A 144,179-nucleotide genomic window follows, 5' to 3' on the forward strand; every position below is an offset into this window, starting at 1 on the left:
TTGTTAGTTCATTGTTAATTCATAGTGCATTAACTAATTTTAACAAATACAACCTTTTATTTAAAAATGTATTTGTACACGTTGAAATGAACATTAACTAAGGTTAATAAACGAATTGTACATTGTTAGTTCATGTTAACTAATGTTTTTTAACCAATGTAAACAAATGGATTCTTATTATGAAGAGTTACCTAATTATCTTACAGAGTATGTTTGTCTTGTTTTACAGTATAAATATGTAAATATTCGTAAAAAAATAAATACGTGCGAAGCAAAACGTCAAATTTTTACAGAAATCAAACAAAATATTGTAATATTTATGCTTATGAAAAAAAAAAAAAAATAAAATATATATATATATATATATTTGCCAATGGGGAAAATGTATGCAAAGGGAAAATATGTATTTCTTAATTTTATATGAATTTGTTATTATTATACTTTTTATTTAATTTTTAACAATTGGCAAATCGTTTTGTTTTCTTGTTTTAAGAAACCCTATATATATATATATATATATATATATATATATATATATATATATATATATATATATATAATGTCATTCTGTTTCTAAAATAATTGTTTTCTGTTTAAAGGACGTTTAGATATTTTTACCAGGAATTAAGACAAAAAATCTCAGTATGAAAGTGATGATTATTATTATTTTGTAGTGTTTTATACACTATTCCTATTCTGAGGTTTAGGCATTTGAACAAACCCCAAAGTGATCAACTTTGGCACAAGATCCAGCATTGTTTGTTTGTTGTATGGACATGAATGATACCTCTAATCAAATTTTTATTGTTTTAGTTGAAGTGTGCAACTATATTTAGAAAAAAATCAGACAGCATTTTTGGTCTGAACTTCTGAAACAAATTTGTGGCTAAGATGTCCAAAAAAGCTGTCTGGGAAGGCGACTCACTATCTTTTGAGATGCAGCTACAGAAGTTCCTACATACTGCTTGAGCAGGTCAAAATCATTTGAGCACAGGCAGCAGTTAAAAGTCACCTGTTTTTGTCTGTCCGAAACTTCATTATGGCCTTGTTAACAAGATATGTTGGAGGTGATTACAAAATATCAGTCTAGGTTTCTTACCAGAAATGCTAAACAGAACAAACCCAAATGAAGAAAGTTGAAAATGCAGCACTCATAATGTTCATTATGTCAGGATTACCACACAGAAAAACACTCAGGTTTTATTTTCCTCAGTATGTCCCTAAAAATAAAGATACACAAACATACTGAAAAGTATGTTCACAATCAGTGTTGCACATAAAGTTGGAGCATGTGAATATTTTACATTACTGGCATATTGCTCTGAGAGTCAATGAAATAATAACCTAAAAAATTATAAAAAACAACCACTAGCCACCAACCTAATTCAAACACACAATACAATATGTGCACACACACACACACACACACACACACACACACACACACACACACACACACACACACACACACACACAGGAATACTGAAATATTGATAACAGTCTCACTCCATGTAGTCACTATAAACTAGGAGTCTGGGGAATATCCAGAGAGAGTGAGAAAGATAGGGTGAGTATGTATCATCTTAAGAGCCCAAAGGAAGTCCCAGAGGATCGCCCATGAAAAAAAAAAAACAGGCTCCTGTAATCACAGTCGAGAGGCAGTACAGACTTCATATAACAGAATATATTTTTCGGTACCAAAACCAAGTGAACTGCCTACGTAGGCAGCATTTTAAATCTCCAGACGAGAATACTGTTGAAATGGTTGGCAGCATAATTGCACTGTCTAAGATCTACAAACACAGGCTTAACAAATTCAGGAGAGAAATGTTAATTAAATAAAGGGGAGACCGGGGCTAGTTGTCACACTTTTTACTCCAGTAAATATTTCTCAGGGTAGATTTATTTTTTGAAAAGTCAATTTCTGCATAGCCACATCTCTACAAGTATTGGCAACAAAAACATGTGTACATTTTCACTGATATTGCCCAGGAATAAAAGATGAAGTTCATTAAATACACGCTGATCTTTTGCGACAACATGCCCCAGTAATGGGGTAAGTTGTCACAATGGAACCTGTCATTAAACCAGTGAAAACCATTTCATGTGGAAATTGGGACATGAAAACATTTCCTTTATTTAGTTATTACTTTAAATCTATGCCTGCGTTAAACAGCCTATTATAGGCTTTTCAGCTAAATGTAAAAAAAAATTATATATTTTGTTTTTGTATATTATTTTATTTTTTGTATTTTTTTTTTTAAATAAATATAATAACAATATAATAATATAATTATAGAGCACAAAATGAATCATTGAACAACAGAAATGGGAAAAAAGGTAACGTACAAAATATCAAAACATTGTTTTGGCCAACAAATATTGTTTAGTAAATGAATTACATTTAAAACACATGTGACAACATGCCTCAACCTGACTTGAAATAACTTTGTCTTAAGAACACATTAAAAACTTTGGTTAAAAATATGTGGGCATGATATATTTGACTATTTAATTACTGTATGACAGTGTGGTTTAATTCTGTTTGCTTGTTTACCTTTGAGATGTATATGAAGATGGTGAAACTTTACTTTGGATAGAATGGATAGAATTTACTTATAAATATTCTAAATTAAGAATGTTTTGAACTATATATATATATTTTTAAACCAACGTCTTAAACCTCAGCTAGAAAGAAACCCCCCCAAAACAAAACACATGCGCATTTGGACTTTTGGCTATTAGCATTATTGAGATATAGCCCTTGTGTCAACTAGCCCCGGACTTCCTTATATCATTCAATATTCAAAAGCATAGATTAAAAAAAGGAAACACTTCACAATAAGGTTCCATTTGTTAACACCATTAGTTCACATAAACTACCAATTAACAATAATTTGACCGCATTTGCTAATCTTGATTAATTTTAACCTGTATCTTGTTGTATTCTTCACATTAGTTAATGCACTATGAGCTAACATGAACAAACAATGAACAGCTGCATTTTTATTTTTTAGTTTGACTAACATTAACAAAGATGAATAAATGCTGAAAAATGGTATTGTATGTTGTTAGTTCATGATTTATCTAATGTTAACGAAATTAACCTTATTGTAAAAGTAAAAAAATAAATAAAAATGTATTAATTTCCCTGCAATATTTGTGCATGTAATGGATTTTATTTATATTTTTTGCTATCGGAGCATCCCATTGTTAGCTTAGCAAAATGCTAACATGTTCGTTGCTGGAATCATGTCAAGTCTTCCTTGAAAAGCACTGTTTGTGTGACATGGGGAGTTGCTCTCCAAGTAGAGCTTTCCAATTCAGCCACTTGTGATGTTCCATCGAGGTTAGGATGCTTCATTATTAGGTGGCTGCCTATGAAGACTGCGGGCAGCGAGGTAGCTCGCTAGGTTTTGAAATTGAGCCCATATCATAAGGTGAGCCATTATATAACTGTTTATGTGCAATAATCCAAATGCTTCAAGGCAAATATGGGCCAATATGGCTTTGAAAAACGATTTTTAGATTTTTAGTTGCATTAAATATGAATGCAACTTTGTCACATTCAAATTTAATGATGCGGTGGAGTAGTCTAGTCTAATACAGTATATACTGTTGGGAAATATGATGTGTGTAGGTGGTAACTGAATATTAGTCTCTTGAATATACTGTAGTAGACTTTCAGATACAAATTGTAAACAACACTGGAAACAGCACTGAAAGAAAGAGTAGGATGAAGAAAATGTATAAAAAAAGATTAAATTAATAAATGTGGTATTTTATTTTAGTCTTAACCTTTTCATGAGTAGGGTCTAAATTCCCCTTCAGTGCCCCTGGAGTGAGTTAATTTTGCACATGACACTGCACAGCAGGTAGAGGTGGGCAGAGTGTAGAGGAGTATTTTTAAAATGTATTTTATTAACATTTTTGTTTCATGTCATAAAAAAATTAAATACTGTGTATAATATAGTAAACATGTGAACAGATGTGTTATGTCTGCTGTACTGTTTTTTTTTTATTATTATTTATTTTTTATATCTGTAAAATACGGAAGCTCAAAGATACGGAAGCTCAAAGAGGCCATGCGTTATTATTATTTTTCTGTCTCGTTTTCTCGTGATCTCGACATAACTACGGTTGTTTTCTCGTGATCTCGACATAACTACGGTTGTTTTCTCGTGATCATGACTTAATTTTCTCGTGATCTCGACATAACAAAAAGTTGTTTTTGCCTTTAATTTTCTATACAGTTTTTAATTGAGCTACAGGATTTACAATTAAAAGTTTATTACAAGGTATGAAGGACAATGAGAGATCTTTGGCAGAAAAGTACAATTTCTTATATGTAAATGTAAAGTTATGTTAATTCATTACACTTTGGTTATAAAATATTCACCTGCCCTATCCAAGAGTATTCTAACCAGTCACCTTTCACATAGGCTAAATCAAACATATTAATAAACACCAGGCAGCACGTCACAAACACTTAATAAACGCTTTTCATCAATATAGAAAGACTCGCTTTCTTCTGCACTCAACAGGAGTCAAGAAGCACGTTATGTGCTTTCCGGAAAGTACCGTTAATACTGTAATATGCGCGCACTCGGATCTAAATCGCGGCTGGCTTGACCGCAGTCATGCAGACGTCCCGGTCCCTCAAGTTGGCTGGCAATGAAATTGACCAAACGTTCCAAACGTTCACTGTATTTTCTACGAAAAAGTTGTAGACGTGATAGTCTTCTTCTAAAGTGTCTGACACTAATCTGGAAGTTGTCAATGACAGAGAGACGTCGAGATCTCGAAAATTAAGTCATGATCACGAGAAAACAACTTTTTGTTACGTCGAGATCACGAGAAAACAACTTTTTGTTATGTCGAGATCACGAGAAAACAACTTTTTGTTATGTCGAGATCACGAGAAAACAACTTTTTGTTATGCCGAGATCACGAGAAAATTAAGTCATGATCACGAGATAACAACCTTAGTTATGTCGAGATCACGAGAAAACGAGACAGAAAAATAATAATAACGCATGGCCTCTTTGAGCTTCCGTAGTAAAAAACAAATGAACAAATAATATGTTTACCTATATGCACTGTTTGACTTCTCAGACATTTTGTGTGTGTCAAGCGCTAATGTAAATAGACTTGGCTACGTGCATCAGATAATCACATTCGATCAGCATGTTTTCACTGTGAGTATACATGTTTTAAACTTTCATCGTGGTACTTTTGTGATAGTTGGTTTCAGAAAACAAATGCATTATATGCCTGAAAACACAGTTTAAGTTGCTGTTTGTGTGAATGAAAATTGCATCTGCACTAAAAAGTAGACGTGTTCTAGATGAGAAAACGTGTTGTCGCGTTTAGATATGATGGCTGTGCAAATATAAGTATTGAACTGTTATTGTGCTACTTTGGTGACAATTAGGCTTTGGGTTTGTTACAAAACATAAACATATTATTTGCTTGAAAAGACTCTTTGAGTAGCTGTTTGTTTGATGAATGACATCCGCAACATTGCTTCATGTTGATGCTAGTCATTGGTAAATATTAATGGGGGAGAAGTTTTTTTAATTCTAGAGAGCATTTCATTGGACACAAAATGTGTAGATTCAGTGCAAGATTGAGTTATCAATATTTTTGGTCCGTTTTCCTGGAAGAGAGAGACTGTGAATTGTAAATGTATTTATCTGATAACAGTTAATTTTATAAGTATAGTGAATAGATAATCAACATTTTAACAGACATGGAACAAAAACCACAAAAAAATGAAATAGAAATAAATAAATAATTATATATATATGCACGCATAATTTCACAGATTTTATTGATCAATAAAAAATATACAACAGCTAAAATATTTTACTTATTTTCATTAGATTTTTGTATTCTTTTTGGCTTGATTTTCTTTTCAAAATCATTCTTGTCTTGTTGGAATTCCGAGCTCCGATCATCCAAAAGAAACAAGAGAAAAAAACTCAGTCAAGTCTGTCTTTACAGCGGTGAGCGTAACATTCCAAAATGTCTAGTTTTTATTGATGAGATTATGTCGAAAAAGAGCAAGGTTTTGTTTTTTATTTTTTAATCATTCACAGTTTTTTGACACTGACAAACGCTTATGTCTGTTTCTCTGAATCTGCCTTTTCAGTTGATTCCGACTCTGTTTCAAGTTCATCACCGTAAAGTTCTGCTAGTTTTTGGAATTCCGGCCCCCAGTCATCCAAGAAGTTGTAGTCCTGTTCCGAATGTGCACCAGCTGACCCAAGTGAGCTGATGGAGCCCGTTGGTGACCCTTGACCCTCGTAGGCATAGGTTTGTAAGGAATCGTAAGGCGGTATGCTAGTATCCTGATCCGCCTCTGCCACTCTCTGTTTGATAAACTCCCCTACATGCATTTCCTCATCTATGTCCAAGGACGAGGAGCTCAGGTGGTCACCTACAAGGCAACGGGGCGGTCTCCTTGACAACCCTGACCAGACACACTCCGGTCGGACGTCCCGGCGGAATTTTAGTTCCTCAGCGGCAGCTGGGTTCCGGAGAGCGATGATGTCAAAGGCCTCTGTGTCCTCCTCACCACCGCCTTCATCATCGTACGTCACAACGTTTTCGCGAATGTCCTCCTCTGAGAAGATCAGTGGCTCTTTTTTGCTCCGTCGCAACGTAATGAACAGAATCACAATAGCTGTGAGGAACAAGAAAAAAAGGTCTTTGTTACAGCGATAGGAATAAAATCATAAAAAACTGCATAATTCATAAATAATCGTAAAAAAGACAATGCTTAAATTTGAAGTGAAATATAATTAAAAATGTAAATATTTGGGAGAACTATTCCTACAAACCCATATCATTACCTGGAAAAATGACAAGAGAAAGAAGAAAGTTTACTATATTAAAATCAAAAGGAATGAAAGGTAATTACATCGTCATTATTAAACATCATCAAGAGCCAAGGGAAATTTTGCTAAGAGATATAAGGCACATAAAATATTAATTTCAAGTACTGCAAATCTTAAATAGAAAGCAATAATAAATATATAAATAAAATAATGTATCAGTGTTATTAATAGTGAATAATTTCTCCAGGGGACTTTTAACAGGGCAAATAAATCGCAAATGAATGCAACATGAGTAGGATCAGTAGAAGCAGGTGTGAAGCATCCTCAATGTATGAAGAAGAAAAAACATCAAGTGCCAAAGAAATCAGTGGATATGAATTGGAGCAGGGTGAACAGCAATAAGGTAATATCACACATTAGTCTAGGTTATTTTTCACTTCACTAATGCACTATTAGCTGACTCAAGGGTGTTGGAGGAACTCTCATTATTCAAGCCATTCAAGCTTAATAAGAAGAGACAACTAGCATTTAAGTAAGCAATGTATAGGTTGAGTCATTTGAAAAGTGTCTGAAAACACTGTGGCGCTATAAAAAATTTAGCATCCTGACCAGCCCGAAACAATGGCTTAACCAATGGATTGAGGTTTGGGAGGGACTATCTGTTTGTTCAATCAATAGCACATGAGTGTTCGGGAAGCCTGTTGGAAATTATTATTTAATTTTTATTTTTCAATTCGTAGGGTGATGCTAGTATAATAGATGTAGAAATTGCACATTATTAAAGTCACTTGTGTAACGTATATTTGGACTGTTTAAGATAACAGTGCTCCAAATGTAATGGAAAAATATTTTTAATTTGGTAATTCATTTCCAGGCAATTTCCCATAGAATATATATTTTTTAATTATACTCAGCTGTTTATTTCACTCGCTAGAAATTGCTCTTTGTGTGTGCAATCTCAATAAATAAATAAATAAATCCACTGGATAGTAATTGTTCACTGTGAGTTTACATTCAATAAATAAATAAATAAACTGGCTAGAAATAGTTATTTTTAATTGCAATCTGAATAAATAAATAATAAATAATAAATAAATAAATCCAGTGCCTAGAAGTTGTAATTTGTAAGTACAAACTCTATAAATAAATAAATACAGTCATGATTCACCAACAAACAGAATAGTCGATAGTGCACTAACAGCTAACACTGTATAATTGTAGCTCAACAATCATTTAGCAACACTGGTAAACAGTAAAACAACGAAAACACATTGCAAGCTGTTGTATGAATATTGAACATCAACATTGTGCTGCTACGAGAATGCAAAAAATGACACATTATGTGCAGTGTTTGATAAACAAATAAGTCAATATCACATCTCTCAATATAATTAGCTCCATTAAAGCCAGTAAATCTACAAAAAAAAAAAAGTGTAAGGGGGTAGATTTGATCACCAAGTACAATTAGGGGCAAATAGAGCCATGTTTGAACAGGAATATAGCTGCGGCAAGTGCAACACGTAGCATGCGGTTCAGAGCTATATTTAGCCCCTGCAGCTGCCCGGGTGAGCGTGAAAATCTGTTACTTTTGAAAAGAAGAGAGCATCGCCTCTGCAAGGTGAGACCTAACCCATCCAACCAGTGCTGGAGAGAGGGAGGAAACAGATGAGAGCAGGAGATGAGAGAGAGGAAGAGAAAAGAGAGGTGGTAATGTGCTTATGGATGTCTGAATGAGAGTGGGCCTATTAGATATGCTGCTCACTTTCCTGAACTCGCACCTTTAATACAAACCTGTCAACAGCTCACCCAGCATCTCTAACTCCTGTTTTTGTTCACATATTTCATTGTTATTTTCCCATATATTTTGTCTTCCCGTTTAATTTTTTTGTGTGTGTATTTTTTTTCCTTGATATTTTTCTGCAGTGCTTTCTATAAAACGTTATCTCTGGTATTTGTAGGTATTCGTACAAAAGTGTGGCTCTAATACACATACATTTTTTATGTTTAGATAGACCCTGATAAGTACAATAACAACTTATGAAACACTTTTACATATGAGAAGAAGGAGATGAGGCAGTGAAGTGGTGTTTTGCAATAAAGTTCATGGCATTTTAATGCGGTCATGACATTTGACCTGGTATTATGGGACTAGTAAAATCCTTCAAGTCCTGTCCCTTATCTTTGATATGCTGGTTAAAAAGATTAAAAGTCAGAAGTTAAACAGTGCCAGATCAACTGGCATTATGACAGACTCCTGCTGTGAATACTAAACATATAGAGTCGAAGAAGATAAGGTTTGTTTTTCACATGATGATTAGTTTGATGGCAGAAATGTGAGATTTTAAAAGAGTTCAACATTTTGACTTAAGGAAAAAAAAAAAGGTTTAAGCCAAAAATAAATAAATAAAATAAAATAAATAGAAATGTGTTGAATTATTATATTCTCAAGAACCGTTTCTGTTTTCCTCCGTAAAGGATTTGCCATTCAGAACATTAGCAATACAATTAATAATAATTCGGCATCTGACATAAATGTAGTGATACACAATATACGAGGTGTCAGGAAAACAAATACACAAATTAACATTTACTAAAACTAATAATTTTTTAACTATGCAATGTAAATTCAAATTAGTATATTTAGAACATACTGTGTATATATATATATATATATATATATATATATATATATATACACACACACACACACACACACACACACACACACACACACACACACACACACACGTTGTGTTTCCATGTTTTATGGGGACTTTCCATAGACATAATGGTTTTTATACTGTACAAACTTTATATTCTATCCCCTAAACCTAACCCTACCCCTAAACCTAACCCTCACAGAAAACTTTCTGCATTTTTACATTTTCAAAAAACATAATTTAGTATGATTTATAAGCTGTTTTCCTCATGGGGACCGACAAAATGTCCCCACAAGGTCAAAAATTTCGGGTTTTACTATCCTTATGGGGACATTTGGTCCCCACAAAGTGATAAATACACGCTCACACACACACACACACACACACACACACACACACACACACACACACACACACACACATACCGATCAGCCACAACATTAAAACCACCTGCATAATATTGTGTAAGTCCTCAAGTGAAAGTCGTCAACAGGATCCCACAACAGGACGGATCCCTCCCTTCCCCTCACTTTATCATAGACCAGGACCTGTTATACTGTGTGGCCAACGGGAGGGGTGAAGAAAAGAGGTCATTGGTGGTACCCTGGTCGAAGACAGAAGCTTTCATCACACTAGCACACGTTCATGTCCAGGCTGATGGCCGAGCTGTGTAAACTCCTGCAAATACCACGTCTTCGTACCTCAGTATATCACTCCTAAACAGACAGCATGGTAGAGTGCTTCAATTAAACACGGAAAAGGATGTTCAGGAAGGTGATCGTTGAGGATGGGCATGACTGGGACCTCATGATCCCGTATGTCCTGTTTGGAGTTTGAGAAGTATCTCAGGCCTCCAACGGTTTCAATCCCTTTGAGCTCCTGTTCGGTCGGCAGCCACGAGGACTACTTGGCGTGACCAAAGAAGCATGGGAACAACATCACTCGCCACATCGCTCTGTAATTGAGCATGTAAAGGACATGCGGGAACGGAACAACCGGGTCATGCCGCTTGTCCGAGAACACTTCCAGGAGGCCCAGCATGCTCAGTAGAGAGTTTACAACTGACTCGCTCAGATATGTGAGTTCCACCCAGGAGACCAGGTCCTTCTCTTAATACCAACTAACAGAGCAACATTTCTGGCATCATGGCAGGGACCTTATACCATCGTTGAGTGGGTGGGACCAATGCCATACAAGGTTTGACAACCTGGCCAAAGGAAAAAGATACAGATTTACCATGTCAACAACCTGAAGCACTGGCTAGATCCTAACGCTTGGTTGGCTGCCCTTGTCAGTGATGAAAACCCAGTGGTCGAGGTAGGCGAAATACTAAATCCCTCACAGAAGAAGGATTTACATTGCCTCACCCACAAATTTAAAGATGTGTTTTTAGACAGACCTGGGCAGACACACATCACCTCCCATGACATTCGGACCACTCAAGGAATCATTGTCAGGCAACTGCCCTATCATGTCCCAGAGGCTCGCCAGCAGGTCATCGAGGAGGAGGTGAACAAGATGTTACAGTTGGGAGTCATGCTTTTTTTCAAAAACCATGCATAAACGTAATTTTCTCAAAAATTAAAACATGTACACACATGTTGCTCACATATTATTGTAGCCCAGTTTGTGCTGAATACAGTGTTATCAGACTTTAGCCATTAATATATTTTTAAGCAACTGAAAAAAACACAAATGTCAAGGCATGTCAAAACTTCTCCAGGGCCCAAAACACCCTCAGTCCCCAGAGGGTTAAAGCAGGTATTAACATCTGAACCGGTCCTATATGCCCCTGATTTTCTCTTCCCTTCCTCCTACAGACTGATGTTTTGGAAAAAGGACTCTGGGCTTTCCTTTCCCAGGATTTTCAAGGTGAAGAACACCCAGTCATCTACATCAGTCGGAAGCTGTTCCAGCAGAGATGAGATATGCAGCCGTCGAGAGGGAATGCACTGTATACAGATCTTGGCCCAACTCAAATGTTTTAAATTATTTTGACTAAATCTTTAGTGCTATATTTGCCTATTTAGAGGCATCAATTGCATGTTGAACTTACCTAGTAAGATAAGCACACAGAGCAGAATGGCTATAAGAGCGCCTGTGCTGAGTCCTGCAGAAGAGAGAAAAGCATCGTTCTGGCATATACTGAGTATGGTGCCTCTCTGACAGGAACACACTCTCAGTGTCAGGGTCCCAGTGCTGCTCAGGACAGGTTGTCCATCATCCCACACCACCACCGGTAGCTCATAGAGTTCCTGGGTTAGTCTATGGAATCGCCGCCGTCTGGCGATGATGCTGGCAGTGCTGTCTGAGAATAGAGAGAGATAATACCACTATTTTTGTCTTTTTATTTTGGTTGTGTTTGTGTCACAGATAATACACATTTTAGCTTTAATACCAGGTCTAAACAGTGCCAAAAAGAAGATTAATCAGTCAAATATGAAACTATGGATAGGGATAGACCAAAGAAAGATGATAAATGTGGATAAAATGTAACAATCTGAAGTGAAATGCTGGGGTAATGAGAGAGAGTGATATCAGATGAAGATAAAGACACAGACAAAGAGAGAATGAGGAAAAACAGAGAGGGAAAGAGATAGAATATATTAAATTAGTCTGGGTTTGAGTACAGACCACTTTTCACGAGGCTGCTTGCCCATGTGTGCTGTTTGAAAGCATTTAGGAGCTCCATTCCCTCAGAACAGATGAATTTGGTCTAGTACTACTACCAGACCTGAAGCACCGCGAGCAAAGCTCTTAACCTGAGAATCAACCTAATGAGCCTCCATATTGCTTGTTCCCTCTTAACCTCATCACATCCTCCAGCTAAGTTTCTGAGCATTCCACATATTCTAAGTGAGGGATGCAGAATGGAGAAGACCGAGAAATCAAATGTGATAGAATGAGAGATAAACATATGTCAAATAGAGAGAATAAAAACATTTGAAATGTTCACGTTATAACGTGCTGCCAATATATGTATTTTCCTCTCTCTCAAAAACATGCTTTTGCACTCACTTGATGCCATTGAACATCGACAAATGACATTACTTGAACACATGCTTCAATTACATGCTGTTCTTTACATTCTTGTGGCATGTAAAGAGTGCATGCATGTGAAGTTAAACATGGAGAGAGCACATTTAACCATGAACACATATGATTGGGACAGAAGCTGTTAGGAATATGTCTCACTGTTACGAAAAGCATTTTCCCCCAGTGAAACATTAAATACCTGCACAGACAGACACTAAAGTCCTCACTCCTGGCACCCAACTGTGCCCCATAAATAATCACATTGGCTCACAACAGAGAATACAGATTCCTAAAACATAATCCACTGCTGTGAAAAAGAGACAGGGAAGTAGTGATCTGAAAGAAAATATTTTCTCCTGTTTGAATCTAACCAGCCTGTTCATGGTGGACATTTCAAGACTCAAGAAACAAAGGGCTCTGTTTCAAATGACTAAGCTCATAGTGCCACATATACTGTTGGGTAGTAGTTTTCTGTGGAGCCTGCATCAGCATGGGACTTGGCAAAAGGGTGTATTGAGGGTCAAAGGGCCCACAAAGAGGCGCTCATGAGTATCTCTCTGAAACCACAAATGGGATACCCTACAGTCTCTTGGATTTCATGGACACGTGCATATGGTGACCATTGCAAGCATGCAAAACCATAAGTATGCATCAATTATGCCATTTGGGACAGGACCATTCTCAAAGGGTGAAAATTTAACAAGGGCCTTTTGGAAAAAATGTCAACTGAAGATAAAAAAGGCAGTCAAAATGTACAATATGGGGCAAAAAAGCCATCGTAAAGGGTTTCCCTGTTTTTTTTTATTTGTAACAACTGATATAGTGCTTAATATTACATTACAGTGTTACACGTAATATCGCATTAAATATTGCCATAGATGACATAAAAGTTATAGCGTACCTAATTTAATGTATCTAATCTATCAATTTTTTTTCTTTTAATTAATTAATTGAAGTAGTTGGCAAAAAAGTTGACTCAGTGATTTTATATGGAATTTAAAAAAGAAATACAACAAAAAACAATTCAATAAAAATACAATATAATAATAATAATAATAATAATATAAAAAAATAGAAAATGTAATTATAAAGATAAAATTACTCTTTAAAACAAAAACCAAGGGACAAAGCTTGGCCTATATTTATACAGTATATGCTTTTAATGTAAATATTATACATAATTCATAAATATCAATACTTCCCTACAATTACATATGCCTAAAAATGAATAATATTATATATAATAAATAAATATATTTCAATATTTCACTATAATAATATACTGTTTATGCCCTATAGTAAAATAAAATTGTATGAATTCACAGAAAAAAAGACATATACATATATATTGACCTCTCTCATCAACAAGGAGTTTCCATCCATAGACCTGCTGCTCACTGGATATTTTTTGACCAATTCTGAGTAAACTCTAGAGATTGTTGTGTGTGTGAAAATCCCAGGAGATCAGCAGTTACAGAAATACTCAAACCAGCCACCAGAATTTACTCAGAATTTACTCAGAATGGTGCCAAAAACGTCCAGTGAGCGGCAGTTCTGCAGATGGAAACACCTTGTTGATGAGAGAGGTCAACAGAGAATGACCAGACTGGTTCAAACTGACAAAGTCTGCGGTAACTCAGATAACTGCTCTGTACAATTGTGTTGAGAAGAATATCATCTCAGAATTGGCTCATTTTTGGTGGCACGAGAGGGACCTACACAATATTAGTCATTTTTCTGGGCACAAAAATGCTGTTCCTGTGTAGATGATGTAAATGCAGCAATATCAATGCGTTTTCAACCTAAATTGTTTTGATTAAGACTGGTTTAAACACTTTATATGCTTTAGACATGTGTAGAACTCAATGTACTGTTGACTCGAGAGCTGCTGTCCTGGGATCAGTGTACCGTTGACTCTCGAACTGCACTTTTGACTCGAGAACTGCAGACAGGATCATCTTCATACGTTCAAGTCATAAACATATTTCCAGTATGTTCTATTTGTTACACTTTCTGTTGTTCAGCACACTACACTCAGTTCAGTGTACTGTTAACTCGAGAACCGTTGCGAAAGGAGCATTCAGTGTGATTTGTGAACTTGGAGCAGTTCATTGCAAAGAAGAGTTGGCAAAAGCAGATATCACCAGTTCTAGGTCATATTACTCAAGGTTATTGGCTCATTTTGATTCGGAGCATTAGGCACATCTGAGAGACAGGTTAAGGTAGTGTAACTCGTGGATCAGTGTTGACTCAAGACGCAAACTGTTTCAACCGATTCAGTCCGATTTGGTGAACTGGTTCTAAAAAGAACCGGTTCAAAAGAATGATTCACGAACTGGACATTACTACTGTATGTTTTATATAATTATTCTAACAATCACAGGTGCCAGTTTATTTCGATTTTTTTTTTGCAGTGTATAAGTGTGGATGTGTCTACTGTAACTTAGTGTTACTTATCTGGCTTCTTCTAGCTTGCAAAAAACTCTGTAATTCACATTTCCATGGAAACAACAACTTCTCTGAATGGTGAACCTTTGGACAGAACAAAGCTGAATTTACACTGACCATTGTTTAACAATCTTGGTGCTCAATGTTGATACATTTCTGCTAAAAATCTATTTTACCATAGAGATTTTAATTAATTATATTTTCTTTGTTAGCTCAAAGACCTTAAAATCTTCAGAATGCTGTTGGAAAATATGATATCAAATAGCTGTTTTTCTGTGTTTGTACTGAATAAGAGGATATTAAAATATTAAAACCTCAGAACTCCTGTTTCAGAAACCCCACTGATGTATCTTTCCCTTTAAAAAATAGTATATATATATTTGTCATATTTAAGCAATAAAAAGCAGCTTTCACTGTGAAAACATTAATGTTAAGTTGCATAAAAACACTTCAACCCCCACTAAAGTGTCAGGACATCTGAGTGACACTCCGACTAATTAAAATTCCCAAATACCACCAGCCTGACAGTAACAGCTTTCAACTCATCTAATGAAGTGCTGTTCTGGAAAGGTCTTGGTGTATGCAAACATGCTGAATGATGCTTTCACAAATCAATTGATCTATTAAAGTAACTGGGTCATTTAGAGATCTGAGCAACCGTTTAATTGCCTGTACAAAAATAAAATGTCATCATGATGATTTGGCACCAGCAGAAGGATCAAGGGAAGCCTAATTTTGAGTAAATGTGATGTTGGGTATGTTCCTTGCATAACTTAAACTTCTATTGAAGAAGGCTCTGTTATGAATAAATAAATTAATAAGATGATCCTTATGTTTATTCTTCAGACCTGGGAGACCTAATTTGGCTATAATAGCTTTGTTTGGCCAAAAACAGCTCGATTTGAGCAGCCATAATATAATGCAAATATTATTCTTGTGGAGCCAGATTTTTGAGTTTTTGGCATAGACAGCAACTTATCACAGCTTGTTTTGCTTTTGCATTCCATTAAGGGGTGGGTTTATCTTAAATGATACCACAGTGATTAGCCTTAAACCCACCCATGTGATAAGGTAACAAACAGTGGCTGGTCACTTTCCATGTCGGTCATGCGCTCTCTTCCTGTCTATGTGGGTGGTTCTTGGCTAGAACAAGCAGCAATGTGGACCAGATTGCATGCGGATAGTCAAAAGTCTGGCTATGCAAGACTATGCTAAGAATTACTTAGCAGAACATGTGTTGTTCTAGTTGTGACTCATTCAGTGAATACTTTATCATGTTTAATTAACTTGAACTCACCCCGATCAAACACTTTCGAAAAACAAAGACTCAAGAGACTACAGCTGATTTGAAAATCATAACAAAAAAGCAGCACATCTAAGCAAAGGTTTCACTGAAACATGGTAAACATTCTAGGGGTTGAAAAATACATTACAAGCCATCATCCAATACGTCTCCTCAAAGTGTGCTGGTGGGACATACATTCTACATTTAAAAGCTTTTTGGACACACAACAAACTGCTGAGAGCGTCCGCTCCTGCCAGCGGCGAGGAACATTTCTCTAATAGCATCTAAGGCCTGGGGAGAACAGAAAATAAGTGCATAACTACATTTTAAAAAGCTGTACAGAAAGATGAGAGGGTCCCTAAGACAGAATAAACAGCCTAATGAAGCTTTAAAACACTGGAACGGTGCAGCCTTAAGAGAGGAAAATGTATATTTGTGACAAAGAACCATTTTTTTAGCTGTCACTGTAAGGTAGTTTTCTTCCATTGAAATCAGGATCCAAGGTATTCATTGTTATTGTAAAGGTACAATGAGATTATTTCCACAAGAATGATTAAGACAAGCCTAATTTTGAGTAATTGCAAAAAGAGGGGCAACACTGTGGGTCTATGGTACTTATAAAAAATCCCAAAGGGGTGTTTGGGCAGAGACTGGCTGTTAACTGAACTATGCAAGACGAGGGGGAAGGTTTGACAACAAATCTCTCAAACAAATTTTTTTATTATGCTGTTGGTGCCACTAATGCCACAGAAATACTGTAATCCTGGTAAGCAATTTTATTGTACTACAATAATGTATTACAGAGATTGTGTTAATGGATTGGCCCCACTCATTCCATTGTAAGTGCCTTACTGTGACCGCAATTGTTCCTTTTTTTTTTTTTTAAAGAAGTCAAAATTAATTTATGAGGAAATCAAAATTATGCCACAAATGCTGTCAATTGAGCTTAACTTGAATTAAACCCAAAACATTCCTTTAAAATCATGGTTAACTATTTGAATAATTTAGAGAGTTATATACTGCATAGAGAGTTCTATAGAAACATGCAATATAACATATTTCAGATTTGTTATTATTGTTCTGTGGAATTAATACAATAAGAAATGCTTTCCAATCATTGTCTATTCTGCGTTCCTCAAAATTACTACAAGAATTGTTAATGGAATCCTGAAGGAACCAGGGGTGGGATTCACAAAGTATTCCTAAGAATAACATTAATCCTAACTATTATTTTCTTCTTATCTCCTGATTTAATCAGAGTATCTTTTATTCCCAAAAAGACTTGTTAAAGGAGTATGCTGGGTTCAATACAAGTTAAGCTCAATTGGTTGCATAATGTTGATCACCACAAAAAATCATTTTGACTCATTTTGATTTGGGCTACATTCACACTGTCAGTGTTTTGGATTGACAACCGTATTTACTTACAGGTGTGAGTATTGAAATGTCCTGTTCATACAACAGCGTGCAGTAGCAGTTTGAATACTGTATGTAAGAACAAACAACCAAAGTCACAACCATATTCTAACAGCTGTAACCATAGGTGACAGTGACAAGAAGATGGCGACATCCATAACTCTGGCGTGTCTTATCAAAATTGCGTAATCAACAATATAAAACAGTTAGTTCCGGTCCTCAAATCTGATTGGACGAGAGACGTTCCATGAGCACTGATGGTGTGACACCATCAACACTCGGACGCCTCACTGTGTGTTTATCACTCCACTTGTGTTCCTGCTGTTCTAAACTAAAGTGTAAGATTAGTGCATATCTGTTAGGAGTTACTGTCTTTATTTTTTAAATTACATATGTTAGCCAGCAGGTGGTGGCAAAAGATAATTTTTGTGTGTAATATGAGCCAGTTGGTGACGTAAAGTGAATCCGTCAGTCATTGATTACATAGAACAGCATGCTTTTGAATGTTCATATCTTTTTTTCTTTCTTTTAACTGCATTAATGCTATTCCTTATAAAGATTGATGTGAATCTGGCCCCAAAGTTAAGTGGAATCGGAATCCCTTATGATTCACATCTTGATTGAGTGTTTAGGCAAAGAGTGTACTGGTAATCTGGTAATCGGAAGGTCGCTGGTTCGATCCCCACAGCCACAACCATTGTGTCCTTGAGCAAGGCACTTAACTCCAGGTTGCTCCGGGGGGACTGTCCCTGTAATAAGGGCTCTGTAAGTCGCTTTGGATAAAAGCGTCTGCCAAATGCATAAATATAAATGTAAATTCAGGTTTTGGTGCTATCAGTCTATATTAATCTATGAAGACTGTCTGTATTGTGTATAAGCACATATCTTCCCTCCTGAGCCGCAGTGGCAGGTGTTGAAGAAAACTCTGTATTAACAGGCAGAAGTGTAGCAGGGAGTATTCATTTCCATGCTGCTAAATATCACACAGATTAGACAATACACTATAATTGTGCTCCTCGTCCGAATGCGTGATGTTAAAGCAAGAGCAACATGCAGATTACACACTTTAAATTCCACCGGCCCAATTCCACTCACCAGGCCGAGTCTCTGACCTATCCCATTTGTTTATCATTGTCATGTGGTCACATTATAATTCAATATGTTATCTTCAGACTGCATCCATTACCATCATCATCCTGTGAAGAAGTGGCTTATCAGGTTTATAATCATTCTAATCATCATAATCACAGAGAAAATGACTAATTTGTCTGGTATCCTCTTAGTTTACAGTCTGTCTGGTATCCTGTTCAGACGCCCACACACTGACTGACACCCAATACAAGAAATCCCTCTCTGGTACACACTGCATTTTAAAACAAGCCAGAGTTAGAAAATAACAACACGTCACTATAAAGGCCTAAAGACATACACTGAGAAGACCTTTAGAAACAGGATGAGAGTCTGTTAGAAGCCGATGGGAAAATAGAAACAGTGATACAGAGAGAAAGACAGAAAAACAACTAACAAAAATTTTTTTCCTTAAAAAAAGAATGAAAAATAATGAGGTGTGATTCAGATGTTTGAATGTATGAAGATATTTCATGTCATTTCAGGCACAGATTTCTTCTTAAAGAAGTAGGAAAAATAATAATAAAAAAGTGGTTATTTTTTTCTCACCCTCATGTTGTCCCAAACCCGAATGGTTATTTTTTTTTTTACCATGGAACACAAATGGAATTTTTTTTTTTAAGAATCTTGCAACTCTTTTCCATACAACAATAGTTCATAGAAACCACTGCTATCAAGCTTGTGTGCTGTTTTTTAGTTGTCTTCTGAAGCCATACGATAGCTTTGTGAGAGCACCGGTTGTTATTTACGTTGCTATTCATCACATTGAGTTACCATAAGCAAGATCCAATGGTGTTTTGCCCCAGTGATGCCATACCTGGTGCGACGAAAATGATGCCATCAGTGCACCATTATGTTAGCTGACAGTGTTTGCAAATGTGATTTAAGAGTAATCAGCACACTTAAGTTTCATATTGTTTTTAATAAAAACTATTGTAATACATTATAAGACTTAGAGACCCAATCATAGAGATTGATATTATCTTTTTCCTTCCTTGATCATGTTTTTAGGAACGTCTTTGGTTCCACAGAAGAAAAAAAAGATAAGCATATGGGTTTGGAAAGAAATTAGGTTGTGTAAATGGGAGTATTCCGTGGTGTGTGAATAGATGGGTGTGTGTGGAATTGATTAGGAGAGCGATGAATCTGAGATTGCATGTTTGCACGTATTTAGCATGTCTCTTTGTCACCTTTTGCATCATTGTAAGCTCACTCATGAATATTTACTTTGCAATTACCCTCGGCTCCACTACAGAGTCTAATCGTATAGAGAACACAATTAAATAGAAAATCCTGTTTGCACTCTGGAGCCCTCTATCTCACATTGCTATTCAAACAGAGACGCTGCGTTTATAAAGTAATACGTGAACAGACAATAATTGAGTCCATTTAGCCTTCCTTTCACTGTGCTCCAAATACATTTGCCACTATAAATCAAGAAATAGAGGAAGAAGCAAATTAATCTAGTTAGTGACGCTTGGCCAATTCCGCTGAACAACTTAAGTCATAGGTGGAAAAATGTAAGTCAACACTATGAACGGAAACGTGTTTACTTTCCAACACCATGCAGCCATTTAGATAAAGTCCCATTTGCTCTGAGCACTTGTAAAGAAGGAAAAGTGGTACTATTGCTAAATTTCAAGCATTTACAGTAGGTCTTCGTGGAAAAGAGGGCTTCAGTTCTCTCCTCAGACACAATGGGTCTTGTTCACCAGCCTCCCATTGGAAGTAAAAACAGAGGAAGAGATCTTGTTAACATCTAATTTGTTTTTTTGCTTTTTTTTCTCTCTAAAACAAAGAATGCGTTCAGTCTGAATGGCTCCTTAGACTGGTAAACAGTGGTGTGTTCATATGGAGAGAGATTAAAGAGTGGGAGATAGAGAGAGACAATGAGTACTTGGGTAAATGAAGTAAACTCCAGACAGCAGTGTGCTCGATAGGAATGGAGTGGATCTTGTGATACTCTCTAAGCCCAAATCATTTTCTCTTCCATTATTTCATCGATCGGCCTTTCCTTCTCTCTTTTTTGCCTCTCATGGTCCAGGCATCTTTCCAAAACCAAACTAAAACCCTAAAAACAACCTCAAGTGGTGTTTTTTATCCCCCTTTCTCCTTCTAAGTTCAAATACCTTAGTGAAGTCCAGAGCTGGACCCCCCTAAGATGGTTGTCTGGTTTTAGCTTCTTAGCTTGCTCTCAGAGCACCAGCTTGGGTAGGATCAAAGGTCAGTTTAAAGCAGCTAAGACCAGCCAAGAGATCTGGAAATGCCTCTGAAAATGCCCCAAGCCCCTTTAAACCAGGCAACTGGCCAGCCACATCAGCCTAGGAGACCAGCTTAAACCAGCCAACCAGTGTAGTCTGTTTTTAGCCTAGCTGGTTGGCTGATCCAAGCTAGTTTAGGCGGGACTCATAGCTATAACAATCTGAGCATTAGCTTGGTCAGGTTGGGAGACATCTTAAAAATTCCACCAAACCACTCTAAACCAGCCAACTTAACAGCCAGACCAGCTGAAGACCAGTTTGTTTTAGCTTAACCTGGTTGATTGGTCTCAGCTGGTATAAGTCTGTTTAGGTCTCTGAGCTTCAACCAGCTGAGCACCAGTTTGGCCAAGCTGGAAGACCAGCTTCAACCAGCGAATACCTGGCCTGACCAGCTTAAAATTGACCAAAGTCCCTCTAAAACCAGTCGACTGACAAGACCGGCACGGGAGCCTTAAACCAGCTAAAATTAGCCATCGTGCTTGGGCTACAACCAGCCTAAACTGGTAGGCTAATTTTAGCTGGTAAGATCAGCCAAGACCTGGCATGGGCCTTAAAGTGCCCCTAACCCCTTTGAACAGCGAACTAACTTGCCAGACCAAGCTGGGGGACCAGCTAAAACCAGTGAATCAGTTTAGGCAGGCTTTAGCTTTTGTTATTTAGTTGTTTGTGTTTTTTATTTTTTTGTGAGTTTTTTCAGCAGGGCTAGGTGAATATTCACAATGGTTTTGCTGGCAACATGAATTGAAACTTTTAAGTAAAGAAATATAAAAGTTATATTGGTGCTTATGAATGAAAACCATTCTTCATTGTATTTGTTTAGTGAAAAACTGTTTCAAAAACATGACTTTGATTTTTTTTTACTGGATCTTTAAGGTATTGTAACTCTTATTGTAAAACAGCTGAACAATACAGAAATATCCTTTTTTTAAGCTATATTGGCCATGCCTACCTGGGATGAGAGCGGTCGCCATGGTGACATTCAGCCAGCAGGCATCTGTGTAAGTATTGCATTAAGGCTGTTGGTTCGGGAGTTAGGGGAGCTGCTGGTAATTCGTATGACAGCAACTGGAACTGAACTACTGTGCAACCCTCTACTATCATGTTGGAGAAAGAATCATCATTGGCTAGTACATTTTTGTTTTTACTTGCCAGACTTGTAAGCATAATGCAGCTAAAAAATATATTAAGCAAACTAAGAGAGGGTCTATTCATATATATATATATATATATATATATATATATATATATATATATATATATATATATATATATATATATGCAATATAGTATATTGTAATTTTTTTTAAATATATTTTGCTTTATGATTTTAATCACATTTTAGCTTTTAAAAATGTAAATTTTTCACATTCTATCAATATATATGATGCCATGAAATCGCATTTTTAATAATGTACAAGCTGTTGTCACTGTTTGAAATTTCATACACATTTTTAACAAAACAATTCACAAGTTAGGAACCTAATAATGAAAATTAGGGGTCGCAATTATGCAATTTGGCAATTTTGACGATGAATTGCCTGTTTTAGGGCTATGATGAATAATTGTCTGATTTAAGTGTTTCACAAATATGACAATTAATTACCATACAAACTCACTATGTGTGCTTCGTGCACACAACAAAGTCATACAAATTTAGCTTGTGTCATATAATAAAATAAGGGTATATGAATGTATGAATATAAACATATGAATGACAGTCAAATATAAAAGTATAACATTTGAAATCATTTAAAAAAAATATATAATTTGAATGATCAAAATATGTCTAAATAACTAAAATATATCACTCTTATTTGTCCGATAATTTTTGATCCATTGGAATTTTTCTATGTTTTGTTTTCTTTTGCTTGTTTTGTAACCCAGCCAGGTACTCGAATCTGATTGGACGAGAGATGTTCCATGAACACAGATGGTCTCACACCATCAGCACTTGGATGCTTCACTTTGTGTGTATCACTCCGCTTGTGTTCATGCTAAACTAAAGTGTAAGAGCAGTGCATGTGTATTAAGAGCTACTGTATGTGTGTCTCTTTACATGTACTTATTTTGACATTACACATTAGCCAACAGGTGGTGGAAAAATATAATGTTTATGTGTAATATGAGCCAGTTAGGTGACGTGAAGTGAATCCGCATTCAGTCCGTGTTTACATAGAACAGCGCTCCATGATCGCTTGTATTACTACTAAACTACTAAAGCTAGAAAATAACTTTAAACCACTTTAAATGGACAACTTCAGCATTAAGGCTCATAACAGCTGAGAGACAACACCAGACTGATTAATTAAAGAACTCAAGGTGCTTACCTCTTACTTGAGTTTACACATTGGCGAGGACGTACTGTTTAAAATAGTGGAGAAGAAGCTGTTTCTATAGTGAAAGACTATAAAGACTACCGTGAAATAGGGAGAAATACCCCTGCTTGTACAACTATTTTTCCACTGAGAAAGCTGATCTTCAGAAAGCTGACAGCATCTCTGCTTAGGTGTGGCAACAGATGATCCCACACGCTCCGTGTCTCTCTCTCTCTCTCTCTCTCTCTCTCTCTCTCTCTCTCTCTCTCACACACACACACACATCCATCCTTGTTTATCCAATAACTTGTTAGAAACAGCACAATCCATGATACTATTTCTGAAGTGACATTTTTGAATTACTAACGAAGTCTTGGACGCATCATTTGTTTTGAACCAGCAACGGCAGATTCTGATCTGTCACGTAATAAATTAGTTCCATGCACAAATGCGTTTTTATGACCATACTCAGTTTTTCCTAATTTTTTTTTATTTACTTGTTCATTGAACTGTTGTATATAAGCAATATCACACTCACAATTGTGTTATATGGCCCTAAATTAGCACTGATGCAGGGCCATATCTCATGATTGCGAGTGTGATATTGCTTAAATATTATATTATATTTTATTATATTATACAATAGTAAAATATTTCTGCCTTAAATTCTTCACTTTCACACATTATTTTAAGTCTCTCTGTTTAAATCACAAGCCCTTATTTCTCGTGAGGGAATACTTCAATACATGCATTTTATCATCTCCACAGAAATAGAGCAGGGCACTGCGTGTTATTAACACGGTGAAAATAAACCCACAATGACCACGGATATTTGCCATTAGATGGCCGTTAAGTGAAACTGGAGCGCTTTGTGTTCACAACATTAATACGTTTAAACCTTGTTTATATTATCGCAGGAGTTTGACACAAGCATCTGTAGACGGCGTGCACATCAGAATGCTTGAGAAGTGGTTCATCTTCACACGCTCTGAAGAGGTGCGGTTCCCTGAGATGCTCGGAGTTCAACTGAATGGCACAACGTGCAGGGAAAGACAAGGCTGAATCCAGCGTCTTAATCAACTACTTTTTATTCAGTAAAAGGGCCTCGGTGCTTCAACACTACACAACTCTATCACTGGCAATTGAAATGTTAATAATTACTTGTCAGTGGCTAATAACAAACGTTTTTTTGGTCGCATAATGTGAAATTTACTCGCATATGTGAGTGAGTTACTTTCAATGTAGAGGGCTGCTGTGTGTGGTTAGACCAATAATCCCTCAAATGGAATGCTAGCTCTTTTTGACAATGAAGGACAGTGATTGGGGGGGATTGAGCAACATTTTGGAAGTGCTTTAAAAGTATGGTGGTTTCCCCTATTGCTTTAAAGTTCACATGAGGGTCCAATGACACAAAAGAAGAGCTAAGAAGATTAAAAGTCCCAAGGTTCAGACATACAATCCAAACAAAATGACAGTTCCTGTAGGGCCTCTACCAAAGAACCAATATTAACTTTACAAAGGATGAGGTGCCAAAGTATCAGCAAGTTGAGTTACAATGATGATTGAGAACCCATTAACATGTAACTGCATTTGCAACCACTTTTATATCCGAAATCTGATTTTCAATGAGTTGTTCTTTACATAAAAATGGCTGACAAAAATCCTGTGGATTTTTAAATCTCATTCCAATCCATTTAGAAATACTTTTTTATTCAATATTTATCAATTTACACATTTTAAAGAAAACTTTCATTAAATAAGACATTCTGTTGACAATGGAAAACAAAACATAACTCTTCACAACCTTCCACCCTCTTATAAACACAATGACAGCAAGACCACACAGACTCTGTATTCAATGACTAAGTTGTTATGGTAATATTGATTATCGAAACAAATGCCATTAAAGCTCATTGATTTCACTTCTCAGTCGCACTATTAATCATGCATAAGAGATTTTTACTGCCACCTGCATGTAAACTTTCATCAATAGTCTCACTTAATCATGTGGACTAAATTTAACGAATTCTTAAATGTTGGGGAAACATCAATTGGGAATGATATTGATCACATTTTAAGACTTTTTCAGTGATTATTATCTGCAGAAATGATATATATTCCATGATAATTTTTTTCTATGTTTCCACAAATACTGGAAATGATGTTATTGTTTACTCTCCCTCATGTAGTTCCAAACCCATATAACTTTCTTCAGTGGTACACAAAATTAAATATTAGGCAGAATGTTAGCCACAGTAGCCATTCACTTTTATTACATTCTTTTTTTATTGCATATTTATAAGTGAATGGTGACTGAGGCTAACATTCTGCCTAATATTTTCATTTTTTTCACGAAAGTTACAAGGGTTTGGAACAATACGAGAGAGAGTAAATGTCAATTTTCCAGGCATGGAAATCACATATTCCCTGACACTTGACAGAAGAATCTATGACCCATGCTTGTACACATAAAAGATGTATGGCAAGAAAATGTTGCATACCTTCATTGTCTTTAATTGTAAAGTTGGGGTTGACAGGAATTCCTCCAGGAAAAGAAAAGGAAAATCCCTTTCCATTGGCAAAATCATCTTTATCCACAGCCGTAATGGTCTGAATGACCTGCCATCAACAGAAAAGGGTAAACAAAACATATTCATATTGAAAATTCAGCCTATTAGTATTAAAAAAGGCTTTTGGAAATAGTATGTTTTAATATATACAGTATATATATACACACTCACCAGCCAATTTATTAGGTGCACTTTACATATTCATGCTATTATCTAATCAGCCAATCGTGTGGCAGCAGTGTAATATATAAAATCATGCATATATGGGTCAGAAGCTTCATTTAATGTTCACATCAACTATCAGAATGGGGAAAAATGTGATATCAGTGTTTGGACCATGGCATGATTATTGGTAATAGACAGGCTTATTTGAGTATTTCTGTAACTGCTGATCTCCTGGGATTTTCACGCACAACAGTCTTTAGAGTGTATAGAAGATACACTCTAAATAGGTGTGGAAAAACAAAATAACACCCAATGAGTGGCAGTTCTGTGCACAAAAATGCTTTGCTGATGAGAAAGGTCAACAGAGAATGACCAGACTTACAGAAAGGCTGCGGTAACTCAGATACCCCCTCTGTACAATTGTAGTGAGTAGAATAGCATCTCAGAATGCACGACATGTCGAATCTTGTGGTGGATGGGCTACAACAGCAGAAACGGTTCCAATTCTGTCAGCGAAGAACGGAAAACTAAGGCTGCAGTGGGCCTAGAAATTGTTTACCTCAACAGAAATCCAGATTTGTCAGACCAGACGATGATATTAAAATCGTCTACTGTCCAGTTTTGGTGAGCCTGTGTCCACTGCAGCCTCAGTTTCCTGTTCTCAGCTGACAGTAGTGGTACCCAGAGGGATCTTCTTGGACCAGTCTAACCATTCTCAGACCTCTGTCATTAACAGCATATCTGCATGATTTTATACATTACACTGCTGCAATACGCAGTTTTGTAGTCAAGACAACCTAAACCGAGACCAAGTCAAGACCAAGACCAGTGTGTATCGAGACAAGACCAAGACTTTGAGGGGTTGAGACTGAGTCAAGACCAAGACCAAATGTGGAACATGCAAACCATAGGCACTCCTCAAATTGATCTGAAAGATCCACATTCCCATAAAAACACTCAGAAAACAAATGAAGATTCCTCTTCATTCACCTCCTTTATTGCCAGCTAGCTTTGCTAGCATCACTTACACTTAGCCGCTATTTCTTTATGCTTCCTTTCTAAGTGCCGATAATAGTTTGACATGGTAACAGCCATCTCTGTAAGCATTGCATTGCAGAATTTACAAACCGCTGTGTGTTTTCTTTTTGATGCTTTTTTGCAGATGAACTCTTTGTGGTTTAGGTCAGTGTTTTTCTGCCATGGCACACTTTTAACGATTACAAAATCCCATGGCACACCACTATCCATCATACCTATCATCGATAGTTTTCCTTTTCAAGAACTTGTTTTCTGTCTAGGTAGCTTGAACTCGTAATTTTTTAAATTTGGCTATGCAAATAACACAAGTAACATAGGTACTGTATAATGAGGTCACAGATTCCAAGAGCGCTAATTGGATAATGAAAAACCAACAAATGTGTGACTTCTCCAATTTGTAGATTTGTTCTTGCAAATTAATTCTTGCAACGGCACAGCAAATAAAAATTGTATTATTTATTTATTTAATGTATCGGAAATAAAGTCGCTCAGGGGCAAAACTGCACTGACAGATGTTGTAAACGGCAGACACTAGGACCCGAGAGCAGCCGCCCGGCCTCCATTCACCAGTTCAGATGTCAAACGTGCTCCGTGAAGATTACAGTACCTCAGAATCTGCACATCAGTGGCGGTGTTAGGGGGTGGCCAGGCTTCGGTCCATGGTGGCCATGGCCGACCCTCACGCAATTGCTGTTTTAGTCACTTTTTTTTTTTTGTCATTGTTTGGCACAATTTAGTTCTATATTAAGAAATTATTATGAAAACAATACATTATTTGTTTTTATGGAATAAGACAAAATAAATTAGGACATTTTATTATTGATTTAATTATCTACTTTAATTACTGGCTAAATGAATAATTTATTGATCTTAATTATTCATCAAGAGTATTTCAGGACTTCTATATCTGTTCTCTAGCCCTGCTCCGTAGTCTAGATATTAGCCTTGGCTAATAAAAAAACTTGTTAACCACCAATATTACTGATTAGTGCTGGTCTAGTTAGTGAACCAACATAGTGATGCTGTTGACCAGAAAAATGTAGATTTCTCAGCTTAGAGTTCATTTAGTGCTGTCTACTTGAGTTAGCTGAGTAATTCAGTCTTTTAGTTTAAGATAAGGTGCCTGCTAGGGACACCAGCACACCTGGATCCTGTACTGGGGACCAACCTGAAAAACGTCTCGGGTTACATGTGTAACCCTTGTTCCCTGAAAAAGGCGGAACGAGATGTTGCGCTGCTAAGCGCTAGGGGAACAATCTTGCATTGTGAGCAGCTGTGAATTTGTGTGAAACACGTCAATGAAAATTGACCTGAATTTATAGCCTCGGCTGGTGAAGATCATTAGATGCACCTGTGGCCAGGCTATAAAACAGAGGCGTCACCAGCGTGTCGACAGATACCTTTTTCTGAAGAGCAGTCCTGGGACGTCCCAGTGCGGCAAAGCAGCGCAACATCTCGTTCCGCCTTTTTCAGGGAACAAGGGTTACACATGTAACCCGAGACGTTCCCTTTACAAAAGGCTTCACTACAATGTTGCGCTGCTAAGCGCTAGGGGAACGCAATACCCACGCCGCCGCACTTGGGGCTGTCCGGACCCCTACGGTTGTGCAGCGTACTCACAAAAACACGAGAGGTCTCAGACATGAGCTTGAGATGTCGGCTCAAGGGCATAGGGGCCCGGAGTCGCATAAACATCCAAGCCATTCATTTTTGATGAATGTGTGCGGAGAGGATCAGCCTGCCGCATCACAAACTTGTTCAGGCATGAGCTGAGATGTCGACTCAAGGACATAAGAGTCCGGAGTAGCAAAGCATCTAACCCATAAAGTTCGATGAATGTGTGCGAAGAGAACCCTATTGCAACACAAACTTGTCATAAAAACTGATGAATGTGAGCGGAGAGGACCAGCCTGCCGCATCATAAACTTGTTCAGTCATGAGCTGAGATGTCGACTCAAGGGCATAGGAGCCCGGAGTAGCATGAACATCCAAACTATAGAATCTGATGAATGTGTGCGGAGAGGACCAGCCTGCCGCATCACAAACTTGTTCAGGCATGAGCCTGTCATAAAAACTGAAGAATGTGCGCGGAGAGGACCAGCCTGCCGCGTCACAAACTTGTTCAGGCATGAGTTTGGGATGTCGACTCAAGGACGTAAGAATCCGGAGTAGCAGAAACATCTAACCCATGAAGACTGATGAACGTGTGCGGAAAGGACCAGCCTGCCGCATCACGAATGTGTTCAGGCACGAGCCTGCCATAAAAAACCGAAGGATGTGCGCGGAGAGGACCAGCCTGCCGCGTCACAAACCCGCTCAGGCATGAGCTTGGGATGTCGACTCAAGGACGTAAGAGCCCGGAGTAGCATGAACATCCAAACTATAAAATCTGATGAATGTGTGCGGAGAGGACCAGCCTGCCGCATCACAAACCTGCTGCAGAGGGACCCCTCTAGCCAAGGCTTTAGAGGCGGCGACCCCTCTGGTGGAGTGAGCCCTGACACCTACTGGCTGAAGCTTGACCGCTGCCTCATAGGCCAGGGCAATAGCATCCCTCACCCAATGTGACATAGTCTGCTTGGTAGCGGCTGCCCCCTGTTGCGGCCCCCAAAGCAGACAAACAATTGCCCAGACTTACGCCACTGGCTAGTGCGGTGGACATAAGTTTGAAGGGCACGGACTGGGCAGAGTCCGTGAAGACTTTCCTGCTCGGCGTTAAAAACGGCGGGAGCAGAAGGCTTCCAGAGTGACAGGGTGTAGTGTCGAAAAAGGCACCTTAGGAAGGTAGTCAGGATGAGGATGCAGGATAGCTTTGGCCATACCTGGGGCAAACTCTAAACAGGCCGGCAAAACAGACAGAGCCTGTAGATCCCCGATTCTCTTAAGAGAGGTAATTGCCACAAGAAAAACCAGCTTGAGAGTCAGAAGTCTATCAGACGCTGACTCTAGAGGTTCAAAGGGGGTTTCGGCCAGACCCTCCAGGACTATTGCTAAGTCCCATGAGGGAGTTCTGGTCCTAACAGGGGGCCTCAGTCAGCCTGGCTCCACCGAATGAAGCTGAGCGAGAAGAGGGTGCCTCCTCAAAGGCCTCGTCCATCAAGGCGTGGCAAGCCGAAATGGCGGCCACATAAACCCTGAGAGTAGCGGGGCATATGCCTGCTGACAGTTTTTCCTGCAGAAAGTCCAGAACTGAAACAATTTGGCAGTGAACTGGGTCTGCACCATGTAAACTGCACCACCTTTCGAAGACACCCCATTTATTGGTGTAGATTCTTCTGGTGGAGGGAGCCCTAGCACTAAGAATGGTCTCGATAACTTCAGGCTGACAGCCCTGTGTTCCTCAGTTGGTACCCTTCAGGGGCCAAACATGAAGTTTCCACAATTCGGGCCGGGGATGAAATATCGTCCCCTGTGCCTGAGACAGAAGGTCCCTCCTGTCCAGAATCGCCCAAGGCGAGCCGTCGAGGAGAGATATAATTTCTGAGAACCAAATCCTGTTCGGCCAGTGAGGCGCTATCAGTAAGAGGCAAGACCCTTGCTGGCTGAACTCTGGCTAAGACTCCCGGGAGCAGAGAAACCGGGGAAAAGCATACAGACACATTCTGGGCCATGTATGCGCCATCAGCGTCCAGACCCAGGGGGCTGGGTGACTCAGAGAGAAGTAGAGGGACATTGCGCAGTCTCTTGAGAGGCTGAAGAGGTCCACTTCTGCTCTGTAAAATCTCTCCCAAATTTGTTGTACTACCTCGGGTGGAGTTTCCACTCGCCCTCGGTATGTTCTGTCTGGACAGCAAATCTGCTCCCACATTTAGGCGTCCAGGGATGTAAATTGCCCTGAGTGACAGGAGCTTGCCCTGGGCCCAAAGGAGAATCCGACGTGCCAGCAAATTCAGGTGGCGAGAGCGTAGACCTCCTTGACGGTTTATGTAGGAGACTGCTGCTGTGTTGTCCACCCGCACAAGGACATGGCAGCCTCTGAGATGTTGGAGGAAGTATTTCAGGGCCAGAAATACTGCCATCAGCTCGAGGCAGTTGATGTGCCAATCGAGCTGATGACCCTCCCATTCCCCTTGGGCTGGACGACCACTTAAGATCGCACCCCAACCCGTCAGGGAGGCGTCTGTCGTTAGCATCCTGCGACGACATGACGCACCGAGAGTGGGACCCAAGGTAAGGAACCGGGGTCTGAGCCACATAGAAAGGGAACGAGCGCTCGGCGCGTAACCCTTATTTGCCTTAGGGGACTGGCCCTTGGATGAAATCCCCTGGCTTTTAGCCACAGCTGAAACGGTCTCATATGGAGAAGGCCCAAAGGAATAACCGTGGACGCAGACGCCATGAGACCTAGTATTCGTTGATACTGAAGAACAGTGCAACTTTGACCTAGCCTGAGATTGCTCAGGGAGTTCAGGATGGAGCTGACACGAGCGGGAGACAACAGTGCCCGCGATCGTGAACGAGTTCCATATAATCCCTAGATAGGCAATTTCCTGGGTTGGAGCAAGAACGCTCTTCTGGACGTTGAGCCTCAGACCCAGAGAACCTAGATGAGCCAAGACGATATCCCTGTGATGTACTGCCAGTTCTTGAGATTGTGCTAGTATCAGCCAGTCGTCTAAATAATTCAGAATGCGGATGCCCTGGAGTCGCAAAGGAGCCAGTGCTGCATCCATGCATTTCGTGAATGTGCGGGGTGATAGGGCTAGGCCGAATGGAAGAACCTGATACTGGAAGGCTTCGGCCCCGAAAGCTGAACCTCAGGAACTTCCTGTGCTGTGGCAGAATTCCAATATGGAAATATGCATCCATGAGATCGATCGTGACCAGCCAATCGTAACGTTGGATCTGAGACACGACCGACTTGACAGTTAGCATCTTGAACTTGAGCACCCTGACTGAGCGGTTCAAGCCTCGAAGATCTAGAATCGGACGCAACCCCCCACCCTTCTTGGGAACCAGGAAGTATCTGCTGTAATAGCCTGACTCTTTCTCTGGAGGGGGAACATGTTCTATGGCCCCTTTTGCCAAGAGATTCTGCAGTTCTTTCCACAGTAGACATGCCTGCTCCGGTCTTACGGTAGTGGGAACCACGCCGTTGAAACGCGGAGGGCAGCGAACGAATTGAATTCTGTAGCCTTTTTCTACTGTCTGAGATGGGTACTAATTTCAACACTTCCTGTTGAGGGGGAGTTGAGTGTTCCGTGTCCTGGACTAAGGCAGGAAGCAACGGTACACCCAACTCTTCGTTGGAAGCCTCTATCACCCGAAACACCAAAGGCGGCGGGAGTGAAGAGGTTTCGTGAGGGTATCGGGAGGGCCGAAGTGGATGATACACGCCCCGTCCCGAGGGAACTACCCTCACAAAGTTGGGCACAAGAACGTCAGGGCTTCTTTCTTTTAGAGATCACAGCCCTGAGGTCCTTCTTGGGTGGCTGCTGAGGGCTGACGAGCCTGTCCCCAGTCCCTACGAGGGGAGCACGACTCGCCACGCTCTGTTTTTGAGCCTCTCTCCTAGCAGAGGCGGGCGAGACTGGGTGGCCGACGGCCCCGCCCCTGAGTGCGGCGAGGAAGAAACTGCCCAAAGGCTTCCTCATGGCTTTTCGCCTCCTGGAATCTGGAGATAACCAGTATTCATGGCGTCTCCGAAGAGACCAGAAGGCTAAACCGGGCGTCGATTAGGAAAACTCTGTCCCTATCTCGGATGCCTGACAGATTAAGCCATAAATGCCTCTCCGTGCTGACTAAAGCGGACATAGACCGGCCAATGGCACGGGCTGACTGCTTGGTCGCGCGGAGAGACAAATCCGTAGCTCGACGAAGCTCTGAAAAGGCCTCTTCGTCGAGAGTTTTCCCCGCACTCAGATCTTTTAGCAGGTCAGCCTGGTACGCCTGTAACACAGCCATGGTGTGCAGCGCAGCACCAGCCTGACCTGCCGCTGATAAGCCCTCCCCACTAGCATGGAGGTAGTCCTGCATGGCTTAGAGGGGAGAGCAGGTTTTTCAAGGACGATGCCGAACCCGGCGAGAGATAACCCGCAAGTGTCTCTTCGACCGGAGGCATCCTCGAATACCCTCGCGCCTCAGCACCCACGATAGTCGAATATAACGACGTCGAAGGCACGTGAACGCGCGAGGTATAAGGGTTCCTCCACGAACGAGCAAGCTCATCGTGGAGGTCATCAAAGAAGGGAAGGGACTGATGAGGTGTTCCTTCCCTTGGCCATCAGACAGAAATCTATCCTCTAATTTGGAGCGTTTGGGGTTTCTTGGTCACGTGGCCAGTCTAATTGAAGTCTGGCCACAGCACGAGTCACCACATCGAGTAACTCCTCAGAGGATTTTGTATCCTGCTTTGAGTGCTCTGATGTGGGTAACTCGAAATCTATAGACCCAAGGGAATCGAGGTCCCCCTCCTGAACTGAAGAGGCGCCGGAGCGCTTCAAGAACACGAGAAGGACCAGCCGGATCTGGGGAGAGAGCGAGCGAAAGGGACGCACCCGTCTCTCGCTCCTCAGCCAGATCCATACGAGAGCCCCACGAATGAAGTGCGGGTGCTGGCTCTCGAAGTAAGCGAGGCGAGCGCGAAGCATCCCGACCGAAAGAAGGTCACAATGCGCGCACCCGCCCCGCCCCAACGCGAGAGCCGCGTGCTCTTCCCCAAACAAACAAAGCAAAACTCATGCGTGTCTTTGTTCGTCATGAGACGTTGACAAGGAAACACGCATCGTTTGCTCTGTTTCTCCGTCATTTTCTCTTTTCTCTTTTTTTTTTTATATATATATATATATATATATATATATATATATATATATATATACTCTTTCAGAGTAGAGAGAGAAAGAAAGAAAGTTCTGCGCACTGCCTAACGATTTCTAACTCCTAACAAAGAGAGAAGAAAGTTTTCTAGCAGGTTGTGAGACACACAGCATAGTATGCTCTGAATGAAAAATTTCTGTCGACACGCTGGTGACGCCTCTGTTTTATAGCCTGGCCACAGGTGCATCTAATGATCTTCACCAGCCGAGGCTATAAATTCAGGTCAATTTTCATTGACGTGTTTCACACAAATTCACAGCTGCTCACAATGCAAGATTGTTCCCCTAGCGCTTAGCAGCGCAACATTGTAGTGAAGCCTTTTGTAAAGGGAACACAACTTAGGCTGCTGACCAACCATGGAGGTCTTCTCAACAGGGTACACGTTTCACTTAACCCAAATGTAGTTTTAGTGAAACGTGGGAATTCAGTCTTCGAATGTTGTTTTGCTTTATTCTATTTCTTTACTTTCTTTTTTAAATTAACACAATATTTCTGAAATCTTTGCGGGCATCTCAGCAGTTCTTGGAAGTAGAGTGCTTTCTGTGTTAAAACCGGCTGGCTTGTGGGCTTGTGTTGTCCTGGCAACCCAATAGGCCTTTTGATTCCTTCAGTGCGGTCCATTATGAGTTGTTCATCCCTATGCCCTATTCTATGCAAATCGAGCAAATACCTCCAAGTGCTTTGCAATGCTTCTTGCTTGTGGGAAAACAGAAACTGTGAAATTTAAACTTCACAATGTTATTTTTTTATAAATACAACTTGTAAATCATCCAGAATTATTTAGTTAATGTTATACATGAAATGTTATTAACTTATTATTTCAACAAATGTATAGAAATGCCTTTAAATCCAGGCTAGTAGATGGTTTAGAAACTCTAAACTTTTTGTCATGCATTATTCAGCCCCGGTTAGTTTTGTGTATCTTCCCACGTGTTGTTGCATTGTGGCGTTAATTATGCGGCAGCATTGCTCCGCAACACTTATTACCAGCCGCTGCCTGATTATCGCGACACCTGCATCTCCTTTCTCCTTTATAAGTAGCCCTTTGTGTGTGTTGTGTTTGTCGGATTGTCTCTCTCATGCTCACGCTCTTTTCTTGTTTTAGTTGGATTTACCTTAACCTGTTTCCTGTGCTCTAATCATATATCTCTCTCAGTACCCTCTGATCATCTCTGCCTTCATCATCCCACCTCACTGCAGTCATTGCCTGCCAAGCTTCATTGTCATCTTCATCATCATCATCATCGCCATTTGGATTACTCTTGCTGTTGGATTGTTTGCTGTGTTTAACCACCCTATTTATCATAACAATTTTCTCATGCTTTGTTTTGCTATTTCAACATGTTTATTTTAATTTTGTATATAGTTTGTTATAGTTTATTTTTAATTCCTGTATTTTATATATATATATATATGAATTAAATAAATATAGTATGTATTGTGCAGTTTGGTCCAGGACTAGGCTAATTACATATCTGAGAAACTTGCAAAGCACAGGCAACATTTTAAACAAATGATAAATGCATACAAGTAACTTTGTTCATTTAGTTTTGGTCCTTTAATGTAAATTAGCTAATTTGACCAAAATGAATGCACTATTTTATGTTGGGAACACAGGGAATATTAAAATGAGCTTGAACACATTCGTCCTTTTCGTTTTCTCTCAGCCATGTCTTTCTTTGGTCTGCTGGTGAAAAACTGAATTTTTAAATTAAATGGAAAAATTGTGGGTAGAAAAATAGGAGTGTGCTTTGGTGAGTCAGAACTGTCATGCTTTGTTGATCAAATTCTGACTCTCATTGAAAAATGATTAGCATTAACTGAACCCCCTTCCATTTTTCATATTTCTGCCCACTCTAAATATGCATCCTCTCTTACTCTCTCTCTCTCTCTCTCTCTGTCTGTTCCACAGCAGATGACGGTAGGGAATTAAGGTGTCAGGCTATTGAGGGACTTGCCTGTCCTGGCCTGGTGCTTTCACAGATGATGAGCTCCTCATCGCTGTTGATCTTTGGAGGATTGTCGTTCACATCCAGAACCTGCACAGTGATGGGCACGTGGCTCTGAAGACTGGGGTTGTCTGAAAATGAACCAATAAATTTGAGCGTGAGTGACAATGTCAGAAAGACAGAATGAAATAATATCTGAATTACAATTAGTTTTCAAGAACATCATATAAGCAGCTTATAGAGGATTGAAGACAAAGTCATAAAAAAGATCCATCCATCCAGCCAGCATTTAAAAGGCCTAAACGGAACAAAAAATACTTGAAAATGTCAGTGATTATCTTTTATGAAATAGTTTAAATCAATAGTTACAGTAAAATACACTAGAGTGTTAGTTATGGGTGGTTGCTAGGGTGTTACTAGTTGGCTGCATAATGGCCCATGTTAGCAGAGCCCAACCTCATGTATCTATGATATTCTGTTCTTTAGAAATGGCTTGGGTCCCTCCTTCAACTCAAGTATTTGTCCACCCCCTATCAATCGAAATGTGAAAATTGTAAGTCTGATTAAATACTAGCATACCACTCCTCAACAAATCTCCTAATTATATTGCTGGATATAAAAATTTAATAAACAATAACATGCCAATGACCAATTAATTTATGATTAACAAACATAGGTTATGCAAATTCCTACCAGTTTGTCTGAAAAGAACACATATTTGAAACATAATTTCTTAGTTAAATGTACATTTGCATATATCTCTTGATCCCTGGGCAAGATCCGGTTAATTATGTTTACAGATTGGCTAAATTGCCTCATAGGAATTCTCAGAATCAGTTGGACTCATACTGATTAAATTAATTAGAATCAAAATGCAAATAAGCGCTCACAATACCAAGGTATTATAATGATTATAAATTAAAACAACAAGAATGTTAAAATGTTCATTACTATTACATGTTATTGAGCAATTCAAACAACAAATTGCATTGAGTTAGGATCTTTTGAATGTATTTAGCATATTTCAGACTCACTTAGCATAGTTTGTAATTTACCAATAATGACATTTTAAATTGAAGCATCAGTTTACAGCACCACTTGTTCAGTTTTGTGTGGGGTAAAATCTGCTGGTACTAATAGAGAATAATTTTGTCAAAGACCCCCAAAAAAGTAAAAAACAAAACACAGCACTTAGATCACCATGAACATCAGGCAGACAGTCAGGCATTCAGACAGAAAGATAGGTAGGCTGACAGACAGACAGACAGACAGACGGACACACAGTTGCTTTGAATGTGGCTCATTCAATCAGAAATTAGGATCCAACTCAGAACTTAGTTTTTTGAATCAATAACACTAAAAACAATAAAATAGGAGGTTAAATAGTCTCTCATCTGTTGCTTATTCGTTGCCTGGTCTCCACCTCCTTTCTTTCCAATCTCCTTTTTTCAATGCTTATTAAAACATTTATTTCAACCCATCTTTGTCTTCTGCCTCTCCTTTCCCTTTCAATTGCACTCTCTCTCTCTCTCTCTCTCTCTCTCTCTCTCTCTCTCATTTTATACATTCTTTACATCTTCCTCATTGCAGCTTTGTGAAGTATTTCAGAGATATAATGAGGGAAAAACAGCCCATTTAAGTTTCAGTCTGGTGTTGTGCTCGACATGTACACTTTTTGTGACTACATAACTTCCTACGTGTGCATTAAAGTGGTTTCTAGTATAGGTCCATGTGTTAGCCATGTATCATCCGCTAAACTGTGTTGCAGAATATCTACTCATTATAGCGGGAAAAAGAGTGGGCTTTGCTCAGATGAATAACACCTAATTTCTCCCTCGGGGAATGTTGCACACTGTTCGTTTGCCAACTTTATTGAACATAGGTAAAGGAGAACAAAAAGACTTGCCATGAAGACTCATTAATTTTTTTAAAGAAAATAAACAAATAAAGTCTGTTCACAACCAATTTCACTTGGATAAAATGACATATGTCAGAGTGAAACAAGATGTTCAACAATAAACTTGATTTGAAGTGAAAACAAAAAACAACAACTCTAAAACCAAAATCATAGTGACATATCATGATATAACATAGTTCCTAAACCTAACAATAGGCTGTTTAACAGTTGCCAAGCACTATAAAAACTTGCCGCATCAATATATAATTCAACTGATGTGAAAACACATTTGTGCACACTGTATATCGGCTATTTTCTAATAGATTTGAATGCATCTTGTCCAATCAGATATTACAGCCTGATCTATTTGTTTACGATTCAAAATCCTCATGAAGCATAACTAGAAGCTAATAAAATAACCATAAAATCTGCCCGTGGTACAGTTACTTTTAAATGCAATAAATGTGCATATAATTGTGGAGATGTCTTATAGGCACATAGGCCAAACAAGGTCCGGTCCCTTGCTGTCCTCACTAACGAGCACTGTAACACGTTTGCACACTCGCAGCGGGATGAGAAATGAACATTTCAGAATGAAGCCTTCAATGGCAAGCCATCACCATGGCAACAAATAACCAGAATCAGAATTAGCTTTATTGCCAAGTGTTCTCTTGTACACAAGGATTTATTTATTTTTTGGTGATAGGAGAAACAAGTGCACACAGAACATTACAGTGAGACACAGAAAATAAAACATGGTAAGAGTATATAAGTAGACATAAAAATAATAGGACATATAACATAGAACGACATATGTACATGTGCAAGTGGTAATGTTTGTGCAATGTAGCGGAATGTACAGATATTGAATTAAATCTGAGTGAATTTACCTATGTGCCTGAGATATTTATTTACATGATTGCACGATGGGGGAGTCCTGAGGCAGTTTAATTGTTCATGTGTAAAATGGCCTAAGGGTAGAAACTGTTATTGTGCCTGGATGTCCTGTGGCTGGTTGAACTTCCTCAGCTGGCGAAGGAACCTCTGCTGAGCCTTCTTTACAATTGAGTCTATGTGGGTGTCCCACTTAAGGTCCTGAGAGAGGGTAGAGCCCAGGAACCTGAATGACTCCACAGCTGCCACAGTGCTGTTCAGGATGGGGGGGCTGGTGGAGCGGAGGGATTTCTCCTGAAGTCCACTATCATCTTGAGTGTGTTCAGCTCATGTTTGTTGTGAACGCACCAGACAGCCAGCTGGTCACTCTCCCGTCTGTATGCAGACTCGTCACCATTGCGGATGAGGCAGCTTACCGTGGTGTCATCTGCAAACTTCAGGAGCTTGACAGTGGGGTCTTTTGCAGTGCAGTTATTCATGTATAGGGAGAAGAGCAGTGGAGAGAATAGTGAGGATCCCGGATGTGAGTTTCCCCAGTCTCACTAGCTGGTGATCCATCGTCAGACCGAGGTCGGCATGGAGAGCTGGGTCAGTTTGGTTGAGAGAGATCATGCATGATGGTATTGAAGGCTGAACTGAAGTCCACAAATAGGATCCTTGCAAAAGTCCCAGGTTTGTCGAGGTGTTGCAGGATATAATGCAGACCCATGTTAACAGCATCATCCACACACCTGTTTGCTCAGTAAGCAAACTTTAGGGGTTCCAGTAGGGGTCCAGTGATAACCTTCAGGTAGGCCAAAACCAGTCTCTCAAACGACTTCATGACCACAGACCTGAGAGCGACAATTTTGTATACATTTATTCCTGTGATTTTTTTATTTTTTTGGGGGACCGTAATGATGGTGGAACGTTTAAAGCAGCATGGAACTTCACACTGCTCCAGTGATCTATTGAAGACAGGCAGGTGAAACACCATCTGGGCCTGAATCTTTCCTAGTCTTTTGCTTCTGAAAGACCCGGCACACATCCTTCTCACAGATCTTAAGTGCAGATTGAGTAGCAGGAGGGGGGTTTCAGGAGGTGTTGGTGTGTGTGAGAAGTGAAGATCAGAGTGGGTTAGGGGTGTGAGACTGGGCTTTTCAAACCTGCAGTAAAACACATTCAGTTCATCAGCCATTAGTTGACTCTCTACAGAGTGAGGGTGAGGTGTCATATAATTGGTAATGCTTTTTAGACCTTTCCACACAGATGCAGGATCGTTTGCTGAAAACAGATTTTTCAGCTTTTCATAGTAGCTTCTTTTAGCCACTCTGATTTCCTGGTTGTACAATATTTTATCCCCACTTCTGTAAGCATCTTTGACATGACACAGCTGTCTGAGTTTTCCTGAAAACTTTGTTTATCATTATTGAATGATAAAAATGTCCTAGTAGGTATGCGCATATCCTCACAGAAACTGATATATGATGTCACAGTACATGTGAGCTCATCCATGTCTGTGGCTGCAGCCTCAAAATCACTCCAATCAGTGCAGTCAAAGCAGGCTTGTAGTTCCAGCTCTGCTTCATTGGTCGTCTTTACAGTCCTTACTACAGGCTTAGCTGATTTTAGTTTCTGCTTGTAGGTCAGGAGAAGATTAACCAGACAGTGATCAGAGAGTCTTAAAGCTGCATGTTGAACAGAGCGATATGCATCCTTTACAGTGTTGTAGCAGTGGTCCAGTATATTTCTGTCTCTGGTGGAGCATGTGATATGTTGATTCCGCAACGCAATCCACTCTGTACAGCTGGGATCCGGCAGATGAAACGTGTTGTCCTGGATGGCTTCGCTTCACGCCAGGTTTCCATGAAACAGAGCAGCAGATTTAGAAAAGTCCTTATTTGTTTGAGCGAGCAGAAGCAGTTGGTCGGTTTTGTTGGCGAGGGTGCAAACATGCACCAGAACCCTCTGCCTAAAGCCATATTGGCAAAGCTTCAAAGTGTTCCAGCTCTCTTCCCTTGCTTGCGTCTTTGGATCGCTTGTACAGCATCGCAGGACCTCCAAGTAAGATGTCTAATAAAACATCTGAATAATCAAACACCGGCAAGAAATGATCATGTATGCTCTGCCGAATATTTAGCAGTTCATCCCTGGTGAAACTGATTGGGAAAGAGTGACTCCATGTACATAATATTTGCAATTTGTATGTGGCCTAGGAACAGTTTTGTTCTCTTGCTTGAATGGCTATGTTAAATATACTTAGAGGTGTGATCTCTGACTATTAACAGGTCTGTATTGTTGATTACATCGTAATAGGAGTGATAGTAATTAAAAAAAAAAAAAAAACAGGAACAGGACTTTGTTTCTCATGAGTTTGAGGCATTCATTGCTAAGACTATTTCAGCAAAGTAATTTGCAGTCAAAAAAGTGACTATGCTTAACCAGCAACATCATTTCTGGTACCCACCTTCCTCTGTTGCCATGACAGTGATGTTGTGCCAGGGAGTGTCCTCTCGGTCCAGCCGCTGAGTAGTTCTAATGACTCCGCTGATGGATTCAATATCGAAATACACATCTTTGTCTACTTTCCGCTCAATGAAATACCTAAATATAGGAGAGAAAGCATGAATACTGTATGAGCTCTTCCATCTTTCACCCCTCCACATCATAGCTGTGACAAAGAGCAAAGACAGCTGGGACATGCATGATTATGTGAGTGCTCGTATTGCTGTACATGGTTGGGTCATGAAACCCTACCAACTACAAGTGTGGCATGCCTTTGGGTCAGGTGTATTGGATCAATGGGCCCTCTGGTGCAGCTCAGTGACAGATAATTGTAGAAATACGCAATTATTAGGGAATAAGACCTAGTGATTTCATGGAAAGTTAAAATGTGATGGGATGTTTTAGGGAATCTATTAATTCAAAAAGAAGAATGCAGTTCGAACTAAACAATCCATCCAGCCATTTCTAATTAAATGTGAGCAACAATATTGTATGTTGGTCTGACAGAGTGTATACTGTACTTAATAATAATCTTGCCCAGTAACTGTTTAAGTTCATTTTGTTCATAAGTTTTCTCTGAATGATGGATTAGACCAGCAGACGTGGAAAGGAAACTGTTCAGAGAGATTTATGAGCAGTTTTAGCTCATAGATATACTCCCAGATTTGCATTAATATTTCAGCTAAAATGACACAACAAAAGCACAGCAATAGATAACAACATTTGCATTTTCTTTAGACAATGTGAGTGGTGCTTGTCTGTGTAAAATTCACCATTCTGATGCTATGATATTGGTAGGGCATTGCTATTCGGTTGCTAGGTTGTTCTTGGTGGTTGCTGCTAGGACATTGCGTTGCAACTAGGGTGTTCTGGGTGGTTGCTATGCAGTTGCTAGTGTGTTCTGGGTGGTTGCTATGCAGTTGCTAGTGTGTTCTGGGTGGTTGTAAGGACATTGCTATGTGGTTACCAGGGTTATCTAAATGGTTGCTAGGACATTGTTATAGAGTTGCTAGGGTGTTCTAAGTGGTTGTAATAGTATTGCTAGGAGGTTGTCAGAGTGCTGCTATGAGGTTGCTATGGTATACTGGGTTGTTGCCAGGAGGTTGCTTGGGTGAGCCAAAAGTCAAAAGAGCCCACTTCCAAGTCTCTATGATATTCTAGTTTCTAAATATGGCTTGGTTGCAAGACTATGTTTTTTTTATTATTATTTGGCTGTTTTATCTTCTGGAAAATAGTAGGGATACAAAATAGCAAGTCTGATTGCTTAGAAATGTAAAATCACTCTCCTCCTCAACAAGCCATAAGATATGAGGTATCGTTCATGTCCATAACACAAACAGTGTAGGATGAGTTAGTTACCAAATCATAAAACTTAAGTGTACATATATAATATATATATATATATATATATACACACATACATACATACATAAACATACACACATACACACACACACACACACACACACACACACAAACACACACACACAATAGTATATTATGTTGTAAATAAATAATATATCTAGTAGCTAATAATATTATATGTAGTATGTTACATCATCTGTTCACTTCAATGGATACAAACAAGAAAGAAAAAAAAGAAAATCGCCAAAACAGTCTGCAAAATAATCATTCTGAAATCCTGTTTATGTGACACCAGGGTGTCTACTGTGAATAATTTTCCCTTAAAAACCCATTTTCACTGGAATCTCTCATAAAACAAATGCTTTACATTAACTGTTATAATGATCAAATGCATCAAAAAGGTTTAGAACAATACTAAGGAGATAACAGTAACCTTGTTTATCATTTATCTATAACACTAATGCATATCTCCAACTTGTATATCATTTTATTTTCATGATAAGACAGTTAATGTAAAATATGGCAGTGCAAATTCTTGTATGGGAATGAAATGCTGATTGTATATTAACATCAGGGGAAAGGCAAGGCAAATGGACTGAATAAAAACTATATCTCAAATTTGTTATTCTTCAACACAGACTAGAAAGGAGGAATAATTTACAAGTCCTTTATCATGTATCTTATATATTTCATTTATTTATTGTCTCAGTATTTTTGATGAATGCAGATGTAAAAATAATTAGTAAGAAATTGATTCTCTAACTCGCGTCAACCAATGAGAGTCACTGCATTTACATAATTGTGAGAGGTATATCTGTACCGTCACGCACAGACTGTGAAGGTTCATGTTTCCAACCCAGCAGTACAGAGAGATGCTAATAAACCGCAGAGGTCATATCTCATTACCACCAGAAAATATGCCCCGTCCTTGACAGTAGACTTATTTTCTTTTTTTTTAAAAAGCTGCATCAGACATGAGAGAGAAATAACAATGAGGATTTTACACTTTACCACCGGCAAATGAACATTTTGACATTTTGTTTCTCACTTTAGTTGTTCACATTGTGTCATCCAAAGCATGTTCTGAAAAATGAAAATGACAATTATGTCATTATTTACATACCCTCATGCAGCTCCAAACCCATGTGACTTTCTTTCAGTGACATTTAGAACTGAAAACAACTAGCTTCTCAACTCGCTTTTGGCGCCCCTCTGTGGGGCATTTCTGCAGCTCAGACGTGCCCGTACGCACAACAACAGTTACCGCATTGGCCACTGGGAGCAGTGTTTCACATTTCGGTATACACAGAACAATTTCAGAAAAAGACGTCAACTGTTTCCGATTTCACTGTGATATCTAATCTGCCAACTGCTTTTGTAAGGAAATCGGCGATAAAGACAAAAATGTATCCTCTTGAATGACATGAAGATGAGTCAATATTTTTTGGGGTAAACTATCACTATAAGTATCCTTAACGCAGTTTTATATATATATATATATATATATAAATACAAAATATGTTAACCAAAGGTGAAGTGTAGTGTGAAAAGCCCTTTATAGTAATGCAGTTTCCCTAACATTCATAATTCAAGCTGTCATAAATGTATAAAGCGAAACAAAGGCATTCGTAATTTCTAAAGGTCAGGTAAAATGATGAAAGGAGAGATTCTTGTTAATCTGAATTCCTCTCCACCGGGTTGAGACTCCTTTGTTTAGTGTCACAAGGTAGATACAGTAGTGGAATGATGTTCGTATGAGCTGGATTGTATACATACATCTCTTTCATCAGTGTGTGCAGGTAATTGCGCCATTGGTAGCAGTTTAATACTAACACGTTAACATGGGCTGCATTAACTGCTCTAATTAACAATATCCTCCACAGAGAGCAAGAGAGAGTCAAAGCAGAGTAAAATATCCTTGGATATCATATCAACTCAGTGTCATCCTATTAAATTTGACCTTTACAGAGAGATTAGTGAGAAAGGATAGGGCAAGTAAGACAGAGTGAAAGGTAAAAGATAACATAAAGAAAAGAAGAGTCTTAAGGAGAAGAGTCACTCAAGAAAATAAATCTAAAGCGGTTCTGCTCCCCCCATCTGCTGCTTGATGCCTCCTGATCCAAGGGAGTTCTCAAGGTTCAGGATTGCCTTGGAGAACATCCTGCCTGATGATGCCACATAACAGTTCCTCACTGATCATCAGTTATAATATTGCTTGCATGCAGAAATTGTGTGTTCTTGTCAGCAGGATTTCTGGAGCCCCAAACAAACTTTACACTTAGGGCAAAATTTAGAGAGGCTTGTGAGGCGGTAAAGACCACCACTGCCTGTGTGTATATTAGTGGTTGTACTGACTAATAATTAAAACAAAATGCATTTAGTTGAGAAGTAAAATGACATATTATATTAAGGGTGAACTCACTAAGAATGATTTGCACCAATTAAAAGTGCCAGTCAATGAAACCAACCCACCCACAAAATCGGTGGCATAAACAATTTGCATGCCGCAACTGCAGTCTTGCAGGGCGATCCTGAACGCTGTCTAGCGGAGAATGCACAGACCACAACGATCTGGACTGTACAGCATCACTCCACTACTGTGATCCAGAAACCTAAATAAATCATCTTTTTAACATGCCAAAAGTGCACTTGACTACATTGTGCATCTGGATATGTGTGAGGTGATAACACTATTCTCTATCATTTGACCATTATTTGATAAATTATTACTGCCATGATCAATAGAAAATGTATGTGACTGTATGACTGTATGTAATATAACTGTTTATTATAATATTCAATTGGGATGATCATTTCTATAACCCAAAAATAAGAACCCCCCAAACTAAACCAAAAACCGAAACCAAAAACTTTTTCTTGAATCACTATATTTTAGGATTTCTGAAAACAAGACTTATTATCTCATGGAATTTTGCTTCTCAAGTAAACGTATCTTGCTATTAGGATGTTAATATATTTTTACTGGATAGCAAGACAAAAATAGAGAGGAAGTAAAAGTATCTTTTTGCAATGTGTCAATAAAAAAGTGTAGTTAATGAGCTTTGCCTTTTCAGGGAAGTTAACCTTAAGAATCTTCGCCTTCTCACCTTACAGGGCTGTTCATGCTGTCAGGGTCTCGCGCTGTGACGGCTCCCACTTCAGTTCCAATCTTGGCATTCTCGTATACCTCCATAATGTAATAATCCATTGAGAAAACCGGCGGCTCATCCACGTCTCCAACTGTGATCCTGAGTGTGGCGTCGTCTTTAAATGAGCCAAGATATGAGAAGCGTGGATCCAGGCGTGTGTTCTCTGCAGCGATGTGAAGACTGTACTGCTTTTTCTTTTCATAGTTAAGAGGCTAAAAAGAGAGAGCAGGAGACTAAATTGGATTATATATTCTTTCTTTCCTCATTTGCAGAAATGAACTGGTTACTACATTAGGACTTTGAGCATCTGCCACAGATGTTGAAGAATTTAAAGGAGTAGTTCACATCCCAAAAATTCTGTCATCATTTAATCACTAATCATGTGGTTCCAAACCGGTATGACTTCTTTTATCCGGAAAATAGACAATGTGTGAAAATCCTCGTCACTCTTTTATATATTATGAAAGTGAAGGGGTATTGGGACTTTCAAGCATCAAAATGACAAAAAATTTAAAAACCACCATAATATACTACTAATAATAGTACACTGTATGATAATAGTATCAAAGCACCATGAAAATATCCAAAAAGTTGTGCATATGACTGATATTCCAAGTGCTCTTCCTAGTGTGCTATATTCCAAGTCTTCAGAAGCCATATTGTATCATAGTCAACTATCATACTAAAAATATAGCTTAATATACAGTAGCATCCAAAACATATGGACTATTTTTATTACACTTTTATGGTGATTTTATGTGTAATTTTGGAGCTTGACAGCAACTATCCTTCGTTCTTACTTCAATATATTGTATGGAAAAGAGTAGCTGGGACATTCTTCAAAAATTCACCTTTTATCTTCCACAGAATAAAGAAAGTCAAATGGATTTGGAATATCAAGACTGTATTGATGACAGGATTGACATTTTGGGCTGAACCATCCCTATAAGAACATTTCTTATTCAGTCAGTCATTTCAAGCCGTTCGCTTTGTGGCACCTAGTGGCAAACACTTATGCATTAGGAATGTATTGAGGTCAGTCTTTTTAGTTTCGCCTTTGGAAAACTCAGTATTCACTGAATTCACAGCTTTCCTGACCCCTGGGACCGAGAACTGGAATTGAAGAAGCTCAGAATACAGAATGGAGGTCATTAATGAGCATCTGTCCTCTCGAGTAAACCAGATGCCTGTTTGACATTCTGACTGGTCTGATAAAATATCTGTCAGTGGATTTGTGGAGACTAGCTCTGTTTCAAAACAAGGTGAGCTGCCACTCTACCTACTGGCTACATAGGCACCTACCTTCTAAGTGACTGTTCAGACTGAATGCATGCTTGCGCTAAAAAAGATATGCAGCACAACGCATATAACAAAATACAGGTGTCTTGAGGTGCACTTTTAAATGTTGAAATTCTTTTGTACCTTAAACAGTGTATAGAAAAAAGCGGGATACTGACAAAACAGCTGCTTTTGTTTACATAGAAAAAACTATTGAAAAAAGAGCACAGACAGACACAAATATGCATCCAGTGTGAACGACCCATAAAGCAGCATCCTAATGGACATTTAAAGGGATAGTTTATCCAAAAATGAAAATTCTCTCATAATTTATTCACGCACATGCCATCCCAGATATGCATGACTTTATTTCTTCAGCACAACACAAACCAAGATTTTTTAGAAGAATATTTCAGCTCTGTAGCACATGAATGGTGATCAGGCCCATGTAGCTCCATATCATCAAATTAATGAAACATAGAAGTAAATGGTAAATGGTCTGCACTTATATAGCGTCTTTTTAACCGTAGCGGTATTCAAAGTGCTTTACACTGCGTCTCATTTACCCATTCACACACACACACACACACACACACACACACACACACACACACACACACACACACACACACACACATTCATAAACCAATGACAGCAGAGCTGCCATGCAAGGCGCTAGCCTGCCATTGGGAGCAACTTGGGGTTCAGTGTCTTGCCCAAGGGCATTTTGGCATGTGGAGTCATGTGGGCCAGGAATCTACCACCAACCCTGCGATTAGAGGATAACTCACTCTACCACCTGAGCCACAGCCACCCCAATATGAATGCGCTGTCTCTATTCATTCACTAAAAATAATCACTACAAAAGAGTCATTTGTTTTTCGGACTACATTGGATGCTCTGTCTGTTTTGATACACTAAACATAATCAGTTCATAAGAGTCACTTGTTTCTGAATCGAAATACATGCGCTGGATGTTGCTGTGTTCCGCCTGCAAGTATAAACAGCCTTTTTATCTCACCAACTTTCCATTCAGACTGCAAATCGACATGCACAACTTGGAAAAATATGTTTTCTTTTGCAATTAGGCTGTTGATTTCACAGTTGCGAAGCACCTCTGCTGGAAAACAGTACAAGAAATTGCCGTTTCATGTGAAGCCGAGAAGTAAGTGCAGCTAGTTCCATTATATTTTTGAACCTGTGCTTGAGTGTAACATTATCCGTCTGCAGCACTGGCGCAGACGCACTTTGGCCAGAGTGGAAGAAATGTGATTAAAGCGTTTACATCCCAATTGAATTAGGAGTACTCCACATATATCACTGCGATTATCATTACTCTAGTCACAATATAATGTTTACATGAACAACAGTTTAATCACAGTATTGCCTTAAGTGCATTGAATCGCATTAAAGTTGTAGTAAGCGATTCCTGAGAAAGACTGTTGCTATTTGAACTCAACAGCCAAACAAACACACTCATCCCTTCTGTGCTCCTTCAGAAGCTCCACCCCCAAATGAATGCACACTGCAATAGTGTTGTGTGGCTAGGTCTGATCCTCTTTTGGGGCTTTTCCACTGCACGGTACAACTCGACTCAACTCTGATAGCTTTTTTGTGGTTTTCCACTCCACCTTGTACCTAATTTTTTTAGTACCACCTCGGTCGAGGTTCCAAGCGAGCTGAGCAGATACTATATGTGATGTCAAAATCACTGATTAGTCAGGGAGAATCGTCACTACCAGCGTCACTGGATTTCCGACACGCGTCATCAACCCGCTAGTTTTAAAGTTAGTAAAAGCAATAACTGTATCATTTGTTCACGCGACTTTCGAATTGTGAAAAATGAAATGGCTGTGCGCAAAACCACACCGTGGTCAATAAACGAGGTGCAGATGGTCCACTCGTTGGCGATGAGCGAAACTATAAAGTCTCTCAGGAAGTGTCTCAGCTGTTGGCTGCACACGGCTACCACCAGACCTACCAACAGTGTAGGGAAAAGTAAACAAAAAAACTTAAAAGTGACTACAGAACCATCAAGGAAAAGTGGAAGTGGTTCGACCAAAAGGACACTATCTAAACCGGCGAGCAATGGGAGGGAGAGTGCCCTGGACTGGCGTTGATCCACGATGGAGGATGGTATGTTTTGTTATGTTAACTCTATACTCTGCTTGAAAGCTTCACTTTATTTAGTTGACCAGCTACTGAAAGCTTGCTTCCAAAACAACCAGGCCAATTTAACTGTTACACTTGTGTAAAATCACCATGCAACAACTGCTTTATGCAGCAATATGAGCTAGTAGCTAACAGCTAGCGGTCGTGTTATTGTTTTGGTCAGTTTGTGTTATGTTTAAGATGATGTCACAGCAGTAGAGGCGGCACAACTATGACAATCAGCCTATAATCCCACCCACGTTGAGGGGCACTAAACTGCAATGGAAATGCAAGGTCAAAAAGTACAGCGAGTAGAGTCGAGACGAGTCGAAAAAGTGCCTTTTGTTGATTTTCCCATTTACAGAGCAAGGGCTATGTACAAACACCTGATTTTTTTTTCAGTGCACACACAGAATGGACAGCTAGCGGACCTTGAAGAGATATTCACAGAATGTGACAAAAATGTTATTGGACTAAAATGACTTGCTCGGCCTTTAAGGGTGCATGTACATGTAGCCAATGTAAAACAATGGGATTACCCCCCATATTATCAACAGGGTTCCGGCACTTTTTGACCGATTAATTTTCAAGATGTTTCCATCTTGACTTTACAGCCTTTTGTGTGATTAAAAAGGTGATTCAAGATAACTTATTCAAATTTTGATTAAATTCACTAATGAACCATTCAGACTGTTTTGTGAATTTATAAAAAAAAATAAAAAATCAACTCAAGAGAACAATTCATGGACAAGGCTAAAATGTTATAAGTAGGACAAGGGGTTTGTTCAAATCCCTAATCCTAAGTATGAATAATTGTTATAGTGAATCAATACAAAAAATTACTGCAGTACCTTTTTCAGTGTGATAATGCCCTCTCTAGTATCTTTGTCTGTAGAAATGGAGAACATTCCGGCACCCTCTGGGTTCAGAATGGTGTATTTCATGTCTGCATTGATTCCGATGTCCTCATCGTTGGCTTTGATCTTCCCTACTGGCTTCCCCACCTGTGCTGACTCTGGAACAAACACCTGGTAATTCTCTGCAGACAAACACAAGAGCTCACTTGGTGGCTTGTTCGATTAGCTGGATGTTATTTTGAAGCATGTCTCAAAACGCCCCTGTTTGGTTGTGATGCTGTGGTCTCGGAGCAAGACAAACGGCACCAAACTATATGTTTTAATATTGCATAATTGCCACATGCAGAAAAAACACTAGCCCTGCCTTGGCTGCCCACATTTGAATTAAATAAAAGAACAAAATCTGAATGCAAGAGATGTTCAACCATTAAGTACATTTGTTGGCAAACCCGGAAGGCTATTTTGCCTTGGATTCTCTTGGAAATTTCCTTTGCGTTTTTATAATGTCAATTTTAGAAAAATATGAGTAAACTATGGCCTGTGGTTATAACTGATTGAAAAGATTGTCACATTTTGTTCTAGAACATAAATTACACGCACTCATTGCTTTTAGTTTTGAAGCAGCTGCGTTTATTTAAAAATGCATGTCGCTATTGCAAAGCTCATTAAGGACTACAAGTACCTCCAGCTGGGAAGCTATGTGCTTTATGAAATGGACAACTGTTCTAGTCTTTATTTAGTGATGGACTAGCAATATGCATTTTTTTTTTAAATGCACAACGGCTTTACGATCCACAATGGATGTATTAGTGTGCAATTTATGTTCTAGAACAAAATGTGAACATCTCTTAACATCTAGTAATTTTCAACACAGATTTTCACTCTGACTTTTAAAAACCCATTGGAAATTCCCAAGGGAACCCATGGCTTCACAATGCAAACTGCCTTCCGGGTTTCTGAAATACAGCCTAAACAGCTCTATAGAGCGCAACACTTTTTCAATATTTTTCCAATCCATTTTCTCCTTAGATGTTTCAAGACACTATTCAGTAAAGAGTTTTAAGCACTGCATGCGTCAAACCAACCAGCTCAAATATAAATCCAAAACACTACAAACTTTCATTTGATGCAAAAAAAAGGGTTTGATTTAAGACTGTGAAATGATGGGATATAAAACTACTGTCAGGTTGCAATTTTAAGTTTATTGCAAAATATGCATATGCATATAAACAATGAAACCTGATTATGTAATGCTTCATGGGCCAGTGACTGTTAGCTCGTGATAACAGAAATATGGCAATAAACACAAAAAAGGTTCAAATTAGTTTGACTTGTGTTTTAGAAGTATATACCAGAACTATACAACCTTGAAGATAAAGATCTGTCTTAAAGGTTTTAAAGGTTAAGAGTTCTTTTTTAAGAAAAATAAATGGGACTTTTAGTTCTGAAACTACACTGTTGTGCTCTGTTCATGAGAATAAAAAGAAAACTACAAAAAATTCGAGATCCAAGGCACATAATTGGATGCTTACACAATCAAAAAATGCTGTTCATTCCTCTGTTCTCCTCCTGCTAATTAATGGTAAAATATCTAACTCTAGAATACATTATATATGATGAGTCATCTGTTATCAAGACTGTATCTCAATAAAGTATATTTTCCTTATATCTCATGGCTAATTATATAGTATCCATAATCAGCCCTTGAGAAATCTACCGGTACGTTCTAATGGGTGTCTGGAGAATGCGAAAAAGCCCACTTTGAGAGAGACAAGTGCATTACAAAAACATACTATACGGTTAAGCTTCATACAGTAATGAGGTGGATGAAGAATAAAAAAGTGAGGTTATTTCTGTTTTTGCCAACATCTGAAGCATAATAACCCTGGAGTCATTCAACATCTCACTGAATCGCTTTAGATAGTTCAGTCTAAATAGAGTGCTTGATAATGGATATTACACTAGAAGTTTCCTTAAAAAAGAAGCATAGAAAGACCAACATGAATTTCCAGGCTGGTTTAAGCTGTTTGGTGTTCGTCTGGCTGGTGGACCAACTTATCCTTGTGGTTCACATGTCTTCTCATAATAAGCACATGGGAGACTCGACTCTCACTTGATTTGAAGAGTTTTCAAGAGTTTGCAACAGTGATATTATCGTTAATGAATACTTAAAAAAAAGAAAGAAAATCAAATCAAATCAAAATGAAAACTGAACTAATTGGAAATAATTGAAACTAAACTAAAATCCTTTTTTTTTTTTCAAAACTCCAAAACGAACTAAAATAAAATAGAAATGATCATGAATTAATATTAGTTTTAGATATACAGTTTGGTAAATATGGCCAAAGTGGGACACTTTTGGAAATTGTACTTTTCTTGACATTTTAATTATGATCTAAATCACATAACCTGACATTATTCCTTTAAAAGAAGATTAGGATGTCTCCTACCTTAGTAAAAAGCAATAAATAAATAAATAAATAAATACTCTTGAATGGGAAGAACAACCTTTGTTGTCTCTTTTGACCAAATCTAATATTTTCTTCATTAGGGACAGAGACACATACACAGTTTTACATCACAAGTCATTGTATGTAACATTTACAAACATTAAGTCAATCTTAAAACACATTTCCCTTATTTCTTTACAATTGCTTTTCTCACATATCCTGATGTAAAATCATCAATTTAAAACCTCAAAAAGTTAACTGTTTTCTTCCCAAAGATTGGTGCACTGATTGTATGATTTCTAACCATTTAAGGGGATACATATTTATGGAATGAGGATCAAGCTTAACTCTCCCCTGTGGGGGAGGGGCTAGCTGGTTTTAGAAGGGGTTTGGGCACTTTTTAGCTGTTCAAGTTGAATACATAGCAAGGAATCTGCAAACCAAAATTTGCCTCAACTTATGCCAACAGTGTGAAGCCTATGACTACAATGATTAAAACCTTAAAATGTTGCATATGTAGGCAGCTCAGAAGCTTTTGAAACACAGTGAACATATGCTGGCGACCTATTTGTTCTGGTATTTTCTTCAGGAGTGAGTCTCCAATGAAAGCAATATGGTACCTTATTTGTTTTCCTATCAAATTGCAACGATGGCTGACAATACTCACTCTGAGGGAATTTGGGTGGGTTGTCGTTGACGTCAGTGAGTGTGATGTTGACCGTGGTGGAGCCCGACAGCCCTCCCACCTGCCCTGCCATGTCTTTGGCCTGAATGACCACTGAATAATGCTCTCTCGCCTCCCGATCCATGTCTCCCAAGGCTGTTCTGATGATACCTACGCAAACCAAACACACATATGTTGGTAATTGCAGTGTAAATGCAGGGGTTACTAAATCAATATGCCAAGAGGCAATGCTTACACTTTTTTTTTTTTTGTTAAATCACAGTAATGCAAAGCCTTGAGTGGCTTATTGCTTTTAGTAACAGGTGATAGATGTAATGTGAAAGCAGACAACAGATAATAATACAGTCTGAATAAACAATTATTAACTATTATTAATATTATTCCAGTGTTTCCCATTAATTACCTTGACTGTGGCAATCATAATGAATCAAAAATATTTTTACACTTCTCATAATAACATAAAAGGTCTCTAATGTTGTGTTTTACGCCATTGCTTCGGCAAAGCATCTCTCAATCCCAGTCAGTCAGCCCCCAGTCAGAGAGAGCGAAATACACCACCAGATGAGGAAGAAACAGCTACAGAGGTAGCTAGCTAGGATAGCTAGCACAGTTAGATGGCAAGTCTATAGCCAAACAGACTATTCATAGGCTTCATAGGCATAGAGTAACAGTGGAATTTTAACATTACCTGTTTTTTTGCAGCAGAAGAGGCAGCTTCTGCTGATTCTTATAGAGGGGCAGACATTGAGAGAGGAGCAGCAGGGTAGGCACTTTACATAGGGGCAACAGGGGAGACAGCCTCCCCTGAGGGAGGGACAGCAGATGATTTTGACAACTGAGAAAGGGGCAGTAGGTCAGAGTATTTTCAGTTCAGTTTTTGAACTACGTTAAACTCTGTCTCTTTTTCCATGCTTTGTTGGTGTGACTTTTTTGCCATGTCATCGTTCATCTAGAGATGATACAACCAATGAGTTTATGATTAAATTGCTATAAGAGCACAACATTGTAAGAGCACAAAGTTCTTCATAGATCTAGCCTCTTAATTTTGCTCTCAAAGTGCACCAGATTGATGCATTTAACTTTAAGCTGTACAAGTTTTTTTTCCAGAGACCTGGATGTCCCTAGATGGTCAGTTGTCCATCCACCGCAGTCTCACAAAATCCTGTGGGGAACACTGTATTCTAACTGTAGGCTTTTTTACTGTTCCCAATCTGCAACTTGGCAAATTAATATAGAATGTGATTTTATCAATACATTTTATGTTAGTGACTAGCGAGTCAGGAGTTGTGTTTCTTTCCATTGAAAAAATAATAAATAAAAATAAATAAAAATAAAATAAAAAATAGATCAAATCTACACTCACCTAAAGGATTATTAGGAACACCTGTTCAATTTCTCATTAATGCAATTATCTAATCAACCAATCACATGGCAGTTGCTTCAATGCATTTAGGGGTGTGGTCCTGGTCAAGACAATCTCCTGAACTCCAAACTGAATGTCAGAATGGGAAAGAAAGGTGATTTAAGCAATTTTGAGCATGGCATGGTTGTTGGTGCCAGACGGGCCGGTCTGAGTATTTCACAATCTGCTCAGTTACTGGGATTTTCACGCACAACCTTTTCTAGGGTTTACAAAGAATGGTGTGAAAAGGGAAAAACATCCAGTATGCGGCAGTCCTGTGGGCGAAAATGCCTTGTTGATGCTAGAGGTCAGAGGAGAATGGGCCGACTGATTCAAGCTGATAGAAGAGCAACTTTGCCTGAAATAACCACTCGTTACAACCGAGGTATGCAGCAAAGCATTTATGAAGCCACAACACGCACAACCTTGAGGCGGATGGGCTACAACAGCAGAAGACCCCACCGGGTACCACTCATCTCCACTACAAATAGGAAAAAGAGGCTACAATTTGCAAGAGCTCACCAAAATTGGACAGTTGAAGACTGGAAAAATGTTGCCTGGTCTGATGAGTCTCGATTTCTGTTGAGACATTCAGATGGTAGAGTCAGAATTTGGCGTAAACAGAATGAGAACATGGATCCTTCATGCCTTGTTACCACTGTGCAGGCTGGTGGTGGTCGTGTAATGGTGTGGGGGATGTTTTCTTGGCACACTTTAGGCCCCTTAGTGCCAATTGGGCATTGTTTAAATGCCACGGCCTACCTGAGCATTATTTCTGACCATGTCCATCCCTTTATGGCCACCATGTACCCATCCTCTGATGGCTACTTCCAGCAGGATAATGCACCATGTCACAAAGCTTGAATCATTTCAAATTGGTTTCTTGAACATGACAATGAGTTCACTGTACTAAAATGGCCCCCACAGTCACCAGATCTCAACCCAATAGAGCATCTTTGGGATGTGGTGGAACGGGAGCTTCGTGCCCTGGATGTGCATCCCACAAATCTCCATCAACTGCAAGATGCTATCCTATCAATATGGGCCAACATTTCTAAAGAATGCTTTCAGCACCTTGTTGAATCAATGCCACGTAGAATTACGGCAGTTCTGAAGGCGAAAGGGGGTCAAACGCAGTATTAGTATGGTGTTCCTAATAATCCTTTAGGTGAGTGTATATCAAAACCCATGATAAAATCACTTAGATAAAATCTCAAAATATAATAAAAAAAGTTGGATAAATAGATAAATTATTATTTATGTTATTATTATTATTATTAAAATAATAATAATAATAATAATAATATGAATTAATAATACTAATAATAACATTGTAATAATTAAATAATAATTATTCATTACTACTTATAATTACTACTAATAATATTCTGATAATAATAATAATCATCATAATTACTTACATTTGTATAGCACAATGTAGCTCATTATCCTTACTGTAAGCTGTTTACAGCTGCCAAGCAGCAAAGCAACTTCTCATATTTTTGGTTGAAAACCCCATTTTCAATTTCCTAATGTCAATGAACTAGAGAGAGTTTAAATGTGGCAAAATCAATGTGTTTTCAACCAAAAACGTATTGTGGACAGGGCCTCAGTTTTATAAAATGTGTTAAATTATAGTAAAAAAAAAACAATTCACACATTCAAAAACAGCTAAATACAGTGCATAGCCTACAATTCTACAGTAAATAAAAGGAACCACACACCTACAAAACTAACTAAATAAATATATATATATATTTAGAAAGAGTAACACCCAGCTCTTCTTCAGATTACTTTCAATGTTATTAATGTACCATATATATATATATATATATATATATATATATATATATATATATATATATATTATTATTGTATGTATCCAGTGTATTTCCAGTGTATGAATGAGTAATGGGGAACAGTGAAGGAACAGTGATGGAGTGTGAATGTTGATAAGGCTTGTAAAAAAAATATTTTTGACTCAAGGTCAGTTATTTTTACGCCTTTCACCATCTTTCAAGCGAAAACAGGACCTTGAAGTAAATTCAGCCTTACAATACATTTAATCATACATACCTCAACAATGACTCACATACATGCAGTTCCACACAACACAAAAACGATTTCATAAGCGCATGTACATGTGCACAGAATGAACTCAGAATGGAAAGCAAGACAGTTTGCAAGTGATAGTTCTGGACAAATACGTCTGACTCGATACAAACCAGCAGAATAAATGTCTAAAAACCTTTGAGATTTGAGTCAATTTAATGGCTCTGCATTTGGCAGTACTTCATCCTTATTATTCCAGTAATTTTTTAGTTTAATATTTTTTTACATGATTACACACAGACAGTTCTGTGGAGTCTATGTGACAGGTGGTAACATCAGAGAAAGTAACAAAGACATCAGCAGACTACAAAAAAGACTCAAGAGACTAGTGAGGCTATTGATTCATCTGTACCACCTGAAACGACACACTTCACCTTTAAGCAAATTCATTATGTCCTTCTGCTAGAAGATATAGTCCCTGATATATAAACTAAGGTTCAGAGCAATCCATTTAATAAAAAAACAACAACACAGTTATCTTAGTTTATAACAAATGTATCTGTTTTCAAGTCAAGATAACATCCAGACAGCCAATGAAACTCACTTAAGGTGGTATGGCGGGAACAATCGCTCTTTACACAATGGAAGTGCTATCAGAAGATCCTTTCCTGCTTTATTTTTTGCTTGAAAACAATAGTTTTGGTAGCGTGCAGCTTGCTTTGATAGAGTGCTTTGACTGTGATGCACAGTCAATACACAAAAGATTACAAACTCGTGAATAATCACAAGGGCTGCAGATTCGGTACAGCATTCACATCCCTGAAATTGATTGATTCATCTTTCATCTTAATTTATGGAGTGCAAACAGAGAGAAAATATTGATTTGTCATTGTAACACTGAAAAGTGGTTTTGTGTAGACCATAAATAATTTGACCATTATTTATTTTATTTTAAATGATTGTTTTGTTTATTTATCCTCATGATAATGAAGAACCAAAAGAAAGAAAAAAAAAAACATAGGACTGTTAATTGATTAAAACAATTTAATCAAATGTATTAGCTACATGAAATGCCAATTGGTCAATCAAATTAATCACGAGTAATCACGTATATAAATATTTGCTGAGAAAATAAAGGTGATTTCAGATTTGATCAATGGCTGGTTGAGAGAGAGACAGATACATAAATGATAAATGGATGGATGAGCAGACAGACAAACAGAGCCCAGACATATAGATAGATAGATAGATAGATAGATAGATAGATAGATAGATAGATAGATAGATAGATAGATAGATAGATAGATAGATACAATGGACGGATGGACAGCTAGATAGACAGATAGATACTGTAGACAGGACAGACAGACAGATAGAGAGATCAGACAGACAGACATATAGATAGATAGATAGATAGATAGATAGATAGATAGATAGATAGATAGATAGACAGACAGACAGACAGACAGACAGACAGACAGCTAGATAGATAGATAGATACAATGGACAGATGGACAGATAGATAGACACTGTAGATAGGACAGACAGACAGACAGACAGACAGACAGACAGACAGACAGACAGCCAGATAGATAGATAGATAGATAGATAGATAGATAGATAGATAGATAGATAGATAGATAGATAGATAGATAGATAGATAGATAAAATGGACGGATGGACAGCTAGATAGACAGATAGACAGGCAGATAGATAGCTACTGTAGACAGGACAGACAGACAGATAGAGATCAGACAGACAGACAGACAGACAGACAGACATATAGATAGATAGATAGATAGACAGACAGACGGACGGACGGACGGACGGACGGACGGACGGACGGACGGATAGGTAGGTAGGTAGGTACTGTAAGATGAAAGGATTCCCTGAATGCATTTCAACAAACAAAAGCACAGCATAATGGTACAAAAATGTAAGCTTTCTGAAATTAATCTCTCAAACATTTCCTCTCCTTTAACTCCATTTCTGCCCCAGTGGCATAGCTGAGATATTAGCCCAGCCAAAGCATTACTTAACCTGGGCTCCTAAGGCAACAAAAGTCTCTGGCACAAAGCCATTCAGTCCATTAAAACAACACAAAGACTGATGCTGTGACCTTTTCTCCATCCGTCAGGGATAACGGAGTGTATCTCCACAGCTATCACTCAGGTTTATTGTGTTGGATTGGTAAGTGTTCTTGAGGAAATATGTAACAGCCTGGCTGTAAATGTGGGACCCTTTTGTATTATTAGGACATACAAGAAGGCTTACAGAGAACCTAATGAAACCTCATCCACCCACCCTTCCATCCATCTATCAGTACATACATAGCCATGAAAGGCCACTTTTAACTAGAGGTGGGGCGATCAATATTTTAAAGTATTGTGATATTTTAACTCAGTGAATATTTTATCGGTACGAATATTTCAGATACATTTTTCATATTAGCTGACATGCGAAACAACCGCAACACACTAAACAAATAATCACAATTTTATCATATCACAACCCAGATATAATGGTATCACGGGTCTGTGGTGATTTCCACTCCTACCTACAACCAAGCACTATTAAGAATCACAATGCATTTCTCTTTTCCCTTTTCTCGGAACAACCACCATGAGGTCTCTGTGGAAACCTAAGTGAATTCAGTGCAGTCATCGAAGACCAACTGGCAAGCCTAAAAAAACCTGTTAGCCTTTAACTCTTAAAGTCTTTATTTCCTACCTCTCCATTTTATTCTCTTTTCCAACCTTTCAAAAGTAGAGCAATCTTCTTGGTCAGCAAAAGGGATTATGGGAGATTACCTTTGGCCTCGTTCCTGGGTGAGTGTTAGGGGCGTTCACACAGAAGTGTTCTTTCGTGTTTACAACCCATTTTACTTCTGTAATCTTACTTATGTAATTCCCAGGTGAAATATAACAGTATATTCAATGTGAAAAAAAATTAATAAATAAAATTGGTGCGGTATATGATTTTTTTTCCCTGACTGGATCATGGACTGGATCATGATAAGTGGTTGTTACATCTCACAATGGAGCCAGGTTGTTGGAGGGGAGGGGTTGAAAAAGTAAGAGGAATTTAGATGTCAGCAGAAAAGCAAAGTCGTTTCAGAGGCAGAGCTTTTTTGTTATCATCTATCATTTTTTTTACAGGTGCACACATCATGAATCATCTAAAGTAAGACCACTATGAAAATAAGTCCATTTTAAATTTTAGCACATATGTGGCCCACAATTGTCAACAGAATGATCACAGTTGTCACATCAAACACATATTCAAACAAGTATTCTAAAACTTTCTTCTAATGTAAAAAAAATCACAGTCAATCAGAATATATTTCATTTTCAATTTTAGACCAATGAGATTTTTGCAGTAGGCGGGGCTACCCAGCACAACACAGCACAAATAGAAACCAAGTGAATGACAAAATATCCTGTTGATTGTCATTTGTAGTACAAAAAGAATAAATAAATAAATAGAATATTCATGATTTCCATGTTTATTTTTTATTTAGTGTAAGGGGCCATTCACACTGAATGCGTTTTTCAGATGCCATGTCAGGTAAGAAAGAACTTCAACTGTTAAAAATGTGTCTCGAGACACATTCTGCTCTGTTTATAGCACATCATCTAGCTTTTTTTAGCACAATGAAATGTTCGGTGTGAAAAGCCCGTAACACTGCAACCTGGGGAATTTAGTGGTCTTCTGATCTAGAGTCAAAAAGAAACAAAGTATTGTTTTTGGATGCCATTAAAATAACGTTGTTACAGCTTGAAAAATACTACTGAATAGAACATTTTAATATGATAAACTGATAAATGTGCCTAAGATTAATATCATGGCCTTTTTTGGGGAGGGGCCATAAATTAAATGCAGGAAGAGTTGGTGATTTTTGGAAAGCGTAAGAGGCTGGGGAAGGCCTTGACAAACTGGCATGTTTTACTAATTTGACCAGAACAGGAAGTTGGACTAATCCATCCTTTTAGGGACTCCCTTATGTGTGTCAAAGAAGCTTGAATCCTAAAGGCTTAAACACTCCAGACTCCCCAATCAGCAGAGAAATTAGCCTACTTAAGTGTGTGTGTGTGTGTGTGTGTGGGAGAGAGAGAGAGAGATTCTTATGTTTTGCCCATCATCAAGGCCTCTGAAATTGGCATTTATGATTTTTCCAAATAAAAAATTAAAAAGAAACGGGGAAGGCAAAGATTCAGCCTCACTTATTAGCTTGCTGTCTTGCAAATAACTCTTATAAGCACCTGTTTGGCAGTGAACAGAGGACATTTCATGCCAATAGCTGATAATGAGGTGTTTTCACAGAACACTGTTCTTTAAGAGTATGTTTCTTTCAAATAAAAAATCAACTTGGAGGCATGTAAACGTGTCATAATTTACTCACCCTCATGTTGTTCCAAACCCGTTTTACTTTCTTTCTTCAGTGGAACTCAAAGGTAGATGTTAGTAACCATTCACCTTCTATTTTTTTCAAATTTTTAATGAAAGTAAATGGTGACTGAGGCTATCAGTCGATTATATTCTGCCAGATATCTGCTCTCGGGTTACATAGAATTAAGAAATTCATACTGGTTTGGAACAACATCAGCATCAAAATGTAAAGCTGTCCAAACAACAACAACAGTAGCTTCCATCTGCCACAAGGAGTACTTATATTTACTCTAATAACAACAATAAAAAATTCACAAAAATGTCAGATTTCCAATGAGTTCAGGAAACAAGCATTTTACTTGTGATACGGCAAGAATGAAGCAAACCGGCTTCAATCTGACCAAATTATAAAAAATAAAAAACTTAAAATAACTTAAGTTAAGAGTGTACAGGGACCATAAGAAGGTTGCTTGGACACCAACCAGACATAAAAAATAACAGGTACCACGTGACAGCGCTGGCTACATGCTACTTGTGTGGTGGTCCAGACCTCTGTACAAAAATTACACTAATGTACAATTAATGATATTGAGAAAAAAAAACACTTACTAACTATTTAAATAAAAATAGACTTGAATAAAGGCCGTTGCATGGTGCCCCACTGGACGTGGTGCACCTGGGCATGTGCCCAATTGTCCATATGGTAAATCAGGCCATGACCTTAAAAATCATACCATAGAAACTACTGAGAACACTTCAGCAACCACACACTACAGCAACATGCTAAAAATAACATTTTGTAAACCTTAGCAGCCTCAATGCAACACACTAGCAACCACTAAGCAACACTCTACCAAATAATACAAAAGACTCTGGCAGCCACACACTGTAGCAAAATGCAGACAACCAAAAATCAATTGTAAGTTACTGGCATCTATCTCTACAGTTGCGAGTGACACTTCAACACCAATTCTTCCATCTGATCATGTGTGAATATTGTGAAGTTTAGAACTATTACAGTTGCCATGGATACAATAGCAAATGGCACACTAGTTTGACATTGTTTTAGAAGTTGTATTGAGTCCCACCAGGGCTGAGAGTTAGTGGAATTTGAATCTTCTCTATATTACAAGGCCTTCAATTAAAAATTACAATTATGTAGTTTTGAAATATAAATAAAACACAGGTTTTCTAAAATTCTATTAGTAGTAGATACAGAGGGGTTTATTAATATACAATAAATTAATATAAGAAATATAATAGTTAATAATCATTAAAATACGGTATGCTTCTCACTTAACGTAAACTTCTGCATCTCTAGGCCTCTAATCAAATATGAACATTTCTGACATTGACCATGTTAACTCATTTGTACACAAAGCCAGATTTAATTGCCTCCATCGAAGCGCATAAGATGCTCTTTGGAAATTCTCAAATCATTCTGTATAATATGGATCATTAGGTTGTCTTAAAAACTTGTAGAGCTAATGACAGCTCAGATACATGCTGTGATTCAAATGAAAGGGTGACAACCCCCAACACACACACACACACACACACACACACACACACACACACACACACACACACAATAAGCCCAGAAATGTGTATTTAGAAAGTAAATAGGGTCAACTTTGATTTAATGTGGAGTACACATAACTGACTTTAAAATAAAGCACTTATCATTTGTGTTGGTACCTGTCAGTTTGTTCATCCCTAGACGGTATTAAATGTTCTAAAAGATAGTTTGGGAATGATTGAAAATGAAGTATCTCTAAAAGGCAATGTGTTAAAGCAAGACTGAATCAATCTTTCTGTCTTTTTCTCTTTCTCACACGCACAATTACATTGAATCAGTTCTTATGTTGCCTGTCTGAATGCATTAAGCCCTTGTACACAATCTTAAATAAACTCAGACTGGCTGAGTGGAACACTGATACTGTCTCTCCACACAATTCCATTAAACATCTCTAAAAACCCTTACCACAGTCACTGATATGCCTGCATGATCCAGGCAACTTTGCAAAATTATCCACAATTCACCTAAAAAAATGGCTGCAGTAGCCCTTACTGAAGGTGAAATGTTCAAATACAAAAAAAGTTTAGAGACTTTTGGACACTATGTAGAAGTCACACAAATGTGTAAATGCCATTGAATTAGATATAACATATAAAAACAAGTGGTATATCTGTAAGCAAATGAGAGTTTTTCTTAGAACTGGTGTTAAGGTGATTCTACTTGATATATTAATTCTGTTCCCTTTTTGTTTCCACAGGTATCCTAGCTGAATAACACAGATGAAATTCATGAGATTAACTTTGGACATGTTCCAGAAAGTCTGACAACAAAAAAAGTGTCTTGTTTAATAATTTGAAGAGCGTTTTTTTTTCTTTTTGTGAAATGTTTTGCTTGAAAAGAGTGTTTGTGTGATATTTCTTTAGACTGAATATGTCTTGGTTTGATAATTTGTTATATAATGTAAAGTGGCTTGAGTGCCAAAATACTTTTTTTTTGCAGCAATTGGACAGTATATGGACAGACTATATAGACAGACTAATCATTGTGATTGAAGTAAGGATTATGTTGGGGTGAATTGTAGATGCTTATGTGTGCAGGAAAAGGAAACTATTCAAGAGAAAGCTTTCAAAAAATGTAGGATTTTATCAGCCCATTGGACAGCGCCAGACAACATATTGAAGAAATAACTACAACAGAAATTGTTTCAGCATCATGGACAGCACCAGAGAACATGTTTAAGGCATGGCTAGTATAGCGATTGTTTCAGCACCACGGACAGAACCAGAGAACATGGCTAGTATAGCGATTGTTTCATCACCATGGACAGCACCAGGGGACATGTTTAAGGCATGGCTAGTATAGCGATTGTTTCAGCACCACGGACAGCACCAGGGGACATGTTTAAGGCATGGCTAGTATAGCGATTGTTTCAGCACCACGGACAGAACCAGAGAACATGGCTAGTATAGCGATTGTTTCATCACCATGGACAGCACCAGGGGACATGTTTAAGGCATGGCTAGTATAGCGATTGTTTCAGCACCACGGACAGCACCAGAGAACATGGCTAGTATAGCGATTGTTTCATCACCATGGACAACACCAGGGGACATGTTTAAGGCATGGCTAGTATGGCGATTGTTTCAGCACCATGGACAGTACCAGAGAACGCACTGAAGGCATGACTAGTACAGCACTTGTTTCAGCACCATGGACAGCACAAGATAACACGTTGAAGGCGGGACTGGTATAGCAATTGTTTCAGCACCCTGGACAGCACAAGATAACACGTTGAAGGCATGACTAGTATAGCAATTGTTTCAGCACCAAGGACAGTGCCACACAACAGATTTAAGGTCTGGATATTATATCTATGATTTCAGCACCATGGACAGCCCAACAAATGTTTTCCTCTGTAATATGACACACTGAAAACTAACACTGTGTTTAAATATTTGATGATATTACATTGTTCATGTCAGGGATGATTTTGGGTTTTTAATCTGAAAGTGGCTCAGTCCCCTGTCAGACTGTTTAGATGTTGAGGTCTAGAACAGTGTTTTCAAATCCTGGTCCTGGAATACCTCCAACACTCCACATTTTGGAAGTCTCTCTTATTTGAAACACCTATCTCAGGTCTTGGAGCATCTACTAACAAGCTGATGACTGAATTAGTTATGTTAAATGCCTAGTGTTGAGTTGAGTGGCGATGTTTGTACTGAAGCTAAGAGCTGGATACAGTCATTTAACCCACTACAGCTTAGTGTAAATTATAACAAAATTTTATAATTACACCCCTACAAGCATGCCAGCAAGCTACAAACACACACAGAAAAAAAATATTCATTCAGCACCTACTGTTGGTTTTCTTTATTCCTTCCTTCCTTCCTTCCTTCCTTCCAATACAATCTGCTACACACAGCAACTCTATTAACATTTAATGGTTTCTTGTAAAACCCTCCAAACAATAGCCACCTTTGATAAACACCAAATCCATTTGAATGCGCCATGGCTAGCTTTTCTCACTCTTTAAGCGTCTGAAAGCCTTTACACAATGTTCTCTCCACCTCATTCTCCAGGGATGCACTCCGTTATAGAGTTGAGATCCAAAAAATACAGCACGTATGTCAAGCTCTATTTCTGTTCAGAGAAGGGCTCTGGTGCCTTATTGTTTTGCTCACAGCTGTTTTCTGTGCAGCAGACTTCAGAATATAATACGAATGACAACGGACAAAAGCTACAGTGAATTTTCAGCATGTAATTTTTAATTGTACACCTACTTGACAAAATGTGCCAGCAGCTCTAAAGAGTCAATGCAAGAAGAGTGCTTTGTATTCAGTGGTGAAGTTGACAGACAGGAAAACCCAAAAGACAAATTTCAGTTTTAATGTCTAAAGTATCATTTTTATCTCAAATGTTTTTATAAATTTTCTCAGGAGAAATAAAAATAGACAAAAATTAGGTAGTTCTACACACAGTAAAAGTATAGAGCCATACAATTCATGTGGATGGCATAGCTCAGCAAATTTAGACTTGGAAAAATTGGATGAAGAATCCACTCTAAAATCTCACACACAGAGACATATGTGCGATTACTTTGCTTAAGAAGGTCTTCAGAGACTAAATTGAATAACAACTGTGAAAAGCTATGGTGAATTTTCTGCATGTTGTTTTTAATTGTACACCCACTTAAAAAAATCACCAGTAGCTCTAAGCAGCCAAGAAATAATAAGTGCTTTGTATTGAATCGAGTAGTTCAGGAGACAATGAACAAAAGTAATACATTTACCAGTTTTGGGGTCAACAGAGAAGTACGGCTGTCCATGTAGAACGCTGTAAACCACCCGCGCACTGTTTCCATATGTTGGGTCATCTGCATCGGTCGCTGTGACTTGAAAAACCGATGTACCTGCAGAAAGAAAGATAATTGAGCATTTGTCTGTGTATAAGAATAGAGATGAATTTATTGAACTGTATTGGTAAGTCTAAATCTTTCACATTGTAGATTAAAAAAAAACAGCTCATAAGAGTAATTTGTTCGACTACACTAGACACGCTGTGTGCTTCGTGCTGTAGATAGAGGGGCAGCGCTGCCGCTAAATTGTACTGCAAGAAAAACTCTCAGAGTATTTTAGTACAGTACTCTTGTTTTTCTCCATTAACCAACATCTTATGGAGTTGGTCGCCTATGGCTTGCTCATATGGGGGTCTAAATACAAATATAATTTATTTATTAAAGCACAATCTTCAGTCACATTTTTTATCATATAGCACAATGATGACTAAGACATTACAGCTTGATTTTCTGTTATAGCATAATTTACTGTACAGCTGCTTTGAAATGAGGTCTTTTGTGAAAAGTGCTATACAAATAAAAATTACTTGACAGTGTTCCATCTGCATCGTTGGAAAATGGCTCCTTCTGGAAATGTTAATGAAACTGATATTGACTGGTATTAAAAAAATAAATAAAAAAAACTTTTCTACCATTGGATAAGAACACTCCCCCATTTGCTATTGGCCAAACAGCCAAACAGTTAGACTCTACCCAAACTCATGCCATTGGTTGACCAGCTGTGTGTTCCATGTAATCTCTCTCTATCTTTCTAAAGTCCTTTCATTTCCTCTGTTTGTGTGTTACCTCGTTTCAGTCTTTCTTTCATAAGTTCATTTTTATTTTTTATTTTAGCTGAGACAGTAGATCTCATTTGCACTTCTTCACTTTCATCACAGCTCACAGTGTTCAGTCCATCCATCTGCACTGTTTGTTGATTAATGACTTACTGCAAATACCACAAAACATTTAATGCAGGTTTGAGGGCTCAGGAGTAAAACAGGATTATGGAGACAGAATCTTGAATTTCCTTTTCTCTTTCTCACTCTCTTGCAGCGGCAATTTGTCTCTATCCCTTCGTCTTCTCTTATGCTGAAAAGCAGCCAGAATACAAACATAAAACCACTCTCTTCTAAAATGTTTTTAAAGCTTTTCAATTCACAAAGACAACAGCTCTGTTCAAAAACCTAGCGAGCTGCATTACTGTCTATGGCCTGCAATGTTTGCACCCTAACTGAAATGGAATCATTGGACTGACCAATTTAGGATGATCTGCACAGGCAGCAACTCTGTGCATCAGTCAGATCCTCACGCAAAGTGCATGGAAAACTCAACTCACAAATGATTTTTTTTTTTTTTAAAGATGCCATTGGCAAAAAGACACAATATTCTGATAAGCACAATCTTAATGAAGGACATTTAAAATAAAAATTTATCTCGCTTCATCCACAATCTTGAATTTGGAAAAAAAAGGGGGGGATTAGCATTTTGGAACAGCCTTCACGTCACAAGCCCACTTATGATGCCTTAAAATGCTGCCTTCATAGGCAGCACACTAGCTGTTGGAACAGAAAAATTGTCAACTTCTTTCTTAATAGTTTAAAAGCATAATGAGACTTTTAAGCTGCAATCTGAACTATTACAGCTTCAGATAAGTGTAATTTTGTTATAATTTACATTTAGCTCTAGTGGGTTAAATGACTGTATCCAGCTCTTAGCTTCAGTACAAACATTTCTATCAGACTCAAGCATCCGCAAAGTTGCTGAAACAGCTTGTCTAGAATTTTCAGAGTGTGTCTCCCAGGGGCCACTGATAAAGTATGTGTGCATGTGAAGGGAGTAATAATTCTGCACTACTAATAAAGATATTGACTTCAAATTCCTAATCAAAATCTTGCCCTTAAAAAAAATTACAGTAAAAGTGCAAGCCAAGCAGTCTAGCTAAGTGAGAAGCTTGGTAATAGCTATAGTCAATTCTGGTCTTCTATAACATGTCAGTATACACGAACAGAGCACTTCATTAGGAACACCAGTGCATCCACATATTCATGCGATTATCTAATCAGCCAATCATATGGCAGCACTGCAATGCATACAATCTTGCAGGTACGGGTCAGGAGCTCCAATTAATATTCACATCAACCATCAGAATGGGGAAAATGTGACCTTAGTGACTTTGATTGTGGCATGATTGTTTGTGCATGATGAGCTGGTAAGAATTTTTCTGTATCTGTTAATCTCCTGGGATTTTCACACACACAACAGTCTCTAGAGCTTGCTCAGACTGGTGCCAAAATCAATAAACATCCATTGAGCAGCAGTTCTTTTAAATACTATCTGCAGTGGACTAGAGCTGTGTAGAGTTTAAGTGTTCCAGTCCAGACGATCTCGCTCAGCTCATAGAAGTTTACTGATAAATGCCTCCAAATGCCCAACCTCAAAAATAAGAGGAAACGCTAGTGTCGTAGGTAACTATGGTTCTGTGAATTCCAGAGTCGATTATCACAGTACCAGCTAGATAGGTCGAGAGAATATACCATGTAGTGACTTAGGCTGAGCCTCGAGGATAATAGCCACATAAGCTCAGCGTTCAGCCTCAGTACATCTTTCTCACGTATTCCGAGTGACTTATTACTCCGGAGGTCATCTGGAATTCACAGTTACCTACACAACTAGGATTCTGTTTCATTCCACCTGACCACCAGCGGCAGTGCTTAAGCACTAGGGGATGACTACCACCAACATAGTCGTGAGGAATGCCACTCACCTGAAAAAAAAATTCAAGGCTGTCCCTGAAGAACTGCTGAACTCACAGCATTAGGGGTAGCAACACTGACCTTGTAGAAGCAAGCAAAGGTACATGGAGAAGCCCAGGTAGCAGATGCACAGCAATTTCCCATGGAGACACCAGCAAAAGATGTATACACAGCCCTTGGACTTATCCAGCCCTAGACGAGCAACCACTATCTGAAGCACAGCCAGTGTCATCCGAAGAGGCTGGAACCTGTCCTGATGACTCAACTGAACCCCCCAGCTGAAAGACCAGAATAAACATCTGGAAGGGAACATTGCACAGTAACATCCACAGCATCCATATGATTGTGAAATAATAAACACAAGCACTGGTAGAGAGCACGTCCAAATCAGAATGATGTGAAAGAAAAGGGGAGTCAAGAGGCTCTTCCCCAATTCCTTTATTTGAAGTATCCTCATCCTCCTGTTATAGTTATAGGAGTGGCAGGCGCCACAGGCTGAAGCAATTGAAGGAGATGTTTTAGCTCTGACACCTCAGAAGACAGGAATCCACGAATGTGCCTTTTTCTATAATTGTGGCTGCCGCAGACGCACAATGTTTCCAAGTCCATATGGTGGGGGATAACTCTGGGTCTAAACCAGCTAGACAGAACCGCCTCTCCAAAGTAGGCAAAAGACTACAGTGCAAGTCTGGGTGTGATAGCCTCTCAAATGAGGAATTCCCAAACAATGTGGACCGACATCATGGCTGTCATCAAGGAGAATCGTATTGGGACATAGCTTACACATCAGTTGGAGGCCGGTGGCAATAGAACCGTGAGCCATGATCACTTTGTTAAAAACACCCCCACACAGAACCAAAAAGCTAAGGCAAGCAGAGTGGTAAATAGCCCGGGGGAGATATTGGGACGATGAATAAAGAAGTCACACAATTCCTCCGGATAGAACTGGAAGGCAGTTCAGCAAGGAATACTCGTGGAAAAAACTTCTAAAAAATATATCCACACTCTGATATCTGGATGCTGTATTGCACCGAGGAGCACAGTTTATCACAAAAATCTGAAGATATATAGATAATAGATCAAATGTTAGCGGGGAACCACAAACTTATCAGTGCAGTTAAAAACTAGCCACCAGATAGCACCAAGAAGCACGAAGTGTTACAGACAGTTCATGAAAGTATATTCAATGAAAAACTCACCAAATTCGGACAAAATAATCCAATCCGGATCCAAATGGTTTATTGAGCGGGTTGTCACAGTTTGAGAGGACGATACTTCGCTGCTCTAGTAAAATGCATTTGACAGCACAGGATCACATGAAGAATAATGACCCATCTCTATCTGGTGAGAAAGTGAAAGAGGCTGAATGCTGAGCTAATGTGGCTATTATCCTTGAGACTCAGACTACGTCACTACGTGACTTTGTTGGTGTATTCTCTCGACCTATCTAGCTGGCACTGCAATAATCTACTAGTGCTTAAGTACCACCTCAGGCGGTCAGAAGGAATGAAACAGAACACTGCTAATTATTCATGTCCTTCTTCCTCTGTCGATTCCTGTTACCACAGTACTCTCCTCCTTGGGTTATATCAATATCAATCAACCGAGAGCATGTTCCTACAGCTGAAACAGTTCAGGTGATGCTGTGCTGTAGGATTGTTGGAACATCTTTGGTTTATCTTGTTTGTCTTAGATTTCCAAGAGCAATTCTATTTGACAACCCAGCCGAAGTTGGTTTGCTGGTCTGAATTAAGATGGTCGGTTTTGATGTTTTAAAGGGGTTTGGGCACTTGTCCACTGGTCAGGCTCGGAGACCAGCAAGATAAGCTAAAATCAGCTTGGCCAGGCTGAAAGGCCTGCTAAAGAAGCTAAAACAGCTCAGCATGTGTTGTTGGGCTATTGGATACACTTTAGTTAATCAAGCTTGTTTTACATTTCCAAGAGATATGCTTGCTGAATAGACAACTGAGACAACCTATGTACATAGCTGTCTTAAACTGGTCTAAGGCTGGTTAAGATGGTCTGTTAGAGTGGTTTGGGCACTTGTCCACTGGTCAGGCTGTGAGACCAGCCAGACCAGCTGATGCTGTGTTGTTGGACAAACTTTATCATGTTTGTCTAACATTCCCAAGAGCAATACTTTGTGTGTGTGTGAGTGTGTGCGGTGGATCTAAAACATCTTAAACCAGTCAGAGGTGCTTTGCTGATCTTAGCTGGTTTAAACTGGTATAACTAGCCTTAAGTTGGTCTAAATTTGGATAAGCTGGTCTGTTTTTATGATTTTAACCTATGTTGTCTGCTGGTTTTAGCTGATTTAGTAAATCTGGTCTATCTAGTCTCCCAGCTTGGCTAAGCTCGTCTTTAGTTGGCCTAAGGCTGGTTTAGCTGGTCTGTATTGATGGTTTTGCACACTTGTCAGCTGATCAGACCGGAAAACAGGCAAGATCAGCTTGGCTAGGTGAGAGACCAGCTTATCCACCTTAGGTGATGCTGTCCTGTTGGTCAAACTGTGGTTTTTCTTGTTTGTTTTATGTTTCCAATAGAAATATATGCTGAATAAACAGCCTACGTTGGTTTTAGCTGGTTTAGCTGGTCTGCCAGTTGCTCTTCCAGCTTGACCCAGCTGACCTAAAGTGACACAAACCTCACAAAAACACTAAAAACAGACAAACTTAACCAACTTTTCCATACAGGCAGAGAGACCAGCTAACCACCATTCTGATTGAAGATGATTTATATATTTATTTCCCAGCAGGTATGATGACGAAATACCTAGCAAGGTAGCAAGTAAATAATTTTATCACCATGTCAATCGGCAATCCCAATGGGAGTTTTAATATAGAAAATATAGGAATAAAAGCCCACAGTGTATAACATACTGGAAACAAGTTAATTAATGATAAACAGCACACTGTCTGCGGTGCATGTGCCCTTGAATACCTGGGTAAAACTCAAAACATCTTCACAGTGTATTACTTGCTAACAAACAGGGATAGAATAACTGCAGAACCCAGTGCAATATTAAGTAATGGGAGAGGAAAACGTATTTTAACAGTGGAAAAATTACACACTTTGACCCTTCTATTAGAGTCTGAAGTAATTTTTAACAGAACTCAAATCCAATACACCAGATCCATCTGCTTATCAAATGTTTGCATTGTATTGTTTTGAGTAAGAGTTATGATTCTATCAGAACAGGGTGATTTCCAATAAAGGCAGAGGGGCACCTCCAGAAATAACTAACCTGTGCTGGTCAAGTAGACTGGACAGCTCTAACACATCAATTGATCATCTACGTGTTCTCAGAGAAATTTATAATTGGGATTTTGAGCCCATTTTGAGCATGAATTGCCAGTAGTATGGACATCAGTCAGACAATACTAGACTCCTTCAACATTGATTGCAGCCGGTGCTTGAATCTTGTGATAAAACAGATCATTGTATGGTCTTCAGTTGCTACGGCAACAGCAAATTGGGACCTAAATAAACAATAAACAACCCACAAGCCCTAATATCCACTGAGATGTGTTTCACACTGCATAAATAATCAAATAATCATCAAAGTCAACTAGAAAACAGACTATTTTATTGACAGTAACTGAGCTGTATCATAGTGATAAACGGCAAAAATTAAATGAATATTTTGTTTAAAAAAGAAGGCAAAGTGCCATTAAGGCTGAGCAGGGTCTCAAGTAAATCAGTGAATCATTTATGTCAACCAGTTAATTTAAATGTAAGTATCCAAACAAACTGACTAACTAAAATGAATCGGATTGCCCTACGCTAAACATAAGTGAACAGTTTATTTTAACCAGTTCACTTACACAAAGATTTCTTTCTTCTCACATAATTACATAATTTCAAGGAAATTCAAAACTGTATGTCCATATATTTATTTGTTTGGTTAGTAGCTATGCAATGAGTGGGATAATGTACAGTTAGCAGGTTGTTTTCGCAAAATAAAGCCCGACAGGTTGATCAGGACTTGTCTTGTGTCACCATGAACGGGTTCAGACTTGAACATTTGCAATAACCAGATGAGCTAGATGGCACCATTGACAAATCGGAATCAAGTATTCCAAAGAATCGTGTCATAAATTTTTTTTAGTAACAATGCAACCCTAGTGTTCAAATATTTCAGGAAATCAACCTACAAATGGCTTACTAATAGCCATCTCAGCATATTTAGCCAGGATAGGAAAAAGTATTTTAACATAGGACAGTAATAAAATGCATGCATGTCCTTTAAGTCACAGTGACATAGCAGTTCATATTTCACCAAATTAATCTTTTCCTTTGGACTTTTATTTGTAAGAGATTCTAGGAAATCTGGAGGGGGCTAGAAGGTGAATGAAAAAGAGCTTTTAGGAGAAACATTCCTCTAAGGAATCCCTCTCCCTCTCTCTTTACTATTTCTCCTTCTGTCTCTTCGTGGAAGTGAATCGTTTCAGACAATGCGTGATGCGTACAGGGATACATAGTGCTCTCAGAACTATTGGGTTCCTGTGGGAACTCGAGCTGCAAAACACATAACAAGAGGATAAAAGCAATGGGGTAGGTGGGTAGAGAAAAGCCATTTGACTTAGGAGCAGTGTGACGCTGGGAGATTTGGTTTAGACATGATGGATCTCAGATGTTGATAGCTTTTAAGTTTGCAGCAGTACATGCATGTTATAATATGCTTTTGACAGCTATGTTCTCAGAAAATACCAATTCAATTTTCAAATTTGCACATATCGCCACAAGATCTTCCATTAACAGGAATGAACCGATTCACTCAAACTTGACATCAACATTTAACACAGGTACATTACTCATCTACGGGAGTGTTGAAGTGTATGAAATGGGTGTGGACTTCCAAGAGAACTTTGGTTCTAATGTTACAGAACAAGCACAGTTTTCTTACCTTTCTTGATGTATTTCCTACTGAAACAGGAGATTTGGTTGGGACATGGCAATGGTCTCCACTGTACCCCTTTTTAATAGCCAATATGCTTTAGTTACATCACAGCCATCAACCATGATTTTCTACTTGCTACTCTTTGGCAGGGTTCATTTAGGGTAAAGGACTCCTTCTCATTCTTGAGAGCATTTAATTCAAAAGTGTCTTTTTAGTGCAAGATGTGTTAACAATATTTTTGATGCGCTTTACTGGAAGAGAAAGACTGCATGGACAGTGTTGTGGAGGAGTTAATTAAAAGTCGTGACATTACTAACTGAACTCCATGTTTCAGCAGCTATACAACAGCTCAGCTAGTTTCAAAATAGCGTAGCTTTTAGAGTAACAAGCCTAATTTTCTGAGAGTTCATGTAATGAACTGGTTAAAGTAAATGATTCCCTAATATTTAGAGTTGTAAATTCTATATCTTTTTAGTGAGTCTTTTAGTGAGACTTTTTTTTTATAAAATATTTTGAAATTTGCTGATGGTTTTCACTATATTTCAATAAAAATTGTGTTTATTTTTTTTTGTTTTTTTGTTGTGCATACTAAATTAAATGAACTAAATTCAAAGTTATTATGGTTTTACTACAAATACAATCAGGGCTGGACTGGGAAGAGAAATCGGCCTGGGATTTTACATGGCAACTGTCCGTCCCTGATCGGCCCCAAAGTGTGTCAGCCCACCGGGAATATGCCGGTATGCCAGATTACCTGTCCAGCCCTGAATACAATGGTTAAACAATGGTTAAAATCACATTTTCCCTGTTTTTGCATTGACTTTTATGTTGAAATTATTTCCTGATTGGTTTACCCTGATAGTTTCCCCAGGTGTTCTTTGTTTTCTCTTGTGTCTTTAAGCCTTTGTTTCCCCTTGTTTCTTGTTCAGTCTTCACATGTGTTGTCATGTTCTGTGCCTGGTTCCCGGTTTTTAATTTTGTTGAGTTCTTTGTTTAACATTTGTTTCATTAAAAGCTGCATTTAGATCTTCATTCCTCGCCTGCCTCGTCACAGTTACTGCAGTAAAACCAAAGTTTATTTTCATAAGGGAATGTCACCTTAATTAAATATCTAACTATCAAGTGATCTTATTGAATTCCACATTAACTGAATGCAGAATAAAATAATATCATCCAATTATCATTTATCTAAAAAAAAAAAAACATTATTTAAATAGCTTCAATGTAGTTAGCTACATGTTGTTAGTAGCTTGTAATTTTGCTAACTACTTTTTTTTAAAGAGTAGCTTGACTGTAGTTAAGCTAGTTTACATTTGAGTAGCTTGAAACATGGGAAGCAACAGTTGCAAAGTAGCTTTCCCAGCATTACGTATAACATATACTGAACACATGTTTATACCTGTATATGCTGAAAGTGATTTGTCAATGTTTAGGAGTAAACTAGCATATAGACAGCTTCAAAACTAACAGACATGCACTCAAATTCCAAATTTGATTTCAGGGTTAGGGTGAACACCTGTGGTTATACCGAAGTATAATATATAGGGTTATGGGTTTGTTCAAATCCATAAACAAAAGGGTAATAGTAATGCTTAAGTGCTTGCTTGCATTTTATAGAAAAACAAGATCATCTCACCAACTTCCACCATCTCAGGCACAGATGTGACAAAGGGTCCGTCTGGGAATTTGGGGGCGTTGTCGTTAATATCCTGAACTTTGATGATGAACTCTGACTCCGGCTCCAGGGGTTTGTTTGTGTTGCGGTTGATGGCCTGAGCGTGAAGAACATAATGTGACTTCTTTTCTCGGTCTAGACTCTTGGTTGCGTGGATGTCTCCCGTAACCTCGTTGATGATGAAGATCGTTCCCGCACCTTCCCCACTCAGGATGTACCGTACCGAGCCATCGCCTTTGTCTGAATTTGAATGAAGCTGAAATGACAGACAAAAAAAAAGGTGTGTGACAACTGATATGCATCGATGCATTCAACAATCAAGCTTCATTTAGCATAAAATCCCCCCACAAACCCTTGAGCTAGAAACCATTTATTTAACTTGTTAGCTCCATACAGGCATGAAGGTGCTTAAAAGGTTCAATGTGTAATTTCTGCATCACCAGCAGCACCAATCAGCATTGCAAAAATAATTATTGCTTTGAAACAAGTTTGTAAAGACTGCAAAAATCATTAATTAATATCAATTCTTAATTTTTTGTATATTTCAATTTATTTATTTATTTTGTAAAAAGATCTAACCATCCTTAAAATAAAATGTACTTCTAGTGAGTATTTAAACTTGGTCATTTCATCCATTTTCGTTTTCTTTCTCATCCGATAGTTATCCAATCGTGTAAAGACCAAGTGTAAATGCCCTCCAAAACCCATTTACGATGGATAGCAATCCAATATAAGATGATAAGAACATATTCATTTTGCAGAGACACATCGATTTGATCAAGTAAGCAGAATGTGCATACCCCCCCTTGAGTTGACTCTGCTTAAGAGCTCAATGGAAGGACAGACTTTCAGTGAATAATGATATACTGTAAATGTAAGCCTGTCACTCACACTAAGCTGTCATGTGAACTATACATTTAATTGAGCAATACATAAGAATAATGTAATTGTTCAAGCAAAATATGACAAGAACAGTTCACATTTCAGGAAGACAACCCAATGTGAACCCATGGGAAACTGATGTGCTGGTGTCTCAGCTGTCTGCTCATTGCATGGTGCCTCAAGGCTCATTGGTTTTGTGATAAGGCAAAACATTGACAGACCATTCAACGCACTGAAAGCTGGTTCTCCTGGGTGTTTTATTGCCACTTTCCAATGAGTGTTGGATTCGGATCCACTCTAGCTCAGTTTAAAGTAAACTAAAATATTTGGATATTCCTCAAGCACTTAAAGGGACGGTTGACCAAAAAATGGCAATTTTGTCATTATTTAAATCACTTCATGACATCAGTACATCAATCAAATAATTACACAAAGGGGTGAAAACCCATTTGCTGTGATGTGTAACTGTTTAAGGCCAAGAAATGTGGCGCCATGCTTGGTGGAAATACCAGCAGCGCTGCAAAAACGAATCCGTAATTAAAGGAAAGTGGGGGCTGATTGCACATCCGGGTCGTCTGTGAGAGTGAACTGTCCGAGTAAACCGAGTGCTCATGCAAGCAGTCAGTAATTAGCTGAAGGGTCAGCGCTCAGACTGAGGCTACAGTCTCTTCAATCAGAATGGAATCAGGGATGGTGCACGTTAATGAGACACATGCTAGAAGGCCATAAAAAAACCTCAGTATTCAGTAGCAGCCAAAGCAAATCTGTACCAACCATTTACAGTTGAACTGTTTTTATCAACTAATTTGAAAGAAAGCATCTTCAATAGATGTTGTTTGGCAATTTGTTCCCACTTATTTTAAGCTCAATCGAATGAGGTTTAGGCTTCAAACAAGTCAACAAAATAAAATAAAAAAACCTCTCAGCATCCTTAAGATGAATGTACTAAGAATTACTAAATAGATGTAATTTTAATTATTCTTCATATAAGCAAATTCTAACAAAATCGACAGAAGTTTAAAACCAGTTAAAAATCAAGAAAAATAAACTACATTCAAACTATTCTCTAAAAATAATTCTAATATTCTGGCTTTTTTTTATTTTATTTTTTTAATTTTTTTAAGTAAACTGAAAAACATATTTTGTTAAGTATTTTTGTCAGTAAATACATGTTTACATAAGTTTTTTTTAAGATTAAGTATAAATATAATTTTATACAGACAACATTTTTACAAAGTTTTAGACTTTTATATAAGCAAAAATATGACAAAATTAAGAGAGATTTGTAATTAAAGCAAAATAAAAATACAAATAAACTTGATAAAATAATTACAATTTAAGTTATATTCTCTTCAAATATTTATTTTTATTGTTAATTTAATTACCAATTTAAATTTAATTAAATATTCTCTGAAACAAATATTAATTCAATTTGATTAATTACCTAGTTGCCATTATTTTTCATGTTTTAAGCATAAATCTAATACATTTTTTATTATTACCATGGGGTAATAACTAATAAATAATAATAATAATATGTTATATATATATATATATATATATATATATATATATATATATATATATATATATATATATATATATATATATATATATATATACTCTGTAATATATATGCTTTGAAATAAAAGTCTTAATAATTTGTTCAATGTGAAAAATAAAATATATTTATTTTACGTTTTACACTTTCTGCACCTGTTCCTGTTAAGGCATAGTGATAATGGGCACTGTTGGGGTACATACGCCACATGACAAATTAATATTAGTATTCACTGCAATATCAAAAACACTTTACCATCAGGACCACTGAATCCAACCCCATTCCTCTTATCCTCTGCTTCAGCGGAGTCCCTGCTCCACAAGGGAACATAAATTTAACTTAACCTGTAGTCAGACTTCTAATTTGGCCACTGACTTAGCTGGAAACAAGCTAATACATCACACTCTGTCTCAGCACTGGCTCCAGTGCCGCTCAGTCAGGCCCTTACTAATGGCAGGAAATAAAAGTGGCGTTAGGTCAATAGAGCTGAGACCAGAGAGGGTGGGCAATCATTCTTGGAGTGATACCAGAGTGCATTGTATTAACTTTATTAATTCAATTTAAGTATCACGTGTAAAAGTGGAATCCAGTCTTATATCAAATACAAAGATGTCAAGCCCTACAAACTAAGGAAGTTCAAAATATTTCAGGTCATTAAAAGGCAAATGTGACATGGAGAACAAAGTCTTCTGTGAAAATAAATGTCTCCTTCACTTTAACAAGCTCTCTTAACATGAGAGAGAACATTTCAAAGGGTCTGTGATCCTCTGATCATTTTCTTAATCAGTATTTGTCTTTTTTTCCATATACAATATGTAAACACCCTTTAAACCAAGAGTAATTTAGTTAAGAAGCAAAACTGTGTAACATAAGTGTGGAGCGGAGGGGGGCCGGGCTAGAATGTTGCACGCCCGGTCCCCAATCGGCCTGATGAGGCGCGCGAGGGATAAAGGCAGCCGGTGACGACGGTTCGAGAGTGAGAGAATTACGGGCATGTCTGTCATGTGTGTGTTTATGTGCGTGTGTTTTGGTTTTTAGTTTAATTAAATATGATTTATATTGACAAGCCGGTTCTCGCCTCCTCCATGCTCATCCTAACCCCCTTTCATTGGTTTCGAAACCCGGGAGGGAGGAGGGATGGCCGTCGCAGAGTCCTCGACACTACCGTCCACCCAGGGTGCGCCGCTACCATCTGCCGGGTGACAGAGTCAGACGCGGGGGAACGGCCGCCATCCGCGGGGCGAGTGGGGACTGGATTCCCCGACCTCCTGGAGCGATGGAGCCGCTGCCAGGGGCGGAGGAGTACCCTGCCGTCCCCCAGAAACGCGGAGGGGCCGAGGTTAGACCGCCGTCCACGAGGGGAGGAGGGAAGTAATTCCCCGATCGCCTGGAGCGGTAGGGCCACTGCCAGGGGTGGAGGAATGTTCCCAGGTGCCGCCAGAAAAGCGGAGGGGCGTTCTGTCCGCTGGGGGTCGGAGATTTGACTCCGGTTCGCCCGGAGAGGAGCGGCTGTCGTCCGCCGGAGAGTGTGGCGTAGTGTTCGAGGACCACGCGATGGTACATCAGAGAACCGGTGAGTGAGCTTCTCTCTCTCCTCTTGCTGTCGCACCGTGTTGGCCTTTTCCCTCGCCTATTTTTTTGTTGTTGTTTTTCCCCTCCTGTCTCCTCCCAGGTCGAGTAAGGCGGGGATGACCTGACGGGGCGCAAAGCACGACCCTCCCCAGGAAAAGAGTGGGGGGGGGGGGTGTAGGTCATGCCGGTGGCACCCCGGCCTGAGGTAACCCCGGGAGGAGTGTGGAGCGGAGGGGGGCGGGGCCGGGCTAGAATGTCGCACGCCCGGTCCCCAATCGGCCTGATGGGGCGCGCGAGGGATAAAGGCGGCCGGTGACAATGGTTTGAGAGAGAATTACGGGCATGTCCGTCATGTGTGTGTTTATGTTCTTGTGTTTTGGTTTTGAGTTAATTAAATATGATTTATATTGACAAGCCGGTTCTTGCCTCCTCCTTGACCATTCTAACCCCCTTACAATAAGACTTAAATAAATGATATATATTGAATGAAGATTATTTTTCTTACCCCCATTGCAACCTATTTTTTTTAACTGTAAACTTCATTAGATTTAAACAAGAATAAATATTTGCCAATGGGATAATTCAATTAAACTTGTATTCAAATAAGTGACATTCAAGATACTGTATATTCTCTGAAAACATGTTTTATCGTACACAATTACTTCTCACGTAAATGTATCTTGTTTTTAGGATGTTTACATTTTTCTGCTGAAAAACACAACCAAAATAGCCAACCGATTAAGAAAATAATGTGCATTTTGCAGTCTAATGCCTAAAACGTTAAAATAAATGCCTTTTCTGATTATGACTTGTATTTTTATTTTCGGCCTCATCTCTTCTGGATTTCATTACCTGCCCTCAGAATATCCTCCAAAACAACACCTTCAATCAAAAGCCTAACACTTGTACTGCAACATCCATTAACAGGAGTGACTGCTGCCTCCTGAATAATGGCCAGAGTAATCCTGTAACCTTGGAAACTTCTTCTCTTTTTCTTTTATTCTCACACAAGAAAGGCAAAGGTTCTTCAGTGTTTGCTCTTCATTGAGTTACTTCAACCTGGGCTTTTTCCAACCAAAAACAACTTGCAGTCTGTAAATGAGATATTTCCCAGGATTTCTAAGCTTTTATTGTATTCTAAATTATAGGGTAAGAAGCATGAATTCATAGGTGCCAGTTTCTTTTGGAAACTGCTCAAGAACTGATGCTTTATTAGTGTTTATTTGACATGTCCCTGTACTTTTTTGCTAATTATTTGTATGTGGTTCGTACATATTGCAGCCGTTTCCTTGTGAAATAAACACTAGGGACACTAAAACAATAGTGACTTCTATGATATTAACAAGTAAAAGGGCAGATTATCAGCTCAGAAACACTTTTCCTCACACAATGCTATCTTATGAAATCAAAACACTGTTACTAATAGTGCATGACTTAAATTAAAGGTTGCACTACATAACTACATGTGCAAGCTTATTTGAGAGCAATCAAGATGTGTGGTTGCTCAACTGAAAGAATGGTACGAGTCCTGAAGAGTGTCCCGTTTAATGTGTTTTTGTTCATGTTTTGTGTTCATATCTTTTATTTTGGAAGTCTACTGCCCATTCTATAGTCATGTGATTTCCTGTTTTATAGTCATGTGTTTCCTGGTCATGTGATATCCCGTTTCCGTCTTGTTTTCATTGGTTTATTGTCTTGTTAACTCGTTATCAGTTCTAGTTTGTCATTGGTTTAAGTTTATTAGTCTTGTTATATTGTTTATAGTTCTGTCTGTTCATCGGTTGTCTTGTTTCCGTTTTCCGTGTATTTAAACACCTCATTTGCCATGGTCCTTTGTCAGGTATTGTTAATGTAATGACTTGATTTGATAACCAAACAACTAGTCAAGTTTATGTTTACGGTTTTTGGATTTCAGGTTTATAAATAAACTGCACTTGGGTTCGTCACTTCATCATCATCTTCGTCTGCTTGTCATTGCCAAGCTACGTTACAAAGAGCAAGTGAGTCGACCCATGAGCCAAAAGTGTCATAAAAGCATCACAAAATGACACTGATGCTTCAGCAACTGTTTATTTCCAGTCACAGTTTGCTTTTTGAACACTATCGGTTTGTGTTAGGTTTAAGTTTAGGGTTGGGAGGTAGGTTTTGTTCATTTAAAATTGTATAAACCTAATTTGTTTTGGAGAAAATTGTACTCGCTTTGAGCACCACTCAGTGGACATTTCACCTTGGAACTGTTTCAATAAGTGTATGGAACCACGTCTATCATTTTGAGATTTTTTTTTTTTTGCCACAATCGTGTTATTTTCATGAGATCAGGCTGGTTTCAACAATACACTCTTCAGATTGTTATTTTTTTATATTCTACCTTATTCTTTCTATTCTATAACAGCAACAGTATACAGTAAATAAAGTGAGAAACAGCACAACAACAATCCAGTAACAGTTACCGCATATGTATTTATGCTACAAAGCATACTTAAGTTGGCAAACGCACAAAGAAATGGCACCACTAGATTTGAGAGCTACTGTGGAGGGGAAAAAAAGATGAATAACTTACATTTCAGTCTGTTTGTCAATCAAACATTTGTATAGCTTCAGAAGACTTATTATATAGCACACAAGTCATTTGTACTACTTATATGGTGTTTTCAAGTGCTTTTTGGATCTTGACATACATTATCACTACAAATGCTGTTGTATGTAAAAAAGAGCTGCGTGAATATTCTTCAATGTTTCCCTATTGTGTTCTATGGAAAAATAATAGCATAACAGTTTGGAAGGACAAGAGGGTGAGTAAATAATGACATAATTTTCACGGGATGAACAAGTCCTTTAATATGAATCCCATTAAGTGTGAGTTAGGATGAATGGCGTGAGATAGAGAAAACAACAACCCCCTCATTGAAAGGACAGGAAGTCTTTGAGATTTGGGAGGGAGAGACAGAATGGCAGAATGAAGGAGAGGGAGGATGTGAGATTGAGTGATGTGGAGGAGGAGTGAAGGAGAATGAGATCAGAGAGTAAAATAAACTCATCAGTCACAAGCGCTACACTCACAATTAGTAAGGTGGACTTGTCTTTGATTAAATGTATCATTTATTATTGTTTTTAATCAGCTTTTAATCAGTGTGCGCGTGTGAGTGTCGCGCGTGTGTGCTCGCGCAGTTCTTTTCTAAGAGGTTCAATAATCTTTTAATTTTCTCTGGTCGGCACTTTCCTAATCAGGTCCAGTTGGTTGACACTGCACCAAACAAATTATTTAGTGCAGGTGTATTCCAGATGAGTAATGTATTGCTCTCTCATAGCTCAGGATAATTATCTGAGTTAAGTACTGCTCAACTACTCAGATATGTTTTGTTAAGTATCAACTATGTCATAGATTTTTCCAGCCTGATCTCATAAAAATAATGTGACTGTGGTGACATTTTAGCAAAATAATGTTATGTATCGCATCAGTTCAGAGGTTAAATGTCCACTGAGTGGGTTTATGAACCGATAATCTGCCCTTATACTCATGATTTGCATGAAAGTGAATAAAAGTCATTGTTGTCGTAGCACCTTTGTTCAAAAACAAAGCTTATTTTATGTGGAATAACATGCACTGCTGAACCATCCACTAAATAAATAAATAAATAAAAAGTTGTGTTGGGTTGAATATGGATAGCATAGTTAAGATAATTTGGTCAGGTTAGAATTTGATGAGAAATATTTGAGTTTATATTGTAATCTCTGACTTTTGATCGTATACTTTGGTATTTTAGTTAATCTGAACACCATTTGTGAAAATCTAAACGTGAAATAACTGATCTTTTTCTCAGAAGAAAATGTTGAGAAGCAGTAGACATTCAAAATCTTCTTTCACTCTCCATTTAATCACATTTCTGATGAGGACAAACAAACTAGATCTTGTGATGTTTGAGTCCATTTTGATGAGAACAGACATCTTAGCCATTTAGAGGAAAAATTGATGGTGGTTTCATGATAACAACTGTAAAGCTTTTGAAATGGGACTTGTTCTCAATGATTTATTTGAACTTTATGTAGTGCTTGTATTCTGTACCACAAGAAAGTCTTTGACACACTAATACATAAGACAACCATGTATCTTATACTACTCTTCAAGATGGATTGCTCACAGAATGGCCCAGCGAATGCTGTTCTGCCATGACTGATATTGTTGAGAATGCAAGATGCTTTCTAGAGGGGAAAAAGTGTAATGGCACATTTTATTTTATTTTAAATTACCTCTCAAACTATAATGAGAATTCACTTAGATGACAAGCATTTGCATCTTAGCTGAAATGGCACAAAAGAAGATTGGAATGTATCCTGCACACTTTTTTTTTTTTTTCATCCCAAGCAATTCAAAAAGGAGACGGTTCCCTGAATCTGTCAGAGCGGCATCCATTTATAGCTATATATGAATAAAACATTACTACACTATTTGTATTGGTCAGCGTCAAGACCTGTAACATTGACAGTGCAGAACAGACACGTTTTAAGGCTGGAGGTGCTTTTAGGACATATTATGTTGACATTTCAAAAAAAAAAAAAGTTTATATAACCTATACAAAGAATTAGAAAAAGATAAAAATATATATATTTATATATATATATATATATATATATATATATATATATATATATATATATATATAAAAATAAATAAAAAAAAAAAAAAAAAACCGTAAACCAGCCTAAGCTGGTTTGCTGGTCTCCAAGACTTTTGCCTACTTTGATGGTTTTAAAGGGGTTTTGGGACTTGTAAGCTGGTTAGACTGGGATACCAGCAATACTTGGCCAGGATTGTAGACCAGCTAGACCATCTGAAGATTATCTTGTACAGGCTGGAAGACAAGCTAAACCAGCTAAACACCTGCTTGGCCAGGATCGTAGACCAGCTAGACCATCTGAAGACCATCTTGTACAGGCTTGAAGACAAGCTAAACCAGCTAAACACCTGCTTGGCCAGGAGGGGAGACCAGTTAGGTCATCTTAAACCACTGAAGACCAGCAAACCAGATTGGTTTAAAAAAATCATTTTCAGCAGGAATGTGTGACAGAACTGGCAAACCTGTAGTTTTTCAAGGTCCCTTTTGCAAAAGAGACACTGCTTTACACCACCCAAAGCCATTTCAAGGTCTGACAATATATAATGCTTCACTACCTTGAATGTTCCCTCACCTGCACAAACAAAATATATCATACATTTTACACACATGTCAGTTCATGCGAGCCATGAGGAATTACAGTCTCCCAATGTAGAGGATGAACAAACTTACAACAACACAGAGAGAAAAAAAGACTGTATCCAGGTGTTATAACTCAGCCAAGGACCTTGTAAGAAAGACTTTGTTTTATTAGGTGATATACTGTGTAAGGGATGATGAATAGTCAGCCAGTCATAATCGCATAATAAATGCTGAAAGGGTGATCAGGTGATTTATTTTCAGATAACGACCGACTGGCTGTACATTATCCCACTTATTACACAGCTACAACACAAATAAATAAATCAACGGCCATGAAATATTAATTTGAGTCAACGAAAGATATTGTGGAGTGATACTAGAGACATCACACTAGCCTCAACATTATCACATGGGAAATCAGCATGTTGCTTCTGAAAATTCATGTACCCTGAAATCAACCCAATTTACTTGAACTACTGACAAGCACCCTCCTGCAGAAGACATTTTTGTATCACTTCAGATGTCAACATATTTTCCTCTAGTGCAAGCAACCCTGAGACATGGTTCTGATCTTGTGGGAACCAGGAAGTATTCATATAGACATAAACGAGAGTGAGCGTGAGTCAGAGGTTGCATTTAGTTTTTTTGCTCAAACATTAACATTTTTACTCCATTGACAGTACAAATTAGGATTGGTGTTAGGATGTGTGGTTAATCACACAGGATGTCACACAGGTCACATAAACTACAACACAAACAGAATGTATCACCCATATAGTGTATCATATAGATACTGTATCTGTTCCCCATACTACCAAACACAAATCCCTCATTAAGTCATTAAGATAAAAATTTAATGATAACTTGAAAATGTTATGTTATGTAAAATGTTCCCCAGAACAACCTGGAGTTAAGTGCCTTGCTCAAGGGCACAATGGTGGTGGCCGTGGGGTTCGAACCAGCGACCTTCTGATTAACAGCCCTGTGCTTTAGCCACTCCGTTAACGTACTGTTCAAAACTGTATCCTCTATGATATTGCAGCAATTATCCAGATATGGAATGAGATTATAAAGCAAACTATTATCAACCCCTACATGCCAACTGAATAAAATAAGGCAAAAATAAACATGTCACATGTCAACATCACACAGTGTTTAGTGAGAGATATGATTGATTCAAACACTAAAAGTGGCTGTTCTATATATGCATTATTGTATTACAGTTGTAATAATAAAACCTTAATTAACACTATGGTTATTTAACAGAGGGGTCTTCAACCATTTTCAGGCCAAGGACCACTTTGATGGGTAGAGAGACAGTGTCAGATGGTCAGGCTGGTTTTAAAGGAGTTGTGAACACTTTATTAGCTGGTCTTAGCTGGTCAGGGTGGTCGTAGATGGTCAGGCCGGTCCTAGAGGGTCAGGGTGGTCGTAGTTGGTCAGGCTGGACTTAAATGGTCAGAATGGTCTTAGATGGTCAGGATGGTCTTGGCTAGTCAAGTTGGTCTTTGCTGGTCTCCCAGCCTGACCAGCTAAAATGTGTTCAAACCCCCCCTCTGAAACTAGCTAACTGACCAGCCTGGCTAGGTTGGGCGACCAGCTAAAACCAGCCAACCAGATTAAGCTGGATTTAGCTGGTCTTTTCAGCAGGGATGTACAGCAGGATTCTGCCACATTTTGACATGAAGTGACATTTAAAAATTCCCCTGTAAATCCCTGTGCCAGGACCGTTAAGGACCGTGTATGCCAGCTTGATAATCTCATCTCAACTATTTATTTACACCAGGCAAGTACGCTATTGTTCTGAAAGCAGGCTGTCATCTGCTCAACCACACAGCAAGACCAACGCAAAGCGGACGCGTTTACTCAAGCGACACTCCACTGCAGCCCTGCTGAACCTGATGTGTGTCACACTTTGAGCGGCTATACTTAGTATAAAGTGTTGCTATATTTTACCTCAGAATCAATATATTTGTTACACATTTCGCATTAATACTTTTTTGGGGAAAAATAAATAAATACATAAATAAAAATAACAACTATGCTCTACGTTACATTCTGCACTTCTGCAAAGCACCGATGTCCAATAAAGAGGAACAAGAAACAAGTCAGTAAAAGATTGCAGGTTGCAATTATATCACACTCTTGATAGCAAAATACTAAAAAGAATTGCAATATTATCTTGAGACTACAGTCAATTATACATTTTAGTGGTAATTATCAACAAACATTGACCACAGTATGCCATGGTTGACCAATCAGAATCAAGTATTCCAGAGAGTTGTGTAATAGATTGTCTTAATCCTGTTTCACTTGTTTACCCACGGTATGCTAATTATTAAATTGCTTTGTGGACCGTTGATGAAATGATTACTCTTATCACGTCGCGCTTTGACCCCTAAAAACTGACGAAACAAATTACATTTGAACATAAGGATGCCAACAGAACAGCAAATCCTGTTTCTCAGCAGCAAAACATGCAAACAAAAAATAAAGACTGGTTTGAATGCAGAGTCTGTCATCTTTGTCATCCCTGAAGGGGCCTTTCCTGGACTATTGCAAGCATGTGCAAGTTTTAATTAAACAAAGACAAGGAATAAAGACACACACACACACACACACACAAACAAATAAAGGGGCTGAAGGATTAATTGTCTTGAGCCTTTCTCTATCTAATTAAGGGTCATTTCGCATCATGGCCATATTTTACCAGTCCCTGTGATAGAGGCGGCGGTAATTAAATATGAGGGAGTTAGCCGCGCTAACGATCTTGGGACCTTGCCTTTTGCACACGCATGTCAAATTAAATCCCTCATAACAGCTTGCTCTTAATGGCATTTTATCGTTGCGGATTAGCATATTTTGTTGACGTCGTAAACTGTGTTCAATTTTGGCAAATCGTTTGTACGGAGTACGGAGCTTGGCGGTGGGCAGAGGGCTCGGGGGCATCTTAATCCATCCTGCGTAGCGAGTTAGCAAATAAGTGCTCTTCAGAGCCAGTCGTGCATATATACTAATAAAGGCAGACAAGTCTTAATTATTACTTAAAGCAATTAGCAACCTGATAAGGCTTTATTTTAAATTACTGCAATTTCAATTGGTGCTGCCAACCCTTGTTGCACTTCAGCAACCATGTCAGAACACACCAAAAAAATGCTTTCGGCCTTGTTTGTGGTTTGAAAGTTCACAAAAGCATTTTAAAGGCACATTACTGTCACCGTTTTTATCAGTTTGAACAGAAAGGTTCAGAAAATTATAATTCACATACTTCTGCATCTACTTTTTTCTGTCATTCATATTTAATTGAATAGGGGTTGTTTTTATCCTCATAGGATGCACATTTAGAAATCTTTCTGTGCTTTTGCTTAACTCATCTCAATTCCAATAAATGTATTCGTATACAGACAATACTGGGTTGGAGAGTGGTGGTGGCGTAGTGGGCTAAAGCACATAACTGTCAATCAGAAGGTTGCTGGTTCAATCCTCACAGCCACCACCATTGTGTCTTGAGCAAGACACTTAACTCCAGGTTGCTCCGGGGGGATTGTCCCTGTAATAAGTGCACTGTAAGTCACTTTGGATAAAAGCGTCAGCCAAATGCATAAATGTAAAATGTAAATGTAATACTTAACAGACAATAGAAAAAAAAATTGTGCACATTATCTCACAAAAATTACTATGAATACTATGAAACACAACCCATAAGAAATAAAAATCACAAAATAGATCTCTGAAATATCTCAATAGTATCATCTAGAAAGCGATGGGATTAAATGTAGAATGAAAAGAGACTTTCGCTTAAAGGAATGGTTCACCCAGAAATTAAAATTCTATTCCTATTCCTTTTAACTATCATACTTTTCAGAATTTCCTCCCTAGAAAGAGACAAATCTCCCATAATGTTTCAAACTAAAACTCAAACATTTCTTAAACAGTCCTCAGATCCTGCAAAATACAAAAGTCTGATCTCAAAATGAACTAATTTATCACAAAATTCTTCCAATTGCTGAATGATCAGGGCTAATGTATGCAATCCATGCTCATTTCATACCATTCTGTTCTTGCTGTACATGAACAATTGACTCATATGTGTCTATTTTTATTTTGTCCTGAGGATTTTTTGGAGAAACATCTGAGACATCTAAGACAAATGTGCTTAAATTAAACAATTTACCACTCCAATAACTCTCTTGAGCTATGAAAGAGTAACATCGGAGCAATGATACTGTATTTTCTTCCAGGATATGTCTATGGGGAAAGTTCGTTCCTGTCTCTCTCCCTTCCATTCTCGCTCTGACTGTCTCTCTGTTTTCTATTCATTAGTGTATGCTCGAGTACACTGAATAATGATTGGTCTCCACACATTTCCATATTTGTGTAGATAAGAGAAGGCAGTCTGAGCACAGCCAACTTAACCAGCTTCCTGTGGTGTCATTGTGTAACAATCAGTAAAGAGACAGTAAAGTACGTTTAGATGACCTGCTGAATCGATCTAAGCTTCAGAGAGAGAGAGAAAAAATGATACACAAAGAGAATGAAAGGGTGACACTTGGATATAGCAGTGCCACCGCTAACAGTCTCACAGTAGCAGTTTAAGGACATTTATTGAATCAATTTATGAATAGTAAATCTGCTTTTGATCCACAGGGCAGCTCAAGGACATGTTTTAAAGTGACAGTGCATTTTATTTTATACTTTAGCTTTGGCTGTTACATTGGATCTTGAACAAATACTGTTGATACTGGGTATCTGTTTATGATTGTTGAATTTGCCATATACAAATACATGTACTTCACTTTTTTTATTCCTATTTTGATATTCATTTCAAAGTCTGATAATAATAATAACAACAGTTGTATATGGAAATGCTTTCAAGTCTAAGAGACTTTAAACAGTCTTAAGGCTATAGTACACTTCAGTTTTTTCACCAAATTTTGAAATTAACAGTATGCGTGGACTGGTCGCGTCAAGTCCGATTTCTATAGTCTGTGTATGTGCATGTTGTTTGCACATGTGCCTGCCAATAACTACTAAGAGAGTATCATAAAGCAGTTGGTGTGCATGTACGTTGAACGCTTCCTTATGAGCTTGCGGTCAAAAGAGTATACTTTTGAAAGGTTGAGCACTCTACAGTGCATGAGATAGAAGGGCATGTGGGAAAATGAAATACACCATAACCTTAGGGGGCACTCACAAAGAATACATTTTTGCATTTAAAAAAGCTAGACAGATTGCAACAGAATGGAACAGAACACCAGTCTCTCAAGACATGATTTTTAAAAAGTTGTACTGTACACATCATTTTAAAAACAGGACACCCATCAGTGTTGGGCAAGCTAGTCAAAGGTACCAACTACTCAAGCTACATGTCAAAAGTAGCTTGTTACATTTATGCCAGATGTACAGAGCATACTGTCATAGACAAAGCATAAAAAACATATTCACATGATGTTTATCAAAGCCATGGTAGAGTATAGTGCAATACCGTATACAAGTATACAGTAAAGTGCAATGTAAAATGTATGTGCATGTAAAAAAAAAAAAAAAAAAAATTCGTATTTAAATATACTACCTATACAGTACAAACCTGTGTGTTCAATATGCCTAATCAAAGATTTATTTTATTTAATATTTATACAATGCAAACCCATTTGAACATAATTTCCTTTGCACATTCCTATAACAACTCCATGTGCATATGATATTCATTTTATCCTATAATTCTGTATCTAGCTGTTGTGTGTAGTAGAAGCTTTTGTTCAGAGCCCAAATTGTGTGTGAGCACATCTGGGCAACAACACTCCAATATCTGATGGAAACAGATGGTAATTATATGGTACTCTGATATACAACTGCCATATTTGTGTACCATTCTGTTTTTACATGGTTCTTCAAAGTTCTTCAAAGAATACTACGGTACTATCATGGTAATTTGATATATGATTACTATATTCCCAAGTAATGGAACATTTCTAAAAACAATAAAACATGGCAATGCATTGGTACTTTTTTGATGTGTTTTCGTGTAGGCTACAAAGTGTTTTGATACTTTTTTAGTTGGAAAATGTCTTTTCGTTTCAAAAGGTCATTTAAATGTGGCACACATGTTAAACTTAATAAAGACCATCTTCCTCGCTGGCGAATTATAGGATACCTTTGCAGGTTCGGTTTCCAATTGATTGTAGATCCATTGCAACCAGTGCTATCTTCATTTAATAAAAAAAATAAATTAAGTATTCCGTTAGTGTTTTTGCAAGTGCGAGAGTGCAACAAATGATTCAGCAGCCCACGTGTATACATTATGAGTCATTCAGACTGAATTGCGATTAAAACCTCTTTGCTATCACGTGTGACCAATTGTAAAGAACTGACTCAAATGAGTGATGAATTTGTGAATGTGACATTTTTGATTTTATTTAAAACTGCCGACTGAAAATACCAGGTACACGGTATGATGTAGTAATGTAGCTTTTGTCAACGCTCTGCTGCAACATAATAAAAATAATATAGCTTTGCTACTGAAAAGGAACTTGATATAAACCCAACTAAGCTACCACTTCGCTACTCAGAAATGTAGTTAATCTAATAATTGTAGATATCGCAACTGTCGAAGACACCCTGCATATTTACATAGTAAAAACATTATAAACAGCACACCACATAAAACATGCTTGTGGTTACAAAAGCTAGAGGAACCACAAGTAAACAGACAAAATGCAGGTATCTCAAGACGATGGTTTACACGACATCTTAAAACCACCCCTGCAAGGGAATGTCTAATAAAACGGTAGAAGAAATCTGTCTACAGCATGTTTACATTGAAAACAATTGTAAAACAACGCAACACACACAACACAGCTAGAATGCAAATAATAGACAAAATTGCAGGTGTCCCAAGACACATTGATTTAAAAGTGTAACTTTTTTAAACTTGATACAGTCTCTTAAAAATGCTGCGCCCATGTGGGGCATGCAGAAAAAGGGCATGCTTGTAGCAATGGTCAAAGACATCCTTGTAGAGCATTACTTGGAAAATCAATTCATATAACAACACACAGTAAATGTGTCCTGTCTGAGCAGCCCCCAACAGCACGCTAAAGTACAACAAGCTAAAATATTCTCCAAGTTTGTCCCCTTTATCCCTAAAATCATCAATCGATAAAATATGAACCTAAATATGAAAATTATAATAATCTAAATAACCTTGTTGACCTCACATCCTGATCCATCCCTAATTAGCATTGCAATTTCTATGCTCACCAAGTACACAAATTACATAAATTAACCTATACCACTCACCAAGGAATATAAACCCAAAAGTTCCTTTGCATTGATTCATAAAATTGCCTCTGGACTGTCTTATCAAGATGCTAATAGATTCATGTTTCTATTTACAAGTTGGTATGGACACAAAATTCATGTTTTACAAGATCGACAAGCCTGTGAGGCAAACACAATGAACGGTCATGAGTCTTGCCAAAATTATGAAGGTTGTCAAATCTCAGACCCAAACCAATAAGTCAAGCTGCAGTTTGCAAGCACAGTTTTGCTGTGCTAAGCTAACTCCATGCAAAGATATTATCGATCGAGGCCAACAGTTACAGACAAGTGATGAAATAAGGTTATAGAATAACCAAAAGGTCACTACTTGATTAACAAATTTACAGTATGTTCAACATGAGGGTCTAAAGTATGTCAGTATTCCATTTTTGACTGCTGTTAAATGGTATTTCAAGACCCCTTGACATGGCATAATGAGAACAGTTTTCCATTCTGCACAGCTTTTTCTATAAAAATAGATAGTTTTGGTGGGACATATTGGATGTCGCAATAGGCTTGAACAGTGAACCATGATTTTTAAATGCGTATGTGTTCTAAATAACTTTTAGGATTACACTAGCATTAAGACTGACTCAAAGCTAAGAATAATGGATTAAAAGCCACACAACATAATTTAGATCTCATTAAAGGGAAGTGAATGTTTACACTGAACTTACTTTACATACTACATTTGAGAAACTACACTGTAAATAACAATATTATTTCAAACCCTACTGGAATCTAATAGACCATCTTGGACCAGAAACAAATCAGTTATCAATTAATCATACCATCAGGTGCTTACACTGGTTGTTGGAACAGGATCTCTGGTTAACCAGTGAATGACCATCTAAAAACCAACTACCATGTTACAAAACACAGCTACCAGCTGGACTGCCCAACAGAGAAATTTAGAAAAGTACCAAGATATGTAAAGTTATCCTTACAAAAATCGAGAGTTCTGGCAAACCCCTGTGGCAAATTAGCAGGGAATTTGCAACTCATTATTTTATTTGGCAGTATTGTCTATTGTTGCCAAAAGTTTGCTGGATGTTCACAATTACTAGTAAAGAGCTGCAAACGTCTGGCAATTATTTTGGGAAAATCGCAAGCTCATTTGCATGTGAAGATAATGAGTGGCAAATTTGCCAATCATTATCTTTGTAAGGGTTGTCAAGAAAAACTTTAAAGTTGTCTTGACAAAGTCTTTTGAAGTATAAGATATTGAAGTTAAAAGGTTATAGTTAGACAGACAGACAGACAGATTTTGAAAAATCTTGGCCCATTTTGAACATTCTCCGAATGTAAGCCTATGGGATTTTTCTGAGTGTTGATCATCAGCTACTGGAACATGTTAAGTTCTGACCGTTGACTGGCAAAGTGAGATAAAACAGGCTGAAGGTCTGTGCCAAGTTTGGTGGATGTAGCTTGAAAGTGCTAGGACGAGCTACAGTCCAAAATATGTGTCTTGCTTTAAACAAGTCTGTAGAATAACAGTATGTTGGCATTGTCAAGCCCATATAACTACAAACTTAGCAAAAACCTCAGTAGGGAATTTCATAACCAATTAATTTCATACCTTTCCTACATATTGTGCATCTGGTCCAATATGCTCTTCTAAGACAAAGAATTGGTTCCATATCCATCCCCGTTTGGGCCGATGGTGAACTTCTGTTTCCCCTTCCTTGGTCTGGTTGTGGTTGTGTGTTGCATTGTGGCTCCTGGAGATGACTTTGGCCTGGCCGTGAAGGCTTGCCTCATAACCCTTTTCCAGGAAACACAGGCACAAAAGTACAGGACACAAACAAGAGCTCGGGTTCACCTTCATGGCTGCCAACAGGGGTGAAATTCCCAATAATCCAAATGATCCTGACAATTCTGAAAAGTTCTGCAATATTCCATATACACTGTGGTATTCCAGAAATTGTATATTCCAGTGGATGTAGATGGTTTCCAAATCCTTCTCCTCCTCGTCCTCCACCACCACCAAATACCAGCCACCTCTGCTCCTTTTTCCTGCTCTCTCTGATGGGTGTTTTGGAGGGCCTTGACTTAATCAGATGGCGGACCAGAGGTCCAGAAAACTTGACTGAGGCTCATATTGCAGTCGTTCATCTTAGAGAGGCAGTAGAAATGCACTTACATCATGCACTCTAAGAGCTCTCGAGGTGGAACGCAGCTGTGATCAAGCCCAGCTACAACAAAAATGTAAGACAGTAGAAGCCATGTTGAATCTCCTGAAAACAGATGAGATAGAAAAGAAATTAATGTTTCATATTGTTTCCACATACCACAAGACAGGGAACAGCTCACATATAGGACATCTGATTACACATGTGGTACTGTATCATTGCATGGTGTGCTCTTTTGTGAAGTAACCGGAATAGTTCACACAAAAATAAATAGTTTGTCATCATTTGCTCACCCTCATGAGCTTCTGTTTGTTTGTTTGTTTGAAGAAAGTGGATGGTGTTTCATACTGTCAAGCTCCAATAAGGACAAAAAGTACCATACAATTGTGCTATATTTCAAGCCTTCTAAGGCTAATGTGATACGTTTGTGCAAGGAACAGACAAAAATGTAACAATCTTCACATTTCATGATTATCAGTGAATTTATGTTTTGGTCCATTCCTCACTCAAAGTTTATGCATGCTTCAGGACCCTTTAAATATAGTGCTTGATTTATATAGAATACTTTCATGGCAATTGCTTTTTTGTAGATAAGCAATATTATTCACCTTACATGTTTGTTGTATAGAGAAAAAATAGCAGCTGGTACTTTCTGCCTAGCATGTCATTTTTCATGAAACAAAGAAAATAATTTGGGGTATAAACAACACAAGGCTCTAAATTGAGTGAACTACTACTTTAAAAATGTAATTTATGACATTTGCTTACAAAGACCCATAAACAACAGATGTCTGACACAGTAAGTCCATAACTAATTAGCACCAAGTTACAATCAATATTTTGCTGTCAAACAAGCCTTGGCAGAATTCCTTCATTCTTGAATTCTTGCAGAAATTGTGGTGAAGACAGAGTGACTTTTTCAGTGCAGTAAATGACAGTTTCTCATTTTAAATTAGCAGCATGTAGAAGAGATTAATAAACAGCTTTAAAAGCACATCTAATATAAAATGATGATGCGTCCTGATCGAATAAATATGTGGAAGGATGCAATGCGATTTGGTAAACTGATAACAATTTTGCTACAAGGATTAAGTGTTTTTGGTAATCTAGGAGGCCGTTAAGCCAGGCAAGCGTAAGACACTTTAGTTCTGCTTTGGAAATAAACAGAAGATAATAGGGCTGAAAGGATTAGTCAAATTTTTGACAACGTCGACAATAAAAAAAATTGTTGACAAAAATGTCAATGTAAAACAGTCATTTGATCTCATTTAACTTAACATGAGATCACGTTAAACTCTAATGAGGGCACGCGAGAGGAGCACCAACCGCAGCTTGCACCTGATAGAGGAGAGGAAGAAAACACAGCTCACTGTCCAGACATTCAAAACAGATTCAGGTGATGTAGATTGCAAAATATTAGGAAATGATACAAAAGAAGTAAATACAGAAGCACTCTAGTTGTGAAATATATCATTGCCGTAGCTGCTGTTCCACTTAAGCAAAACTTGCATGTCAGACCATCCTTAAAGAAAACACCTCAGCAAGCCTGTGTCATATCTTTAATGCATCCTTTTCTAAAGTTCAAATAATAAGGAAGCAGGTCATGTCTATAAGTACAAACTCCAAAACTGGTATTTATCTATGCGGTCAGCGCCACTTCTATGAGTCGCATAAAGTGACCCGATCTAAGGGGAGGACGCTTGCCCTCATGCACACACTCTTGATGCAACTAGATTATAACATGATGGAACTCGCGACTTATTGAATCATAATATATGTGTCACAATGTGTATCTTATCGTAAAGGAAATCGACAATACACAGCTTTATTAAGAAGAGAGAGTTTGTTTTTTGTTAGTTAAAGATGGATCAAAGTGAACAAAAAGCTGAGAGAGGGTGGTCTTTGCCCCATTATATGCTGCAACAAAATTAATTTTTTAATTTGTTTTTGTTTTGGCTTGTTTTCCAATATAAATATCTAAAACTCCTATAAAACAATGTACATTTACTTTAGGAGCTATACTGCAGAAGACAAACCTTGTTATCTGAGAATGTGGAATATAAAATTAAATAATTAAATATTTTAAAATATATAAACAAAATCTTAAAACAACATACATTTACCTAAGAAGCAAAACTTTACATAACATATGAGATTGTATCTTGAATATAAGTATATTTTGACTTTTCTGCACTGACATAAGTATAAAGAAGATAAATAATACATGATATGTAAGGAATAATTGACGACGGACTGTTGAATTGTTTAAAAATAAATGCACACCCGAGGTGGTAATGCGGTGACGATGCGCAGCTGAGTTACACCTCGGGTGTGCATTATTTATAAACAATTCAATGGGCCGGAGTCAATTATTCTCCTTATACCATGGTTACCACACCTTAAAACATCATTCAGGGTTTTATCTCAAGACATGTTCAGGTTTTCATCCCTAAAACGCTCTTATGAGATGAACTACTTTCTTTCTTTCTTACAGATTCTGCATCTTGATTTAATACAGTCTGAGCCTTCATTGCTTATTCGAAAACGTCACTTCAGAACTATTAACGGAAGAGTAATTAAGCCTTAAGTGTGTGCGTTATGCATATATGTGTCTTTGAGTGTTGGATTGTGTGTAGGTGTGTGTGTGAGGGGGGTGCGAGAGTGATTCCTACAGATTTTTGGCTGTATTACGTCGATCGATTACTTCCATTGAGACTAAATTCTCTGAGTTGATTACAAGATTGTCGGATGATCGATTGTCTGGAGTCATTGGAGAGGGAATTAACTGCTAATCAGCTAGCTTCCAAGGGAGATTTGCAACGCATTTGGGAAAATCCGAAGGATTTGCAGAATCATAATCAGCGAAACAACGTCCTAATTGTTGGAATTCCAGAGAAGGCAGAGAAATGGTGAAATTCTTAGACGGGCTCTTCCCAAGTCTGCTCAACATAACAGGCTATAAGTTGGATATCGAGTGAGCTCACAGGGTCCTGGCTCGGAGATCCATGGAGGGAGACAGGCCCCAATCAATTCTGGCTAAATTTCTGAGATCATCTGATAAAGATCTTATGTTATGCAAGGTGAGGAGCAAAGGAAATCTTTCTCGGAAGAACCACAGCATTTTCTTTTCCCCAGACTTTGCGAAATCAACAAAAGAGAAACATGAATGATTCAGGGAATGCAAGAAACTCTTTCATCAACGGAAGGTCGCTTTTGCTCTGATGTTTCCGGCCGAAATGAGAATAGACACTAAGGATGGACATATAGAATTGAAATGCCCACAGCAAGCACTGTCCTTCATAAAAACATTGGCATGAGTAAGCACTTTAGTGATTTTCATGTTTCAACCTAGTTGACCGACTCATTGAACATACACTCGACTGCCCGTGGAAGCTGGGAACCTTTTTGTTTCTTTTTGTGCTTGTTCCGCCTGGAATGTTAATGAGTTGGGGCACCCCATAAAAAGAAGGAAGGTTATTATTTTCTTAAATGTAAGATATATGATGTAGTGTTTCTTCAAGAAACACATTTTTCCCCACAGGAAGCTGAAAATTTGGGAATATATGGGTTGGACATGTTTTCTTTAGTGCTGGCTCAAGTAAGAGCAGGGGAGTCATTACATTGATAAGTAAATATATATTACTGTATATATATATATATATATATATATATATATATATATATATATATATATATTGATCTCCAACCCAACACTGACCCCCAACAAACACCCCTGTGGCCAAATTCCAGGTACACACACACAGATAATATATATATATATATTTTAGGGCTGTCAATCGATTACAATTTTTAATAGAATTAATTACATGGTGTCCCGATTAATTAAATTGCATTTAATTGCATATACAAATATTTGCATAAATATTCAGATAATTAAATTGTATTACATTCTTGTGGCAGAAGAGTTAATAATTAATAAGACAATACAAAAAGCGGCTTTAGAATACAATGTATTGTTTACTACCATATTATTGATCATAAGCTAATCATTGGCATACAATTCACAGCAATCCATTTCACAAGTGAATTTGTCAATCAGTTGGAGATGTATTATGAGGGCTTGTTTAAGGACACGTCAATGTACACCTGCATTAGACATGCTTGTGTAGCTTCATAAAAATAAAATGTTTAGGTCACTGTGTCAAGTTAAATATAGTTTAATACTTAGAAGTGTTTTGAACGCAAGAACGTAACACATGTATGTGTTGTTCTACTGCTCAAGGGTGTTTTTCTTCACTGTATAAACTGTGCATTGCCACACAACTGAAGTTTCACTTACTGCCCTCTGGAGTAAACAGGTGGTACTACAAGCTTGCATTTCTTAGGAATCTTCCATATGACGGTTCGGGGGCATTGCGATTTAATGGCATTAATTTTTGTAACGCGTTATTTTTAGTCAAATGAATCGCACTGAATTAACACGTTAAATCAACAGCCCTAATATATATATATATATATATATATACACACACACAAACAGATTCGACTGAGGCCTATTTAATCGTGAACTGTGAGAGATCATAGAGTCAAGGTGTGAAGACACGTGCTGCGCGTATAGCTTAATGAATCCGCAAAAGGAAATACTAATCCTTTTTTGTGCTCTGACAGCTCTCAACAAGGTTGAAAAGGTCAGAAAATTGTAAGAAATATGATAAAATCGAAGCGTTCTATGGGTACATTATAGGAAAATGTAGTAATTTACCACAAAAAATATTTTTTTGACACATTATTTTTTACATAATCATGTATACATTTTGGCACCATTCACTTCCATTGTTAGGAGGGTCAAGTAAAAAAAAAATAAGTTTGAGGTAATCAACATTATTTCACAATATTTCTTTACAATTAAATTATTAATGTATCTTCTATAATAATTAATTTGTAAGCATTGAAATGTTTGCAGAAGTTTGTTTCAAATCAGCTCATGTCACTTTATACAGACACTTAATCACCTTTAAAGAACACATAAACTTTAAGCAACCACCAGCGTCTGTGAATGCAATACAACAGCATATAGAAGCTTTCAATTCTTTAGGCTGTCATGGACCGAAATCATTTAGAGTAAAAAGATGAAATCCCCTTAAAAAATGTCATGGATTAAAATTATGTTCTAGATTCCTGGATAATCTCAAAGTTTAAGCAAGCTCTTCTTCATGCAGGAAATAATCTTGCATTTAGTTTCTTGTGACATCTCTGAGGCAGACGTTAAAGCAAGACTTGATGAAAGAGAGAGAGAGAGACCCTGCAACAGATGACAGACCTATGAATCCAGTTCTGTCAGGATTGACTGCACACATGAATACACAAATGTCAGCATTCTACCTCAAAGCAGCAAGTAACCCAAACACACCTACACCTTTATCTGAGCAGTCACAGGTGTTAAACTCAATCAAACGGCTGTATAGAATATAGCAGAGCAACACTTCAGCAAAATAAGTCCACACTCATACATCACATATTTATAATCATGAAATGGAACCTGAGGTTCATTAATTTATACTGTCTCTGAGATCAATTTTTGCACCATTCAAAGACAGTGAAGGACCTTCTATTCGAGGGGTCATTCCAAATGAAAATGAGCTAAAGACAGATAGTGACGGCTATAGCCGATGGCCACTTCAAGGTAGGGAGTTTGCTGTTAATAAACAAATGATCCTAGGTGACATCCCTTAATAATTCATTTGAAAAATAAATATACTTATTTAGATATCACCTAGGATTTAAAACCTTAAAATCATGCATCCAATGACAACCAAACAAAATATTCCTTTCATATTTACCAACCTGATCTCACAGAAACACGTTACTATACCTACATATTTAAAAAATTATTTTTACATGGCTCACTGTAAATATCGCAGCAGTTTCCTGGTGAAATGAAAAATAGAGTCGCTGCAACAACAATGACTTTTATTCACTTTCACATAAATCACCAGTAAACAGCATGTTATCAGTTCATAAACATTTATTTTTTTGCCTTGTTTCTCACATAATGCTATTTTGTGATATCTAAACACCTTTACTATAGTGAATGACTTGTATGGTGATGCATTTTTGTTTGCATTTCATAACCAACTATATTTATAAGCTTGTTCATGCATGATCAAGTTGTGCAGTAGATAAACGTTGCACTTATGATGCAAAGGGCCAAGGAGCCCTGAAGAGCACACAAGTCCACACGTGAGCCGAAAGTGTCATAGAAGCAACACAAAATGATGTGGTTGCTTCTGCATCTCACATCTCCTTTTCTTGAAACTAGGTTTAAGGTTTATGGAGGCTGATTTAAAATCTGCTATTTTGCAACGCTATATTAGGACTATATATAAAAAAATATGTATTGTTGTCTTTTTTTCTAGAGCTTGGTTAAAGTTTATCACATTCCAAAGTTTCCATTAATTAATATATTGACATGCAAATTGTAATGTATGCGATATGTTATGGTTGTGAACGTGTTTTTGAATGAATCTGTTGAGGTGGTGCAGTCATGCTTTGGGCTTCAAACTGGATTTGAGAGTGAGAGTTCAATCAGAACGTTCATGTTATGATTGTGTTCATGATTAGAATTGAAACACCCCTTCTATTTAATGCCCACCCCCACTCAGTCCATAGCTTCCGGCTCACAGCTGTGCTCAATAAATGGCAACTGGTCTCCAGTAGTGAGTTGTTCACACACACACACACACACACACACACACACACACACACACACACACACACACCGGTAGGCATTTCTTTACTGTATGATCAAAGAATAGCAGGCCATAGAATGTGTGCCATAATGGTTTAGATTAAAATATCAGTGTTGACTTCTGCTCCTAAACCTGTATTATTAATAGCAGCAATGTGTAATATCTTTGTAGAACATGATTGTAATAGTAAAACAAAGAATAGTGGGACGTTTCTTCAACAATATGGGCACTTTTGGCATTGTGAACAAGAAGAAACTCCCTTTAAACAAACTTTTCACACTCTTGCTATTATGCAATTTGACTACTATCAATATTAAACATTGGATATATGCACATTACTGGAGAATTCTGTATTCTGAATACTAGTAGACAAATCATTGGGGACGGTGGAAATTGCACCACGTTGTCCTAATTAGTGTAAACATTTATAAAAATCATCACAACACTTTCTGATCTGTTTAAAGTACAAGGCAGTCACTAGGGTGTAACCCTAGTTTTACATACACATTTATTCAATACAGAGACAATAAGGTACTTTTTTTCTATTCCCAAAAGAACAATGTATGTACCTTTAATGATTCTTTGCATAGTAGGCCATTACAGGCACAAATATGTACCCAAAACAAGTTACAAATTTAAACTAGAGGTACAGAAAAGGTCCCCTTGAGGGTACCACCCCAGTGTAGTTTTAAAAATGCAATATTTTATGATGAATATTCATATTTAAATTAAATGTACGGCTCTAGGAAAAGGGTAAAACAATAAAATTTATACACATACTGTAAGTAGCAAACATTAATGATGAAAGCATGTTAATAAGAGTTGCCAAAACAGTTTTAATTTGAACTTCATTCAAATAATAATAAATAAGCTTTATTTTTAAACCTTTGACTAATAATAATGATAAAACAGCAACCTCTGGAAGATAAAAGAACCCATATTTGAAGAGACCCCTAGTTGAGCATTGTTGGGAATCAAAGACGAAGACAATAAAACATATCTGAGACAATCTACAGGGTGAAGTACGACAGAAAAGATAAAGTAAGCCAAAAGTACAGAGCAAGCAATGATAACATTACAGCAGAGAAATGAGACAACAAGAAAGAGAATGAGGTTTTGTGTGGCCTGAAGTGAGTATTTTCGTGACCTGCTGTGATATCTCAGTGTGGACCCTCTGCTAATATCAAACTACAGAAAGGAAGATGGGGGGAACAAAGGGTCAAGCAATCCACGGCAGAAGAGAGACAAAAAAGATAAGGAGGACACTAATGATATCCTCTAGTAGAACTCATTGTCAAATGGAATGTAAATCGGTCTACTTTACTATTATAGACAGCAATACAGAATAATAGATGTAATGGCGGAAACATTGCTACCCTGATAGTAAATGTATGTTGTTGTAATGTCTATTTGGCATGTGCATTTCATATACATAACATACATTTGAAAGTGTTAAATTGCAATTTAATACCATATATGTAATACAATTTAATACGACATAGACAAAATCGACTAGTCTGTGGATTGCTTGAATAACAAGTCGACTAATCTCTCTTAAAAGACAAGTCTACAGACAAATAAGTATATATACTATTTGTGCATTCATAGAGTATTCAGTCCGATAAATTAGTTTTCTTCATATTTTGTTATGTTGCAGCCTTATGCTAAAATACGTTTTTTCCCATCAATCTACACTCCATATCCCACAATAACAAAGCAAAAAACAGATTTATTACAAAGAAAAAAATTAAATATCACATTGACTTGTATTCAGACCCTTTGCTATGACACTTGAAATTTAGCTCAGATGCATCCCATTTCTCTGGATCATCTTTGAGATATTTCTACACTTTGATTGGAGTCCACCTGTGGCAAATTCAATTGACTGGACATGATTTATAAAGGTACACACCTGTCTATATAAGGTCTCACAGCTGGAAATGCATATTCCATGGCCAAAAACCAGGCCATGAGGTCAAAGGAACTGCCTCCAGAGCTTAGAGACAGGATTGTGTCGTGGCACAGATCTGCAGAAGGCTACAAACAAAATTAAATAATAGGTTGCATTGAAGGTTCCCAGGAGCACAGTGGCCTCCATAATTCTAAAATGGAAGTTTGGAACAACTAGGACTCTTCCTAGAGCTGGCTGTCTAGTCAAACAGGAGAAGGGCCTAGCTAAGAGAGCTGATCAAGATCCTGATGGTCACTCTGGTTGAGCTCCAGAGATCATGTGTGGAAATGGGAGAAAATTGCAGAAGCACAACTATCACTGCAACAATCCACCGATTTGGGCTTTATGGCACAGTGACCAGACGGAAGCCTCCCTTAAGTGCAAGACCCATGAAAGCCTGCTTGGAATTTGCAAAAAATCACCTTAAGGACTCTCAGACTGTGAGAAACAAGACTCTCTGATCTGATGAAATTAATATTGAAAAGTTTGGCCTCAATTCCTAGCGTGATGTCTGGAGGAATCCAGCCACCACTCATCACCTGTACAACACCATCCCAACGGTGAAGCATGGTGGTGATAGCATCATGCTCTGGGTTTTTTTTTTCAGTAGCAAGGACTGGGGGACAGTTCAGGGTTGAAAGAAAGGTTAACGCAGCAAAATACAGAGATATCCTTAATGAAAATCTGGTCCAAAGTGCTCAGGTCCTCAGACTAAGTAGAATGTTCACCTTCCAACAGACCAATGGCCCAAAGCACACAGCCAAGACAATGCAAGAGTGGCTTAGGAACAACTCTGTGAATGTCTTTAAGTAGCCCAGTAGATCCTGTACTGGAACCCAATCTCTGGAGAGACCTTAAAATGCCTGTCAACCGACGGTACCCATCCAACCTGACAGAGCTTGTGAGGATCTGCAGAGAAGAATGGCAGAAAATACTCAAATCCAGGTGTGCAAAGCTTGTCACATCATACCCAAAAAGACTTGAGGCTGTAATCGCTGCCAAAGGTGCTTCAACTAAGTACTGAATTAATGGTCTGAATACTTAGTGTATGTCAATGTGATATTTCCGTTTTTCTTTTTTTAATCCATTTTCAAACTTCTCAGAATTTTTTTTTTACCTTTGCCATTATGGATTATGGAGGGTAGATTGATGTGTAAAAAAATATATATATATAATTTAAAGCATTTTAGCATAAGGCTGCAACATAAAATGTGAAGAAAAAAAATGATGGGGTCTGAATATTTACTGAATGCACTGTATATGTAATATGTACTTACCCTAATGATTGCGCACAGGTTACACATCAGTAACATTAAAATCATTGGTTCTTGCTTGTCTCGTGATCAAATGTCATGATGCCAAACCTGCACATAGTATTTACTGTATCCGCCACATCCTCGGCTCATCGGTTAAATGATTTGAGAAAAAAAATGACTTTGAATGAATTTTTCCTTGGTGCTGATTGTATAAAATGTGTTCTTATGTTCAGCCAACATTCACACTAATCTGTTTTTGTCAGAAAATGTTGTGGTTGCTTCAGCAACTGCATCTTTCGTGTAACATTTGCTTTTTATGACACTATCAGTAAGGTTTAGGTTTTAGGTCTAGGGTAGGGAGGTAAGTCTTGGTTTTTTAAAACTCAATAGAGCATTAACCTTTGTTTCTGAGAGCATTTTATTCATTTAAGTGCCACACAGTGGACATTTCACTTCAGACCTGTGCGATACATGTAATTAACCACATAGTAGTCTTTCTTGTAGAAAAAAAAAAATCGCTAAGCAGTTTTACTAGTTCGAAAGTGTCCGTAAGAACATTATAAAGTGATGAACTGATGTAAAATGCACTGCAGTCAACAAACCAGGAAGTATTTCAAAGCCCTGCAATATAGAAAATCAGTCAGCACTGTTGGAATGTGTGTCAACAATTAGAATCAAGAATTCAACAATGTCATGCTTTAAACCATAATGCAAAGTTTTTTCAGGTTATTTACTCCATCACATGTTGTACGTTAAGACTTGACTTACATGTGCTTGCCTTGTATCATTTAGAGCATGCGCATATCTTGCTGCAGTTTTTTTTATGCTCAATTAATGCTTGTAAACCGAATAATTCGGTGTATATCATGAAATATACACAAAAGTTGGGAAAGATCAGACACCCACGAAAGTGCTCACACACACTCACAGACGGTGAAATTACACTCATACCACTGAAATTACACTATGAATAAGTCTCTATAACCCCTCATGAATATTCATTCAGCATCGCAAGCCAATTTTCTCTATTTTTTGGCAGCTGAAGGTGTGAGGGCCACTCAAAGACTGCGTTTTCTGGTTGCCTGCATTATTGTGTCAAACACGATCCCACAGCACCTACAGGAAACTACAGTTTTGATTTGGGAATGCGGTTAAAAGTGAGAATAGATCTTGCATTACATTCATGATGTCTTTCCTACTTTCCTGTTTTGCATAAATCTCCAGCTTCAATCTCCCATGTGTCTCCTCTAGAGTTTCAGAAGAGATTTTAAAAGGGGTAATTTACTCACGCAACTCTCTTTTCACCATCTTTTCTTTCTTCTGGATCTGGAGCAGAGTGACTGCTCTCCTGCTTTGTTCTCCTGGGATGTCTACAGCCATTTTGGAGGACAACACGAGTAGTTAAGCTCTGAACGAGTGTTAGTACGTTCTCTACACAGGTATAGTGGCCTAAATCACTGCTGCCTTCCATCTTGCATGCATTTGATGAGGAGACGGTGAGGGAGGGAAACGAAGGAGAGATGATGGGAGGGAGGAGGAAGGAAGGAGGGAGGGAAAGAGAGAAGGGAATCTCCTGTCTTTCTCATCACAAAAGGAGGACACTGCCTCGGAGACAAAATCCATCTGCTACTCTCTGCAGAGAGCCATTTTCACTCTGACAGTCTATTTACCTTTAAAAATCTCTTCATCTCTCTCTCTCTCTCTCTCTCTCTCTCTCTCTGTGTCTAATTCCCTTTCTTCATTGCAGCACACTTTGAGTTATGGTTTCACTTCTATCACGTCGCATCAAAAAAGCTTTTTTGTGCAATGCTGGCCCAGCCAAGAGTTCTTAGAAGTAAAACTTCACTTTTACAGTAATACAGTATCAACATTTAATAGAAAACATGGTAATGGCAAATTTATTATAGCATGAGCAACAGGGTAATTCTCATGAAAACAGTCAAGAAAATGTCCAGGCCTTATTTTACTCAAAATCAAAATGAACAAATAATAAATTAGGTTTTGCATTAAGAAAATCAAGCCTTATTAAAAAGGTTATTATGGGCCATATTTTCACAAGTTACACACATTTTACCACCACCCCCCCATCCAAATCTCATTCAAAGCAACAAAGAGGATCATTATGATATTGCAGCACCTTTAAAATAAATATATATATATATATATATATACACACACACACACACACACACACACACACACACACACACACACTATATATATTACGGTTAAAAGTGACTGCCCCATTAATGAGAATCATATATACAGTATATATATATATATATATATATATATATATATATATATATATATATATATATATATATACACACAGTACTATGCAAAAGATTTAGGCACTTGTGAAAAATGTTGGATAGTGAGGATGTCTTCAAAAATAATTACATAAATAGTTTTCATTTATCACTTAATGTCATACAAAATCCAGTGACTTTGGGAGAGATAAAACAGCTAAATCAATATTCGGTGTGAACACCTTTGATTTAAAACAACACCAATTCTCCTACGTACACCTGGACACAGTTTTCCTTGGTTGTTGCCAGATAGGATGTTCCAGCTTCTTGGAGAATTCACCACAGTTCTTCTATCTATATCTGCTGTCTCAATTGCTTATGTCTCTTTATGTAATCTCAGACTGACACAATGTTCAGTGGGGGGGGCTCTGTGGGGGTCATGACATCTGTTGCAGGGCTCCCTGTTCTTCTATTATCGTAATGTTTGGGAGTCTTTTGCTATTTCCTATTGACACTGAAGATATCAATAACCTATCTTAAGACACATGCTCTTCTAAAACAATACTTTTTGCACAGTAATAAATATATATATATAGTTTGCGACAGAACTTGCCGATCATTCAAATCAATGCTGGCTGCTGGGATAAATGCGCTCGTTGGCATTTATGGTGGTATTTTTACCTGCTGAAAACAAACAAAGAACTAATCAAATGTGTAAAGGAGTCAAAAGAGTGCCAGGAATTCCTCCGTTGCACACACAAAGATATGCTGCAAGGAGATGGCGGTTCCGACGCCTGTAACAAACTGTAATGGGCAACATAGTTCCTATGATGAGAAGAACCAGTTATGCTTGAGGTCAGTCTTAAAGGCAAATATCTTCCCTGTTATTGGACCGTTTATATGTATTTGGTCCATACTGCGTTCATATAATCGGTCGAACTGCACCAGAGTTAATCTGGAACATAATTTGAGCCTTTAACTTTAATTTAAAGGTGAAGTATATCATTTCTGAGCTCAGTCACCATTAACTTTGTTTTTTGTCTAGCATATACTTTTGTGTTCCACATAAAAAAAAGGAAGTCATATAAGCAGAAGGCACATTGGTACCTCTCCCTCTTTCCTTCACATTACCTCACTAACATTATTTCAATGTGTAACTCCTTCTAACTTCCTGTTTTCAGATCTGTGAGACTGTATTAGCACCTCTCTCTTCTGTGTTTTACTAAATACTGTACATTGAGCTGCCTACTGAGTTGTAAGGTCTTCAACACTCTATTCCGGGTGCTAGGAAGCAGAATTGCATTATCAGTATGTCATAGCTATGCCCATTCCCAACATACATTCACGCAGAAAATACAATATGATGTACGATATGATAATACCCTGGATGGATGGACGGACGGTTGGTCGGTCAGACAGATAGACGGACGGACAGATGGACAGGTTCGTTGGACAGACAAATAAATGGAAAGATGCAGAAGGAGAGTATGTGAATTCAGAAATTTAGCTGAAAGGGACGCCACTGGGCTTTTTAAAAGTTAAAAAATATTAATTAAAACCAAACCATAGTCCTTTTAAATAAACACTGTGCCATTTTTCGCCCTAAGATATTTGAAACTCGGCAAGTTGTGTCCTTCTCTGTATACAGCAAAGTAAGCTAAAATAACTTATAAAGCACACACACGTTTCCCGGGGTGGCATTTTATTTCAGGTTTGCTTTTCCCTCAGGCACTCAGAGGTCAGCCTGGGCCCCCAGGAACCTCCACAGGGTATCGGTACCAGTGGAAATAGAAACAGTGTGGCTCATTTTTCAGTAAAGAAAACACCATGTCGCCTCAGGTCAGTGCTACCTAATACGTGGTTGCAAGTTATACGATTTTTGTTATACAGCATACCACATATATTATACTTATTTATATGAAAAACATTTTTACATTTGTTTTAATCTTTATAATACTTTAATATTTAGGAGACGTGTGGCCCTTTAGGCTGAATGGAAACTGGTTTGAATCCCCTGATTTTCCAGTTGAGTAGCCTTGCCTTAGGTAGTGTCTGTGTAAAGAGCTCTCCCTGATGTCCTGCTATGTATTTGCATAAAATTGTAATCACGATTATTCGGCCCTTTTGAAGTTTTATTTATCCATTCATTTTTATTGCAGGGCTTCATGATTTGGTAAAGTGATGTGGAATGGTGGTGGTGTAGTGGTCTAAGCACATAACTGGTAATCTGGTAATCAGAAGGATGCTGGTTAGAGCCCCACAGCCACCACCATTGTGTCCTTGAGCAAGGCACTTAACTCCAGGTTGCTCCGGGGGGATTGTCCCTGTAATAAGGGCTCTGTAAGTCGCTTTGGATAAAAGCGTCTGCCAAATGCATAAATGTAAATGTAAAAAATATATAGTTATATAATAATACTGTTGCCACAGCTTTGATATTTGATTCTTAAATAAAAAAATTTATTACATTAAACAGTAGCTCTCATGTTGATCAAGGTGTTTAAACTACATACAGGTATTTATGTTATTTAATTGTATTACCAACATTAAATTATGAAACAAATCCCATGCTTTACATCCAATTTAAGGGTTCTCACACTTAAGGTCTCTTTAAAATATAATTTTATATTATTATTATTGCAATAAACAGTATATATATATATAGATATATTTCTGTAATAATTTAGCAGGTGGCAATGCTAAATGGTCTCAATTCTTTACATTGATTTAAAAGAAACAAAGAAAGTGTGTGTGTGTGTTGTTTCTGTTGACAACTGTTTTGTCAGCCGCTGGTGCTCTATCCAAACATGGTGAAATGCTCTTATCTCTTCCTCGACCCTCGACAAAACCCTGGTGTCATTTGTTTACTTTAGATTGTTTAGACACTTGTAATGGCCAAACATACCTGAAATGACGCAAATGTGCAATGAGGTAATTCTGGATTACCTTTTTAGCACGTTCAACACATGTTAGCGGCATGCACGAACCGAACATCTGCCGGTGTCTAATGAGAGCACAAAATGGAATTCATGGCTGCTGAGCACAGATCAGCTCCAAAAAACTGCTGTAACACTGCACTGCAACCAAAGTTTATTCAGCTGACTTGCTGCATAATCAGTCAATGGCTGAACAGACAGAGTTGTTGAATGACTGGACTCAGAATAGTATGAAAGGCACCAGATTTTCATCCTACCTCCACATAGACTCCGAAGGCAGCATGTTCCAGCTTTCTGATGTAAGCCTTGAATCGATCAAAGCGATATATGAAACATACTCGTAAACATCTGTGGCTCCGTATGACAGTGCATGCTCGAAACGGAAAAGTGATTGGTCAGTGGCGCACTTCTGATGAGAGCTTGATTGGTCAGAAGAGGTGAAAATAGTCTCAAAAAGTGCTTGTGATTTTACCTATCATCTTTAGTCACAGCCTATTATAAAAATGAGCAACAATTTGCTACTCTAGGTGGCTGATAATTTCTGTTTGCTAGCTCGCTAATATCTCTGATGATTATGCTTAATTAACCATGAGAGGCAGAATTCATGATTGCGATTCAAATATGATTTAGTTGTTCAGCCCTATGTCAGATGTAACATATAGGCTAAATAGCCTGTGAGCTGTTTGATTCGTCATGCTTAAGCCCCTTTGAATCCTAATAATTCCTAGATGTCCAGATACACACTGCGATGTCAGACCTAGAAGTTAAATGTTCACAAACAGGAACAATATTACTGATTATGACAGCAATGGGAACCTCTAATGTTATCCCAGAGGTGGGTAGAGTGACCAAATAATTACTCAAGTAGAAGCAAAAGTACTAACATAAATAATTACTTGAGTAAGAGTAAGAAAGTATCCAATTAAGTACTGTGTACAATTGAGTACTCAAGTAGTGAGTAACTCATTACTTTCATAAATTAAACAATGGCTGTTGTCTCCCCTATATTCCATTACATAATACAAATTTAACATGTATTATAGAACTATTATTATTATTAAATGGAAATTGTCATCATTAACCACCATGTTTTTCCACAACCCATATGACTTTACATTTGATGTACACTCGATGATGGTTAATTGCCCATAATCCACCGCAGGGAAGTCGTAGGAACTGGGGGTTTACTGCTTCCTTCAATGCTCGTATTGATGTTTAAAGATACTAAATTACAACAAATAAATACAATAATGTACATTTGTTAAAATGAGTTGAATCTTTATATAAACATATATATAAAAATTAAAAACAGAATGAAGATTTACTGTATTAATATATTATTTAATATGAATAGTGTAAGGCCCAAGTTCGTAAAAAAGTTTGTACTGTATGTGACGTTTTTCCTGCGACAGTCCCAGAGCTCCGAAGCTCGGTGTATATGTCAGCGTCCCAATTCACGCACTCATTTTGTTCACTCAGTGCTGAGAAATAGTGCACTCACTGCAGTTCACTATATAGGAAACATCCACTCATCTCCAAACAATCGCCTCATGCCCACACATCTCTTACGCGCGTGGCCCGTGCACCTCGCTGTACATGTGCAGAAATGCAGTCTGTTTGGGCTCCAGTTGTCAATCACACAAACGGCAGAGCAAAAGGAATTTACACTTAACTTGGTCGTTTACATGGATTTATATAGTCAATCAGCCCATAGCTGCCATAGTTGTCAGTATCCCTGCGAGGGCGTGGAGTAAATGCGAAAATATTCGCTCATGACATGCGGGACGTGGGACGAAGCACACTGATATATTGCTGCACTGATTTAAAAATGTACACTTAAAACTGATGTGATAAGAGCCCAGTTACAGAATCACCTTGAAAATTACACAAAAAAGCGAATGGCTCTAAAAGTATTAGAGCCACAACTTACCTCGATGTGCTGCCTTAAATTGAAGCTGAGATTTTAATCTTGAAATATCAGCTTGTCTTGGTGTAAAATGGTGTTGCATGTTGAGACTTTTTTTGTTTCACTGTGCGGAGAAAATAATGTGTTTCACTTTGTTTGAAGAGCTTGATGCTGCAGCAGTGATGTGTAGCTCCGCACACAGCTATGTGAACTTCTGCTGTCATAAAAGTCCCATTCAATACACATTAAGTAAAATCCCAAACTAAACCCAGGAATGTAATGACAGGAACGCCACCCATTGAAAAGAAGTAAAAGTAAAGAAAAAATTATTTGAAATTTATTGAGGGAGCGTAAAAAGTACCCATTTTTAAACCTACTCTAAAAGTATTTTTTTTTCTCCAAAAAGTTACTCAAGTAAATCTAACAGAGTAAATGTAGCACGTTAATACCCACCTCTGTTACATCCTGACTAGGGGTGGGCGATATACCAGTAAACATGATAAACTGGTCGAAATTTGCCAGCCGGTATATATTTTGGATTATTGTCTCTGTCACGTTAACACTAAATTTCCACACGTGAAATGTGTACAGCACATAACACGAACGCATTACACACTCCGTTATATAAATGGAGGATGGCGGAGTGACTGCTTGTTCCTCAAATTAATTTGAATAAGATGAGAGATTATGAAGGAAAAAGTGCATACTCCGTGGTGTGGAATTGTTTTGGCTTTAGAAAACGTGATACCGAGCAGAAAACAGAAATTTGCAAGGTTTGTACATTGTGTATGTCGATATATCCATGTGCGCATATATATATATAAGTGGTCAGGGCTTCATGTGAGACTGATAGAAATAATGAAACGCAGTTTTTCACGGACAGCTGCACGTGCCATTAGATGAAAAGCTTGTCTAGAACGTGAGAAAAAATGGCACTGAATCTGCTTCTGCAGCATGAAATTTCGCTTGAGTGACCGTCAAAGCAAATTCAATGACATTTATCCCGTATAAATGTGCCTCCCATCCAAACATGTGCAGCTGTTTTGTTTGAATGTTGTGCACGCAGTCTGGAAGTCATGCCAGTCACTTCATTTGTGCTCCTGTGACAGAAAAAGCACAGATCACACCCGTTACTCTGGTTTCTCTCTATGTCAAGTGGGTTTTTAAAATACACATCAACACCCTTTCTAAAATTCTGTTCGAATTCTGTTTGAAATCAGGAAACAAACCAGCCATATTGCATCAGAATGAAATGTGGCATTCATTTTTTTTACTTTGACTATGTTTGTCAAATAAAGAGACAATTATATACGATGAAGTTTTCATTTATAAAGTATTTCATTCACTGACTGGATTCTACAAATTTCTCTCAGCCACTGTCTGTAGAGAAGATATGTCACAGAAAGAGCCAGTACATTCTTAAAAGTATAATTCACCCCAAAATGATTTCACATGTCATTTACTCACCCTCAGAATTGCCAGTGAGCTCTTTCCTTTAATAGGGAGGTTGTGGGTTTTATTCTCACAGAATCTATGTAATGATAAATTGTGTACCTTTTTAAAATACTACATACAATTTATGCAGTGTAAAATGTAAATATTAATAATTTATGTAATACAAGAAGCGTTTCTGTGTAACCAAAATGCTAAGTGATGTGGGAGAATGTGTGTTTTGTGTCTTAAGCTTCACAGTAGTAAAGAAAATATGACTGTGTTCTCATAATCAATGCCACTGGGGTATAACAGCCTTCTTTCTTTGATCACATCGGCTCCAATACACTATCTCTCTTGTTCTCACTTTCACACTAACAGAACTGCTTGTATGTATCACTGTTGCTATTTCTGCCTGTTTCACATGTTCCACAGCTTGTAATCATAGAGTGTATGTGCATGTGTCTTTGTGTGCATGGATGAGTGTTATTACAAAGCAATTAGCACAAATGCACGTTTTGCCTGCTGTCTAATTTACTGTGTGTTGTGTGAAGTGGCTTTCATATTCCCATGAGTGTACATGATGTGTATTTAATGTGTGTGTGTGTGTGTGTGTGTGTGTGTACAGATGATCTTCTTTAGCCTTAGTTATTAAATGTTTATTATGGCTGCCTTTTTCCTCTGTACCCTCAATCAATTGGTCAAACTACTCTGACAAGACAGTGGAATAAAGGGGGAATAAACAGCATCATACCATTTGACCATGTGTGTTTGAGAGAAAGATTATGAACCTGTAAGATGGAAAGGAAAGAAGAGAAGGAAAAAAAAAGGAAATAAAATAGAAAGGAAAAAGGGAATGTTAGAAAATGAAGAGGAAAGGAAGATAAAAATGAAATAATAAGAGAGTAGAACATGCTGTGACTTCACATTTGAAAAGGAAGAAAAGTAAAGGGAAGGAAAGTAAAGGGAAGGGAAGGAAAGGAAAGCACACACTGGAAAAGTACAAATGGAAAGGAGAGGAGAGAACATGAGAGGAAAGGAATGGAAAGGAAAGCTAAACAAAGCATATGAAGCAGAGTGGAACATGATTTCACATTCTGTTTTCTACTCTCTTATCTTGTTCTGCCTTGAGTTGACAGGGGAGGAAAGCTCATGGGAAATCCTGAAGAAGGAAATAGTGATCAGATACAGATGTGCATAAATGCAAAGAGTTTACAGAAACACCATAGCAGGAGTGCGTAATCGAGAGATAAATTAGGTGATGTCACCTTTGGTGAGGTAAACAAATCAGTTTTATGAATCTAATACTTGCAGGAAAGGGAAGGGCAGGCAAGGCAAAGGAAAGGTAAGGAAAGGAAATGAGGAAAAGGATAGGAAACAATGGCAAGAAAAGAAAGGGTTCCAGGAGGAAAGTTTCAGGCAAGGCAAAGGAAAGGTAAGGAAAGGAAAAGAGGGAAATAAAAGATAATACATTAACGTTAAGGAAAGGGAAGGGTGGATTCAGATGGAGGATAGAGGGAGAGAAGAGAACCTGTAGGAAAGAAAGAAAAATCGAATAGGAAATACAAGAGTAAAAAAGAAGATCTGCCATCACAATTCTATGTGGTCCCCACTCATGTTTCATTATACATTCTTCTATTTTACCAAGACAAATCGCTACTTTCATGACAACATACGCATCCTTAACAGTCTTGCACAGCAGGATAATCACTTCTTTGCAAGCTTTTTTGTCTTCCTTACAATGTTTCCCTCTCCTCAAAAAGCTGTTTGAAATCACTGCCTCAACACTTAGCAATAAGCCATGCGGCATTTGTCTTGAACAGATATAGGAACACAACAAACAGAGAAGTGTAGACACTAGCCTACTGCAGGCATAACCAAATCAGCCTCCATTGCTAGTTGAATTCATAGTATTAATGACTTTCTGTAAACTGTGACACTTCCAGCTTTTAGCATAAGAATATTTGCTTAATTAAAGGGTTACAGGAAGTAATGAGCTGTCAGCAGACTACGTCTGCCTGTGAATGTCTAGGCGGGTATTTATTCTCTTTTAGAATGAACTGTTGTGTAAGGTATAAATTAGAGGAACAGTATGGAAGGTCTAAAGGTTAAGATGCCTCAAGGGTTTGATTCAAGTATTGACACTTTGGTTTTCTGAATTGTTTGGTTCAAAGATTGATTGAGCTCCCAAGGCTTTTTGAGCAACACATTCCTGAGGCAGGCATAATGCAAATGTGTTACATAGTGGCGTAGCTATATCACGGAAATAATGGCTGGACTGCAAACCAGGCATTTCAGGCAGTTCAGGAGCAGTGTTTTCTGTTGGATAGAGTAACTCCCTTTGGCATGACATGTGCTTTGTAACTTAGCAGACCTTTTACATGCACAAACAGCTATATTACACACTAAAGGAAAGGTCAAATCCCAAAAATCATAATAGGGCCTCTTAACACAGGATGGTTTTTTGGAAGACCCTTAAAAGATGGTTCATTTGGATGTCATTAAGCATAGACAATGATGTCTGTTGACTGATCTTCATGAAGTAAACGGTCAATGGTATTAAGAGTATGAGGTCATGGACTCCATATTTTCTTGTTTCTAGTGGACAATGTACAATGATATGAACAGCTGTATTTAACAAGCTTGTAAATGTAAAAAAAAAGATTATTAGTCATTAATGCTTTTATAAACTGACCTTAGTTTTGGGAAAGGCACACTATCAATACAATGTATCATTATTATTATTATTATGTGCCAAACAACCAAAGGTAGGAACATATTGTATCTGTTGGCCTTCTGTCCTGTTCTTCTTCTACCATCATTGAAGTCAGCCCATAGAACAGTTTGGTAAAAAGTTATAAAATTTGACATACAAATAGAGGACAGTCTAAACTTAAATACATCAAACATGGGGTCTCTATATCTATGCACTAGTGCCATTAACAGCTCATAAGTTGAACTTATGTTTATACTAATAACTTTTGAATCATAAGGCCTAGAAAAAAAAAATTCAACCATGGTTAACTTTCTGCCATGTTTTTTTTTTTACACCTGGATCTGTTTTGCGAACAAATTGGCATGTATTATCTTGAGACACTCTTGATAAAAGGATTTCAAAAGCTTTTAAATAGACCAAACAATTCTTGTATAATGCATTCAATGGCGAGCACACCAAAGAGATTGTGAAGCAACATCTTGGCAACGCTTGGGCATTTTAAAATGAAATTGAAACTTGACATGAGCAGTTTCGACACAGCACACACTACTGGTCATGTATGAAAGAAGTACATTTTATTTTTTATTTTTATAACTTCTGAATAGGTTGACCTACAATTATAAGACTCAATAGGTGTCAATAGATTTCTTGGGGCATACAGAGTCAATTGATGCCAAATGTTCATATGTCGGCCATATTGGGCATTAACCATTTTGTATTTTTTCACACAATGCTGTATTTTACAAATGCATTGGAAAATCATTATGAAACTTGTTATATGTCCTCAGCACCAAATATTATTGTCATTGTTGTCATTGGTGTGCTTGGCCCCATAATTGCTGTCTGCAGCTGTGTATATATACACTCACCTAAAGGATTATTAGGAACACCTGTTCAATTTCTCATAAATGCAATTATCTAATCAACCAATCACATGGCAGTTGCTTCAATGCATTTAGGGGTGTGGTCCTGGTCAAGACAATCTCCTGAACTCCAAACTGAATGTCAGAATGGGAAAGAAAGGTGATTTAAGCAATTTTGAGCGTGGCATTGTTGTTGGCGCCAGACGGGCCGGTCTGAGTATTTCACAATCTGCTCAGTTACTGGGATTTTCACGCACAACCATTTCTAGGGTTTACAAAGAATGGTGTGAAAAGGGAAAAACATCCAGTATGCGGCAGTCATGTGGGCGAAAATGCCTTGTTGATGCTAGAGGTCAGAGGAGAATGGGCCGACTGATTCAAGCTGATAGAAGAGCAACTTTGCCTGAAATAACCACTCGTTACAACCGAGGTATGCAGTAAAGCATTTGTGAAGCCACAACACGCACAACCTTGAGGCGGATGGACTACAACAGCAGAAGACCCCACCGGGTACCACTCATCTCTACTACAAATAGGAAAAAGAGGCTACAATTTGCAAGAGCTCACCAAAATTGGACAGTTGAAGACTGGAAAAATGTTGCCTGGTCTGATGAGTCTCGATTTCTGTTGAGACATTCAGATGGTAGAGTCAGAATTTGGCGTAAACAGAATGAGAACATGGATCCATCATGCCTTGTTACCACTGTGCAGGCTGGTGGTGGTGGTGTAATGGTGTGGGGGATGTTTTCTTGGCACACTTTAGGCCCCTTAGTGCCAATTGGGCATCGTTTAAATGCCACGGCCTACCTGAGTATTGTTTCTGACCATGTCCATCCCTTTATGGCCACCATGTACCCATCCTCTGATGGCTACTTCCAGCAGGATAATGCACCATGTCACAAAGCTCGAATCATTTCAAATTGGTTTCTTGAACATGACAATGAGTTCACTGTACTAAAATGGCCCCCACAGTCACCAGATCTCAACCCAATAGAGCATCTTTGGGATGTGGTGGAACAGGAGCTTCATGCCCTGGATGTGCATCCCACAAATCTCCATCAACTGCAAGCATGCTATCCTATCAATATGGGCCAACATTTCTAAAGAATGCTTTCAGCACCTTGTTGAATCAATGCCACGTAGAATTAAGGCAGTTCTGAAGGCGAAAGGGGGTCAAACACAGTATTGGTATGGTGTTCCTAATAATCCTTTAGGTGAGTGTATATATATATTTGAGCCATGGTTTAACAGTTGGCACATGAGCTCCAGACATGTTGTGCTGTGGTGCTCATGCAAGAGATGCCATTTGAATCCACCCTATATTATTTATCAATACCATTGCTATTTAAATCAATAGAAGGTGGAAATAGCCCCAAATAATGGTATTCACTTAATCTGAAGGTCATGACTGGTTTAACATCTCAACAAAATCTATATCAACAAAATGTCTCACAAGAAAAAGCTGTCCACGCATTGACACATTAAGACAAATCAAGAACTCGTAGATTTTTGTGTAGGAAATTTCCACATCCTTGCTATATGTTAACTACGTTGAATGGCTGAGGGTGAATTTAAAGGCAGGACGCTACTGCTCAAAAAAACAAAAACTAAAAAAACTAACTAAGATCCCTGAACTAACTCTTAAGCAAAGTGCTGCAGATTGAATCATACCAGAAGAGCCACAATAAATGATGTTCTCCATTTATGGCCGACTTTAAAAGCTTTCTCTCTTTCATTATCAATCTATCGCTCTTCTTTTTTTTCTTCCTTTGAATCATCCATTTCACCACTTGACAGTCCAACAGCACACACTCTGTCAAATTACAACCACATACAACCATTAATTCACACACAGTAATAAATGCAATGTAATGTCTTGAACACTTAGTGGGTGCTGTGAGAGTACCAAAAAGAAAACAAGCTGTCTTTTAAAGAAATGACAACCGTTGTTATTTTTACAAAGCACCTGACACCACACATCCATTCCGTGCTCCAATAACTTCTCCAGCAGTGGAATCCACCCAAACATTATTAGCATTTATCTACCGCCCCTGATTGCTCTCTCCTCTCCTTTCGTCTGGATGACAGCTCGGCCATGGCTCACGGTGGATTTTAAGTGCGTCTGTAAGAAGATAAGCCTTCTAAGCTGCAGACATGCTCACCTCAACTGTGCCTGCCTCTGTGCTCTGGATAACGCACATGCAATCTGATGAAGCTTGCATCTGCGCGCACACTCCAGAAGTGTTAGTTCATGCAGCACAGCTGGGGATCTACAGCAAGCCCAGCTGTACACTTAACACAGATATATTTTGCACACATTATGTTTACTTCCTCTCTGATATCTGTAAATGCTTTACAGGGGAGTAGAATCCAGGGGGGGATAGGAGGGAGGTAACCTACACACTGCAACCCCACAATGTTCAAGACAAATCTACGCCTTAAAATAAAGTGTCCTCATATTCGGTTGATGCACCACCACTTTATAACTTCATAATCTCATTATTTCCTTTTAACTGCTTTTAATTCAGACAGCTTCACATTGCCAATGCATTGGTAACAACATTTTATAAACATACACATTTAAACATGTTACTTGCATTTAAAATAATTAAAATAAAATGTCTAGAATATAATGAAACAATAATACTATTAATAAAATTAAATAGTAACATTATGCCACATAACTTCTCTCTGCGCACACACATGCATACTTCTATCCAAAACACATTCCTTCATTACAGCACAAACACAAGCGCTCTGTGCCCATAGGGGTGACAAAAATAGAACATTTTCTGCAATACCTAATAAAACATGTCCATAATTGTCTCCATGTTTCCTCTGTATATGGTAAAGTTTCCAAACAGATTTGATGTCCCACGCATAACATTGTCACTGAGTCTGCACTCCCCTTTCGAGCGTGTGTCGCTCTGCTCAGGGTGCGTGTGTGTGAGAGAATTCTCGCTCCCTCCCTCCACTGCAGCGGCTCAGGCGAGTAAAGAGCTCTGATTGGCCAGCTCGCAGTGTTGGTCATGCCTGAGCCATCGCTCTCTCTCTCTCTCTCTCTCTCTCTCTCTCTGTCTCCCTGACTGTATACAGTGTACAATGTTGCCAAAGCATTGAGTAATAAACACATTACAAACATAAAAACAACAACAAAAAACATGTATATACAATAAATTAATAATAATGATAATAAAATACAAATGACAAAGTAAAATACAGAGAGCAATGAGGAAGGGAGGGAAAAAGTATATTAAAATATCAGTTTAAATAGAGCTGTAATATGATGAGGGGTCAGTCTCTCTCTCTCATATGATGACAGGACGACACATACTGTGCTGCCAGCTGAACACACGCTACTTTCTCTCCCATAAGATACAGAACAGTTTGGTGAAGTCATTTATGTCATGGAAATCAGGTAGAATATGAGCTATTTATGTAAAGTGTGTGTTCCCTTTTCAAAAAGCTACACTTCTGATGCTGCGCTGGAAAAGCGCTTTAGGAACAGCTTTAGGTGTGACCAGCTGTGAATATGTGTGAAACACATCAATGAAAAATGACCGGAATTTATAGCCTCTGCCGGTGTAATCATTGGATGCACCTACAGCAGGGCTATAAATAGATGTGTCACAGGCGCGTCGTCAGATCTTTTTTCTTCAGATCACTCTGTGTATGTGTGTTTCACGAGCCTGTCAGAACTTTCTTTCCTCTGTTAGGAGTTAGAATTTGTTAGGCAGTGCGCAGAAACCTTTCTCTTTCTCTTTTCTTTAAAAAAAGAAGAAAAAGAATGACTGATAAACAAAGCAAGCGGTGTGTTCTCATGTTTACGCTCTATGGCTGAAACTGACACACACCAGTGTTGTTTTGTGTGTTTGGGGGAAGATTGCGTTGCAGGTGCAGGCATTGCGATCTGTTTACAGTCAAAATGCTTCACACTCGTCTCGCTTACTTCCAAGAGCCAGCGCCCACTTTTTTGTCGTGGGGCTCTCGCTTGGATCTAGCTGAGAAGCGAGAGACGGGTCCGTCCCTATCGCTCACTCTCTCCCCAGATCCAGCTGATCCTTCTCGTAAGCTTGAAGCGTGCTTCGGCGCCTCTTCGGTTCACGAGGTGGGCGCTGAACCTCTGAACATTCCATGCACAATAATAAAGCTGCTAACAACAGACCCCCCCCAAACGCTGCAAATTAGAAGACTTGGGTGATAACCTGAGGTTATCGAGACCATTTTAAGTGCTAAGGCTCCCTCTACTTGGAACAAATCTCGGTGAGATTTTACAGGGCAGGAGTGGACCTCTTCGCCTCAACAAACAGTGCAATGTCTCAACTACTTCTCTCTGAGTCACCCATGGCCCAGAATGCGTTTGTATGCGTTTCCCTCTACTAGAAGTTACGCCAATAAATGGGATGTCTTTGAAAGATGGTGCAGTGCACGTAATGTAGATCCAGTTAACTGCCAGATTGCTTCAGTTCTGAACTTTCTGCAGGAAAGACTGTCAGCAGGCATATGCCCCGCTACTCTCAGGGTCTATGTGGCCGCCATTTCGGCTTGCCACGCCTTGATGGACGGGGTGCCCTTTGGGAGGCATCCACTACTCGCTCGCTTCATTCGTGGAGCCATGCAACTGTGGCCTCCTGCTAGGAACAGGACCTCTTCATGGGACTTAGCAATAGTCCTTGAGGGTCTGGTTGAGACCCCCTTCGAACCTCTAAAGTCAGCCTCTGGCAGACTTCTGACTCTCAAGATGGTTTCTTATTGCGATTACCTCTCTAAAGAGAACTGGGGACCTACAGGCTCTGTCTGTTTTGCCAGCCTGTTTAGAGTTTGCCCCAGGAATGACCAAATCAATTTTGCACCCTCTTCCTGACTACTTTCTCGACCTTAAACCTGGTTACTCTCGAAGCCTGCTGCTCCCCGCCGTTTATAACGCCGAAGCAGGAAAGACTTCACAGACTTTGTCCAGTCCGTGCCCTTCAGACTTATGTCCACCGCACTAGCCAGTGGCATAAGTCAGGGCAACAATTCTTTGTAATTTGGGCCGCAACAGAGGGGCGGCCACCACCAAGCAGACTATGTCACATTGGGTGAGGGACGCTATTGCCCTGGCCTACGAGGTGCATGGTCAAGCTTCGCCAGTAGGTACCAGGGCTCACTCTACCAGAGGGGTCGCCTCCACTAAAGTCTTGGCTAGAAGTGTCCCTCTGCAACATGTTTGTGATGCGGCAGGCTGGTCCTCTCCGCACACATTCATCGGATTTTATAGTTTAGATGTTCATGCCACTCCGGGCTCTTATGTCCTTGAGTCGACATCTCAAGCTCATGTCTGAGACCTCTCACGCTCTTGTGAGCGCACTACACAACCGTAGGGGGTCCGGACAGCCACAGTGTGGCGGCGTGGGTATTCTCGTTCCCAAAGTGCTTTTCTAGCGCAGCATCAGAAGTGTAGCTTTTTGAAAAGGGAATGTCTCGGGTTACTTAAGTGTAACCCTTGTTCCCTGAAAAAACGGAACGAGATGCATTGCTTCATTGCCGCACTAGGATGCCCCAGGACTGCTCTTCAGAAAAAATACCTGACGATACGCCTGTGACGCATCTATTTATAACCCTGCTGCAGGTGCATCCAATGATTACACCGGCAGAGGCTATATATTCCGGTCAATTTTCATTGCCGTGTTGCACACATATTCAAAGCTGGTCACACCTAAAGCTGGTCACACCTAAAGCTGTTCCCAAAGCGCTTTTCCAGCACAGCATCTCGTTCTGCTTTTTTCAGGGAACAAGGGTTACACTTAAGTAACGTTTCTAATGATCTCATATTTACTGCAGTGAGTGAGGAAGTGAAGGTCATCCTCCACAACTCCTTCAGTGCAGCGTGAACACAGTCTGTCCTCCCTGGGTCTCCGGTTCTGGCTGTGTCGGCCCATCTCTACAGACAGACTGTGCTTACTCAGATGATACTCAGATTAAAGATTAAATAATCTTTAATATGGATCGAATATGGTGCCAATTTATAATCAGTCTTGATTCTGTGGAACTTGTTTAATATATGTACTTGTTTGACTTTGTGCTGTCAATCATGAATGAATTCTTCCTGCATTATTCTTTCTGTCATATGTTTCAGTTTTCTCACTCACACTCACATATCCATCCTTGTTAATCCAGTAACTTGTTAGAAACAGCACAAGCCATGATACTATGTCTGAAGTGATATTTTTGAATTACTAACGAAGGCTTGGACACATTTGTTTTGAACCAGAAACGGCAGTTTATGATCAGTTACGTAAGAAAGTAGTTCCATGCACAAATGCATTTTTTATGACCGTACTCGGTTTTTAATATTTTTTTTAAAATTCACTTGTTCAAAAAACTGTGTATATAAGCAATGCACACTCGCAATCATGCTATATGGTCCTAAATCAGCACTGCTGTGATTACCTACGGCACTCAAGACATTATCTTACTCGGGTGATATTGCTTAAATATATCATTTAAATCATCATTGTTCTGTTGTGCTTTTAATTTATACAGTTAACAGTAAAAAAAAAAAAAAAAGAAGAGCATTACAGAAATTCGCTATTGCGAATAAAACTTACAAATAACATGTCTGGACACATTATTGAACGAGATACTCATACCAGGAATGCAAAAAATATATATTTTATATTTATATAATAGATACTATTTCAATCAAAGAGTATTTATTCATAATTTATTTTTATTTTTTTTAATTTTTTTTATTGCTTTTCATTTGGGTTTTTTTTTAATTAAAGGCTAAACAAACATTTTAATACTTGTTTTTTTCTTTTGTAATGGAGTTTTTACTGTATTATTGTCAAGAGAAACAAATGAGAATGACAACAGAGAATGATTTTATGAGATTCACTTGTATCCTCACATTGTTCAATTTCTCCACCCCTCTATAGCACCGCCACAAGCTTCTCCCTTTCAATCTTTATATTCTCGTTTGTTATCCCTTGCTCATTTTCTCTCCCTCCTGCAGGTGGGTTTAAGTCCAGCAGCAGATTTTCTCTCTGGAGCTTTGAAAGGAAACTTAATCAGTTATAAAGAAAAGAAGAGACGTGGTAAAGGAGGGAGTAAAAATACGAGTTCAGGAGATGGGCAGGGGGAACGAGAGGCCCTTCGCAAGCTGCCATCGTCTTTGAAAGGCTAGACATTAAAAGAGAGATAGAAAAGGAGTGAAGGCCTCTCCAGTGTGTCTGGCCATCAATTAGATGGACAGCAGAATAGGTGTGGAAGGAGGGAAGTCTTGGACGATTAAACCAGTGAGAAGGAGAGATGAAGGCTGAGCAGAGGAGGACTCTTGAAAGACAACAGGGACACGAGGCAGTCACTGACTTCTCAACTTCGCTCATTACTGCCATTTATCATTTCCACACACATGCCCTGTCCTTGGGGTTCACACGTTAATGTTTGACACACATACAGCAGACATGACAAAGAGCTGTCCCTTAAAGAAATATTTCAACCAAAAATGTTATTCTGTCATTATTTACTATTTTTTATACTTGGTTTTGTAGCACACATGTTTGAGACAATAAAGGGTAATTAAATAACGACAGAATATTTATTTTTGAGTGAACTATCCCTTTAAATGCACATACGTGTGCTGACCTTTTTACCATGATGGTTTTGTGTCACCGTGCAGAAACTTCAAGTCTAAAAGACATTACTCATCCTACTGTATAATGCTTATTTGACTGCTGTTACATAGAATGACTGATTGGAACATATTAATGGTTTTTGGTTGTATCTTTTTTGTGATGTGTTAAGTATAAGACAGTACGTCAATACAGAAATAAGGCTTTATGGTTAATGCAGGGATGGATTACCGACCGGGCCATATAGGGCAAGTTCCCAAGGGCCCTTTACTGCTTGGGGGGCTCCTGGGCTTTAAGGTTGCACAATCCAGTTTGGTGATGCCCCGCTCGAAAACCCTTCAAAAATGAAAATGAAAACCAACACCAGTCAACAACTTGGAAGGGGGCCATTGGAGATAATTGGCCCCGGGGCCTTTGCAATTCATAATGTGGTCCCGGGTGAATGTGATTGACATACTGAACTGAGAAACAAATAGACTTTTGCTGCATAAGCGATCCTAGTTATCTCACACGTGTGTCCTGTAGAGTTTGAGTAGATATCTCAACAACGAGAATATGTTTGTCAGATTTGCCAAGTCTGTAATCAAAAGACAGAGATTGCCAAATGAATGCTAATAAAATATTAAATATTGCTATCAGCAAATAAGTAGAAGCTTTAAATATGGAACAGGTTTATTCTATGTCAAACCAACCAAATTTCAGATCTCTAATATGTATGGTCTCTGACACCCACACACTTTAATAAGTGTATTTTTTGACTCTCAAAATGGTTATTTTGAGATTATTGTTTTTCTGTCAATAAATAAAGGTACACGTACTTCATACCTCTGTTTTCTTTTCTTTTTTGGACATGGAAAATCTAGCCTCATATCTATCTGAGCCACATTTTTGCTCATACCATTAGATACAACATATGATACAACAAGGGATGCTGAAGCCAACTGATTTTAGCAGTAGACCTACCTACCTCTTTGTAAAAAGGCAAATCAAAGGCAAAATTTGTAATTTTGGCACCCTTCTGCAAAATAATGGATTACTACTGATACATGACATTTTATATTTTGGTTTTCATTATTTATGTATTTCTTTCACCTGTAAAAAATAAATACATTTTTTTGAGCTGGTGAACTGCTTGAGTTGACAAGGAATTACCCAACATGCCTGTTTTATTGAAAACCCAATTACAATTTTTTATTAAAAATCATGTGTAAATTGATTTCTATAAATTTAAATTTTTAAGATCTTCTAACCACTACATGATAGCCAGCTCATGACTCAGCATCATGATGCTTTAAATTCTTGTAAAATAAAATACTTGTTATGTTAAACAATGTTCTCAAACTAGGAGTAAGACTTGTAAACAAAGAGACATTGTGGGTATTTTATACCATATTCAGCTGCTTTAAAACTCATAATTCATCTTTGATGTCAGTGTAAACATCGCCAGTTGTGAGAAATGTTTGGGCTATGTGATTGGCAGTGTGATTGGACAGAAAGTTGCCCGTTAGAGCAAGTAATCTGCACCAATCTCAACAGAGAGAGAGTCAAGTGAACCATTTCAAGCTTCTGCTCTTGGTGGGAGAATATGCATCGCTATTCCATGACACAAAGTCAAATTACCAGCGAGCTCCAAGTGTGAGAAGAAATTGAAGAACCAAATGGGGCAGCCAGTATTGCTTCTGTCAAAGTACATAATCTGCTACTGATGACTTCAATAAAGAAGGCAAGCTGATTAAATAGCCAAAAGGCTAATGCTCCTGTAGGTTAACTGGTAAACCATTAAACTACCAATGCCAAGGTTATGGGTTTGATTCACAAGGAAACATTTACTGATAAAATCTTGATGCACTATAAGTGGCTGCCAAAAAAAAAACATCTGCCAAATGCATACATGTAAATGCTAACCAGAGTTTGCTGCACTGAATATGTATCCATAGATCATATCGTAATATTCCTGTAGCACAAGAGAAAACGCATGGGAATTCCAACTGCAAGGTTATGGGTTTAATTTAAAAGAAAGTGTACTGATAAATATGTATATGTTTGTTTAATGCACTATGATTAGCTTAAGATAAACTCTACTGTTAAATGTTAATAATTTACTATTAACATTATTAAAATCTAAAGATAACTTCTTGAATTATTATAAGAGAAGAACTAAAGAATGGGCTGTGGGTTTCTGGGATCCTTGATTCATCATGCACATACATTTGGTATCACTGAACAAGCAATATCCAATTCATATATATATATATATATATATATATATATATATATATATATATATATATATATATATATATATATGTATATATAGCATATGGAATAATTGATGATGGACCGTTGCATTGTTGAAAAATAATGCACATGTGGTCACAACGCACAGCGTTACACCCCGGGTGTGCATTCATTTTTTTAATTACTCCACTTATACCATGTTAACCACACCTTAAGACATCGTTCAGGGTTTTATCCAAAGACATTTTCTGGTTTTAGTTCCTAAAATGCTTGTGATTGAAACAACTTTCTTCCAAAATGGATTCAGTGTCTTGCTCTGACACAGCTCAAGCCTTCGTTGCTAGTTTGAAAACATCACTTTAGAACTAGCAACGGAGGATAACGAGGCTTGCACTGCTTTACTGGAGCACTTACTGGAGTAACAAGTTCAAGTGATTGAAAGAGAGAAACTCAGAAAATGAGAAAACATAGCTTTAAAATTGCCAAGATGTAAGTTTAAGCACTTCTCAGCAGCAGTATCACCATATTTCCACTGTAAGCCATAACAACTTATTTCAACCCTCAGGGATGCAAAAGTGCACTGACATGAATAACATTCAAAGATGCTATTCTTCTCACCACAATTTTACAGAGTGGTTATCTAAGTTACTGTAGACTTTGTCGATTCAGTCTGACCATTCTCTGTTGATATCTCTCATCAACAATGTGCTTCCATCCGCAGAACAGCCCCTCACTGGATGTTTTTTGTTTTTTGGCACCATTCTGAGTAAACCCTAGAGACTGTTGTGCATGAAAATCCCAGGATATCAGCAGTTACAGAAATACTCAAACATGCTCATCTGGCACCAACAATCATGCCACAGTCCATATCACTGAGATTACATTTCTTCTCTATTGTGATGCTTGGTTGAACATTATCTGGAGCTCCTGAACCGTATCTGCTTGATTTTATGCACTGCTGCCACACAATTGGCTGATTAGATAATCACATGGATGATTATGGTGCTCACATTGCAGCTGGGTGGACCGGCTGGGGTGTATTTTGTGGATTACTTCTGGCAAAGTCATTGGAGCGAGTAAGGTATTTGCTTGTACTTATGTTGCAGCCGAATGGACCAGCTCACTGAAACAGAGTTGTTTGACTGTCTGAAGAATTTGCGCACTCTCTTTGCACTGGTTACGCCTAGCAGCTGGAGTATATCTTGTAGAATAATACACCTTTAGGACAGTTTTATGGATGAAACTACATGCGCTTTGTGTTTATTCTGCCTATTGGCTGAAGTTTGTTTTATATATAATATTTTGCTGTGCAATTCTGTCTATAGAATCACCGGACTTGAGCAATTTGATGGCAAAAAAAAAATCGCAGAGGTTCTTGTAGGTGTGCATAGATCGTTTCAGTATGGAGACATGGACGCCAGTTGGCGCTGACGTGCATGGGATTAATGTACGTTTTTCTGTTTGTATTGATTCTGTAATATTTATGGTTTGACTGTTGCACTAATGTTGGAATGTGGTTTGACACACAATCTCTTTTTTCTTACATGTCAAAATGTCCAATGTTACTATGAGTGGATTTTCCCTCTCCACGTGGAATGTGAATGGGTTGGGGCACCACATAAAAAGAAGGAAGGTTATTTTTCTTAAGTATAAGAAATATGATCGTGTTTCTTCAAGTAACGCACCTTTCCTTGCAGGAAGCTGAAAAATTTGGAGAGATATGGGTTGGGCATTTTTTTTTTTTTATAGTGTTGGCTCGAGTGAGAGCAGGGGAGTCATTACACTGATACATAAATATCTACAATTCAAATGTCTCAAACAGAGTAAAGATAAATTAGGAAGAGTTATTATTGTTTTAGCTGAAATTTAGGGACAAAGTCTTATTTTGGCAAATATTTATGCACCTAACATTGATGATCAGGGCATTTTTATAGATCTTGAAGGGATGTTGCAAGCCACTGGAACCTCTCATGATGTAATATTGGGAGGAGATTTTAATCTTTTGATGGACTCGTGCACTATTTCTTCACTATGGTCAAGGATGAAGCCCCCTAGAGCAACAGTGACTTTTCACAGGATATGTAAAAATCTTGGTTTTACAGATATTCAGAGACTTTTGAACCATCTGGTAGGGACTATAATTTTTTTTCTTCAGTCCATAACATTTACTCTAGAATATATATATATATATATATATATTGTACAGTATAGCTTCTGTCTAGATATATAAAACAGAAAGTGTCAATTTTCAACCATTCCCTTTGGTGGTGGTGAAACATTGATATTAATAATACTTTTTAATCTTGATCTCTATAGTTCCATGTCTTCGTCTACTGATGAAGATATTAGAAACTTAGTGAAACCATTAGAAGTTCTTAAAATGACGACTGAGCAAAAAAACATTCTTCATTCTGAGATAACCTTGGCAAGGTAATTAAGGCCTTGCTTACGGGAAAGGCTTTGATGCTGAATCCTTAAAAAGTGGGAGGCACATACACAAACTGTTGTAATTCCTACACTGTTCACCTGATTTGGATGTAAATACCCTCAAATTAAAGCTGAAAGTCTGCAGTTAAAGCACATGTTGTTCGTTTAATTTCAAATCCATTGTGGTGGTGTATAGAGCCAAAAAGATTAGAATTGTGTCGATGTCCCAATATTTATGGACCTGACTGAATATCACTCAAGACTGAACTAACACGAATGTACATGACAATGTAAAAGCACAAAGCAAAGTGCACTCACAGCAAATGACAAGACACAAGAACACATGTTAATGAAAACCAAACAAAGCCATGTGTTCATACAACATGACACAAAACATCAGAGTTCAGTCACAAAGAGGTATAAACAAAACCAACAGAAGTGGCTGAGCCCTGACATTTAGATCCATAAATACATTACAATGTTTACACTTTACAAAAAGGTTCCATTTGTAACCATAAACAATACAATACTTTAACAGGATTTCTTAATCTTCGTTCTTAAAGTTAAATTCAACATTTACAAATATTTGTTTTTTAAATTAAAAATATATGTTAACATTAGTGCAATATGGACTGAATTGAACTAACAATAAAAAGTGTGTTTTTATCAATAAACATTAAGATTAATACATTTTGTATACAAATATTGGTTATTGATAGTTCATCAAACCTAATACATGAACTAATGTTTACAAATGGAACGTTATTGTAGTGTTAGCAAATATGTATATATTTATTGATTTATTATATAGTTAGTTTTTACATGCTTAGTTGATATATAAATATATGACTGTATGCTAGTTTATACTGCATTACCTAATGTTAAAGTATACAAGTTAAGAATAATAATATATTAGTTGATGTAAACATGAACATTATGTAATTTGGCAAAGATAATAAATGCCAAGAAAGCACTATCCACTCTTAGTTCACTATTAATTATTATGAAATAGTTACATCCAGTATCTATTGCATTAACTGATGTTCATGCACTCAACCTCATTGTAAAGACCTATAACTTTTAAAATACTGTAACACAAAACAATCTTCCATAGAACAAAGCAACACAAAAGCCACATGCTCAAGTCAATTTGGCATTAACCTGCTTTAAAAGTGCCATTGTAATCTTGTCCCAGAATATGATGAGCGATTCAAGCCCAAAGATAAATATTATTATGAGCATTATTACCATAGAAGAAACAGAGGCAATATCTCTCCACAAATCCCTAATGCATATTCACAGAAACTGCCAAACTTGTGACAAGCATCTCCCAGCAGGAAGGACAGTCCCCTTGGACAGCCCATGAAGACACTCAGGCAATTAAACTAGTCACAGGATCCATACAAACCAGAGCTTTCTTCGCCAGAGGTGGAAATCTGACTCTAAAACTCTGAAACAGGTGCTTCGTCAGACGGTGGAATAAAGCAGTACTCTTTCTTCCACAATATTTTTATTATTAGTGCAAGTACAAATCATAGAAGCACTTGTGCTGAAATTTACCGCCAACATCCAATTTTTTCTACCATCACTCCTTTAGATGAAGTACAGAGAGGTTGGCTGGCTGTATATCCATTTATGTGTAGAACTTGTTTGGCAGAGTAAGTCGTGCACTGGCATTTCTAAAGGAGAAAATTTCAAATTGATTTGTTAACGGTTGAAAATAAGATCAAAATGATGAGGGAAATGTATTGTGCTTATGATTTATGGAGCTGAGAAAAGCATACTGATATCACCACACATGTCAAGCTCTTAGACAGCAATGAGATTAAATGCAGAACAAATGGAAATTTCCACAAAAAATTGCATGCCAAGTGCAGTTTTCTGTTGAGGGTTGACATATTTCCTATTGATGCAGGAAATCTGTGTGGGAAATATTGCATGGCTTGTCCTCCTTCATTACAAATAGACAATACTTTTTAGTCATGTCACAGCTGTGAACCTACAGTACATGCTAGTATCAGCCGAAACCAAACAGGGCATGTTGATGTGGTTCAGATGGGCAGACAGTACACACTAAAGTTACCAAGGTTTTTCCTTTCATCAAGAGTGAACAAAATTATGTTGATGAGTTTGCAGATCAGTGTATGAAACTGGTATAGCCGCACAAACTGAAGGATTACAATTGGCCATATTTATTATGTAATTTCTCTATCTGTAGCATTGAGTGGGATTCATTCAAGCTGTCAAACCATAAAAAGACATGCTTGTTACTGAAAACACAATGTACGAACCTTGTTACCCAACACAATATGCAAAATACACATAATAATATACAATATACAGTATACACAAATAAGAGTGTATACAATAAAAATACACTGTTGCTACAGCACAAGTTGAATAAACTGCTCTAAAAAAATTATATTCCATACAGTAGTTAGAAAGGTTTGAAGACAGCTAGCAAGATTGGAAATGTATAAATTCCTGACAGGCTGTAAAATAAAGGTGGATATGTTATCAAGTGTTCAAGTAAAAGCATCAAAAATGCTGAAGATAAGAAAATATGATGAATCATATCTCGCCATTGGGTTCACTGCTAATAAAGCATGTGGGGAGGAGCGACATCTGTGTGTACTGAATCTCAAGATGCTTGCGGCTGACAGTATGAGACCCTGCAAGCTAAAACATCACATTTAGACAACACACCCTGACAAAGTAAACAAGCCCACTGAATTCTTCAAGAGAAAGTTACAAGAATAAAAAGGTCAGCAGACTTGTATTATTAAAACAGCATCAATAACCAACAATGCCAAGATAGCGTCATATAAAGTGGCCTACCAAGCCGCACACAATAGTAGAGGAGTTATTACTCCCTGCCGCAATCTACATGGTTTCTACTACTGTATGTTAGATGAGGCAAGTGCACAAAAGCTCAAAACCGTCCCTCTGTCAAACACCATCTCGAAACGCATCACTGATATATTCGAATATATGAGATAACAGCTGGTTGACAAAATTAAAGAAAAACATAGATTTGCTGGTGGATGAAGAAACCGACAGCAACAAGGATGGTCTTTTAATCGCGTTTGTGAGATACATCGATGCGGTCTTTGCGCACAACAGCCGATGAACTCTTTAAAGGAATAGTTCACCCAAAAATGAAAAATTGCTGATAATTTACTCCATCCAAGATGTATCTGAGTTTCTTTCTTCATCAAAACAGAATTTAAGATTTTAGGATTTCAGCCTCCTCCTTTAAACAATGCAAGTGAATGTACTCCATTTTTTGACAGTCCAAAATGCATATTTAGGGTGTATCAAAATAATCATATCAAAAGAGTCCAGTCGACAAATAAAGTTCTTCTGAACCCAAACAATTGATTGTTTTTAGAAAAAAAAAATCACTTATATACTTTAACTACAAATGTTCACTTCCGTACATTTCTGTGACGCGCTCATGAGAGGATGACGTAAGCTTGTTGGTAATGTCACGTGGAGGAGGAGGCAGGAAGTGCAAAAAATGGAATCATTGTTTGAAGGAGGCCTCAAATGAAATCCTAAAATTCTATTTTGATGAAGAGAGAAACTCAGATACATCTTGGATGGAGTAATTTATCAGCATTTTTGTATTTTTGGGTGACCTATTCCTTTAAGGTCATTGACAATAATGTGAAGGAAGCAGAACTGAGCTGGGCAGACTGTGTGGGGATCTGCACTTACGGGGCACAAGTCATGGCTGAGTGGATGCACTGCATCATCCACCATGAGGCACTTTCATCGAAACACTGTTCTGAATGGTGTGACCAGTGTGATCATCTCCATCAAAACGAGACCAATGAAAGCTTGCATGTTTTCTGCTTTATGCGATGAGATGGGAGCAGAGTCCAATGATGTACCGTTTCACAGTGAATGAATTTTTGAGTGTCACGGTAAAGGCTGTGTGTGTGTGTGTGTGTGTGTGTGTGTGTGTGTGTGTGTGTGTGTGTGTGTGTGTGTGTGTGTGTGTGTACACAATATGCAAATACAAATCTGTTATATAGTACATGCAAGGGAATGTATGGCAGAAGAGGTATGGTATGCTGGATAAATAGACTATGCTGAGTATTGCGAATTTTTATGTAATAATGGGGCAGTTTTAACTGTTCATGAGATGGATAGCCTGAGGGAAAATATTGTTCCTGACAGTTCTGGTGCTCTGTAGTGCCATCCAGAATGCAACAGTTCAAAAATGTAGTGGGCTGGGTGAGTGGGGTCCAGAGTGATTTTTCCAGCCCTTTTCCTCACTCTGGAAGTGTATAGTTCTTGAAGGTAGGGCAGGGGGGCAACAAATCCTCTCAGCAGTCTGAACTGTGTTTTGTGTTCTTCTGATGTCTGATTTAGTAGCTGAACCAAACCAGACAGTTATTTAAGTGCAGAGGACAGACTCAATGACTGCTGAGTAAAACTGTATCAGCAGCACCTGTGGCAGGTTGAACTTCCATAGCTGGCGAAGGAAGTACAACCTGTGCTGGGCCTTTTTCACAGTGGAGTCAATGTGGGTCTCCCACTTAATTTAGAACTGACATCTGACTCCGCAATGAGGATGCGGTACACATCCAGTACATTAGCCAGACTACCCTAGACTACCCCCTGATTGGCCAGCGTTCAGTAGCAGTTCTGTTGCCTTTTGCAACCTCTTATCTTCACGAGACAGGCTTTTCAGAAGTTGCTTCTAATAAAAACAAAATACAGATCAAAACTGAATATTGAAAATGAATTGAGTGTGGCAATCTCAAGGCAACAAACCCACTATGAGAAGATTTGCCAAGGAAAGCGAGCACACACAAGTCATCAATAGTGTTTGGAATATGTTGTATTGAGAAGTTAAAATAATAATAATAATAATAATAATAATTATTATTATTATTAAGCGTAAACCTTTGAAGCATGCTTCTAATCCAGTTGAGTGTCAAACTGAATTATTTGCAAACGTTTTAGTGATTAAATAATACTTTTTCTTATGCCACATCCATACTAAATCCCATGTTCCTAACATCATCGTTTGGAGAATATTTCCTAAAGTAATTTTTGGTGGCAGACAACACCATTGCAGAGTTGATGAGAGGCGTTTACATTGCAAAGTTAATGCATCATTTTGGTTATATAGCCTGTTTTTCAAGAGAACTGGTACTCATTTTTTATCAGGGGCTTATTTTATATAATTTTCTTATTTATATTTAAGAAGGGAAATATAATGGTTTCCCAGAACAAAGCGGGTTTGGGCTAATATGTGATACTGCTCTTGAGATGTCTCATCAAACAACCTTGAAATTATCCTAAGTAGACTCCCAAATCCGAGCTGTACTGTTCATATTTCTATTGTAGCTTAAGGCTGTGGGTCAAAGGTCCCTCAATGGGAGCCCATTACGTCCTTTCTGAGATGCTTCAGTGACCTTCATCCCCGTCTCCCGAAGCAACAGACGAAGAACAATTATGACTGCAGGCGAAGAGTCCTTCAGTTATTATGAGACTCTAATCAAAGTAGCCCCCTCCCCCATATAATCAATGGCACTTCAGCAGGACACACTGCCTTTAAAATCTTTACTATTTCAACTTACACTCAAAGCCATTTTTACTACTTCTTGGATAACTGTGCGATCTCCAAAAGAAAGCTATTAAAATAATTTTCTCAAATCAATCTTTCATGCGCATCTATGTCTTTATAAGTAGTCTTGTAATGAGATGCATAAAGTGAATTTAACCACACACACACATGTTGGGTTTCCATGTTTTATGGGGACTTTCCATAGATAAAAATGTTTTTTTATGTTGTACAAACTTTATATTCTATCCCCTAACCCTACCCCTAAACCTAACTCTCACAGAAAACTTTCTGCATTATTACATTTTCAAAAAACATGATTTAGTATGATTTATAAGCTGTTTTCCACATGGGGACCGACAAAATGTCCCCACAAAGTCAAACATTTCGGGTTTTACTATCCTTATGTTGACATTTGGTCCCAACAAAGTAATAAATACATGCTCGCACACACACACACACACACACACACACACGCATGCATGCAGTACATACTGTATATAATATACTGAATATACAGCCATTTTTATATGTTTATACAAATATACATATTTTTGATTTATTTAAATTTTATGTAGTATGCTTAAAAAAAAATCAAGCCAGAGCACATTTATTATTAGTTACTGCTGCAAAATTGGTTAAATCAATGTATCAAAGTAATTAACCTCATAAATATGCAATTAAAAATCTTTACCTGCTGTTTATTTATGCACAGTATGAAACCATTAAACGGTACTACCTAACGTTTAACAGTAAGATATATTTAGAAGGCCAACAATACAAGCAGTAAAAATGCTTAACCCAATATGAAGTGTAGATCTGAATGTCCATCTCAGGTGTTTAGTTAATATCACATTAGAATTTTAATTAACTTGCTACCTTTCATAGTGTCTCATGTGCACCAGTCAGTCCCAGTGTAATATTTTGAGCAGGATAATTTCCAGCAAACTAATGTGAGCAGCAGATAAGATTAAACCAATCTGAACAAAGTTCCCCTATTGAATCACAGAGCACAAGCCGACCTTTCTCTCATTGAACCAATCATAAAAACTCCCTGCATATGCCTTCATGAGATTATTATGAGAAGGCTAATGGAGACTAGTGCCTGTACATGATGCACAAGATCAATATTCACCCTGAGAAAAGCAATATTTATGTCTGCAGATGAAATCTGAAACTGATATCAAAGAGTCGGTGAAGCAGCCCAGCTGATGAAACTGAACACATCCAAGCCATTATGACAAGATATCAACACGATGTCAGACACAAAATACGATGTCAGAATAGCTCTGATGCAGTAATCGAGGGCATAAGCATTATTTCCACTTATTGTTCTAAAGATTTTGAATGTGCCATCCTAAAACTTTTTAGTGACCCTCAACCAAGTCCATCATAACATTGGGGAAAATTGGCTTTTGATTTGCCACTTTTTAAAAGGAACAGTTCACCCAAAAATGAAAATTCTGTCATAATTCACTCTAACCTTAGTACCATTACAAACCTGTACCCAACTTTCTTATGCAGAACACAAAAGGATTTTCTAGCTGGGTAATCAGCCAGAAACAGACCTTGTAAAAGTTTAATTACTTGAATGATTAAAAGAAATATTGGGCCCTGAAGTTAAATTATTTTTGACACTCTTCATTGCCTAAAAGTTGTCAAAGAGTCATTTATTTAAGAAATATGTTGGTAATCTTATTTTCTAAATGTCTGCCAATGTTTCAAGAACTCAAATGCTTTCCAAGAGGCACAGAGCTTTGAGAGAGTAGCTACAAATCTCTAACTTTATTCAAAAACTAAAGTAGATGCTGGACATTCAAAGTATTCAAATCCTTGTAGTCTGAAGAGCTGGTGTCCCATTTATCCTCTCTCTTTCCCTGTGTGGATTACTTCTTAAAATCTAAACCAAGCATAAAAACAGCTCGGGGAGTACTGGCAAAATCCCTCGTCAGCTCCCATCCAATTACTCTGTGCTGGTTCAATGGACATCAATGACAAATTTCTCTTTTAGAGAATAATTAAAAAAGATAGGCGTGATGGTCTAGCATTGTCTGAAGGAAGTGTACAAAAATCACACTTATTAATTGTGTGTTTCTAATTGTTGTGTAATTAGCAGCATACTTTTTTGAAGATGGTGGTAATATGAGTTTCTAAAAGGAATCTTTCAGTCAAAAATAAAAGAAATTATGTCATTTACACAGTCATGTATGAATATATACATTTTTCAATTTTACTTTTTTTATATTTTATTTTTTTTATTTGCCATAATGATGGTGAATAGTGACTCCGGACTGTCAAGTTCAAAAAAGGACACCACAAAATCACCATAAAGGTACAGTAAAAGTAATTGATATGACTCACAGCACATTCTTATTAGAGCGATACAATCATTGTGTGATAAATGGAATAGAATTTAAGTCATTATTCGTGTTCAAATCACATCACAATTAAAAGTAAGTGTTTAAAAATATGGAGGGAACAATAATAATGGTTAATAATGGATCTTATGGGTTTGGAACCTTATGTAAGGTTTTTAGGTCAACTATCCCTTTAAAGTATATGTCTGACTTTAAAAGGTTTTCAAAGCGTGAAAAGACTGAACATCAACCTTATGAATAGACTGGGTATGTGATTACATCTAAACTGTTTTGAGTACAAGAAATACTTGCATTAAAAAGGTAAATGTCTCATTCTGACCTCACTCTGAACTACCCATAGATAGCAAATCCACATGGAGTTTATGTTAGGAGTGCATCATGCATTATTTCCAGTTGTGCATCTAGATTTAGCTCTAGTATTTTACCTAATTGTCAATATTGTCTCTGTATGTTTTTTTCTGTAACTCGTTTTAATTAAATCATGCCTGCCAAGTCAATACATTTACATGTAAACATACCAGAGTTAACATTTTAAGAATCAGGATGGCAGTGTTACATTTAACCCTTACATTGCCCATTCTGTGGTGCCATAGGGGTACAATAGAAAGATGTCTAAAATTAAGATGAATTATACATTTCCCGATTTGATCTGATTCTGATTCTCAAGCTCTTGATTAGATATTGATATAATTAGATTGTTATTCATTGGGGTATGTCAGTTATTGTCAGTTAATTTATTCTTAAAATGAACAACATGTCACAAACTATGCAGTACAATTTTTTTTATATATAACACAGTGTAACATTTTATTATCATTTTTTGCTTATTGGGTAGTAAGTGTTATTTCCTGTAATTAATGTATTTTTTAGGATGGTACAGAGGGGAAAAGACAGCCATGAAGTTTGCTATCCCAAGAATTTTGCAGGAACCCACTGACCACTCAAGCAACCGCTACTTCTGCATGACCCTTGCGTGGACCCTTCCAAACGTTGGACTGTCAAGAATGCATCTGCTATCACATATCCGGACCTTCCTTCGCCCCGGTGCCACACTGCCATGTGTATTCTCCGTACCCACTCCTCTGGAGAGAGAGCAGCCATCTTTAGAAGAGAGCAGCAAGTCAGAGAGTGAGGAAGACGTTGTAGATCCAGATGTCAGTTTCAGAGATGGAGTTGAGGAGAGAATGCCATCCTACCTCAACCAAAAAGACCTCAACGACTTGATTAGAGATCAATGCCGAGCTTTTGATGTCTAGGCTCAAGCAATGGAACTTGTTGGATGAAAGTGTGCATGTCGCAGATCAGAGGATGCGTCAACATCCTCTTTTTCCAGCTTTTTCAACCATCAAGAGGGGCTCTGCTTCTGCCACAATGTGACCAGTCTGTTCGAGGCAATCGAAATCGCCTGTAACCAGAATGAGTGGCGCCTCTTCGTTGATGTGGTGATCCATAATGGTAACAACTACCCGTCTCAACCCTTGGCTCACTCTGTGCACCTCAAAGAGGACTACAACAGCATCAAGATCTTGCTGGACTCCTTCAGTTCGATGAGTACATTTTGGGGGCTGATTCGTGAAAGGGATTTACAGTATAATCATAAATGTCGAAAAACTACTCGCTTCTAAATATTTTGTAGTAATTTTTTTATTCTTTTTGTATAAATATATGTTAATATGGAATCATATGTTGTTGTTTTTTCTGACTTTATGTGAACGAATACACAAATTCACACATTTTCTCGTTGGAAAAAGGTACATTTCATAATATCACTGTCCCGGTCACAAAAGCAAAATTTGTGGGAAATAATAGCCATTATCTATACTTTTGAGGCATAACCAATTATGAAATAACACTTACTACCCAGGAACAAAAATTGTATTACATAGTGTAATCAACACAATCAAAACTGAAGTAAACTTTAAAGCAATTAAATGGAAAATCAATATTTTTACCCACATCTCAAGTGTCTTAAATTCAGAAAAATTGCCAGATCAGTATTAATTAGTGTCAAACAGAAGTGCAAAAGTAATGATTGTTTTTAAACAGATTCCCGAACACTCCCCGGGTCTACCATTGGTTGAACAAACAGATAGTCTTGCCCTAAACTCCCATCGGTTGAGCCAGTGTTGCTCTGTTAGGCTGGTCGAGATGCTTAATATTTTGATAGCATCACAAAGCCACAGAGTTTACACCTTTTGATGGAATCAACCTACAGATGACTTACTTGTCAAATTGGGAATAAGAGAAAATATTTGAACATCAACAAATCTAGAATCATTTTAGACACTTAAACACATGATATTAATATAAGGTTAAAAATAACATGCCATCATATTTATAAAGTTAAACTTCTTGGGGACCTTTCAAAAATTCTTAATACCACATGTTGAAATGTAAGGATCTAAAATTGAAGTTAAACCTTGCACTAACCTGACATCACATTGTTTTAATCCACCAGTCTGTGCTGTTTGAGTCTATCAGGTGCTTTTTGTGGGAAGTGCAGTCACCTCCAGATCCAGCTGCATGCTCTTGGTATCTTCACAGTGACAGAGGATTTAACTCCAGCTGACGCAGCCAGTGCTGTGACGTGAAGTGTCTGTAGAGGTGTAGACAGCCACATTTCAGAGGACTAGATTCACAGTCACAGTCAGTGAGTGAAGAGTGGACACACACACACACACACACACACACACACACACACAGTAAAAAAATCTGTTGTGCTGCTTTACAGATATGCTTTCCATAATCACCCATGCATACACAAACACACAACCTATGCCCTACAGAAAAACAGCTTAAACCAGCCAAAAACAGTTTGTGGATCTTTATGTTTTAGCTGGTTGGCCAGCTGGTCTCCCAATCAGACCAGCTAAAAAGTCCCCAAAACCCCATCAAAACCGACCTGCCTGATCAGCTTTGCCAAGCTAGGACACCAGCTAACCATTGGTTTAAACTAAGCTCTGGCTGGTTTAAGCTATGGCAAGCAGCACTATTATCATAAAGCTCAGTCAGTGATTATTTGACAGAGCAAAACTAAACATTCCCAAACTAATGTTCCAATCCAGAGAAGAAAGGAATGATAGAAAGAAGAAAAAACTGCTGTTTCATTTTACTTGACAAGTAAATTAAGCTTTTGTCATTTTACAAGACTGATGGTGTCTAGCAGTAAGCAATTTCTTGGTTTGTTAGAAGTACAGCTTATAATCTTCCTCACCCTTGCTTCTTGAAAAAAAGCCTGCCTGTCATGTTTCCCTGTTTGCAGACTCTCATAGACAACCTTGAGTCTCTTTTCAGGAGAATCGCTCAGAGCACTAAAAAGAACGAGGAACAAGGAACCTGGTGGTCGCCTGATTTTTGTTGCCATCTCTGGTGATTTGATTAAAATTATTATTTATTTTTTTCAGACTGATCCTGGATGTTTACATGCAGGGTCAGAGTACACTTTTTCCCACCTATCAATGTTGAACAATGGCATTAAAAGCTGTATTTTGTATTGTTTTTATTAAAAATATATTTTGTCCTTCATCTATGGGTGATTCTTCATCTATGGGCATTCCCTTTAAGATGTGACCTCCAACCAAAGGTTGAGGAAGCGATCCAACTAAGACGACTGAGATGATTCAGGCACATCTGCAGAATGAGCAACACCAGGATACTGTACCAGCTTCTCTGGCAAAAAAGTCCAAAGAGCAGCATCCAAGAAGACATGGTCAAAACAAATTGAAGACCTGAAAAAAATGCCAATCCACCCTCTGTGATTCCAAGGCCATTGCCATGGATTGAAAAGCATGGGAAAGCGTTCTGAGTGAAGTCCTAAATCCAGCGGCACCCACAGTGGGCTCTGGAGGAAACCCTGTCCTATCATTGAGTAGGGATCAAAGAAGATGGGCACTCCCTTAAAATGCACTTTTATAAAAAAAAAAATGTGTTGTCTAATTTGACAGCTAAAAGTGCTCAACAGGGTATTTCATTATATGGTGAAAATGGCATTTTAATAATATTTTAAATAAAATGGAAGACTCCATTGTGTTGGTAATTTCATAGATATCTTAATTTATGCATCCTAAATAAATACAATTAAAATATTTTTATATTTTTCTAAAATATGACAAATTTACAGCTTGATTGAAAATTAATTATATATATATATATATATATATATATATATATATATATATATATATATATTATTATTATTATTTTTTATGAACATTTCTTTCACCAATCACGTCTCATATTACATCTCAATTATGCTCTTCCCCAAAGTCTCATGTTCATAAGCCCCGCATTATTTACCCAAAGCTCTTGTGAGGGAAGTATGGTTTGACATTCAGCTGTTTTGCACATAGGGGGAGAGCAGGTAACCGGGATTCAAATGCTTCTTCCACTGTCCAGCAAGATGGGGCAAGATGATTTAAATTGTAAAATAATAACCATAATCTAAAATTTCTGCCCTGCTTAACATGTGTGCTAGAGGGCTCCCTATAATCACACATCACTATCTGAAGCTCTGAATGGAGAGACTGTTTCATAACACACAGACTTTTGCTGTTTTGTTATTAACATCACAATTTAATTCTTAATTTAATCAGTCATGCCGCCTTAATGTATACCATATGGATGTCTCAGATGTGAAAGTCTGCAGGATTAGAGCTTTATGGATCATTCTCTAATCATGAACAGTAAGTGCAACTTTTACAAATGTCTTGTCAGCAACACCGTTTTTTCCTCATTTATGTGAATGACAAAGATTAGGAATTAAATCGTACATGTACTAAGGAGTGCCAACCATTCTACATTATGTGGCTATTAGTATTGCTGGACTGAGTATTTAAATTCAGAGATTTTAAAGATCGTTTGGTAGCCAACAAACTGTGATATGATCACACTACTTTATCTCTGTGTCTGATTTAGAATGGGCAAAACTCTAGATCTAACAACCTGTTGAAAAAAGTTAACCATTATTGTTATTCTTCCAGTCAAAATTTGCACTGTAAAAATCAATGACAGCTGTTACCAATCAATGCTCGCAAGTGACCACTTTATAAGCGGGATAATATGCATTTCGTTTTGTGGCTCTACACCTACACTTTGTGCAATAAAATCGTTTAACGCACACCAACTTACATAACGTTGTTGTATTATTTAAGCCATTCAATGTTCCTATTAGAGTTACCAGCTAACGGGCATTTTTTTTTTGTTGCTCACTGTAAACAATTTTGACTTGAAATTAAAAAGTAAAAGATGATAATAGAATGCTAATTTGTAATGGGGAATCAGAGTCAATCTCACATTATATTTGCCTAGTTGATAAATCTCTCTCTCATTCTCTGTAAATATACATCATATTCAGAAAGATGTGATCAGAAAATGTTGCCCTTGAAAATTTTCAGTGCGTCACATGTTGTGTTGTTTCCTCTTTTTCCTGCATGTGTGATGTCCTATGCCTGTTTGTCCAAACTCTAGCGAGTCTCCCAAAACTCTTTGACAGAAGTAAGGTTTCTGTTTGTTTGTTTCTCTTGGTTGGGTTTGTTATTTTCCTTCAGAACTAAAAACCTGGTCTCATAGTGATGTTACTGCACCTATATTTTTCAAAAGAATATTTTTTGTGGCTTGTTGTTCATTTTGCTTGAGGTGCTACAACAATGACTTTTATTCCCTTTCACACAAATCAGGAGTAAAACGAATTATCGGTTTTAATGTTTAAATTACCCAATCAAATACATTTGCATACTTGTTCAATCACTATCAAATTGTGAGGTAGCTTGACTGATAAAGTGGTGCACTTACTATGCAAAGGGGTATGAGTCCTGGTTGCTTCAGCAATTGCAATTTATGACTCTATCAGTTAGGTTTAGGTTTAAAGTTAAGGGTTGGGAGGCAGGTTTAGTTGATTTAAAACTTAAGAGCATAACATTAAAAATCTGCTTGGGAGAACATTTGGCCCACTTTTAGCACCACTCAGTTAACATTTCATCTCAGAACTGCCGTGATACGTGTTATGAACCATGTAATATCAGTTTGCTAAAGTGTCACCACAGTCAAACATAATGTATTGTAGGTCCTCTGGGAATTTGTTTATTGCTCACATATATGTATTTTTATTTTCTTTTTTAAATTGGCATGACATTATAGACTAGTTAGAGTTTTTATTTATTTGACACAAGCTTTACTTTTAACTTTTTCCTGGTTTAATTCAGCACCAGTAAAAGATATTAAGCACATACCCAAAGCATTGAATTATGACAAGACACTGAAAGCTGTGTAAACTGGCACATCTGATGTAGAGAAACAATTTTAAAGAATTTAATGTACAATTCATAATTGGTTGCTAATTGCAAATAAGTTTTCTGCAGAAAATGTGAGTGGTGATTGCATATGCAAAACTTTCTGTCATGATGCTATAGTGTGTTGCGGGTGGTTGCTAATGCATTGCTTTGTGTTCGGAGTGTTTGTTTTAGCACACTTTTGGTTCACGTGTTGATTCACATCGCACGTACAATGCTCAGTTGGGTTACCAGTTTAATCACAATTGAGCAAGCTTGTAAATTAAGTTTTGTTATGTAAAGCAAACATTAAAATGTATCACCTTACAAGTCATGTACTACTGCAAAAGTGTTTTGATATCATAAGATACATTGTGTGAGGAACCGAGCAAAAGGTAAGTTTTTATGACAGGGTTAAGGTTAGCGTAACGCCTCTATTGTTAATTTCACCAGGTTGTTGTGGCAGATAATGCAACACTTCAAATGGAGATCTAATTGCTAATGTGAGTCTGTTTGACTTCATGCCCAGAAATAAACAGGTTGGCAACAAGCGTGGATTTCCACAGGAAGAGTTAGCTGAACTGAATTCAGATTTTCAACTGATACAGAATGAAATAAGCATTCCACAGAACTGTGTTTATCTCCCACTGACACACACACACATGCATGTTGGTGTGGCTATCCTTATGAGGACTCTCCATGAGGCATAATGATTTTTATACTGTACGAACTATAGATTCTATCCCATACCCCTGAACCTAACCCTCACAAAAAAAGTTCTGCATTTTTTAATTTTCAATAACACTTTGTTTAGTATGTTTTTTAAGCTAGTTGAATTACGGGACACTAGAAATGTCCTCATAAACTATATTTATATCATAATTCCCTACCAGTGTGTAACCTAAAAAAATAATCCTCATAAACCACACACGCACACTCTTCAATATCCCCGTCTCTTTTTATTTCATGCTTTCGGTCTCCCTCTTTCTGTATTATGTGAGCAGAACTGTAGCATTGAACGTTCTTCCATGTTGGACCAGTGAGTTATATAATTGTGACCAAATTCACAATGTGTTTTCTAATCATGTTGCTATTTTCCTTATAGGTAAATAGCTACATTTTACAATGTTAAAATATTTTCTTATATCCTAGTTTAATATGCATAGAGACAGACAGTTATAGTGTAATGCAAAGGCAAAACACATTAACTTAGTCTCTTACTAATCTGTTTATGTCTGAAAAATCAGTTTTTAGTTTCCTAGCTTCATCATTTCCAAAGCACAGTATGCAGTTATGGAGAGCTTTTTTGAAAGTCTTTTGGGAGAGGATAAAGCTGTTGTTGTGTGGGAGAGGCATCATCATAGGCATCTTTCAATCCCAAGGGATAATGGTTTAGCCCTGTTGGCATTTTCAAGTGAAAACGTACTTGTATGGGCGTGGCCTTAGACTATGATCTGTCCAATTACAGATGGTTTTATGGAATACTTTTAAATACATTAAGAATACATTTTTATCAAACAAATAGTTTCAACTCTAAATTCGGATTGTATAAGCCATTTTGAGGCCCCTGAAAAATAAACGCACACCTGTGATCAATCTGCGTTGCTTGGCAAACACAAACATCCTACCTAGTAGATTATTAACTCACTATATTTCTTGGAAGAATAGTCATAGTGCTGCTGCCACCAATTTATTACAAAATAAGCCACGCAAATCTGTGCGTTACAATAATCTTACCACATATTGCTTCAATACATCCTTCAATCATCATATTAAAAGAATAGTTCATCCACAAATTCTGTCATTTACTCACCCTCATGTGTCCAA

General features: G+C 38.0%; 1 protein-coding gene across 1 annotated transcript; it reads right to left on the minus strand.

Moving 5' to 3' along the window:
• Window positions 1–5,900: 5,900 nt before the first annotated feature.
• Window positions 5,901–118,756, minus strand: LOC127633250 (cadherin-18-like). Its single transcript, XM_052112201.1, has 12 exons — window positions 118,648–118,756; window positions 93,276–93,933; window positions 75,128–75,422; window positions 65,791–65,910; window positions 53,122–53,289; window positions 49,999–50,186; window positions 45,677–45,930; window positions 41,167–41,303; window positions 35,939–36,060; window positions 25,893–26,010; window positions 11,559–11,810; window positions 5,901–6,688 (listed from the first exon to the last, which is right to left on the minus strand). Exons 2-12 carry the CDS (start codon window positions 93,522–93,524, stop codon window positions 6,123–6,125), a joined length of 2,469 nt encoding a protein of 822 aa, XP_051968161.1. The 5' UTR covers window positions 93,525–93,933; window positions 118,648–118,756; the 3' UTR covers window positions 5,901–6,122.
• Window positions 118,757–144,179: the final 25,423 nt, after the last annotated feature.

Source organism: Xyrauchen texanus, chromosome 40 (assembly GCF_025860055.1).
Source record: "Xyrauchen texanus isolate HMW12.3.18 chromosome 40, RBS_HiC_50CHRs, whole genome shotgun sequence".
Lineage (NCBI taxonomy): Eukaryota > Metazoa > Chordata > Actinopteri > Cypriniformes > Catostomidae > Xyrauchen > Xyrauchen texanus.

What these genes read in the sequence shown, in the direction of transcription:
- LOC127633250 (XM_052112201.1), bottom strand. Translation starts at nt 93,524, where the DNA reads ATGAAGGTGAACCCGAGCTCTTGTTTGTGTCCTGTACTTTTGTGCCTG. An exon ending in AAAGCACCAGGCCAGGACAG is followed by an intron (nt 26,011 to 35,938) that starts GCAAGTCCCTCA and finishes TGTTGATGGCAG; the next exon opens with GTCATTCAGACCATTACGGC. An exon ending in CTGTGTGCTTATCTTACTAG is followed by an intron (nt 6,689 to 11,558) that starts GTAAGTTCAACA and finishes TGTTCCTCACAG; the next exon opens with CTATTGTGATTCTGTTCATT.